The sequence below is a fragment of the Stegodyphus dumicola genome, chromosome 9 (assembly GCF_044657685.1).
Source record: "Stegodyphus dumicola isolate Sdum_Otavi_A_Nest chromosome 9, ASM4465768v1".
NCBI classification, from domain to species: Eukaryota; Metazoa; Arthropoda; class Arachnida; order Araneae; family Eresidae; genus Stegodyphus; species Stegodyphus dumicola.
The window spans coordinates 30,815,801-30,959,979 of record NC_140776.1 but is presented as its reverse complement, the minus strand read 5'-3'; the positions used below and the strand labels follow the sequence as shown (position 1 = coordinate 30,959,979).

The following is a 144,179-nucleotide window of genomic DNA, read 5'->3' as shown; positions in this document are numbered from 1 at the left end:
TTGGACAGAATTTCTTTCATGGTGGCCTAAACATAAGCTAAGCATTCCACCAAACTTTCTCTCGGTTACAGTTAAGCGCTAGAGCATTTCTTCTCCAGCTAGTAGACTACAACGAATTCCTGAAAATGTGATATTTCAATAACCCGGCTACACACAAGACTGCCCATTACAGTAATTTAGTCGTAACTGTTCTGTGTATTATAGCTTCTATCAATAAAGTGCAGTTTATTTTACAAACAGAGCGTAAATATTGTACTTCTAGTAAAAAAAATGTGCCTAATTTACTTTGAAAGTACTAATGACAAAGTTCTAAAACATGAATAAAATTTGTCTTAGCATAATAGCACAGAAGTCCATGGCCAAAATAGACATCCCCAAAAAACAATTATCATTTTATCATTTTTTACTTCCTTCTACGAAGTAAAGGAAGTACTGTAATCGCGAAAAATTTCGGGTATCATATTTCAACGAAAATATCCATTGTGACCTCTCTCGAATCCATTTGAATGATGTTCTCACTTAACACTTGTACGTACAAACACAATAAAGAACCCTTTTTCCCAAAACGAATTGTAAAATGGATTTAAAATGAATTCAGAAGCGTTTTTTTCCGTGACGTCCCTACGTATGTACGTATGTATGTATCTCACATAACTCAAAAACGAGTAGCCTCAGAACTTTTAAATTTTGTATATGGGACTGCTATAACATGTCGTTGTGCACCTCAATTTTTGAATGCATTTGGCAGCATCAAAAATATACATATACTCACTCTGTTACCCGACTGAGTTAAAATTATATAATTCGTGAAAATTCCATTCATCAAAATTATTTAAAATATTGTTGCTTGCATGGACTGAATGCATACAGAACCGGTGATAGTGTGATAGAACTTATTTTTAAAAAATAAATTTACAGTTCTTAAACTTTCCACAAAAGTATTCGTACAGCTTCTATAGTCATTAGGTTTAAAAAAAAAAGCCCAAAAGAGCAATCTGCGCTGAAAGACTATTAATTTCTTTTTGTGTATTTAAAGAAATTAAATAATGAAGAATCTGCATGAATGTATGCATATTTCTCGCACTGTGATAAACAACGAAACCTAGAGCCATCAAAATTTGAATAACGTAATCTTCCACAGAATATGGGCATGTGGAAGCCCTAATTTGAATTTGAAATTTGTTTTATTATAGAGTTCATACTCTGTACCACTTGAACGAAATTTTGATTAAAAAAACTAAACGATTTCAAAGCGAGCAATGGCAACACTGTACGAAAAAAAAAGAAAAAAAAAAAACATTTTCTTCCCCAGCGTGCGAGAATGGAAATTCTAAAGATATGCTCATTTTAAAATTATTTTGCGATATTGCTGTTGAATTGAATTTTAATTTTATGGTTTGAGTACGTAGAATATTATATTTAATAAATAAAGGTAACACACAAAACGTTAAAAAAATTGTTTTGTGTGTTACCTTTATTTAAAAATCTGAAACCTTTCAAATTTTTTATTCCACATTTCGAAATTTAGCTTCATTCCAAAATAAATTCGCCCATTTTTATATTTTTTTTTTTTTTTTTTTTTTTTGAAACAGTTGATGTGAAAAAGTGCAAAGACCTCTCCGGAACTTAAGCCCTGTACCTCTCGACAGCGCGTCGATCACGCTTCCAATTACACCACGAAGGTATGCGAATAGGAGGGAAAAATATTTTATAAGCTATTCTCAAAATAACAGAGCACAATCAAAAGTTACCACTTCAAACCACTAAAATCTTTAACACAAAGCAATGCAAAGCGTATCTAAAAAGCGAAGTTCGCAAATCTCTCAAACTCCGAAACTGAAAAACTGAGAATTGGGATATTTTCGTGGGTATACTGACTCCGACAACATAGATAGGAGGAGGCAGGAGATATTAGCTAAGACATTTCTCAGCTATATCTGCTGAGGTATATATTATCTTAGCTATATATGCCCTCTCCGGTTCTATATCTGCTGCCGAGAAATCTCTAGTACCTTAAAATTCTGAAAATTACTGGACTATATATATAGTTTGAGTTACATATAAGGGCCGGATATAGTTACTGTTAGATATAAGCCTCAATTGCAGTACCAATTACAGTTATACACAAACCAGACCAAAATGTCAAATGGTCGCCATGTTTGGCTACTTTTTACGGTTTCTCGCCAAATTTGGTGACAAAAATTAGTCGCCAAACCATTGCCATCATAGCGATAGCTCGCCAGTTTAGCTAGATAACCATTTTACCTCAATGCTGAATAGACTTTTCTTTTTTTCTTTTTTCTTTTCTCCTGCAATTTTATTTTTCCTACAAAGCTTCGTTCTCTTCAAATTTTCATGTTCTACATACGAAAGATACTACAATTTCGCAAATAATTTGATTAAAATTATTTACATGTATACAAAATTCGTAATAATACTCGTAAGCAAGTATTAGTAAAATCTGAAATTTTTAATTTCGACCAGAATATTAAATAAGTTTTTCAAATTAATTTATCATTCTTCAGAGTACTTTCATTCATAAATTACTTTGAAGAATGAGAAACCGATCATTTTAATTACAATCTTTGAGTTTTATTTTTTAAAAAAGAAAAAAACTTGCATTACCTTTTCATAATTTGGTTGTGATCCTAAAAGAAAATCTTGCTCATTTTCGAGTACTACTGAAACCATTTTAAAATGGGAATGAAATCAATTTCAGAAGTTATTTCTTAATGATTTTCTCAACTTTACTGAAGGTCAATAGATCAACACGTAAGAATGTAAAATTTTAATGCAACAACACGCATAAAACCTCTGAACAAGTTCTCTTAAAAGGCCCGTATGAAAATCATTTCTTTTATAGAGGAATATTATTTATATAGAATGTTCATCAACAATTCACTGCATCTTTTAACTTTTGGTTTTCTAACTGAAAAAAGGTAACAATTGAAGCGTGGTATAAAATTACTATTCTGAGATTCGACTAAGAATGCATGTCACTATTTTCAAGCTTTCAGGATGATGAATAAGGATTAAGAATTAATTAAACTGTTTAACTTTACTTCAATTAAATTATGCAATTACCAAATTCGTGTTTCAAACCAGACGTGCTTGAAAAGTTTATTTGTAATAAGACAGAACCAAAAATGTAAATAATCGAAAAGCTCAATGAAATTTGTGTGAGGGGAAACTTTACAAAGCTTTTCTGTTCTCTAGAATCTATATTACCTATTTGAAAGTTAGATATTCACTTAGAAGCAAAATGCAATTGAAATGGCTCTTCCTTTTATGACTAACCAGCCATGCTACAGAACTATAAGATTAATTTATTAATAGTCTTTTAATTCTATAATGCTCCGACATCAGCTTTCGCAAGGCACCGCAGATGTAACTAATGTAGTAGCTACTCCCTTATATTTTTTGCATCCAGTAAAAGTAAATAATATATGCCGCAAAGAATTTAATGCTTTACTATCTAAACTAAACAATGTTTATTTCATACAACAAAAAAACTATGGAACTGGAAAAGATGTCTCTGGTTTATTTTTGAAAAAGCGGGGAGGAGGGGAATTTTTGACGTCATTCGCTTGTGTAGGTGTGGCTTTAGGACACGTTCTATTTATTCAGGTATGATAAGGATTTTCCGTTCGAACGTTGGCGTTAGGTAACAATTGAAAGCAGTTCACATATTAAATTCATTCATTGTTGTCTTGATTGTATCATTTCCCCTCAATGACGTTTTGTCAAAATTATTCGCATTGTAGAACGAAGTGAACGATTTGCTCATTGGAGTAAATGTCGAAGAAAACGAGCATTTAAGCCTGAGATTCTTCATGTGAAAACTAGTGTCAAGGTAAAGAAAATACGAGCCGAATCAAGGCTGCAGACAGGTATTGGTAAATCCGATAAACATATTCAGTTTGGTAACAGAACGCAGGTAGCTTTACTAACATCGGATTTAGATTTGGAAACTAACAATAATCTTAGCATATTATTAAACATTAACATTTCATTAGTTCACGGGCAAGCACAAAATATCCGGCGGATCGCTTAAAATGACAGGTATAAATCAAAAATATTATTTTTTTATCGTTATATAACAGAAGTAAGAGAACCATGACAAATTTTAAAATCAAGTAAAATTACATCGATATTAAATCTATAGAGATGCCTTCGTGGTGTAACGGTAGTACGCTCGGCGCGTATTCGCGAGGTCCAGATTCGAGTCCCGGTGAGGGAACTGCACATTTTTCACATCTCCTGCTTCCAAAAAAGGCCTAATGACTCTAAAGTGGCGCCCAAACTAAAAATTGGTCGATAATAATTCGTCGCCACTAGGATTTGGCGATTCGGTCCCTAATCCCCAATAGCCCTTTAAGAGGGGAAGTATACTATAAGGTATTTTCTCCTTCCTTCCAGCGTACCTTCGTAATATAACGGTGCACACTCGGCGTATTCGAAAGGTACAGGTTCGAGTCGGCGAAGGCACTGCACAATTTTTACATCTCTTGCAAAACCCTGATGCCCCTACAAGGTGTTCTGTGTATTTCGAAATAGGATGATATAGATTCAAAGAGCAAAATAATTGTTTTTTCTTGTTAAGGGCCAAAGTAGGTTTGCTCTTTGACAAAGGATAGGCCGGAAAAAAAATTGCTTCTTATACCAGTGAACTGAGTATGTTTTCTAGAAACATTTACAGAGTGCCTCTTAAGCCAGTCTAAAATAGCATTTGCATGAATGTATGTATGTTTCTCGCATTGTGAAATAGCAACGGTACCTAAAAACATCAAATTTTGAATAGCGTAGTCCTCCACTCGAATATGAGCATCTGAAAGCCCATATTTAGAATATGGAATTTGTTTTATTATCTATTTCACATTTTGTAAAACTCAACGAATATTTAATTAACAAACACAATGATTTCAAAGCGAGCAATGGTAACACTGCACGAAAAAAAAAAAAAAATTATCTCCAAGACTGTGTATCGGAAATTCTAAAGATATACTCTTTTTTAATATTTTCTGATATTGTTTTTGAATTGAATTTATGGTTTAAGTGAGAAGAGCATGATATTTAATAAATAAAGTAGCACACAAAACCTAAAAAAAAAACGAAGCTTTCAGATTTTTAATTTTTTTAATAATATTACATTCAGAAAAAATTAAAATACTCCTGAAAAGAAATAATATATATGAAATATAAAATTACATAATTCAGAATTCTTAATTTTATGTACCATTAAATGAATGTAATGTGTTACCTACGAAACTATAAACTTATAAATCTCATTTCTTTTCATAAAATATCTACATATATTTTAATGCATAAGATCAACCTTATCTCCTCAAAACTTCTGAACATTTTTAAAAACGCACATTTTTTTTTTTTTTAACTAAACAGTAACCTCTTCCAGAATGCAATAATTAAGGTTTTATAAAATACTTTTAACATTAACTTTTTATTGAAATGATAAAACAAAACTCAGTTTAAAAGATAACAGTGTAAAATTTATTTGTCAGTCACAGGCTGTATCAAACTACATGTTTCTAATTTAATAATTTAGAAAATTATATATCCGTGTCAAACAAGCGAAACGAAAATTTCATTTATTTTTTAGCCTAATTTAATCAAAATATTAAAAACTGATTAAAATACTATATTTATATATAAAATAAATGTTTTCTTTCAAAATATTTTAAATTTATTCCAAAATATTTTCTTAGCCATGAGGGATATCAGTACATTTGAAACTACTCTATTATTACCGAATTTCTCGCTTTCATCTTTGTAACAACTGCGCTGTGAGAAAAAGCTAAACAATTTGAGCTATAAATAAGACAACTGAAAGTTAATATTGATTTACCACACTTTACAAGACCACTTTTCATTCTTCTTTTTACTCTTCCGAATTTCATAGATTTTATTCTCTCCGCCAAAAAATAATGCGACAGAAACGAAAAATAAAACGAAAGGCGTCCACGTGTGGCCATGTGCCAAACACATTTTTTGCTGTTTTACTGTCGCTTTTTTTTTTGCTACCGAGCTACACTTGCGGGTTCAACCTTGGAAACGCTACACCCACCACAAACGATCGGATTAAATTTATGAGCCAGGTCATTCTCGCTTTTGCCTATAAATTTCGTAGCGTAGGTGTGAGTTAGGAGACTATTTTTTCCTCTCAATTTTGTCAAAACAAAAGATTTTCTGGCATCAGAAGCATGTTTTAAATACTTTCGCTCAGGAATAACAAATGAAGACAACTAGTTTCGATCATAAATTTTCAATGATTCTTATGCATAAAGTGAATGAAAATCGATTTTCTGTGTTGTAGGTATTTTTTATATTAAATTATTTATTTATAAAGCAAGAGAATTATCCAGCACAATGTCTGTTTCAAATCGCAAAATTTGCTCCAGAGAAGAGACACAGGCAGGCCTAATTCTGTGTATAAATTAATCATATTAAGAATTATTTAAATAGCGTTTGTGGCGCCCTCCAAAAAATCGGCGCTGTAGATGACTGTATGTGTTGAAGCCCGCCCTTGCACACAATAAGAATAATACTGTTCACTCATTTAATTCACTTAAGGGAATAGTCGTAGAAAAAAAATATGAATTAATAGAATTCAATTATAACTTCCCTCTGATGAATTTAGAGTTTCCTTTTTAATATAAAAAAAAAAAATTCTTGGCTAGGAAAAAAATTTATTTTTTAAAGCAAAAATAATTGTTAAAATAATAAATAAATAATTAAATAAATAAATAAAATCTGAAAGCTTTCAGATTTAATATTACGCCTAAGCGGGCGTTTTTTATCATTTACAGACACATACACGTTACGAGAGCTTTTGGGCTAACGCCATTTTGTTCCAAAAATATTTAAAAATAACGTATCTTTAGAATTTCCGATTGACAGTCTGGGGCGCTGGAGAAAAATTTTTTTTATTCCCTACAGTGTTGCCACTGCTCTCTTTGAAATTCCGAGTATTTTTTTATCAAAAATTCGTTAAATATTTACAAAATATGAAATAGGCAATAAAACAATTTCCAAATTCGGGCTCCCACATTCCCATATTCGGGTGGAGAACTACGTTATTCAAAATTTGATGTCTCTAGTTACCGTTGTTTTTTCACAGTGCGAGAAACATACATACGTTCATGCAGATTCTTTATTACTTAAATTCTTTAAATATAATGCCGGGCTTTAATATTTGGTGGCCAAAATTTGAAAGGTGAAACGCCGTTTATAGTGAACCAACGCAAAATACTAAAACGAAATTAATAACTCTTCTGGGCAAATTGCCCCTTTAAGCCAAAAGAAAAGATTGCTCAATGATTATCTACAATTCGTAAATTTTAGTAATTTTTTCTCCAAGGTTACAAGCTTTAACAAAATCAAAACTCCATTAAATATCAAGCTGCAGTAAGAAATAAAACAAATTTTTAATTATTTATATATAAACACTTGCATTTTTATTTATGCATCAAAGGATAACTTAATGAGAGAGACACTACGGTGTAATTATTTATTTTCAAGTTTTAGACTGCTTGGAAAACTTTGCTTGAAAAGTCAAGAAAGTTTTCAGAATTTTTTTCAGTTTAAATTAAGTTATTTTTATGATTAATTAAGCATATTAGATCCATATTAAATAAACGATAGTCTGAAAATTTAATATTTGGCTGTCAACACTGTTAGGAATTTTATGCATACATAAATAATTTTAGTGAAATTATATGTGAAAGTTTAGTATTTGTTTTGTATAATGTAACATGAAAATCTAAAGAAGCGAATCTTTACCTGAAAAATAAGAATACAGAGGCCTGTCTATTTAACTTTGAGTAAATGGCTTTTTCGCTAAACCAGCGAGATATCTCCAAGCTCCAACGAATTTGGCCAGAAGTCGCAGAAAGTCTCCAAACTTGGAGACATATTAGTCTGGCCCATGTATAACTATAATAGGTATTGTATTTTAACAACTGTTACCGATGCTATATGTAGCTGTAACCATATCCAGTCCTCGGTAATTCTGAGAAGTGGAAGATACTCGAGATTTCTCGGCGGCCGGGGAACACTATATAAAGACCAGAGAAAGCATGAACTCTCAGTTGTTTAGCTCAATGTTGAGTTCAGAGTATTAACAGGTATCTGTGAGATCTTCACTCTTTAGATGCGCTTTGCATTGCGTTTTGTTTAATGCTCCTAGTAGTTGGAAGTGTAACTACTGATTGTATTGTGCGATACTGTGAACAGCTGGACGAGTATTTTTCTGGAAAGTTCCAGAACTGTGAAGTGTTTCTTTTCGTAAAATAAATTTTATCAAGTTATCATCGGTTCTGTGTGCATTCAATCTATTATGATCCCGTATGCACAACAATACGTTTGAATTACAATGTTTAACCAACAGAAGTGTCGACACTTCTGTTGCATCTTCTGTCGACACTTCTGCAGGTACCAAATTTTGGATTTTAGACAAATAAAAAATAAAGTTTGATTTTTTTAGATATCACTATTATGATTATTATTGTTGGTTGTGTGCGTTTTAAAAACATTTAGAACAAAATTTTAAATTTATTTTAAACTATTTTTCATTTTTTTAAATATTTTTTTATTTTATTTTAAAAAATTCTGTCCGTTAACTATTTCCAGATCGCGCAAAAGATCCTCGGCAATTTGAGAACATTCAAAACTTTTCTGTTAAATTAAAAATTTCTTGTCCGGATTATAGATCATTCCTGATAATGGAAGTCCGGATTACAGACTTTGTACTGTAATTTGTTCATTTATTACATTTATATTTCAAGCATTCTGATTTTTTTAGATTATTTCTTTTCAAAGCATAAGCATTTGCTTTGATTTGACACGTTATACTAAACAAACATAAATGAAGGTCATTCAATATAAAATACTGCATTTACATATTTTAAATATAGAATTTCAGACATTTAATTAAATAAAAAAAAATTCGGTATTTTTTATTAAGAAAGAAATTTTTCTTGGTGGTTTTATAACATAATTTAACAACTGCTACATAGAATAAATCCAATATACAATATCAATTTTTTAAATTTTTTAATTCATGAATATATGAACTAACCTTAAGTGTAAAAAGTGGAAATTTCAGTATAATTCCATGTGATAAATCAGCTTTTTAAACAGTTTAATTTTTTTAACTTATTCAGAGGAAAGAGAGCTATCTAAGTTTTATTTCCAAGTGGCTACCGCAATTTTATTTAATTGCATGAAAAATGTCAAGATAATAAGCAAAAGTTTGCAATACAATGCTACTATTATTACTATTTTTATTATTGTTGTTACTAATATTGACTGAACAAAAGATACACTTTACGTTTTACGCCACTAAGATAACATCCGTCTCAGAACGTGTCATGTGGAGGGAACAACAGAAACACTGTCATTTTGAGGTTATACAAACTTGTACGCAGTTGTGTCATGAGCATAGCCATGTGTTGTGTCATAAACTTAATACATTTCTAAAATAAAGAATTTAAGAAAAGTGAGTTTCTGGGCCCTAAATCATCAGATACATTCAGATTTATCCAAAGCAAAAAGATTCATTTCATTACTAAAGTACGATTCTGTATTTTGGTGGCATTCTAAATTTGAAAAGCTTAACTTTTCATTTGATATGCATCAAATAGCACACTTTTAGTAGGTATGGAATTGTGCTTATTTGAATTCAGATCAAGAATATTTTAGAGGATCATGTTTTTGGACATCAAGTCATTCTGACTACTCTTCATGTCCATCAGAAGAGAAGCTTTCATAAACGAATAAAGACAAGACTCTCTTGGAATTTTAAAAAGGCAGATTGATTGGAGCCTCGAAGCATATTAGAAAATAAGTTTAAGAAGGACAATATCTTCAGAGATGAAATTTCCCTAGATCAGGCAAACCAAAAAATGTGCAGTTTAATTATAGAGATGGGGCGTAAAGATATTCCATTCACCAATCCTAAAACTTACAAACCGTTTTGGAACAAACAACTTGGGGCTTTAAAAAAGAAGCGTGATCGAGCGAGAATTTTTGCTGAAACAACAGAAACATTGAGGATATTATAGCTTGGACAGTCTCGGCAAGAGCCTTGAATTAAAGATCAGTGAGTTCAAGAAAAATACATGGAGTGATTTTATTTCCACTATTGACTATAAATATGATAGTTAAAAAATTTATAAATTCATGTCAAATCTAACAAATAAGTTTTAAAAACAAGAAAAGAACCAATTTTATTTAATAACAGACAAATGGCAGGTGATAAATTGATTGTAAAGGCATTTGTGAAATTTTATGTAAACAAACAGAAAAGGACTGAAACGAAGAGAAGTGAAGGAACTTTGAAAAGATGAATCGGTCGTAATCATGCGATTGGTGAAGATATTTGTTGCATGGAATTTTGTATGAGAACTGAATTATGCTACTCAGAAACCAAACAATAAGAAGAGTCCTGGTACTGATGGCATTCATGCTGATTTATTAAGTATTTACAGAGGCCATTAAATCCCTCTAATTCTATTACTAGTTACAGAGGCCTTGAATTCCCTCTTGACACTTTATAATCTTTCTTGGAATTCTTACGTTCCAGCAGCCACTATTACTACACTACCACTACAATTTCCAAATAGTTTACAGACCAATAGCACTAAACTCCATCATGGCTAAAATAATGGACAGAATGGTCAATGAGAGGCTTATTTTTTATTCAAACCATCGTGATCTTTTATTAAATACTCAAAGCGGATTTAGAATTCATCAATATATTAGTCAATCGGTCATAAGATTGTCACAAACAATTAAAGATGCTTTGGATAGAAATGAAACTTTAGTGGCAGTTTTTGTTGATTTCAGAGCTGCATGCAATCGCATTTGGAGAACTAAATTGATTTATAAATTAGAAACACTGGGAATCGGTAAAAAAATTCTCCGAGGCATAAAGAAGGCAATTACTCAAAGATTGTGCAGTATGGTATGGATTAGAAACCTCTGGTTACAAACAAATTCATTGTGGTTTACCTCAGGGCGTGTGACTAGCACAAACCTTTTTAATGTATGCATGTTTAATTATCTTCTTGGCCGAATTAAAAAACATAACGACATTGAATGTGCTCTACATGCTGATGACTTGGTACTGCGAGCTTCGACTCTTAGAAAATATACTGATAAAATGGTACCTAGGATCAGTCAGGATCTGGAAACGTTATATGAAAAGTCTACAAAAAATCAAACGGGAATAAATATTGACAAGACCATGTACCAAACGTTTACTCTGAATCATTAACCAACTGAAATGAACTTGAAGTATAATGGTGTAAGCATCCAGAAGACAGAAGAAGCTATTTATTTAGTGAAATTTGACAAAAAGCTATCTTGTCAGAGACATATTGATAACGTGATTGACAGAACTCAAAAACGACTTGCGGTTATTAAAAGACTCGAAGGTGTAAAATGGTGTTGTGGAAGAAAAACTTTCAATGAAACATATGATTTATATGTCAAGCCATTTATTTGCTATTGTTGTGAGGCTCTGATTATCTGTAGTAATATAAACATTTCAAAACTTTTCAAAATGAGGCTCTGAGGCTAGTTACTAAAGCCGTGAAAAACCACTCCAATGTTGGCAACACTTTCCCTCGCAGGCAATCAATCAATGGAAGAAATTATTCAAGAGGAAGCTTTAATACTATATGAGAAATTAATCAGATTGCCATCCACAGAGATATGAAGAAATTATGATATTTCCAGACCTAGAAGATTGAAAATTCAGGATGGGTTTTTGCAGAAAGTTTTAAAACTAAAATCAGACTACACCTTCCTGGATGTTTCCATAGGATAACTATTGAAATCAGCATGTCCCATCCAACTAGAATTGAATATTATTTTATGTACGCTAAAACAAAGTCATCATCAATTGATGGTGAACTAAAGGCAGCTGCTATGAATACAATTTACTCCAGGTATCCAAAGACTAATTGACTTCACATATACTGATGGATTGAAAATGCTCGACAATTTGGAACTGATGTGTATTTAAAGAGTTTTGCATTATATTCTTCTCTTGGTCAATTTCGGATCACTTTCGATGGAGAACTGGAGACAATTACAGTTGCAACTATAATTGGAACAAATTTTAGTTACAAAAATTATTGTTAAAACAACGCAACTCAAAAATATTGTTGTATTTTTAAACTCTTTTTTCGCCATTCAAGCGATTTCGGTACATAATATCGCGGTATCAAAAATTATTGAATCTTGCAAAAGAATCTTTCACTCTTAGCTTCAAAAGGGATGACTGCTATTTTACAGTGTATGCTGGCTCATGGTGAAATAACTGGCAATGAAATGGGCTGATAAACTAGTAAAAAAGACAACTGAGCTTCTGCAATCAAATAATAGTGGAGTACCATTTACATCAATGGAAAAGAATAGTAAAAAATGCTATGAGGAAAAATTTTTATGTTAAATTACTTGAAAAAGTTACGAATAAGGAGAAGAAGCATTCTATTTGTAATATCTCAGACTCTTCGATGTCTATCGCAATTGCGGCTTTCCATTTGGAGACCGGATATGATAGGCTCGCTAAACATCTACACCGCATTGGTCCCCTTGTGGACTTTGTGCAACGCGAATTTTGAGATAAACAAAGGTCATTTGCTAAAATGTTCCTCGTTGAAGGAAGAAAATTTATACGCTCGATATTGGCGGGTTAGAAAGTTGATGCATATGACATCCAGTGGCTATTTTTTATGCTTAATGTAGTCATATGTTATTCCATTTTTCAATTTCGATGCAGTTATTGTTGTAATGTTGTATTACAGAAAAACAAAACCATAATTGTTGTATTACAGAAAAACAAAACCATAATTAATTATGGTTTTGTTTTTCTGTAATACATATTTTGTATTTTTTTCATGCTCCAATCTCAGGCATCTTTGATGCATGGAAGCCAGTGATGTACAATTAAGTGCCTTTTCAATTAAAAAAAAAAATTCAGATCATCCATTGTGAACAACTAACTACGTAATTGAACTTATAAATGCTTTCATCGCTTGTTCAAATCTCAGCAAATTCAGGAGACTTTTATCTCCATTTTAACGCAAGTAGAAGAAATAAAGCCTTGAAACATCTAAGTTTAACGACTTTGTTTTAAAAAGTTAACAAAAGACAGCAGCATAAAGAATAAAACTGCTTCTGTTAATCTTCCTTCACCTGATGTTGAGAACATACCAACTAAGAAGTAACAGTAGCAGCTGTTCACAAACTGAACACTCTACAACACGAATGTAGCGCGATTTAAATATTTTTACTTTCTTCAAAACTAGATTCTTTTTCTCATGCTAATAAAATATTTTATTTCTTCGGAATGGAATTTGTTCATATATTTCTCTTTCTCTATAGATGAAGCGTACATTAAATTACACAAAAACCGCAATTTGCAAAGGCTAGACTATCCACCTTATACATAAAAGCAAGAAATTACTCCAAGTCACAATCATTTTAAAACCCTGGTTATTTTATGAATTTTTTTACTTATATAACTTAAAATCACAATTTTCAAGCAATGTTATTTTTCTTTACTCGTCAGAAATTACATATGATTGCCAAAGAAATACATAATTTAAAATGAGTGGAGTTGGTTATTAAAAATTAATTATATAAATTTAAATTCAAATTTTAAATGTTTTATCTTGATAGATTAAACATAGCCCAAAATGCTTAAAAATTCATAGTAAACTAAAAAAAAAACTATGAAATTTTGAAAATTTTAAAATCGTAGTTATACAAAATCAAAAATATAAACTTCGCCTTGTGGTGATTAATCTATGGTACGCATGTGCAGCCTTTCGAAGTTTCTGGGATTGCCTAGCAAACATGTACCAAGGCCTACGCCGTTTAGCGAGTGTACATTTTAGGGAGGAAATGCAGCCTGTTTCGTACTAAATGGTACAAAAAGAAAGCATACCTGTAAACGCTGTAATTACTTTATTTTTATAAATCAACTTTATAGTCAAACTATTGTCATTCAAGTTTCTATAGATGTTCTAAGTATTCTCCTCCGGTGACATGACAAATATCTATGCGATATTAAAATTCCTGCCACACTCGTAATAGAATATCTTTTGGTAATGATTCGAGCACATTAGTTATCCGTTTCGTTAGTTACTGTACTTCCTGGGGAATCGGAGGCATAAACACTTTGTCTTCAGCGAAATTCTCATAGAAAATAAAACCATGAGGAGTTGGGGATATTGGTGGCCAACAAAGCTACAGCATATCGTTTGACCAAACACAGCCAGTCCACCGATAGGGAAAACTATTGTTCAAGCACTGACATGCATTTTTATGTCAATGTGGTGGATCACCGTCTTGCGGCAGAATGCAGCCGAGAACCGCTTCTTCCAACTGAGGGAAAAACTACACCCGTTAATAGATTTTGCCATGAAGAAAAAAGGACTAGAAATACAATTCTTGGAAATGGCGCCGAAAACGTTCACCTTTAGTGAATCATGCTCATGTTCCAGTATACCATGGGGATTTTCCGTGCCCCAGAATCGTAAACTATGGGGATTAAGATTGCAAGAAACGTGCAAAGTGGCTTCATACATAAGCACAAGGCTGTTCGCGAAACCATCTACAGTAAGGCCCTGCTTAATGCTGTTTCGTTTAGCGCTGTTTCGGTTTAGCGCTCTTTTATTCCAACCCGGGGATTCCACGAAATCGCTCGCAGCATACGGGGATTCCACGAAATATTATGCAGCGATAGGTTTCAAATACATATCCGAAAGAGTGTACTTGTATTTCTTGTTTGGTGCGGTATTGTACAGACATATTTTCAAGGGGTAAATGTGGAAGATGTCGAAGAAATAATTCAAGAAGCAGCGGCTAGTCTTTCTAATGATGAGCTCAAGGAATTAACAAGAAGAAAACAAAAATGTTGACAGCAGTGATTCAGAAGAGCAAAAAGAACTTTCGATGGCGTTTGTAAAAAGGAGTTTGTCTACCATAACTGAAATAATGGATCAATTCATTGAAAATGATCCGAATTTTGACAGGAGCTCAAAAGTAAGGCGTGGTGTTAGAGATGCTCTATCCGTTTATGAAGAGCTTTTAAGAGAACAACGCAAAAGAAAAAGGCAAACAACATTAGATGCTTTTGTCACAAAAAGGCAGAACACTGAAAACGCGAAGGCTAACTAAATATGACTGACTTGGAATTTTTTTTTTTTTTTTTTTTTTTTTTTTTTAAGAATAGTCGTTTTGTTATGTATATTTTGTTTTTATTTTTGCAAGAAATAATAATGTGGTATTAATTTGGGCTTTAAGAAATAAATGTTTGGTTTTATTTTTATTAAAAAAACTTTTTTAATTTAATACCTAACCAATTTCCTAGCCATCTTCCCCTAACCCCAATATTTACATGTAAAGATAGCCTCGTTTAGCGCTGTTTCGCATTACGCTCTACTTTGATGGAACGTATCCCCCGAGTTAAGCGGGGTCTTACTGTACCTCAGCTTACCTAGCAAATTCTCACTGAAAGCATTACGCAGCAATTTGTGGGAAGGTTTTTCACGCTTGTACCATCTGAAAGATTTACGGCCGGAGTTGTAGACGTTTCCGCCACATACAGTGAGGCACATTGAGTTTAGAACTCTTACGACTCGTTGATTTTGTGGGAGTTCGTAAAAACGTTTCACGAATTTTTTCAACCACTTCTGTTTGTGCTGCTGTTCGTCCTGGGCTGGTTTTCTTAAACAGGCAGTCCGTGCCCTGCTTCACCGACCATTCGATGATGAAATATGCATGAAAATTCTTCACCTACCATTCGACATTGTGACGATGCAGTTCTTTACCAAATTTCGAGCGAAAATGTCTTTGGACGATGATAAACGATCACGTTTTGGCATATTCTAAAACACAGTATGCTTTCTCCTGCATAAATGGCGCCATTTTAATTAACATTGCGCTTGCGGCGATTCCGTAACCGGAAGATTTTTTGTTGTTGCCAAATAAAACTTGTATAATTGTAGCTTCAGAATTAATTTGTTTGCCCTATTCAATATTAAACATCCTGTGTATATGATTGTAGAATGGTGTATATGCAATTGCATTTACCTTTCAATCCAATATGTGCTCGTTAGTTAAAAAAAATCTGAACATAATGTAAAGAATTAATCTTTGGTTCTAATACCAGTGCAACACTTTTGTGTTTCTGATAGCTCGTCCTTGTTTCTATCCTCGGGTTGGTTGGTTGTATGACATTTTCATGTTTTAGTCATGCATAGCGTAAATGCAGGCCAGTGTTCTTTATCTTCTACATATCTATCATTCCTTACCTGTAACATCAGTATTCTTTATTACTTGCTTTTGGTCCTAAAGGCGCATGTTCAATTTGTTTCAGTTAACAGTAATGTTAGCTAAAACTTATCCAGCCAGTTATTACTTTTAAATTATGAGCCACATGCCCTTCCCATTTTTTCAGTTTTGAACACAAAACTAACACATCACGCAAGACTAACTGCAAAGAAAATTGTGCTTAGCCTTGTGTGATGTATTAAAAACTAGCTCACTGAATTCCAGACAGCTGCAGTTATATACCAACTAAAAACAGAAAACCAATAAAATTATTATTCGTATATAACACTTATACTCGAAAACTGTTCTCTTGATCTTATGTTTACATAACAAACATTATTCTTTCCTGAAATACGAGAAGTCTAGCCATGTAAAATCTGATTCAATGTTTTATCATAACATACAAGGATTTTTTTACAATCATTAAAATGTAGAAAGAGGGAGCGAAGCAAAAAAAAAAAAATAATAATAATAATATCAAACGATCATTAATAAATTAAAACAAACAACAACAAAAAAGAAGAACGCGGAAGCAAAAATTAAAGATCTAATTGGAATTAGACATGTATTCATCAGCATTTTCAATAGCTGGTGGAATTCCAGCAAAAAATGTCCTTAGAGAAGTCGTCATTTTTATTAAAGATTTGACGGTATGTCATAAAGTACGAGTGTTTACCCCAAGATGCCTCGACATTTTCCCCAAGATCTAGAATTTAAGTTAAAAGCATTTTTCCTTATTAATAGAGAATGGTCTTATAGTTATATTCAAAATCAAAATTTTATTTATTCTGAGTAAAACCAGAGCATAAGTTTTCTTATTTCACTTAATGAAACTTTGAAAAAAAATTTTTTAAATATCTGAAAGCTTTCCGATTGTATATTACTCCCAAAATGGCGTTTAATTTAACGTTTTGTGTGTTGCCTTTATTAATTAAATATCATATTCTTCGCACTTAAACTATAAAATTCAATTCAACAGCAATATCGCAAAATCATTTTAAAATGAGCATATCTTTAGAATTTCCGATACACAGTCTCACGCGCTGGATATAAAAATGGTTTTTATTCGTACAGTGTCGCCATTGCTCCCTTTGAAACCGTTGAGTTTTTTAATAAAAAATTCGTTAAAGTTTCACAAAATATGAAATAGATAACAAAATAAATTCCAAATTCCAAGTTCAGACTTCCAGATCCCCATATTCTAGTGGAGGACAGCTTGTTGAAAATTTGATGTCTTTAAGCACCGTTGCTTTTTCGTAGCGCGAGAAACATACATACATTCATGCAGATTCTTCATTATTTAATTTCTTTAAATATAATGTTGGGCTCTAATATTTGGTGGCAGCAATTTGAAAAGTGAACCGACTATTATAGTTGTCCAACGTAAAATGCCAAAAGGAAATGAATAGTCCTTCTGGGCTAACGCACTTTGGGCGAAAGAACAGGAAAGAATGGCTCTTCCATTCAAAGAAAAAAAAGGGGCTTGCACTATGTTTCGATTTCAAAATATTCAGTGTTTGAATACATTTTAGCTGGTGTTCTCAAATTATTTTTAGACTGAAGATCTTAGTCTTTGCAGAGCGTTAAATATAGTTTATAATAAAATTTTCCTAATGGTACTTTAAATTTATCGTGCTTTTTTTAGTTAACTAATGCAGTAATTTAGTATGCATATTTATAATAGATGCGTTTCAAATGTGACGAAGCTATTTAAAGGAACTTGGTTGCAATCCTTTAACATTATTTTATTTTTATTGAAAATGTTGTGATCAATTTAAAGCAACAAAAATTCGAATGAACTCATTCTAAGACGACAATGGCTGTTCTGTATAACTTTGTTCTGCTAAGGCGGTCATCTAGAAGAGGTGATGTTTTGTACCGTTGGTTTCCTTATGCTACTACAAGTACTAACCTGTTTCAAACCTGGTTCTTTATGGGATGTTTTGGCGCTATTAGGGAATATGTAAATATGCTTCAATTTCAGAAAATATCTGTTTGGAATTTGTTTTCAGGAATTCAAATAAAACGTAGAATATCTTCTTTTACTGTAAGTCTATAATGAGTGTATTCAAGAAATACTGACAACTTCCTCGTATATGACAATTTGTTCTTTCTTCCAGCTGCAAAATGGTTTGTGGACTTCAATTCTCTAATGAGCTCTTTTTCATATTACAAACAATAGGTCGGATACAATGGTACAAAGTATCATTAGATAAAAAAAAAGTAAAAACATGCAGTGGATTTGCTTGTTTTTCGCTGACAGTATTTATCATCGTGTCTTTAATAATACAGAGTAAAAATAATATATTCTCGTGTGAGATTTTCCAGCTCATTTTCAATTACTCTTCAAGGCCTTTTCTTTTCATATTCAGAGAAGTCGAACTTCCCTTAATGAGCATAATTTGTTCCAGAATCTTGCTTATAATGTAAAACATTGCTAAGCGAAACAATGTTTTCTACAGGAATCAATGTAAAATAGAATAATGCGTTCCATTCCGAAAAAAGTACTCAAACAAATTTATAATAGCATAATTTATTATTTATAATATATCCTTTTTTTATAAGAAAGTTGTCTAAAACATTTGATTTTGCTTGGGTTTCAAAATTTGGCTAAAATGAGACATAGCATTGTCATTAAATAAATTTTTAGCGCGTATAGCTACTGATGAGTGATCTTTCTCCTCAACGTATAATGAAGGTGTTTCTACCTTATTTTCCTTATCTTCCCTTATTCTCCCCTTTCTCCCTTATTCATCTTATTTCAGCTGCTTTCCTACAGCTGTTGCCCCCTTCTTCCCTGATGAAATTTCCTTCACAACTTGTCAGCGGCCGAGAGGTAAAGACGCTGAACACTGGTAGTTCTGTCCGAGGTTCGAATCTCGCGAACGGGCTGGTTGCATGGCCTTTTTCGTGGTTTTACCCTAATGTAACGTGTATACGACCCATTTCCCTTAGAAAGTCCTCCACGAAGGTATCCGTCCCTTTAGGCAGACAGCCCTCGTGTGCTTTAGTTTCAGGATATCATTCCATAAAGACGTATTTTGAAATTTAAAATTTAGATAATATGCATCATTTTTTCAGCTGTCTTTTTATTTTGGCTATTAACTATTTATTTAACTTCTGCAGTTAATGAATATGCTTACGATTCTCGCAGAAAGATACATTTATTGCTGCTTCTTTCTGATTCTAGAGTCTAGCGTTTCTCATAAAGTAGTTTTATTATTAGTTATTTATATTTCGTGCTTATTCAGCAAGAATTGCATACCATTCTTCTTGCTGAATATATCAGGTTTATTATAGAATATAATGAGGCTATTATGGAATATAATTAGGTAGGCTTATTATGGAATATAATGAGATTTAAGTAATTGTAACACAACTGTGAAGAAATGTGAAAAATTAGAAATTTCATATTGCTTTTTTTCCCAATTATGTTGCTTTTGTGCGTCATTGCATGTCTGAGAAATTTAAAAGACATGTAAATATGCGAAAAATTAACATTTTTAAAAAAATTCCAGATAAAAAAATGATTATTGGAAATTTATTAAAATTTCAAGGGAAGGGGGGGAAATGGGTTTTAAAACCGCTCAGAAATTTGGTGAGCCTACTAAAGTAAAATTTGCTGCTCTTAACTGCTGTCCGTCTTACTCTAGTACCAATAGTGTGACTTGTGAGCTCTATAGAAGTGGCACCCAAAATAAAATGTGTTAGTTGACAATCCATACCATTTGGATTTGGAGATAGGGTATCCTCCTCTTCAGTCGCCCCTTAAGTGGAGGAGAATGTAAAGAATTTTCTCCTTTATCGTGCTGCTCTGTGGTGTAATTAAAAGTACACCTGGCTATTAATCGGGAGGTCCGAACTATAACTAAGCCTGGTGAAGACATTATTGAATTTGCATGCTTCCTGCTTCGAAATAATCTTAATGACTCTCCAAACGAACAAAACTTATTTATTTATATAGTATAGTATTCCAATGTATGGTTCAGGCCTGCTAAGTTGACTTAAATTCTAAAGTTTATTCTTTTTCACACTGCTGCCATTTTTAAATTGCAAAATTCTAAATTCCAAAATATCTTTTTATTTATTTATTTATTTATTTAGTCCAAAGGGGCTTTGTCCCTGAAGAACTATTGTTTTCGTTTTGCGATTTAACGTTGAATCACTATAAATGTCCGTTTTACTTTTCAAACTGTTGCCACCAAATATCAGAGTCCTGCATTATGTTTGAAGAAATTAAATAATGAAAAATCAGCATAAATGTATGTATATTTCTCGCATTGTGATAAAAAACAAAGGTACATAGAGCCACCGAATTTTGAATGACGTAATACTCCTACGAATATGGGCATGTGGAAGATCAAATTTGAAAATTGGAATTTGTTTTGTGATCGATTTTATATTTTGTAAAACTTTAACGAATTTTTAAGTAACAAACTCAACGATTTAAAAGAGTTAAATAGCTACTGCACCAATGTTCTGTTTCTGAGAGAGAAACCTATGTTTTGTTACCATACTTTGCCGAAAAAATCATGGGCACCAATGCAGTGTTACTACTTCCTCTTAGGGAGGAAACTAATGCAGAAACAGACAGGTGAAACCGTAACTAGCTAAATATCAACTGCGAAACTAAACTCTTAAGAGTTTGCTAATTACCAAACTTTTAGTGATCGTATAAGTGAATTTTTAATGCATTGCGTTGTGAAAATGCATTCGGGACCGCGCCGTGAGAGAATCGAATAAACAACATGTAAAATCAATATATATATATAAGAAAAACACATAACAGATATAAAGAACACATAAGTAATAGGTTTCCAGATTAAATATCAGTTTATTCAAATTCCTCACAATAAAAATTAAATCTTATCCTCATCAGAGAGTCTAATTTCTTATTTGTGTTACCTTTTAATTTACTTATTTTAGACACAGGGGAATTCTTCAATTTGTCATTTACTTTTTGTTACATTTAAATTCATGATTTGCAAATCTATTACATGACTCTTTTAATTTAACGGGTACCCGATCTATAATTTCTAAGAGGTTAAGGAAAACATATTATTTGCAATTCACATCTGTTCTAAGGAAGATTACACAACAACTTAAATTATTACATCCTAATTCATATAAAAAACTTTAAGGTTTGTCTCGGTAATTTAGAAGGGGAAAGGGAAACAATTGAAAGCCTGAGAATTAATTTAAGATTCGACGTTGTTATTTTACATTCCAAGGAAGTCGTTGAAACCTTACTTAAAGTTCAAATACAAAAATATATAACTTATCTTGTAAGGACGTCTTGAAGTGGAGGGCTCGTATCCTAATAAGCGTTGACGTCGACGGGGTTGATTTTTACGGTCACAAATGGAAGTTTCAGAAGACATCGTCCTGTTCTGGCACTATTGGCGAAACACACACACAGGTAACTGGTTTTCATAACGACGAAGCTATTTTTACTCTGAAAAACAGAAACAGGAGCACTGCTGCCCAGCACGGCTGTCCGCCTGGTCTTGAAAGTCTTAAGTCACTCGCCCGTTTCAATTTCGCCTTTTAACCAGAACGCGGCAGGGGAGCATCTCTCTTTGTAAATTACATCGTTTAGAACGCTCAATCCCACAGCGAGTTTCAAAAGTAACGTCCAAAGTAAGTTCCGCAAGCAAGTCTTGCCAAGTCTCGCACGAAAAGTGATTCAAACTCGAGAACGCGGCAGGGGAGCATCTCTCTTCGTAAATTACATCATTTAGAACGCTTAATCCCAGAGCAAGTTTCAAGAGTAACGTCCAAAGTAAGTTCCCCAAGCAAGTCTTGCCAAGTCTCGCACGAAAAGTGTCATACGTAAAAGTGATTCCAAGAGTAAGTGAGTAAAGTGAAGCCTTTGAGCAAATACTCATACCTCTTCAATCTCGCCTCTTAACCAAAACGCGGCCGGGGAGCATATTTGCCGCTCCCCGCCGGGAAACACCTCTCTTCGTAAATTATATCGTTTTCTCTTGCTCAACCCCAAGAGCAAGTTTCAAAAGTAACATCCACAAAGTAAGATCAGCAAGCCAGTAAGTGATTCAAACTCGAATTTTCTTCCTCTCTTTCACAAACGCGGGCTCCCACTATGGCTTCAATTATCGCCCCCTTAATTTTGGCAAAATTTTGCGTTTTCAACCCTTGAATGCGGAAATAAGGGTGATCGCGCATGCGCGCCCTTCTTCATTTAGCCAACAACCGGACCCTCAATCGCCAAAAACCTGAATGACTTACATCGAAAGTCAAGTTGGAACCTCTGACCCTTCTGTCACGTACTTCCCGTCCTAAGGTCAACTGCACAATGAAATTCCTTCTAGAACATTCTAAAGGACAAAGCGCGCGAAATCATGACTTAGCAAAATTGCCTCCCTTTCCCTGCTTCTTTTCACAATTAATCAAAGCTTGTACAAAAATTGCAAATAAAAGAAAAATAAATAATATTCTTTTAAACTAAATAATTTCCCAGAAGCATCTGTTTTTCCTCAAAATTAAAGCATTAAAATAAATAATTCAGAATCAAATAAAATTAAGATTTCCTTAAATCAGAAAATCATTCACCTAGTGTTTATAACGCGATCAGACAATTTCTCTACACAACAAAAACGAGCAATGGCAACACTCTACGGGGAGAAAAAAACCTTTTTTATCTCCAGCGCGCGGAACTGTGTATCGGAAATCCCTCAGATATGCTCATTTTAAAATTATTTTGCGACATTGCTATTGAACTGAATTTTATGGTTTAAGTGCAGAGAACGTAATATTTAATAAATAAAGGTAACACACAAAACGTTAAAAAAAACGCCCCTTTGGACGTAATTTAAAATCTGAAACCTTCCAGATTTGTTTTTTAAGAGTTGAATTTAATCCAAATATCTGGCCAGCTTTTCAGTCGCTCTTCCGTTTTTAGCTCAATGTTCAATATTTCTGAGTCAGCTGAAATCGGTAGCTTGTGTGTTCTGAAGTCGAACAGCTTTTTATTCCGTCTCTTTAACTTTTTTTTCCATTTTTTCTGAATACTATTCCTCCTGATCTTAGTATTGTTGCTAAATTCCCAGCTGCGGTTAGATATCTTCCCCACAAAGCGGGGTTAGAGTATACAGAAAGTGGCAAGGAAAGGCAGGGTGGACAGATTTGGGCACAAAATCGCTCATTTGGCAACAAAATTGACGATATGTCATAGACGGAGAGAGAACATTCTAGAAAGAATTCTTAGCGATTTTCCTGAGAATATTCGCGAAGGCAAATTAAAACTATATATACTCTACCTGTCCTCGGAATAGTAATGTAGAAGAGTATCTTGAACTCAGTAGTGTACTAGTATCTTGAGTTCAGAGATTAACTTGAGTATGGTCGACCGACACTGGAGCTGTACTTTAGTGCTTTGCCGTGAAGCTGTCTTCACCGTTATAGCCTGAGGGCTGTTTTGCTGATTGTTCAGCGTGTTTATCATAGTTTTTCTACGACTGTAAATGGGTTCTTGGAACTGTCCTAAGTAATACTGGCGAATAAATTTCATTTTGATTCTTTGTCACGTGTTAGCATCAATTACTCAAAATCCACGATCCCGTAGAACGCAATAGTATGTATGATCTGGGCGTTTTCCATATTTCTACAACCACTCGCTTATTGGCAACCTTAACACAAACTCCTCTGCGCAACTGTTTAGAAACATGACAGTAATATCACTTCTATTTCATTCTTTCTGGTTTCTTTCATATTTTTCACAACTTGAGATTTTAATTTCGTTTAACTGGTGATCCTAACATCTCATTAGTTGGAGTGTTGCTGTCCTGCTTGTCAGGTTGGGAATGATTTATATTTCACATAGTAAATCTAATTTCAATAGTTCTTATTACCTATAAACACGACTTTATACGCAGAAATATTTACTGACTTTAATAAAATACAGTTCAAAGAAATAATCGTAGCTTTAATCGTTTCTACCTCATTTCAGATGTTATCTCAACATCCTTCAAAACTGTATCAGCCACACCGGCTAAAAACCAAATTCGAACTACTGTGAGAACACCCTGTCGTAGACGCTATGCTGAGTCAATACACGAGAACCCTACAGAAATTCTCGCAGACAACTCCAGTCTTCAAGCCGCCCAGTCGGTATAGTGGTCAGGGAAGCTGACTGCGATGCCGAAGGGCCTGGGTTCGAATCCCGGAGAAGGCATGGCTGTAACTGTCCGTCCCTTCATAGGAAAGGCGATGGTGGCCCACCTATTAGGTGCCTTCATAATAAAGAGACCACCACATCTGGCCTTGTATAGATTAATGGACTGAGTTACATTTGTAATTGTTCACAATCTGCCATTGGGAAAAAAAACTTCAGTCTTCAACTGCCTGTCTGTCTCTCTTGTTGGCTCAACCCTGCGATATGGAAACAGCTAAATTTCTGACAGCGGGGAGACACGTCAAAGTTGCAATGAGTTAACAACACTAATTTATGATCAACAAGATCTGCTCGAGCTTTCTTTAATAACTTCTTCACCTTTTATATTGATCACTCTGCTTATTCATTCGACTGTGGATGTATGATCGTGCTTGAATAAGCAATTCTTCGCAAATTCCTCAGTCTTTGCTCGAATATTAAGGTTTGTTATGAGATATTACTAGTAGTATGTCATATCTTGGAAAATGAGGTCTCAGATAATTGATCATTAACTGATTTCGTGTATCAAGTAATTTGAAGAATTCAAAAAAGTTGCAGTAAGTAATTAATCATCTATAGTTAATATGTATGCATCTTCGTTTATCTCAAATTATATCTCTCCCGGCTTTATACCAAGAAAAATTAGAAACATCATGTGATGTCACAGGTTCCCTAACACTTTTGTTCTTATATTCATTATATATAGAATATTTTGAATTTTATATTCTATCTGCTTGTTCATAACTGGTCAAAACGAAACATCTCTAGCTGTTTTCTTACATTTTTCTGTATGAGACTCACCTTCATGTATTAAATTTAACATCTCATTTTGCATAGCGGAAGCGATAATTACCTTCCATCTTTGAAAAATAAGTCATTTTTTATTGTCAACTCACCTCTATAACTCCAAAATATTTTGTCTTGAACATCTAGTTGATGTTTTCTTTCTGGCCAACCTCTAAAATATATTTCTTTAAACAATGTGGAGTAGTATCACGTTTACTCTTTTTCTTCAGTTCCTTAATTTTGCCGTTAGGTGCTGGAATTAGAGTACAAATTTCTGAATTCTCAAAATTATCTGTTTCTGTTATATTCAGACATACTTTGCTTAGAGTGCCGGCCATCTGCCGGTCCGTTTTGTAACGTATATCCTGATCACATTTTTATGAATTTAATAATATTTTTTGTAATATCTGAGACGCCTTATGATGATGTTTCTTAGTTATGCTTTTAATGACTCCGGTTTCAACAGCAAGTTGAACAATTTCATTCAGTCGTTTGTCATACATATATGTAAGATAAACAAAATATGAAACTAAAAATTACTGTCTTTAATTTAGCTGTGTTTCTCTTTTGGAATCTATATTACGTCACTTAAAAAACTAACTGCATTCTGTCATCTGCATTGCCATAAGATCTTGTTCAATCACCATTCAGAACTTAAACAAGAAATTTGACACTTATGTATAGCCCTTTGCTGAAATCAGACTATCTCTTGCTCTGCTAGCGCGTGTCATGATGCTTCGTTGTATCGTCTACTGTCTAGAAATGTGATAAGTGTATATAAATTTGTGGGGGTGCCCATAAATGTGAAAAGGAGAATGTGTAGCCTAAATTATTCATCAACATATAAAATTATGTTGTGAACATGGAATACAAAAAAGGAGGTGCCACGGCATACTTGTCAGACGGGTCCAGAACTAGATGGCGCTGCAGTTGCCTTTTGGCGATTCCAAATGTAACCATTTACACGCCTTGCGAGGAAGCTAAGCTTCGCAACGAAGGAGGAAAAGTTTAACTTTTTACTCTTTGGATTATGTTTGTAACTATTTATACAAATTTTTATGTTTGTGAAGTAATATTCTATTAACTTAAATTCTGAATTCTCTTTATTAATGATTCTATTTTACTCTGCTCTCGAAAAAAGGAGGATCTCGAAAAAAAATATGTATATATTTCAGTAAGTACATACAAATAGTATTAGAAATCACTTCCGTAAGAGACAAAAATATGCTTAATGTATTAATTTGTTCTTAATTTTTTCATGTTACTGTGATGTTAATCTAAAATTTAATGACTCAGATTTAATTTGAAATTTTTAATGCGAAATTAAAAGTATTCCAGTGTTATATTTAAGTAGATATAATACTGGAATACTTCCACGAATTCAGATTTAAAATCTTTATAGTTAAAAAATGCATAATAGTCTAATAATAAAATAATAAAATACATAATTACAATAAAAAATACATAACATCCCCTGCCAGGTTTAAAATTTTCACCATTTATTTATATGATCAATTCATGCGATTTCATAATATTCGCAACTTATTTAAATTATATTAAATAACAACTCATATTAAAATAAGTTGTGAATTTCACACACAATCCATTTTTCATTACAATCATCTGCTATCCTTATACTTTCACTTAACCATGCAAGCATGCTAAAATTAAACAATATTATGTTATTTTCCTTTTCATTATAATTCTTATTTATTTTTCTTTTCCTTTTCATTATTCATTATATATACTTCAAACAGAAAAGAAGGAGGGGAAAATAGTTTGCATTTTCGAGAGTCGTATCTAGCTTTTCTAAAAGCCACAAGTTCATATTTACATCATTATACAAGTAGTGGAGGAGGTTTTAAATAGAAAGAAATCCCTGATAACTTTGTAAAAACAGTTGAAACTAATTAATTTCTTCCTTTTGAACACTGAATAGTTTTGAGTTTACCATATTTCATACATATATCTTATATGCATGAACCGCACAAATTGCCTGCAAGAGCCGTATCAGGCTCACGAGCCGCACTTTGGCCACCCTTGTTATATAAAATCCTCTCATCAGGCATGATATAAATGTTGCTTACCTTTTGAGCTATAAAATAGGCTTGAGTTTTTCATTCCCAAGCTTTTATTCTTGCGCCTCAAAGTTGTATAGCCACCGTTACATCCAGCGGTGAAAAAGGTTCCGTTAGATTCTTTATCCAAAATAAAATTAAATATTAAATCAATATTTCTGCTTAAAGTGAAAGGGTGATGACTATAACGCCCTCTATAAATAATGCCACCAAAAGTGGACTATTGGGAGAAAAAGTGGTAATATGAGTTTCACATCCTTCTTTATACTCCGTGGTTATAAATATCCAACTGTTTCCGGTTTCCCAAGTGCCCATTCGTCTATTAGACATCCTATTTGTGTGACCGCAGTATCTCTCTAAAACATCTCGATCATGACTAACAAGGAATTAGTGTCATTATCTACAAAATTATTACATATATGTATATTGATGAAATTTAGAATAGCCAAAAGTAACTGCTAAAAGTTCTTTTTCTATCTCAGCGTGATTTTTTTCGCTCTTCTTCAGAGCTCTGAAAGCATAACTTATTAGTTAATTTCTTTACAATAAAATACCATTTAATCTTTCAGAACTTGCATCCGCTGAAAGAACTCTATGCTTATTAACTCGTAAAAATTTAATGCAGATACTTTTACAATCAATTCTTTAAGCGTTTAGAAAGCTTTTTGTCACTTTTCATTGCAGTTCCTTTGACACTGGACTGAAAAACAAAAAAATATACATTTTTCAAGTAACTGTCATTAGTACACGATTTCAAGTAGTAATCAGACATCTTTCAACTAGGTGTTTAAGGTTGCGGTTAAATTAGGAGTAAATTTGGTTAAGTAATAAATCCTTCCTGAAAATCTTTACAAAGAAGGCACATTTTTCGGTTAAGTCATTTTATCAATTGCTTCCACTTTAGAGCGATCAGATTCTAAACCAGCTTCACTTAGCTCATGCCCTATATAATATCACACGATTTACTTTCCCTGGAACTTCACATTATTTTCTTGTGTTTTCTGCACTACATTTCCAAGAGATAGGTCGTGCTCATTTTTATTAGATCCATACATTATGATATCGTCGGTTATGTATTCGACTCCTTCTAAACGTTCTATTATTTGACTTAATTTTCTTTGGAAGTTTTCCGGAGCTGAGCATATGCCAAATGGCAGTCTTTCAAATTTATCTCTACCTAAAGATGCAAATAATGTACATAATATTCTACTATATTTATCAATATGAATTCGAGAAAATGCATGAAATATTTAAAACCGAAAGTATCTTTGCTTTTGGCATTCTAGTGGCATTTGTCTAGCGCTGTACCAATAGATAACTATAACTACTGCTCTTCAGAAAATGTCAAAAGTCCTATGACCATTCTTAATAATCTAATCTGGATACCATGCTACTTATGTAATTGTTCGATTGTTTATCTATCGATACTTATGTATTTTTTGGTTGCCTGTTTTGATCCGATTTATCTTATGCTCATTCTTTAGCTCATTCTGTATTATGTTATTCCTTCTTCGTTTTAATAATGAAAATGCGTGCATCTCTCGAACATCAGAACTTTTACCATGCAAGTACTATCATAGTAGCGAAATAATTTTGAAATTTAGTATTTTATACCTAAATCACCTGACTTGTGAATAGTTATAAACTTTTATAACTATTCACAAGTCAGGTGAATAGTTATAAAAGTTTATAACTTATATTGATTTAATATTTAATTTTAAAAATTATTTTCGACAAAGTTGGGCCCCGTGTCCGAGTACTCTTATGATTACAGCATTCAAGCCCCGTGTATTACTTTAATTTTGATCAAAAATAAATATAAAAGTTGTTAGCTTTATGTAACATTAGAAAAAATTAATTGGGATATAATCTTCATGTATTCTGGATTTTCTGTTTCGCCCACTTTCAGGAATACCTTGCTATAGTTAAACTTTGATCACAGATATATATTTAGATGCTCGATGTAATAAGATAATATATAGCTTTTTGCAGCAATGATCAATTAGTTTTAGTAATAAATCAGATACTTCTTTTCTTCCATTTTAAATTAGCTTTAGCAGAATTTTTGCTAAAGCGATATTATTTTCATGATTATTGCATTGTAGATCTGCAAATTATCTTGTTTTCTTTTCAGACGTGAAAGAATGCAGTTCCAAACTATTTTAATCAAGGTAGTTGCTCACATTTTTTGGCGACACTTTTATAGTTTTTAAACATAAACTTCAAATTGTTTTCTAATATATTATTTTTTCTCTATTTTAAACCTTGCTTCTTAAAAAATAAATATCATCAAAATATTCCTTCTAATAAAATATTTTATTCGAAAAGTGTTAATCAGTAACTCTCATAATATTTCTGACACTCGAAGGTTTAGCTGAAATGTTTCGGCATGAGATGTGTTTTTTTCTGGCGCAACTTTTCACTTAATAGAAAACTACATTACAAGAATCAGCATCTGAGTTTGGGAATCATTACTAATTTAATAAAATTTATTAACTGTTCCATATCTGAAGTAATCATGAAAAGACACTACGAATTAATTAAAAGTTCTGTATGGAATATAATTATTCGGCATTTTAAAAATAGTAAAAATATTTGAAATATCTAATGTATCCTTGAGCGTTCAACTGTGTTTGGTGTCATAAAACAACGAAACTTTTATGATACTGTTGAAAATCCATTGAAGTCTGGACCACATTCAAGTTAACACCATGGAATCGGGATTTAACCTACGAACAATCACACAAGACCCACAAATTAATGTTGGAAGAGCTTACAGTGGAATTTGAAAAACAGTTTGCAATAAAAGTTACCCTTAAACTGTTCGAAACGTGATTGGGATACATTGATACGTGGAGCAATAAGGAGGAAGGCAATTCTTCTTCAACTAGGAAGCAAAGAAAATAAACCTGGCATTTGCAGAATCCAAGGTAAACAAAATTTACCATATTGAAACAATGTTATATTTGCAGACGAGTCGAAATTTAAGATATCTGAGTCCGATGGAAGAATTACTGTGCAGTGAGAACGAAGAGTTGAATCTAAAATAACCTGTTGCCTACTGTTAAGCAAGGGGAGGGAAAACATTATGGTTTGGAAATATTTGGAAGCCCCTGGGACGAGAAATTCAGCTTTTATAGAAAATAATATAAATCGTTATAAATAGATATAAATATTCTTAATAAAAACTTAAAAGCATCTCCAAGAAGTCTTGAAATGCTATATAGATTCAAGTTGTATCAGAATAACGATTCTAAACTTTCAGACCTTTCTCTTGTGGCTATTATAAAACGGTCTCATCAAAACTTCTCTACAATCTCCTAACTTAAAATTTATAAATCATACATGGCTTGAGATGGTAAAAAGAATAAGATAACATGATATTTTTTGACAGCTCTACTAAAAGTAATTGTTGTCGAGGAGTTGAGCAAATAGAACATTCTTAGGTTAAAAACTTTAGTTAAATCCATGCTAAAGTGCATGAAAAGTGTAATTTTATTTAGAAGGTATCCAACCAAATACTGGATGTTCCGTTATTTTCATATTTTTATAAATATAAATGGTTTATTCAAAGCTTCCGAATACTGCATTTTCAGAACACTTTGAATAAATAACTATATTTGCGAAAAAAAAAGTTTTGCATATTTTTTTTTTCAAAATCAACAGGCTTTAACAGTGATTACCATTAGTATCTGTGAAAGAAAAATAAAGCTATTTCACTAACTTTTAAACTGATATTTGAAAGAAAAAAGCTGAAAAAGACAAGTGTTCAAAAACAAATGTGAACCACTGCATTTTCGTAATCGAATAAGAATTTACAATCTCTGATCGAAATTAAACCCAAAATTTTATTTCTAGTTTTCTTGGAATTCTGCTATTTCTGGAAGTAAAATACCGATTAGATCATTAGATCATTTCAGGATCTTTAAGGATTAGATAATTTTTGTTTCTTTTATTCTGTAGAAGCTGATTTTTTTACTTTGAACAGACATTTCAGGAACCACAATTTGGTTTCTTCTGTAAGCACTGGGTTTTCTATTTTGTACAATACACAGGTGTTTCGAAAAACATATTTTCTCCTTAAACATGTCTGATCACAGGTTTTGGGAATTTATTAACTCATGCTATGCACTATATTAGTGAAATGAACAACCTGAAAAAACCGTTTAATAAAAAGAAAGGTATGCATTGCGAATTAAAGTTATTTTTATAGCTTCAGAATGAACTGCTACATGTGTCCTCTTTAAACTGAAGTAAGGCTCCTATAAAGCTATCTCCTCCTTTCTTTAGTAGCTCTAAACTTAAGTATTGCCGAGAGTATAAGATTTTGCTTCAAATTATACTGGTGAGCAAAACTTAAGCAACAATGTAAATTTTATTCAGATAGCCATGAAATTGTAGAAAATGGGTTCTTGCGTTCAGTACAATGAACACGCAACTCAGTAGAAAGCTCATGCGTATGCAAATGTCAAGAAAAAAACGTCACAGGCTACATGAGCGTACGCAAAACGCGTATGGTCGCCGCGCTCAACTCGAGATTACCATAAAAGGAAAGATGGAGATGCAATTAAAGACATTCGCTGCAAGGAGTTCTTTCGTGAAATATTTGGCTAGAAGAATGATCTGGATGACTTCACACGTGGAAGAATGATCGAAAATATGGAGTAGGGGCGAAGTATGATCAGTATAGCCGAAGAGTTCGGAATCAATAAAAGTAGCGTTTCGCGCGTTTAGAAAGCCTTCTAAACCATAGGTACAGCTGTTAGAAAGGTTGGTGGTGGCCGTCACAGGAAAAACAACTGCAGCAAATACCGATATATAGTCCTGCAGTCGAAAAGAGCCCGAACGCAGTCAGTGAGCGCCACAGCTCAACAACTGTGAACAGTAACTGGCAACAATTGTAGTGGTTTACTGTGTCTAAACACCTTCACAAAGGTGGCCTATGCACCTGTCGTCCTGAACGCTGCATCAATTTGAAAGTTGGCCATCGGCATCACCGTTTACAGTGGCGCAGGAAGCGCAAAAACTGGGCATCTCATCAATGGAGTCGTATCCTCCTTACGGATGAGAATCGTTTTAGTGCCACAAGCGATTATCAACACAAATTGATTTGGAGAGAGGTCGGGACACGATTTAATCTCAATAACATTACGGAAAGAGTAACATTACGGTGTCCTGAAGATCTCGTCTGGGGAGGCATTATGCTGAACGGGCAGACAGAGATCCACGTTTTCGACAGAAGTTCCGTAACCGGAGATCGCTATTGTCAGGAGGTGATCCTTCACATGTGCTTCTGTTCCGAGGTGCGATTGGAGCAGACTTTGTTTTTATGGAGGACAATGCACGGCCACACCGGACGCTTCCTGTTTAGAAGCTACTGAAAAGTGAAGATATCGCTCGAATGGATTGGCCAGCGTGTTTCCCGGATTTAAACCCAGTAGAACATGTGTGGGATGCTTTGGGGAGAAGCTTGTGACGCGATTACATCCTCCGGGGAACATCCAGCAACTGAAACAGATGCTGATTGAGGAATTGGCACTCTTACCTCAAGATCTGTTGGGCAATCTGGTGTTGAGTATGGAGATACCGTTCAAAGCAACCATTGCAGTAAGGGGAGGGCATATCCCATATTAAGGAACACCTGATTGTTGTTCTTTCTCTTGTACAGACAATCGTGTAACGATACTATGAGTTCAGTAAAGCCTGTTTTTGTTTGTTTCTATACTGTATGCATTGTATTCATTTTTAGAACAATTATGCCTTCGTCATTGTTCAAATACCCTTAATTCTGAATTTCATGACTCTCAGATGATTTCTCATGAAGTTATGCAAAAAAGAACACCTTTTGCTTAAGTTTTGCACACCAGTGTACTTGTTAGCATTTGCTTCTTTTACTTGTACTTGTCAACATTTTAAGGTATCTATTTATAAACAGAATTAGTTCTTTGTATTTAACATTGTAATTTGAACTTGAAATTTAGGTAAACACAAGGATTTGTAAAAAGGAAATGGGATCCTGTAAGTCTATCTTTTTCTCTTCAAATTTTGATTTCAGAGTCTGTTAGCTGGATCGACTTCATAACCAGTTAAAATTCGCATTATGAAATATGATATTAAAAATTCATTTTAAGTATTGCTTTATTTTTTAAATTTAATATTAATTTTTATACTATGCCAATAAATCATTTTGTCCTTGTTCCGAATGATCGGTTTTAAAGATGAAATTTTCTTTTCAAGAATGACAGTTAACTTGCGAGAATGTTCGTTTCGTTTCATCTCGTAGTTTGTGGCGCTGAAAGCACCGATGTCAGAAGGTCAATACTCACGTTCAGGTTTGTTTGTTGGTGTGGACTCCGGAGGAATTAAATAAACAAAGATGAATTTTGAAGTGAAAAAGACCTGACTGTCAGCGACAGTAAGTGTGACTGTTTGACATTCATGGGAATTTTACGTATATATGTGATTAAAAAACTTTCAGTTCGTTATAATATTTTTTGATATTAAATGAATTTTCGCTAGTGGAGGTCGTCAGTAGCTGTCAGCTGTTTCAATTTATCCATGTTGGCATATCAGCATTTTATTACCTGTGTTAACCTTGATTTTGCGTAGGATGGTTTAGTATAAATTGAATGCATATTTTTTTAGAAGCGTACGTTTGTTATTATTATTATTTACGTATTGTAACTTCCTCTCCGTTATCTTAGTGAGTTTCTATCTGACCTATTTAGATTTTGAAACGGTCTGATTATTTTCAACTTTTGTTGCGTACGTGTGAGAGTGACAGTAGGAATTCTTGTTATTTAGTTTCTCATTCTTAACGTGAGTAAAGCATTTCGCTTAAAACTTGTATTCGTGGCAATTTATAAAATTTGATTTTGTGCTGTCAGTGATGTATGCCCTCTTATGTATGTTGCCAATATTTCTGTAGTTTTTAAATATTTATTTAAAATTTTCTGCATATTTCAATAAAAATAAAGTAAGTCAACCTTATGTGTTGAGAAAGCTGTGTATAGATCCCTTCGGGGCAATTCCCGTTGTTAATCCTCAAGGTCAGTAACTTTTAATATGATATTCATAGCCTGTAGATCATTACAGATCTCTATATTTATGAAATATTTCAGCCTTTTGAAATGATTTATTAAATATTACTGTTTCATAATAAATTTATCAAAGAAAATAACTTTTTGAGATATTTCAATCATTTAAAAAAGTTTATTAAATATTATTGATTCATAATATATCAAGCGAAATAACTACTTTGTTTTTTCGTATTTATTCAGTCTTAATTCAGTATTTTTATATTACTTCAGTATGATTTATTAGCATCCTACTACTTTAAATGATATCTTTAAAATATTCTGTATGGAAGTTTCTGAGAAATTTTACGTTGTATTAGTAAAATCTATTTCATGTACGTAAAGTTTTTGTTATAGATATGATTATTTTTAAATTTCATTTATTTTTACCATATGTTAATCAATAACATTATTTTTGTTCAGAACATATATTTTTGATTTTAGTAAAACTAGTGTTATATTAGTCTACAAATTTTAGTGATACAACAAAATATATCAAGTATTCCGAGTTATGTAATTTGTGAAAAGTCGAGTATGTTTCATATATATCCTTCAAATTTCCATCTTCCATATTTAATAAAAGATGTAAAAATGTTTAATTTTTCCTGTTTTTGTACGTGTGGCCTTGTAATAATATATATTAAAATACATGTCGTCATGTGTTGTTTCATATATATCCTTCAAATTTCCATCTTCCGTATTTAATAAAAGATGTAAAAATGTTTAATTTTTCCTGTTTTTGTACGTGTGGCCTTGTAATAATATATATTAAAATACATGTCGTCATGTGTAGATTTTTCATCAATTATTGATATTAAAACTATTTGCATTATTAAAGTATCATAATTAAACCAGCTATGTTATTCAGATACAGTAGAATTTTATGCATCAAATTAAAACTCCAGAAATATTCAGTATAATTAGTTGCAAAATAATGATTTTAGGTATAGCAACTTATTTAAGAAAATAAAAATCGACATGCTTCAGTCACTTAAAGTGATTCTGTTGAATTAAGTAAAAATATTTCTAATTATTACTTTATTGAATTAAATAGCAAAATAATAAGGAGTATTAAGAAATTGAAGTAACTTGTTGTTACTGAAGTCTGTTACTTTCGAATAGGATTTCAGGGTAATTCCATCCCTATCTGGCTTACCTCAAAGCCATGGTAACAAAAACAGTAGAGACACTGTTTTTTCTCCTTTATTTCTGTGTAGTGTGTTTTACTCTGTGAAAAAAATATAATTTAAAGTTGGCTTGGAACTACCGTCTTAAATGAGCTGCAGTAAATAACTTTTGTATAGGTTTGGTAATATATGTTAATGATGGCAAAGGGGTGATTGGAAAAGCTTTGAAGTGCCTATTTCAAACTAACAGACTATGATACATGCTGAAGCACTACAAATCATATCCTATATCAAATTTTTGTGTGAGAACATGAAAGAAAGAAATACTTTTTATTTATATAATTCTTCTGTTGTGTAAATTAAGAGTATTTAATAGTATTAAAAGTAACAAAAAAGAGTTTCGGAAAAATAAATTTGATTAAAAAATTTGAAAGTAAAGGAATGTGTCCGAGTGTGCGCTGTTCAGAAGTTTAAATGTAATTCTTTGATGAGAGAATTCAACAGACTTAATGTGGTATATAGTGATCTTGAGGGTATATGCTTAGTAATAAATGAATGCATTTAGTAACCTCTCATTTAATAATTGCTTTAATCATTGCTTTAATAATCTTGAAGGTATTCAAAGTTAACTGAGCTTTTCCCAAGTGATTAAAATAATAATGCATGTAATTAAATTTACAGGTAGTTGTTATGTAATACAGTTGTTAGGTACCAAAGTAGTGTTATGCCATGCAGATTCTTGTTATGTGAATCAAAAAGTTTAAAAAAAAAAAAAAATTGAACTAAAATAAGTTTATTAAAATGGTAATTGATGAAAAATATTAAATAATATCCTTCATCATTGTTTATCAACCACTATTAAGTAGCAGTGTTTATATGGATGTAATGTAATCATGTTTGCATATGTATGCACACACATGTATGCACATTCATATATATACACATGCACATTCATATTTATACACATGCACACATACATACATTTCTGAATCATTCCCAATAACAGGAGAGAATTTTTACGATAACAGAAGAGTTTATATTTTGGTGAAATAACCTCATTCTCTGAATTTTCTTCAGTAGCATTTCAACTATATTTCTTGCAAAAAAAAAAAAAAAAAAAAATCTTATTTTTAACTGCTTGCTTTTAGGTGAGAGATATACATTGTTTTTCATACAGAAAAGCACTTGCTGTGTTCTCTCTTATATTTTGTGCTAATTCAGTTAAAGGATCTTCATTAAGAAAAGGTATTTTGGGTAAAGTGCAGAATCACCCACTTATATGTCACATATCGATGTGTACATGGACAAAGTCAAGGGAGTGCACAATGCCAAGTTTGTTCAACTCTCTGATGTTTTTTTAAGTGAAAATAGGTCGATGTTTGCTGTCCAGACAGTATAGTGGTTAGGAAGCACGACTGCAATACCGAAGGGCCTGGGTTCGAATCCCGGAGAAGGCATGGTTGTAACTGTCCGTCCCTTCATAGGAGGCTATGGTGGCTCACCTATTAGATGCCTCCATAATAAAGAGACCACCACATCTGGCCTTGTATAGATTAATGGACTGTGTTACAATGTAACTGTTCACAATCTGCCATTGGGGAAAAAAAAAAAAAAAAAAAAGGTTGATGTGTACAGATACCAAGTTTGTGCAATTCTTTGACATATTTTCAAATTGATGCAGAAATGCCCACTTATATGGCGCATATTGATGTGTACATGAGCAGAGTCAAGGGAGTGTGCAATGCCAAAGTTTGTGCAATTCTCTGATGCTTTTTTCAGTGAAAATAGGCCATAGTGTGCTTGGATACTGAGTTTGTGCAATTCTTGAGAAACGTGCGAAGCTGGGGGATTCTGCACTTTCCCTGATATTTCTCGAGTCATTCAGCTAAGCATAAAAAACCCCGTTTTTTTTAAGTAATATCCTGCTGATGATTTCTCTTGTTATGTAACTTTGTTACATGGTTAATTATATGCTGTAAGTTATTTTAATATATCATGATGGTAAGGTATTGGCTGTTATGTCTAAAGTATTCGACAATGGCAGTGAATGCTCTTAGAGCAAAATAGTGTTAAAGTGAAACAGGATGTAGGATTACCGTACTACAATTTTCTCATGTTTTAAAACTTGTGAAAGTGCTGGAAATAAGGGATTACCTATATGTAATACTGTTTCTATTTGTGTGTACAATTTTCTCATAGCTGTTTGAGCATATAATTTAGAATCTTTTAATTTATTAGCACAAATTCAATTGACTATCTTAATTCAAGATGTGTGCTAGTAGAATGCTCAATTCATAGAATTTTCTGTTATATATTTTGCATGTGTAATATGAATTCCAAAAACCAGGTATCTAATATCCAGACACCCAAACCATAAGAAATTAAGGCTAATCTTTGGAATATGGTAACAGGTAGTTTGGCGACATATTGGTAAGGCGATAAAGGTTACTAGCTAGGAATTTAGCAGTGTACATGGATAAAGTCAAGAGTGTGCACAATGCCATTTTTGTGCAATTCTGTGATGTTTTTTTTAAGTGAAAATAGGTCGATGTGTACATGGATACCATGTATATGCAATTCTTAAAAACGTGGCAAGCAGTTTGCGATTCTGCACTTTCTCCCAATTTCGTACCTAATCTTCGTCATGATTAAGCACTTTTGTTCCACAAAAGTTCTAGCATAAGCGTAATTCGGCTAGCAGATTGTTGGGAAAAAAATGGTGAGTTAAAAAAAAAAAAAAAGCCTTTACTTTATGAAAACAAAATGGCGTCCAAACAAAAACTAGCAGGTTGCTGTAGCAGGGTTGGTCACCAGATTTTCGCTAAAAAATCACCAAGTTACCATAATCCAAAGATTAACCAAAATTAATTTTTTTTCCCTTTCGAACTATAGGAAAAGAGAATATAATACTCAAGAAACAGCATGTGTGCCTAAAAGTGATTTTTCTCCCTACTAAGACTTCTAGATGTCACTTTCAACCTTCTGTTCAGGAAATTGTGACTAGTGGCCCATGACAATACATTGAGTAATTCTGTATTGGCATTAGGCATGACCATACTTTTGACCTTTGAGTAAGAAGGAGTTGGCAGTTTTCTATCTGTCATAAACAATAAGTGAAACCTCAAGACATATTTATTTGGATTGGGATATTGTTCATAGTGTTTCGATTGGGATATTGTTCATAGTGTTTCGATTGGGATATTGTTCATAGTGTTTCGATTGGGATATTGTTCATATTGTTTTTCTTTGGTTGGCATAGCAGTGATGAAGGGAGAGAAAGAACTAGATTACAATGAACAATTAACTAATCAAATTGCACTCTTCTGAGCTGGCAACTCATAACATTCATATGTCAGGAGTAGACAGTATGGAGGAGATTAACTGCCTTCACAGAAACTAGAATCAGTGTTTCTACAGTGATCCATTGAGGCTGGGCAGGTATTGTAAGGTTTGTCTGTCTTAGGCTTGGAAAGTCTGTCTCAATTGTGTGATTGCTATGTGTAACTGTAATTAAGGGTAGTCCTTGGGGCTTTGGTCTTCCGGGATCGCCTCTAATGCGAGAGAAAAAAAAACTGTGTGGGCTATATTATATGGGTTAAGCTGGATCTCATTACTAGTTTACCGTTCCTTAATTTCCTACTTTGACCTAACTAATAACTTTTTAAGGCTGTTATTATTACCACTATGTTATCAAAATTTAAATTTAAATTCTTGATTTTGTCAAAAAGAGTTTCTGATTCTGGATCTGCAAAACAAAATGTTAAGAAAAAGTGAAATGCCTGCCAAAAATGGATAAAGGTATGTCCATCTGCAAGGAGACCAGTGAATTAACAGAAAAGTAATTTGTTATGCTAAAAGTAATCATCATGATAGGGTGACGATTGAAAGAATGAGGCATCATAACTAGAATGTGCCATTGATGGAACCAGTGCTAATGGCTCAACCTCATGAGGAAATGAACTTAAAAACTGAGTGCACATATTCGAAATGTTGCATAACCAAATTTAAAAATCAACTTTGTACAGTTTAACTGTGGCAGCTGTGACCATAAGCACAAACATGCTTTGCCATTCTGAATGATTTATTTTTGAAGTAGGGGGATGGGCATAAATCATTCATTCTTTTTTCCCCCTCTGTTTATTTTCACTGCCTTTAAAACATAGCGTCAGAGAACATAGACTTATGGAAGCAGAAAATTACTTTAAAGTAATTTAAGATAATATGCTGATATAATTTGTAACTAACTGTTTGATTGCATTGTGTTTAATTTTTGCATTTATTTATTTATATATTAGTAAAGGTATGAATGTTCTCAAAATTTAATTGTGCTATATATACGAGGGCCATCCAGGAAGTAGATTACGTTTCCGTCTGTGTCCGCTAGGGGCGGGGCTAGCGCGGCCATCTTGGGGTCAGAGCGTTGCGCAGCTCAGTCTGCATCTAGCCGTGCTAGTGAGAGGTTCGTGCTGTGCTCCGTTCAGATACTGTGACGGTTTGAAATGTCTGCGTTAATTGAAAATCCTGCGAGGTGCGCTCAGTAATAAGGTTTCTGACTGCAAAAAACTGTAAACCGATAGAAATCTATCGGCAGCTTCGTGAAGTGTATGGGGACAACATTATCACTGAAGGTGGAGTGCGTCAGTGTGTCATAATATTTCAAAATGGCCGAACCAATGTTCACGACGAAGATCGAAGTCAGAGACCCAGCATAGTGACCGCCGAACTTCTCGAAAAAGGTCGATGCTAAAGTCCGTGAAAATCGAAATTTCACAATAACGGAACTTTCTTTGAGTTTTCCACAAATTTCGCGAAGTTTGTTGCACGAAATCATCAGCGAAAAGCTTGGTTACCACAAGTTTTGTGCAAGATGGAAGGCAAGAAGAGGTGAAGGCGCAGGCGGCCGAATTTTTCGACGAAGGAATTTCCAAGCTCGTACATCGCTACGATAAATGCCTTAATTTGTATGGTGACTATGTAGAAAAGTAGTATTTGAGTGTGGCTTTCATCTGTATATAATAAAATTTGTTTCCTATACTTTGTTTATTTTTTTATTCCAAAACGTAATCTACTTTCTGGATAGCCCTCGTACATAATTTTATGATAAAGGGTAATAAATAACTGTTATTGTGAAATAATTACTGTGATTATTTAATTATATTTTAACATTATTATGTTTAATTTTCATTTATAGTACTATTATTACAATGAATTCAAATATAATAATTAAAATTGATTATAATAACTTTATAAAAATATTTATACTGCAATTAATAATCATTATATATCTTTTTTATCTTTGGCTAATATGAAGAAATTTTTTAATTAGTTATATTAATTTTATGATAAAAAATTATAGTCTATTATAATAAATAATCATTATATTTATTTTTATGGTAAAATCTATATGCCTTATTAAATATATTTGGATTTTGGAGAAAAATTATATTAGAAAAAGGATGAAAAAAATTCTTGTATAAAAAATCATAATATTAACAAATCTCTAAATCAACTGCTATCAGAGAACATCCTTCTCAAATGGGATGGAAACTTGGTGACCATGTTTTTTTAAACTACAAAAAGACTACTTCTGTTAAAAAATATTCCATTATTTTTAGTGATCTTATTTTCAAAAGTTAAACAGTGAATAACACACTGTTCACTTAAAAATGATACGTTTTGGTTTCTAGGGTTACAGATCAATGCGAATCTTCATGTTTATTTCTGCAACTATGAAACAAATGTGCAAAAAACAACTGACAACGGCATCACTTCATGACACTGGACTTAAGACGATGAGTGAACTCTCATGTAACCCCTCCTCACCCTGTAGCACGTAATTAATGCCCCTTATGGATGTTTCTCAATGTTTTGGCAGACTGAGATTGCATTTGCCATGGCTGAACTATACAAGGCAATTAAAAATTCATGCGAAACAGCTTCAGCTAATACTGAAGCAGTTGAATTCATTGAACTCATTAATAGTGAAACATTATTTCCAAAACAAATTTGTAATGATCTTTTTAAGCAATACGTGTCCCGAAACACCTTGGCGACCTTTACAGAAGTCCCCAGTTGTCAACGATTCCAATATAAGACTAATGATTTTAGCAAATGTTGCAGGAAGGCACAACTTTTCATAATTAGGAAAAAAAAAACTTTAACATTTAAATAGTAAATATTTTCCCTGCCAACTATTGTTCAAATCTATTCAAATGTATTGAATGATTGATTTAAAAGTAATTTCAGTACTCTTCTGTTATCGGGACTGGATTCAGAAATATATGTATGTATATATACATACATTTATGTTCACATGTGTATACACACATGCATGCCTTTCTGAATCTGGTTCTCCAATAACAGTAAAGTATTATAATTTCATACCTGAGGCTCATTTGGTTTACTGGATGATAGAAAAGTTATCCTGTTCCACAGGCAACTGTTTGCCTCGTACTTCACTTTTAGTAAGATAATGTCTTAGTCTTTCCACCAAATTAGACATCATTCCAAGGATGCCCATTGCCAAGGGTATTTAAGTGCTGTGAATGCTGAACTGCAAAATAGCCTTTTTAAAATCTGTGCTAAGTTTTCTAAAAAGTGGCAAGATCATTTAAGTATTTAAAAAAAAAAATATTTTAGTAAAAAATGTGCTGTATGGAGAACTGTAAGGGTATGGACATGTCTGGCAGATATTTACAAAATTACTTAAGCATAATATATGGCCAGCAATAATATATCATAATGATGCTCATGAATTAGAAATTTTTCAGGTATCACAAGTAAAAGGTAAAATCTTCCAATTAATGATAATTCATGAAGAAATGTGGAGAAGTGATAATAACTGAAGATGATACAAGAGTTTTCTATTGTGGTGACAATGTCCGAGGCATTTAACAGATGGTCAAATATGTATAGCATTGTCTTAAATCCACAAAATATCACTACTGATAATGAAGAAAATAACAAAGAGGTTGTTGAGATGGAAACAATTTGATTTCACAATTTAGTAAGAATTCTAGGCATGGCAATTACAGGAGTTGAACAATGGAACTGTGTAATTGAGTAAGAAATTACATCTGTTTGTAAAATTCAAGTGTTAGCCGAAAACAAAACACTTTAACCAAACCCACATTGAAAGAAATGTTTAAATACAAATATTTAGCTTTCTGTTTAAATTTTATTCCTTTAAAAGGTCATAACTACTTCATTATTTCATAAACAACTATTAAATATATAAATGCTTTAGTTCATACATTTCATCTGATTGTATTTAAACTAATCTAAAACCTATAAATTTCTGGGGTCGGTGAAGTCTGAATGTTTCCGATCTTCAACTTATTATTGTGTATTTCAATACAATAAATACTCAACTCTTTAAAATTTTAGTGAACATTGTTCTTCCTTCCTTTTGAGAAAAGAAAAAAAAAAAAAAAAAAAGATTAGCAAGGTTATACAGTCAAAAGTCATTAATCCGGACACCCATAATCTGGAATGATCTATAATCTGGACCTCAAAGCTACAAACTTTCTGCGCATGCATCAATGCATAATGCGTTCACGCATGTGCGTAACACTTTTGCGCATGCACGTTTCATGTATAACGGACGGTATAAGCTAAGCTAAAATTATTTAATTATCTATTTCAGTTAATGTTGCAGATTGCGTTGTTCCTTAATCTTCGAATTGGATCCAGCTTATTATTTTTTTGCAGACTGTTAGAGCAATTTTATAAAAGTAAGCTTGAACTTTCGATTATGTCAAATAGAATTTCCGATGTACATTTACTAATATGTAAAGGATCTACAAAGCGAAAGTATGTTTCGATGTCTGTCAAACAAAAAGTGGTATTGCTGCAAAAAATGGATAAAGGCATATCCTTTGTTTCTCTAACCATCCCAAAATCTGTTTATCAATTTCACGCTGCTCTGCAGGGGGGGGATGTCGCCGCGTGCAATGAACTGGAAGTTGATCTGTCAGCACTATCCTTATCTTCAGATAGGATGTTTTCATTTTATTCAGCTTATAATTTCTTACTAAATGTAGTATAGTATTTCATCTCGATGTATTCTGTCTTTGATATGATTTAAATCAAATTCCTCATCATTATAAATATCACATCAAATAGTTTTCTGGTTGCAATTTTCTAATTTCGACTATGCGTAATGTATGCTTTACGAATGCGCACGTTGAAAGAAATGTTTAATAAAGTAAACAAAGAAATATAAAGCCTTTTTTTTTTTTGTAAATTTTGATACCCTTTAGATCATAATTTCTCTTTATTTCATAAATTATGTTTCATATTTTTAATTTTATAATTTCTGCATGCCATCTTACCAGATTTAAACTGATGATCTATAATTGGAAAAATCGATAATCCGGAATCGCCAAAGTCCCGACGAGTCCGGATTAAAGACTTTTGACTGTAATATAAAAACATGATTATTTAGTTTCTTGGAGTTATTAATAACAATGGAAGTATACATCTGTAGGAGTTCAATCGTTAGTTAACAGTACAATGCTTTGGGCATTAAACTTGCATTCTACAATGTCCTTCTCTTTCAGTGTCTTTTAAAATTTAATACTGACTTTTATTAGTAGTAAGAACTGGTAGGTTTACATCACAGAGCTTAACAACTTTTTTTTTATTTGCAATCTGAAGAATGGGTAATAATGTGCAGTGAAGAAATTTAATATATATATATATAATTAAAGATGGTAACTAATAGTAGAAGTTTATATTCATATATACTTTTTAGTTTCCGCTTTATCACTTCCTTCAGAACAGGTATAAACATGTAATATTTTCCACTCAATTTTTAAATGATAAAATTTGAGGATAAAGAAAAGAAAACTTTGCTTTTTTATTTAATAATATAAATTAGTGCATTATTAGTTAATAATATAAATAATAAATGTAAAAAGTATATATATATAAATAATAAATGTAATAAATGTAAAAAGTATATATATATAAATAATAAATGTAAAAAGTATATATATTAATTATTTTTGGTACTATTCAGTTTTGAGGGCCGTAAAAAAAATTGCAGCGAAAATGTATGCGTGAAAGCACCAAATCTAGCAAACACGCCCATTTAACAGCGTGCCAAATCTAGCGCTGATTTCAGATTGCATAAGTTTATATAGTTCTATATTTCTTAAGATGCCATTGAAATACTAGTTTAATTTTTAATTCCTTTTTTGATATCCTATGGATTTAACAATTTGGGAACTGCCCATGAAGAAAACTCTGCAATAGAATTTTGGGTAAAGTGCAGAATCACCCACTGCTTGACGCATTTTTAAGAATTGCACATACTCGGTATCCATGTACACATCGACTTCTTTTCACTTAATAAAAATCCCATAATTGCACAAAAATGGCACTGCACACACCCTTGTCTTTATCTATGTACATATTGACCTATTGTCACTTAAAATGTAAAAGAAAATTGACAAAAATCCAATTGTTTTTACCTTTGTAAAAAGCAGCAAACAAATAAGTGGGCGATTCTGCACTTTACCGAGAATGTTTTCAAAGAAACGGCATCATTCATTATAGAAAATTATGTTTGAACAACCAACGAGATGACATTATGCTTTAGCGATAACTCAGTAGTGAAATATTATATGAAATTAACTTTTCATCTAAATTAAAACATCAATATTAGTTATTTACTATTATACTTCCTTTCTTGTGTTAGGGTTGTCGCAATTACTTTTGGCAGCATTGGCGTCAACAATAATTTTGCAATTTTTTACGGCCATCGAAACCGAATAGTACCTTTTTTTTTTTACAGCATATAGTTTAAAACCTCAAACACATGCACATGATCAGCACATAAAACTACCAATCATGTGAATATATTAAATGATGAATTTGTGTACTGTATGCTGTGTCTCACAAAACTGATCAACATTGATAGCTTCTAAACATAATATGAAATTTTAAATATATAAAATTAAAAGCTATAGAATGTATTTTTCGTTAATGTTTATATTCATCATCTTTTTATACAAAGTATATATTTTCTAAAACTAGAATATTGAACATTAAAATTGAAATCTTCTGCTTTAGGTAGCAAAATAATTTCATAAAATATTTGGATCCTCCTGAGTATACAAACAGAATGTCCTGCAATAAATACTGTATGTTAGCTTACGACATTTTGTCTCAAAGTAATGGACTGTGTCTAAAAATTCATTTAAGTTCTTCAGTAAAGTTTACAGATTTCTATGTTCTTATTATGCCTGCTTCATGAAAGCAAATGTGATTAAAAGTCACAAATTATTTCTCAACTTTCAAGTTAAAAGAGGGAAATCTGTTAAAAAATTTCCTGAATTAGTTAATTCGGCTAACTGTTAGAATAATTTAAGACTGAATACTTTGAAATATGCAGCAGTGCTTAACTATATATAGTATTTGTTAATTCAGAGTCTATTAAAATAATCCAGTCTCTTAGATTGAATTAACAGGTAGCAGGTCACCTGCATTAGGTCTGAAAACTTCAACCTTTTTTTTATATTAAGATCTAGGAGAAATCCTGTGCTCTTAAATAAGACGATATTTATTAGCAGAAATTAATTTAACATATTCACACAGAGTTATCTGTTTGTAAGTATAGAATATGCTGAGTAATTTCAAAATCTGACCTTACTAGCAATGGAACATGCCAGAGGAAGAACTACGGTTACTTATATTAACCGATATCCACTGCTATATCAAGAAAAATTAGTGTCTTTTGATGAAGAAATATATTTTTGATGTGAGCAGATCAGTGAAATGGGATAAATGGGATTTTTGAGATCTCTTAGGTTTTGTTTGGCAATCATCTCAGACTTATATTCTGTGCTGCTTGCTCCTGTATCCATATGAACTGTACTAAAAAAGAAGCAACTTCCCTCGAATCTGTGAACAGTTTTTATTCTAATATTCTGTCGACTGATGTTGACATTACATTTCCATTGTATATCTTCTGTCTCATGCACAGGGGTGCTGCCAGAACATTCCAGAGTTTGCACTGGGTGACAAAATGCCTACTCTGGTCACACACAGTGTAACTGCACGAGAATTTAACATTCACAATTTTGGGGTTATGGTAATTTGCCAAAAAATTGTGAATTGGAAATAATGGATTGCTTTTCCTTCGTTTTTTAGCATAATAAAATCCTGTAGAAATTAACATAAGATGAACAAAAAAAAAAAAAAAAAAAAAATCTGAAAGTGTTCAGATTTTATATTACCCCCAAAGGGGCTTTTCTTAACATTTTGTGTGCTGCGTTTATTTAATATCATGTTCTTCGCACTTAAACCATAAAATTCAATTCAATTCAACAGCAATATCACAAAATAATTATAAAAGGTCTTATCTTCAGAATTTCTGATATAGTCTCGCGTGCTGGACATACAAATGTTTTTTTCCCCTTACAATGTTGCTATTGCTCGCTTTGAAATCGTTGAGTTTGTTAACAAAAAATTCGTTAAAGTTTTACAAAATACAGACTTGCCAACTCTCCCGATTTTCGACCGCTCTCCTGCCAACCTGATTTACAATATATTTCTCCCGACTTTTTCTTATTCTTAAAATTACTCACGATTTTTATGGAACTTGGCTTAATACTTTGTTATATGAACAAAAAAGTGATTTTGGACGTCCGAAGCAAATGAATTTCGTCTAGACTATATCTAAAACAAAACCTTGCGAATTAGATAACTTCTGTATTGTGAGTGAGAGCATATACGTATCCAGAAACGTCCTTCTCCAGTTCTCCAATGGGCATCGTGCTCCACTGCATGTCATCTGGCATATATTAGCCAATGAGGACAAAACAAGCTGTTATTTGAATGTTCTTTAGTTTATTTCGGTCATTTTGTCCTGAGTTGTGTGAGTACACGTGCCTTCGGGAAATAGTTTTAGAAATTATCATCTTTTATTATGTCTGCGAGAAAGGTGAAATACTCGTGTACGTTTCAAAAATTGTACACAGTTGACTTTCCTTCCATTATTTCCTCAAGAAAATGTAACAAATTTGCGACGTGTACCGCCTGTCGTTACGATTTTTCGATTTCGCATGGTGGAAGGGCGGATGTTCTCAAACATGTGCTTACACAAAAACACAAGGGCAACATGAGTTTAAAAAAAAAAAAAAAAAAAAAAAAAATTTCGGAAACAAAGGATTAAAAAGTTATTAATGCAGAATGTTTGTTCTCTGCCATTTTACTGGAGCACAACCTGTCACTGAATGCATCGGATCACGCTGCAGCTTTATTTAGAAAAATGTTTACCGATAATGAAATCGCTAAGAAATACTTAAGTGCAAGAACCAAAAGAGGTGCAATTGTTAAAGAAATGGATTTGAAAAATAAATCTTCAGTTATTGATTGCATTAAAACAGCTCCGTTCTGCCTCTCAACGGATGGAAGCAATAATACCGATTCAAAACTGTATCCAATTGTTGTTTCTTTTTTTAATCCAGAGTCTTCAGAAATTGAGTGCAGTTTACTTTCTGTCTTCACTTTAGAAGGACATTTGACAGGCTTTAATATAGCACAGCTAATTATTAAAACTTTAAAAGAAAATGCACTCCCTCTGCATAATTGCTTAGCACTTGGTGTCGATAATGCACCAGTATTGGTAGGCTTGAAGACTGGTGTTGCAAGCATCTTCGGAAAAGAAAATTCAGATTTGCAGATTATGAGGTGCACCTGTCACCTCTTAAATTTAGCAGCTGAAAAAGGAAGCTTCTTTACCAATAAATGTGGATGAACACATTGTTGATATTTATTATTATCTTGAAAGGAGTTCTAAAAATGAGGAAAAATTGAAACAGGTCCAACAGCTGCATAACAGCAATTTACAATTAGAAAACTTGGATGAAGTTATAAAATCAGTGAGGATTGACACCCAGTGGAGTTTAATTGGAAAACTGAAAGATGCTGATGGAATTTTAAAATATAGTGAACTGTCTAGAATTATGTTGGCCATCTTGACAGTTCCCCATAGTAATGCAGAGTGTGAGAGGATTTTCAGTGTTGTTGCGAAAACGAGGACTAAATTTAGATCTAATATTAGTGATGACACATTAGAAAACTTTTATTAGTGAAAGCAGGCCTACGTGGCAATTGCTATGAACAAAATTATTAAGTTTCTTTCTTAAAGAAAGCAAAATCTGCCACTGTTTATACCATTTGTACGAAAACTGATTAAAAGTGTTTTTTTTTTTTTTTTTTTTTTTTTTTTTTGGTTTACTTAAGCGATGCAAGTAATAAAAATGTTTTTTATGTGTAAGGTATTTTTGTGTTCCTTGCATTTAAGAATTAGTTACTATTTAAAGTTAATTCATTATTAAAAACTATATTTTCCTCATTTAAAAAGTCTTTATAACATTGTGAAAAATCTCCTGATTTCTTAAAAACATCTCCTGATTTTTGAGTGTCATAGGTTGGCAAGTATGAAAATATGAAAGAGATAATAAAACAAATTTAAAATTTGGGCTCCCAGATACCCATATTCGAGTGAAGGACTACTTTATTCAAAATTTGATGTCTTTAGGTACCATGGTTTTTTCCACAGTGTGAGAAACATACATACATTCGTGCAGATTCTTCATCACTTAATTTCATTAAATATAATGCAGGGCTCTAATATTTGGTGTTAAAATTTGAAAAGTTAAACACAGTTTATGGTGAATCATTGCAAATGCCAAAATGAAATTAATAGCCCTTCTGGGCAAATTGGCCCTTTGGGCTAAGAATGCAAAGCAAATACATGCTTATTTTAATTGGTCTGAAGTTGACATTGAAATAATAATTTAAAAAAAGGCCATTTCCCAGTGCCCTTAACACCTCCCAGGAAAAAAGTAAAAAATAAAGGATCTTAAGAAAAGAAAAGCTTTTAGGGCTCTTCTGGAACAGCTTTCAGGGTTGCTTAATGCTCACAAGACAGAGCTAGGTAGCAAGTTTGGCAGTGTATCAACAGGTATTTGGCTGAAGCACAAATATTGAAGTATGCTATGAGAATACATATTATGCAATCAAAACAAATTTTTAACTTTATTAATAGTGCAATGGCTTAGTAAAAATATACTGACATTTTGAATGAATTTTAGAATTGTCAGCTTAAAAGCTTAGCCTATTAAATAATTCCATATTTTTTGACAATACTGAAATTTTTATGACAATAATGTAAGCACTGGAAATGAAATGACTCTGTAAGTTCAAAAATTTATTTTTTTATTGTGCTCTTACTGCAAAAATGCCAGCTAGTAAAATGTTCATTATACTTATGTAAATTAAATTAAAAAAAGCTTTATACCTTTATTAACAAAATTTGCTATATTTGTAATTAATTTTCCTGAAGAGTAGAACTACCTGGTTTTACTTCTGGAATTAGTTTATTTTCTGAAATTCATCTATGTGTTTTCACCATGTTCATTCTAATCAAACATGCTGAATTAGAATGTTTCAAATATCACTTTCCTGGTGAACGGGCTGATTGTTGAAGTGCTTTTATTATTTTTCCCATATACTGTAATGTGAATACAAGCCCATTTCTTTTTTAAAATATTGTCCAAACTAACCCTCCCTTTAAGCAGACAGCTCTTGTTGTATGCATTGCCATAATTAAACCAACATATTTAGTAGCATTTACTAAATAAATAAGTATATTTAGTAGCATTTACTAAACTCTTATTACTTAAAATAAGATTTTTTTAAAGACTGGTATAGAAATTTTATCTTTTCATGCAGCCAATGTGTCCAGTACTGCAGATTAAATCTGTTCTTTTTTAATTCTACCATGCTTATAATAATTTTTATAATTTCAGAAATTATTAAACATTTTAAATTACCATTTCAGCATTTTCATAGTCTCATACATTAAAAAATAACATATGAATTTCTAATGGTATTGTAACAGAATGTTGAAATACATAAATTCTAAGAAAACTCATTCTGAGAGTTCAGAATGAATTTTTAAATGTTAACTGTGTGTGTGATAACTATTTATACTAATATACAAAATTAAATGAGTACTAATATAATTTTGTATATTAGTATAAATAGTAATAGTTCAAATATACAGAATAATGTAAGCACTGGAAATGAAATGACTCTGTAAGTTCAAAAATTAATTTTTTTATATTATGCTTCTCAATGGCTATTGTTTGCTGTGATACAAAATGCCATAAACTTATATATTGGATATGATATAGATATTATTTCATTAGCATTGGAAAACATTTGTAACATAATTTCTCTCTCAAGATATTTTAGATCTAAAGTTTTATCTTGGGAAAAATATTTTAGAAGTAAAAAAAATGAAATGAAAAACTAGCTAATACACTCATTTTTCTAGAACTTTTGGAATTTAAAGGTGTTTAGCTACTCACTTCAGACAGTGCATGCAGTACACTTTTTCCGTTGTACTTTTCTTAGGTGTTCAGTGATTTATATTAGATGTCTAGGTCTCTTTGACCATGCTTATTCTCTGTTTTTGATTTGCTGTGAGTTTCGAATGTTGATCTATTACATTTCTTTGTGTTATTGATTAGGAATAAATGCAAGATTTTTCAAAGTTATAAATTTTCTTTAGATGATTTTAATAATGATTTGAAGAGCTAGACAATCATGATAATGCGAATCATTATTTGTTAGAATATAGCCCCCCTTTTCTGAAAAATAAAACTTGATTTAATGTAGCTAGTAAAATTAGTTGTTAATTTATACTGCTAGAGATATACGTTTAAAACTATAATTAAATAGTAATTATGATTTAAATATATTTGATTCGTTTAATTTTAAGGATAATTAAAACTGTGATTAATTATTCCTGTAAATACTGAGAATACCCCCATTTCTCATATTTGTTTTTAAGTTAAATGTTTAAAAAAAAAAAAAAAAAAAAAAAAGATTGCTGTTTTAAAAGATATTCTAGTCTGAGTCAGACTTGAATGTGAAATATGTGGTATATTTCTCCTTTTATAGTATTATTAAAATTGAAGTCATGGTGGAATTTGCTGTTTCTGAAAAGACAATATGTTACTCAGTGAAAGATTTTTCTAATTCTTTTACATGAATGTTTTATTTGTTGTCTATTCTTACTATTTATTGATCTGTAAGGGAGAAGTTGCACTCTGTTTGACCTTGATACCATTTATTGATTCATCCAAGTGTGATTGGCAGAAGTAATGTTGCTTAAGTAGAGGACATTTATTGATTCTGTACTGTTGCTTGGATTTATTTCTTTAATTCTTTTGATTTAGTTATCATTTTTTAGCAATTATTCTTTATTGAATTCAAATGCTTGGAAAAAAAAATTTTTTAAACCTCAAAATATTTTATAGTTTTAGGAATAAATTTGTTTTAATAAAAAATATAAATAAAGCTAATTTTATAATTTATGTTGCCTAAAATTAAAAATCTATTTATCATAGTTTGTCACGGAATTTTCTCAACATTTACATTGTATAAAATCATAAACTGAAAGTTACTTTCTGTTTAATTTCAGGTTTGAAGAGCAGTGCATGAAGGATCTTGCTTTGCATTGTTTTTGTCAGTTCAGATCATGTCCATATTACTTATGAATCAAGCCTGCATTTCTGGGACTTTGGTGGTATTAAATGTTTCATACCTAGTTGAAATATGCAGTAATAAGAATATTTAACAGTATCAGAAATATGTTTGACATATTACTAAATTGAAATACTTGAAATTTTTAATAAATGTTTTACAAATAGTTTCATCTTTACAAAGCTAGTTTCTATAAGGACTGGTTAGCTACAATAGAAATTAGATTTGGCAAGGTAAATAATTGAATTTCAGCTGTAACAATTTATTTTACCAATAATTACTATATGGAAATATGAATTCCTTATATGATAATGTGTGTTTGAGCACTTGATTTTAGCCTGGCAGTACTAGGCTGTGGAATTTTTATGTATTTTTTTTGTGGAAAAGAATCACTTATAAGCTTTTTCTGAATAAAATGGGCAACTAATCTGTTGTACAATCTTAAAAAATCAACATTAGTAGTTGATAATTAGCATTAAAGTTCTGTCTGTTAGACTGCAGAATCTTTAAACGTATAAAGTTTATAATACTGTGACTGCTGAAAATGTATTGAGATGTATGAGTATCAGAATATATGACTAAGCCAATAAATACAGTCAAAAGTCGTTAATTCGGGCACCCATAATCCGGACCTCAAAGCTAAAAACTTTCTGTGCATGCGCCGCGTTGACACATGCGCATAAGACCTTTTACGACTGCGCCTATGCGTGTGCGCAAGTGCAGAAAACGTTTTCGCGTGCGCTTTTTATGTATAACGGACGGTATAAGCTAAAATTATCTAATTATATATTTCAGTTAATGTTGATGATTGCGTTGTTCCTTAATCTTCGAATTGGATCCGGCTTATTATTTTTTGCAGACTGTAAGAGCAATTTTATAAAAGTAAACTTGAACTTTTGATTATGTCAAATAGAATTTCCGATTCTGGAGCTCCCCAAAGGATCATACAAAATGAAAGTATGTTTCGATGTCCATCAAACAAAAAGTGGAATTGCTGCAAAAAATGGATAAAGACATGAAGAATGTGACAGAAAGGTTAGTGAAAACAAAAAAGTTTCGATTGACAAGTTAGTCGGTATTCTCGGCACAGCAATTAACGAGACTTGAACAGCGGAACTTTGTAACTGAACAAGAAATCATGTCTGTTTATAGAATTGAAGAGAAAGTATTATCACATAAAACGAAGCAACTTAAACAACTTACATTGAAAGAAATGTTTAATAAAGTAAACAAATAAATATTAAGCTTTTTTTTGTAAATTTTGATACCCTTTAAATTATAATTGTTCTTTATTTCATAAATTATGGTTTCATATTTTTAATTTTATAATTTCTGCATGTCATCTTACGAGATTTAAACTGATGATCTATAATCTGGAAAAATCAATAATCCGGAATCGCTGAAGTCCCGACGAGTCCGGATTGACTTTTGACTGTATGACATATACTAGTAGATGTCAATGTAATCAATATATTGCTGAAGAAAAGCTTCATATATTAAAAACTTTTGTCATTAGTTTTAGAAATCAAAGGTGTCCAAATATTTATTTGAGACAGTAACAATACAAAGTTCAAAATCAGCTTAAATTTAGTAAGATGACACATGTAAAAGGAAAGCTCAATATTTATTTGTTTTATTAAACATTTTTTTCTTTAATTTTATGGATGGACATAATTTCTTGTTCAGTTACAAAGTTCCATTGCTCAAGTCCTTTAATCACTGTGTCAAAAATTACTACCAAATTGTCATTTGAAATCTTTTCATTCTCAAAAATCTTTTAGTCACTTTTATCCTACTAGTAGTGGCATTTTCTGAAGTTAAAACAGTAGTACAAAGTTTTCTATCCATTAGTTGATTACTGATTGGGGCATTATCATTGCTGTGGAAAACTTCTGGTATATCATCTTCATTTGTTACTGTTTCTTCATATATCTTCACAAATTCCATTAATTAGAAAGTTTTGCATTAATAGCAATTAAAATTATGCCAAAGTAAGGTTGCAGCTTTGCCTAATTTTGAAATTTTGTATTCTTAAGCCTGAATTGCACTAGTGCCATTTTCTCGTGCCAAAACCACTATAGAAGTCAAGTATCAAATATGCTTTTGCTTTGCAGATCCTACTACAATTGCAGAATTAGAAACCTTTTTTTTTTTTTTACAACAATCAAAAATTCAGACTTTAATTTTGATACTATAGCTGTAATAATACAGTCATGTGCAAAGATTTAAGACCAGTAGCCGTTTTCCTTTATTTTAACAGATTGCTCCATTTTCGCTTGTGATTGCGTGATCTCATGCTTTGATTTCATCAAACGCTTTCTACTGCTCTAAATAGAACATGGTCTCATTTATCAGTAATTCATTATTGGATTTTACATACACAGTGCTGTTTTATAATTCTTGTAATGGGTAAAAAACCTTCACTTACTTACTGTTGAAAAATGGGAAAAAATAGAGGCCCTGCATGAAGTTGGCTTTTCTGAATGTGAAATAAGTTTGAAGGTAAATGTCAGCAAAGCGTGCATCAATCTATCAGTAAATTCAAAATTTCAGGAAATTATACGGATGTTAAGAGAAGCGGTCGCTCAAGAAAAACTTGTGCATGTGACAAGCACTTTTCCATGTGATGATCTGTGATAAAAAGATGATCACTCAATGTTCAACAACATCCTGCAATAAAATTAGAACTGCTCTGGCTTCAAAGGGTCCCAACATTAGTTCAAGTACTATTTCAAGACTTTGACTAAAAATGGTTTATTTTCCTATAAACTGCAAGGAAACCTCGACTTACTCAAAGTATGAAAAAGGAACGACTGACTTTCGCCAGACAATATCAGAATTGGACCGAACAACAGTGGACTACAGTGTTATTTTCCGATGAGTCCAAGTGTGCAACAATTTTCTGTACGTGCTAAATGTATTCGCCACCCATTTGAAAAGAGATATGATGACAGATATATGATTCCAACAGTGAAACACCCTCCAAGCCAGATGATATGGGGTGCAATGTCTGCATCTGCTACTGCTGCTGTATATTTCCTGCCACCTAAAACCATGATGAACGGCAGTCGGTACCTTAATTTGTTACGTGACAAGTTGAAGTTTCACTTAGATGTTCACAGATACTCAATTTTCTTGCATGATGGGGCTCCATGTCACAGGGCAAAGAATGTTAAGGACTATCTGAGGACTACTCAAATCCAGGTGCTTGATTGGCCAGGTAACAGCCCAGATTTGAATACCATAGAGAATCTGTGGTGTATTGTGAAAAATAAAGTCTCGGGGAAGCTACCATCCACTGCTACAGAACTTGTTCGAGCAATAAAGCATGTGTAGTGTACAGAGATTTCTCAAGCTTACTGCCAGTCTCTTGTTCATAGCATGCCTAAAAGGATTGCAGCAGTGACAAAAAAATAAAGGAGGTCCGACAAAATACTGACTATACTTCAATAACCTTGTAAGTCTATTTTTTTCATTTATAACATATGTTTTTGTGGCGGAATTCCAATAAATCTGATTTTTCCATGTGTGGTCTTAAACTTTTGCACATGACTGTAAAACCCCTCTCACATACGATATTTGTTGCTGAAACAAAACGTTTGGTGGAACGGTTCTGAGATTCGCGAAATAGGGTTACCATCTTCACTTGGTAAACAGGCTGAAAGCCAAACAAGAATCAGTTATCGCTCAGATTGGCGAAAGTGACGTTTCCTTTCAAGTAACTTTTGCTTCTTCGTGTTGTTTTGTATCGCTTACACTCTTTTCATTTTAAACTTTATTGTTAGTTATGGAAGATAATAGAAAGGTGATTACTATCAAGTTAATCACTTTATTCTCCACTCTGGCATTTCAAGTAACAGATAAACACACTTCTGGTTATAGCAATCAATTACATCAGTAATAGCCAAATTCTGTATACACTAAGAATAGTTTAAAACTTGTGCTGGATAAGTCTATTTATCAGACATTACTTATGAGCATTTTCTGTTGTCTGCATTCAAATGAAAATTTGATGGCTCACTGAAAAATTTGTGACCTGGTGAAAGCATTTTCTTGACTAACTTTATGGCTCGTAATTACTGTTCTGTCCATTCAAACAAACAGACAAAAAAAAAAAAAAAAAAGAGGGACCTTCTATGAAAAAAATCTATATGCCTGATATTTGCATCTTCACAGCCAGCAGATACTATTCAGCAAAATGAAGATCAAATAAAGCATATGAATACATGAGCAATCAAGCATGTGCGAGTTGTTTACTGTCCCATAGAACACTCTGTAATATACCTAAAACACATTAATTATACCAACTCTAGAAATTAGGTGGTGCACATCATGAGTTTGTTTTATGTGATTACGGCAAAGCCTCGAAGATTATCTGCCTAACAAGAGGGATCCCTTTGTAGAAGATTTTTTAAAACTGGCTCGTATACCAGTTACAAATAGGGAAAACCAAGAAAACGCCCATGTAGCAAGTCCATTCGCAGCATTCTAACCTGAGACAGAACTACCAGTGTTCAACGACACTTCGGCCACTAGTAGGCCCGTGCACTTAATTGGAAAGTACAATTCATTATGTAAACAGACATGAAGGTGATAATCAGTTGTGCAAACTTCAAATAAACTGTTTGGCAATGTTCATTTTTGTATTCATACATACATATATATATATGTGGGGATTTTAAACGATGAACAAATTAATTAACGAAAGACATTTTAATTAGACAAACGATTATTACATAAATTTAACATTTAAGAGAATTAAACAAGTAATGATTCGTCAAAGTTCTTTTTGAACAGAAGCAGCGTCTCTGCTTTCACGTCAATCGTCTATCATCTCAAAACGGTAATTCCCCTAATTTTTGCTTGGCGCCTTCGCAGCTCGTAGAGAGAATGACGTCACGGCATCTGGTTTTCATCACGGCTCCAAGCGATCGGCACTACATTTCGGCCATCCGAGGGTGGACTGGCCCTCCAGGACACTGCAAAATACAAACAAAACAAAAAAAACAAACAAAGCAACAAGCAAGAATATACAATAACAGAAATAAGTGTTCGTGAAAAATTTTAAGGTGCCGTCCATTTCTTGAGGAATTCGGCACATGTGGTGGTGCATATGGGACCCTCATGGCATCCTTCCTTTATTACGTCATAGGTGTTGCCACCCTTAACTTTCTTGATCTTATAAGGTCCGAAATACCTCGCTCTTAATTTTAAGTGTGGTCCGAATTGAGTCCTTTTGATTGCCACTAAGTCACCAACTTTGTACGGCTGTGCTTGTCTTCTTTTGGCATTATATGTCTTTTTATTTTCCTGTTGGACTTGGAAAATTTGCCTCTTGGCTTGCTTTCGTAATTCTTCTCTTTGAGACTCGAATTGAGATTGAAACTCACTTTCTATCAGCTCTTTAAGCTGATCGGTGCCCTTACTGTTCATTTTAGTACCGAAGAGTAATTCAAACGGAGTGGTGTTAATGCTTCTTTGATATGTTGAGTTAAGCGTTCTCTGAACTTCGTGTGTATGTTTATACCATTCGGTTGGTTTCTTTAAGGACAGTTTCGCTAATACTGATATAATGACTTGGTTGATTCGTTCGACTTGTCCATTTGCTCTCGGCAGGCCTGTGGTGATTAGATGATGTTTAATATCTTCTTTAGCACAGTAGTCAGAAAACTCACTGGATGTGAAAGCCGTTCCTCTATCAGAAATGATCTGACAAGGGCTTCCAAAAATGGCCTTCTGATTCTCTAACTTCGCTATCACCTCGGCTGAGGTCGTAGATTTTGTTGGATAAATCCAAGTAAATTTAGTAAAGGCGTCGACCACTACTAATATGTGCTTGTAGTTTTTATGGGTACTTTCCAGAGGACCCAAGTGATCGATATGATAGGTATGCAACGGAATGTCCTCTTTGAATCGCGGATGTAAAAATCCTTTCTTTTTCCCAGCTTTATGATTTATTAAGATGCAATGAACACAATTCGCGATAACGTTTTCTATCTTCTGCCGAAGTTTGGGAATGAAATAGTATTCATCCAGGTGTTTCTCTGTATGTTTGATACCGGTGTGCCCTTTCTCGTGAGCATCTTTTATGATTTCAGTCTGCATACTTTCCGGTACGACTATCAGTTCTTTACCGTCAATAAACTTGTATAGTACGCCATTTCTATTACAATAATTTTCATAACTTGAGGTTTTCAATAATTCCTTAATGGTTTTTATTTCAGTGTCATTTTCTTGTGCAAGTTTTAATTTAGGTAAGATATTTTCAACAGAAATACATAAGACGTTTACAGGAGCTCTACTTAGAGCATCTACATGTGGCATTCTAACACCTTTACGATGCTCTATAACATAATCGAATTCTTGTAACAACAGAGCCCAACGAGCAACACACGTCGCTAAATCTCTTTTTTCCATCGTCCGTTGAAATGCTGAACAGTCCGTCACTATCTTAAATGAAATTCCCAAAAGGTAAACACGGAACCTTTTCAGTGCTTCTACGATCGCGAGGACCTCCAACTCGTAACTTGAGTACTTTTTCTCTGCATCAGAGGTTTTCCTACTCATAAAATAAGTGGGGTGAAAACTGCTATCACCTGGGGGTTTCTGCATTAGAATCGCCCCATATCCTTCTATACTGGAGTCTGTGTGTAGTTCGGTTTCATAATTAGGGTTATAAATTGCAAGTACAGGCTTCTCAGCTAGCGCTGATTTCAAACGATTGAATGCGATCTTTTGTTCTTCGCCGAATTCGAACTTAATACCCTTTTTTAGCAGGTCGCTAAGTGGCTTGGCAATTATAGAGTATTTATTAATAAATTTTCTGAAATACCCTGTCAGCCCAAGAAAACTTTGGATCTGTTTTAAATTAGACGGTTCAGGAAAATTTATAACAGCTTGCGTCTTCAAGGTGGATGGGAAAATTTTACCCTCTTCTATGACATGACCTAAAAAGTCAATTCGTTTCTTTAAGAATTGCGATTTTTTAAAATTTATTTCCGATCCGTATTCACTCGCTAGATTTAAAACTTGACTCAGCCTCTCGATTCCCTCTTCGTATGAGGCGGACAAAATGATGATATCGTCCATGTACGGCAAAACGATGCCATCGTTAACTAACGGTCGGAAAATGGTATTTATGAATCTCTGGAATACAGCTGGTGAGTTACAGAGTCCAAACGGCACTTTCAAAAACTGGTACTGTCCTTCATGCGTAACAAATGATGTGTACTTCCGACTTTCCTTTTCGACGTCCACGTGAAAAAAGCCATTTTTGAGATCAATAGTGCTGAAAACACGTGCTTCTTGAAGGCGGTCTAGGATATCCTCAATCAGGGGAAGGGGAAATCTATCCTTTACGACAACTTTGTTTAAACGACGATAATCAACGCAAACTCTTGGTGTCCCGTCTTTCTTTTTAACGATGACCAATGGGCTGGAATATTCCGAAGAACTCTGTTCTATAATTCCTGACTTTAGCCACTCGGATATTTGAGTTTCAACAATTTTCTTTTCCACAAACGGTAATCTACGCGATTGATGCGATTACTGGTTCGTTATTTTTAACGCAAATTTTTAACTGTATGTCCGTAGATTTGGTCTTACGTGGCATATAGTTCGAAACTAACTGTTGAACAGTCTCTTTAAAGTAGTTTGGAACACTAGGTGCAATGTTTATTTCTTCTTCGTTACTAGCTAGGTCAACAGGTAAAACAGATACAATATTTACTTTCTCTACACTCTGTGACTTACTTTTTATGGTAACCCCATTTTCATTTATTAATATTTCACCTTTTAATATTACGTTTAAGCCTAAAATGGCTTCATGTGTCATTACATTGTTGTCTACAACACAAATATCTGCAGTACACTGGAAATCATTAATTTTAATATTACCTTTAAAGAAACCTAGAGGTTTTACTTGACATTTACCGAACCCACTCAGCGTTGAACTTACGGGCACGAGGCCTTCGATATTCGGTTTATCAAAAGTCGATCTACATAACAAAGTAGTTTGACTTCCTGTGTCTATTAACGCGGTTACATATACATCATTAATTTTTACTTCTTTGGTCAACTTCGAGACTACATCAATATTCACGGTTGATACTTCTGGTTTCGTATTCATATTTGAGAATTCGAAACTTCGGTGCCCAAATTCTTCACATTTAAAACACTTGACTCCCTTATCTTTATGAACACATTGTTTGGAAATATGATCGCTTTCACCGCAGTTGAAACAGGTTGTATTACGTTTAATTTCAGGAATTGTTCCTCGACTATCTGTTACGTTACGCTTTGTTTGGTTACCAGAATTTTTTGAGTCATATTTATGTCTAGATTCAATTTTTTGTTTACTTTCACATTTTGTTTTTGACGTTCGCGACTTTTCTTCATCATCACATATCTGTTGATAAAGCTTCAATTTGTTCTTAAAATCAGTTAATGTTTGTGACCCATACAAGCAAGATTTTTTAAACGCGGAGCCTGGTATACCATCTATAACATATCGTAGTAAAGCAACATCTTCAATTTGACCATTTTTAGCAATTCTTTTCATATTTAAAAAATACTCATCAAATGTTTCATTGCTCTTCATTTTTTGTTTTGATAATAACTCATGCAGTTCGGCCAAATTGCAGCTGGACCGGAATTCATCAAGAATAGCATTCTTAAAAATTTGCCATGAGTTCAACTTTGGTTCACTAAGAACAAATAGTTTTGCTTTGCCTGTCATCAGGCGTTTAGCAAAAATCAGTTTTTGTAAATCATTTAACTGAAGAATGGTAGCTCATCTTCAAAACTTTCGACCCAACTACTGACATTTTCGTGGCTTTGGCCATCAAATTGAGCAACAAAATATTTGATGTCTTCAATAGTAACATTTATACTACAGTTATGAAATACATTCGACTTGTTTTCAATTGTACTAAGAATATTATCATTAGCACATTGGGAAGGAAGTTGTCTCACTGTGGCACCAGAATTGTTTCTTAGTTTCGTTTCATCTCGAACATTATCATCTACTTCATTTTTATCCCCACCATCCACACCCTCTAAATCACTTTCGTTTTCACTTTCTCCTAAAATTACATTATTTTTAAGCAATTCTAAATTATTCAGATAAGAAACAATTCGGGTTGCTAAGTCATCTTGTGTGCCAGAGCTATCAATGCATAAAACATTGGCAATGGAAATTAATTCATAAGCCTGAAAATCTTGTTTGATTTTTTCGAGTTTTTCATTAAGTTCTTTACTATTCTCTGCTAAAGAGAAACCACTAAATTGTCTTAACCTTTTTCGATTATTTCTGTCGCCCACATCGTTAAATATTATTTTGTGTAATAATTTTATATTATGCGCTTTTTCACTTTTCAGGACATCTTCCATTCCCGGCACATCAATTAGAAACATAGTTAATAAAATTGAGAAAATCACTCACTTCATATAATGGTAATCCACAATGTTCCTGGCTCTATAATCCGGAAACAGAAACGAAACAAATTACTTCCATACCATCCAATGGATCACAAATGCTGTCGACAAGAGGCGAGTACAAACAGATTATGTCCGATGGATTTTTGGCCACAATTCACGTCTTGACACTTGACATCCAGTATTATTAAAATTAATTCCAGTCCTTAATAGAGCCGCACACTATTTACTCACTATTACGCAGTTTCAGTTCAGGTAAATCAGCATACATTCCTAGGAGCTTGATGATGTTTTTGTTCGAAACATAGTTGATTATACATCGTAAAACAGTCCAGCACAGCAACAGTTATTCTTCAAAACCGGTAGTAATCCAGGAAAGCAGGTAAAACTACAGTTCATTCGAGTGCTGAAGTGCTATCCCACTTCTGAGAAAATTTTTGTGGGGATTTTAAATGATGAACAAATTAATTAACGAAAGACATTTTAATTAGACGAATGATTATTACATAAATTTAACATTTAAGAGAATTAAACAAGTAATGATTCGTCAAAGTTCTTTTTGAACAGAAGCAGCGTCTCTGCTTTCACGTCAATCGTCTATCATCTCAAAACGGTAATTCCCCTAATTTTTGCTTGGTGCCTTCGCAGCTCGTAGACAGAATGACGTCACGGCATCTGGTTTTCATCACGGCTCCAAGCGATCGGCACTACATATATATATATATACACATCTAATAAGTCATATATTTACATGCAGATAGAGAGATGGGATGGTTTAGAAGTTGTTGCTATATATTTATTAGTATTAATGTCATGAATAACATTTATATTAATGAATGTATATACAAATGTTTTTCATCTTGCATAATAATAAATCCATAAATTTCCAATGTTTCAATATGTAGCATTTACAATAAAAGTATAGTTTCTAATGTATTTATAATCCAAAAAGTATTTCATTAATAACATGAAAATAGACAAATTTAATGAGTATTCTCATTATTATATAAGCTATGCTTTTTTTATGCATCTTTTATGCTGTTTAAAATGTGTCACTGATTATGCAATGAACAATTTAAAAGATAAGTAATTAGGAGAAAAGCTGTGCATATACAAACGATTTAAAAAACTATTCAACTTAAATTTAAGAAATAAAATTCTATTATATAACAGTGATGATATGTGATCAGCACAAAATACGACAAATTTGGCAAACTTTTGGCGACGAACAATTTATAAACAAATCCGAACTGCAAGAACGTCATAAAATACTGTTAACTCTGAAATTTCCACGATTATATATTTAATGAATATATAAACATTTTAAAAATGACTCAGGCTGTTCTATTACAACAAAACAGCAATAATTAAATCGGCCTCTATTTCCACCGTCCATGAATTCACAGTGAGAGCCATCGCCATATTAAAAGTTACCATGATCCTTCAGAAGCAGAACTTTCGTATGATTGGTTGAGCATTCGAGAAACAGGTCTCCAGCCGGAACATTTTCGGAAAAGTTTTAAAATGGTGCTCGTAACCGAGACATGTTCCCCCTAGCTAGACGAAACATTTCTCGGAAGCCTCCCGCTTAAAGCAGTGCTATTAGAATCTCGTTTCTCAGAATTGCCATGCGCGTCCCTAAAAGTGATAACCTCTTAACAACTAGTAAAAAATAAGCTGGATGAAATTAGTTAAGGAAGATCAGAATTTGCTGTGTTAACAGAACTTAATTTCTTCCGAATCTAATTCTCTCTTTTTTCTTACTGTTATGCAAAAAATAAATAAATAAATAAATAAAAAATAAAAAATCATTAGCAACACTTCAGAAATATATATTTTTGAGCTTCAATTATTATTTGAGTCAAAGAGAGAAATCTTAACCTCCTCATACTTCCACAACCATTCAAGGGCCTAAAGTATATTTTTGACTATCATCAGTGAATATAGTACAGTCAAGTACGGAAAATCTGCCAACTCCTGAAATCCGCATTGCCTCTCAAAATATAAACATTCAGTTTATATGTTCCAGAAACCACAACTTTGAGTACGAAATATCAAAGAAAAAATACTTACCTAATAATGATGTCATAATTACCGAATAATAATGAGTCATAACGGAAATACCAAGTTATTGACATTATGATAAAAGTTTTTTTCCCTCTAATCTGCGTCGAGGTAAGAAAGCAGACGATTCACTCAACTCTTCTTTCAAGTTCACAATTCACGTTGTTGTATTTTCTGAGCTTTGTTATTTCACGAGATTATTTAGTGCTGCCTTTTTTTATCCGGATATTTTTTGGATAAATTAAGAATATTTTAAATTTCAGCCCTTTTTAATACAATTACAGATAAGAAATGCACTCATGATCTTACTGCTTGCAACGTTGAAAAACGTAAACACGTTGCATTGGCGGTAATGCAAAAAGTGCAAATTGTGCAAAAGATGGAGACAGGTGCATTTTATAGCAGAATTGAATGGAACTGTGATACAATTGTGTATGATATAGGGAAAAATAAAGAAAAGCTCTTGAAATTTTACAACAACAGTGATTCTAACACTGGAATCCGAAACCCGAAATCTTTGCATGAGGCGAAATCGGCAAACCTCGATGCTGTGTATATATAATACAATGAATAATATAATCAATTTATATATGTAATAATAATTTAATGCATATAATAAGTTATTGCAATAATGTATATAATAATTTAATTAAATGTATCTAATACGCCTTATTTATTTTGCACTTTTAGTCTGAATATTATGATTTATCTTTTTTGTCTTGAAATCCGCAAAATCCTAAAATTCGCACAACCTCTGTTCCCAAGCTTTGCGGATTTTTGGACCTTCTACTCTCTACTGTATTGCCATCATGGTGGGATTCGCTAAGCAAGCAGGTCTTTGAAAATGACATAGAGGAATATCAGTTGGGAGAGAAATCACTTTCATGACCATATGCTTTTCCTGAAGTATCATATTCTCCATTCCTAAATTTTGTATTAAAAAAAAAAAAAAAAAAAAAAAAAAAAAAAAAAAACTTTTATTGGTGATCTGAGGGTCTGAATATTATACCATTTTTTACTTCGTACTGTGTAAAAAATATCAAGAGCTAAGCATGCAAATCAGTAATATTACGAGAACTTGTAAGTGTGCAAGTATGCAAAGAATTCACTTCATTCATTGGAATTCTCTGAATTGTGTAATTTGCACTTAACTTTCACAATAGTACTCTAAATCGTATTCAACTTAAAAGTTGGATGATGAAAGAAACGATGAGAAAATCAAAGGTGAAAAAAATTAGCAGAATATTTCAATGAATATGAAACAGACTTATTAACAGTCTTACAATGAATAAATATTATATGCAAATAATCAAAGGGCAAGAAGTACAATTGATCATTAGGAACAAATCTAAAATTATTTTCAAGGTTTATCATGAAGGTTAGGAAAAACTTTAATGATATTGAAAATGATGCCAGTTTACTAATGGAAAAGCAAAACTATCTAGAGATCAGAAGCAAAAGAAGAAAACTGCCGTTTGAAAAAACAACTCTAAATTAAACATGTTTTACTGCAAAGAAAAATTTTGTGATAAATGTACATAATATTATTTGTGATCTTACTAATCTCTGAATTATTTTGGGAAAGTGTCATTTACAAGTGATGTATTAAAGGCTTTTGAATTGTTTTTATAATTTTAAAATGCCTGATGACTGTTTAATGACTATGCAGAAAGCATATGTATAAAGTATCAAAATGATATTAACATGAAATATTTTATTGATGAAACTACTTTGTTGCATTTAGGAAGGAAAATATCATCAATCTTGTTGATACGTTTAAATTTTTAATTGCAAGATTGCAGTCTACATTTCTGAATATAGAAACAACTTTTATTATTGTTAATAATATTATATTTTGATGTTTTTAATGTTTAATTAAGACTAGTAACTATGTTGTATTTTTATTAAAATTAAACTATTTTCAGATAAATTATGTATGTATTTACATTATTATTAAAAGTCTGTGGTCAGTATTAGAATAAATTTTACAATATTCTTCTATTAGGAACAAAGAACAGTTTGAAAAGCATAGAATAAATTGAAATCCTTTCTAGAATCTGTGCATTGCAAGATGGGTTTTGCAGTCCAAAGGATATGTGATAAGATATTAAAGATGCAAATTTTATTTTCAGTAATACAAAATATAGTAATAAAATAACAGTATAAAATGTATGAAAATAAAATAATTTAATATTATAAAAATAATGTATCATGTCTTCATTGTTTAGTGTATGTACAAGTCTTTGAATGCAATGCTGTCTTGGGTGGCAGTTGGTTCATATCGATTTTTCTGTTTAGTCTTTAGATAATTTATTAAATGAATTTTTATGCGTGTAGCTGAGAATAAAAGAAAAAATGAAGTCTTGTTAAAAAAATGAGTACAAAAAAGAGAAATGCACCCACAGTTTTGCGAGCTTCTGTTATATGCGATTAGGTGCTGAATTTGAAACATTTTATTTCAAACTGAAAATTTAAATTCTGTATTCAGGTATTTATTAACTTTTGGTATAGCTTTCATTAAAAATTCGAGTTATTTTCTGATTTGTTATCTTTTTTTTTCAAAGTAAGATTTTTATTGATGAATGGATGACTATTAACATTACAGCTAATGCAACATTTATTCTCTATTTTAGCGGAAACTTGAGCTAATCTTTCTGAAAACATGACAGCTTCTTAAAACTAGATGAAAGGAATCAAATCTGAAGATTTTGTGCTTTGAAATACTCAAGAGCAAGAAAATACTGGCATCATGACTTCAAGTTGCTTAGATTTAAGCATACCATCATCTTCAACATGTAAGGATGATTTTGTGTCTCAGTGGCGCTGTCACAGAAGGACGAAAAGTGCAGGAAGCAATGCTTCCAGAGACTTATCGTTATATACATCGATGGGTTTATATGCTCATCATGGGGTTTTTGCCCCTCAAGAAAATACAGCAGTTGAGAAGAATGTTGAAGTATCATTTAACTGCAAATATGATTTGATAAAAATTGTTGAAAAGTCTGATCGAGCTGCTCTGCATTCACGTGATCAACAAGGTGAGATTTCTTTTCTTTTGTAGATATTTGTGTAAAATGATGTTCTAATAGAACCTAAAGTATATATTACCTAAATTGCTATTTTCTACTGATATACAGTAGAATTCCAGTTGTTTAATCTGCGATTGTCTTGTGCTTGTTTATACTGAAAATTGTAAAGCAAAGTTTTGATTTTCCATAAAATTCAGTATGGTAGTTTTTTTAATATATGCAAATAAATGTTTTAACAAAATGCACTATATTTGTAATCTATTTTGTCTGAAGAAGCAAATTAATGCTATTATTGAAATTATTTAGCACTTTTTTGCATATGCATCAGCACTCTTTTTATAGTAAGTAACTATAATCTCTCTCTGCGGATATTTCATTTTGAATAAATCCTTACTTTTGAGTAGTAAACATGGGTCATGAATATTTGCAAGCATTTTGTATTATGTAAATCACTGATGTGGAGTGTGTGTGTTCCTGCTGTCTTTTAAAATTGTGTTCTTGTGATAACATCTGTAAAGTATTTGTATGCAATAATGCTGAGTTCTAATTCAAATTTACTTCATTGTTGTTTTGTTTACATTTATGTGATTAACCTCTGTAAAAACATCTGATTAACATCTGCCCACAATGTTCAGTTCCAACACTTTGTAGCTGGTTTGTGTTTGCCTTACTTAGGCTTGGTGACAAATAGGAATAAATTCTTAAAAATAGCACTTTAAGTGGTTTTTTTTTTTTTTTTTTTTTGAGATTGGAAAACAAAGTAAAGGAAAAGGAAGAATATCATTGAAATGAGAATATCATCCATACCACAGGCATTTATTTTGTGTTCACCATATATTTTTTTTGTGCTTTCTTAATTGTATTAACCAAGTTGCTGATGTCACTGCTAATGCTAATGGAAGAATAGCTTAAAAGTAGGCAACTTGTGCCTTAAAGCTTATTCATCTCATAATATCCTAAAACTAATAACAAAAAGTTCACAGAATGCATATCATAATAATTAAGCTTATAATATCCTGCAGATTTTATTTTTGGAATCTTAAAATTCACAATTTTAAAAATATAAAAATATCATCTTATGTGTTTTCCAAAATAAAAATTTTAAAACATAGGATTCCATTTTAAGAGGTATCAGAAACCCCTATACCGACAATGTTAAATTGGCCATTTTCGATGTACCTTTTCTCAAAATCTGCTGTAGATACAAGCTTGAAGTTTTTTCTGTAATTAAAGTATACCTATCTGATTATACTGAAATGAGTTTTTGACGCATTTTGAATTTTAGAGTAAATTACAGAATATTTTGTTAAGCATAGTAAAATTTAGCACTTTTTTCACACAAAAAAATTAAAAAATAATTTTTTTCTAAGTTTATTACAAAAAGCTCATTTCAGTAAATATTAGAGAACCTAATAAATAAGCCATAAAAAGTTTAGATACCTGTGAGCAGTAGTTCCTGAGAAAAGATACATCGAGTATAAAAAAATCACGTTTGCAGAAAAACGCATTTTTATGTAAAAATCCTCATTGATCGAAGCAGTAGATGACAAATTAATACTAGATTTTTTTACAGTTCTAATTTTTATAGAGATTAAAGAATTGTATTTTTAGAAAGATAAAAGTGTAGAGAATTTGAAAATGCAAAAATCCGAAATCACAATTTTTTTAAGATTTTGGGGTTCCAACACCCCTTAAGTTGCTTTACAGACCGTTGCCATCCACAGCTTCGAAACAAGAAATAGTTAAATTAAACATTTTGATATTTTTAATGTTTTCAGGTACTTAATTAGTATTTTTATGTGTTAAGTCTGTAGAAACTGTGAAGAGCATAATAATAAAAATAAATAAAAAAATAAACAAAATCTGAAATGTTTCAGATTTTAAATTACGTCTAAAGGGGCGTTTTTTAACATTTTGTGTGTTACTTTTCTTTATTAAATATCATGTTCCTCACACTTAAACCATAAGATCCAGTGCAACAGCAATATCGCAAAATAGTTTTAAAAACGAGCATATCTTTAGAATTTCCGATACAGAGACTCACGCGCTGGAGATAAAAATGTTTTTTCTGCACAACGTTGCCATTGCTCGCTTTGAAATCCTTGAGTTTGTTAATCAAAAATTCGTCAAAGTTTTAAAAAATAGGAAATCGATCATAAAACAAATTTCAAATTTCAAATTTGGTCTTCCACATGCTCATATTCGTTGGAGGATTACGTTATTCAAAATTCGATGACTCTATGTACCATTGTTTTATCACAATACGAGAAATATACATACATTTATGCAGATTTTTCATTATTTAATTTCTTCAAATATAATGCAGGACTCTAACATTTTGTGGCAACAGTTTGAAAAGTGAACCGACATTTATGAGTCCGACGCAAAATGCCAAAACGAAACTAATAGTCCTTCGGGATTCAAATCCCTTTGGACTAATAAAAATTAGGAACCTTTTTTATAACTGTTATAATGAACAGACATTTTGGTGTTCTTTTTTAGTAAATCTGCACTGCAAGTAAGATTGCAAATAATGATTACTATCTCAAAATGTTTATTTCATCATTTTGATTTTCACGTTCTGGTAAATCTGTGCAGGAGTTTAATTCTTTTATTATTATTATATTTATGATTAAAGTACTTAAACCCAGTTATCTTTGTTCTGAAGTATGGCTTATAAAAATATGAACATATAGCAAATCTGTTTTATTATTTTTTAATTGCTGTTGTCATTACTACTATTTAGTGATTAATTTTTGGGGAAAACATCACCAAATATTGATTACTTAGGAAGAATACATCTAGTTTGTCTTTTACATATAGTAAATATTTATTTCACTTAGAATCAAATTTAGACTTTTGGTTTATTTATTATCATTGACTGAGAGCATCTATCCCATGAATTGATAAGTCTATGTAATTAGCCCAGCCTATATAGTGCCGTCTGGCATTGCAGCCCGTTTTTTGTGCTATTAAATAATCATTTTCTCATGTCAAGAATATACACTGCATCCATAAAAATTCTGGTGTTATCCATCCAATTATGTATGAATTTTTGCAACCATTGATCATAGACATGCACTTCCAGTTATAAAAATGTTTTAAAATGAGTAAAATATTTAATATTAGGGCATTTTTAAATTTAAGAAGTAAACTTTGTAAAAATTATAAAATCTAACATTTTATATTGCCTCCATGTCTCTGTTGTTATGTGTAGTAAAAGTTTGTCCCTCATACCACAGAAAATAAAAATGTTCTTTATATTTAAAGTTGGAGATCATGTTTAAGGGTTGTGAACAAATTGAGAAAGGAAGTAATTGCATTTGTTCCTATCTAAGAATAAAATTTATGCTTTGAAAAAGATTTCTGATGTTAATAGATTGTCATTATCATTCAGACTCTAATGAAGATGTGAAACATTTTGATCTAAAAGTTTTGTAAAAGGGAGATCTTTTTCGCAAAATCTTACAGAATTTGCATTCTAAAAAATAATGGCAAGCTTCAGTATTGGTACATAGCTATTTTACAACATTATTTTCATAATTTAAAAATGAAAAATATCTTTAGTTTAATGAGTTTTGTACGATTACTAAATTATGATTCAAAAGTAATAAAACTGGTAAGAATATTAATAACGTATTTTCAGCATATGAAAAACTGATAAACTACTATGGAAATCCATTAAAACATTTTTGTAATGTGAAGTATATGTCTACAGCCAGTAGTTGTGAAAATGAAGGTTGTATAGAGACGTTAATAGAAATGGTGTCTGAACCCAAGAGTTATGGAAGAGGCAGATGATGTAAACTATATAACCACTGTGTGTGCTTTTTTACCAAAACTTGATGATTGCATTGCCATCAAATTCCATCTGTAAAATAAAATAAAATTTCATTTTGAAAATATTTTCAATTGATATTCCACTCTTCCCCTTTTTGGGGGAAGGGGGGACTTACAGCTCTTTCTTCAGAAAAAGGTAAATCCCAAATTTTTTATCCTATAAAAATTATAACCATTTTATGTACCAAATTGCTTATTCAAAATTTATGATAAATTGAAGTTGTTCGCATTATTAGGATTATTAAGCTAGTGACTTTTGTTGTTTTTTTGGCAGTCATGAACACATGAACTACTGTTCTGTATTTCTTCTTGGCTAGCAGACAAGAACGCATTATCTTTGTAAATGTACAGCATTTATATTTTAATGCATTTAAAGCACTGCGTTTGCAAGAATTATGTACGTGTTTAAATGTGCATCAGTATGTAGCATTTTCACTGATGTTATACTTACATGTACTTAAAAAACATATTCCATGAAATATCACTGTAAATAGCTTGTATCACCTTGGTGCTGCCTTCACAAAGAAGAACACTCAGTTGCTTTCTTTGAACTTTGTATTTATATTCCTTCCTTTGAATATATGCATGATTCACCCTAAATGGGATTCTTACAACATTTATATTCTTCCCTCATTCAAATCAGTATTCATGTCAATTTGAATAGCCTCTGTTCTCTATACCTGGAAGAATATTCCAGGTCCTGTCATCTCCCCTCCGTGTCCTTCTCCTTTCTATTGTTAGTAAATACACTGAACACTGGTAGTTCGGTCCGAGGTTCAAATCCCGCAAACGGGCTGGCTACATGGGCGTTTTCGGGGTTTTTCTCATGTATAGTGTATACGAGCCAGTTTCCCATAGAAAGTCCTCCATGAAGGCATACCTCTCTATAGGCAGATAGCCCTCGTGTGCTTTGCCATAATTAAATAATCCAAGTGTTGTAATGACAAACCCCAACGTATTACGTCTTTCTTCCCCTTCACTATGAATTGACTCTTCTTAGCATCTTCCAGCTACAGATCCTGTCAGCTTCAGTATAAGTACTTATTTATTGGTTTTTAAGTAGAAAATGTGTTAAAATGACATATAAACAACAAAGAAGCTATACTGCTAGTTTTAAGATTAGTGTAATTTGCCGTGCTGAGCAAATTGAAAGTAGAGCAGCAGATGAAGAATTTGTAGTGGATGAGTGTTGCATTTGGCATTGAAGAATTGAAAAAAAAAAAAAAAAAAAAAAGAGCTTGAATATATATCACAACAGTAAAGAACTAAAAGAAGGGATACTATTAGATGCCCAAATCTAGCAGACGACCTTCCAAAGTGGACAAAAAAGCAACAAGGAAATGCCGTGGCAATTTTGATTATAAAAATTTGTTTACAGGCAAAATTTATGCTGCAACAAATAAGCATAAATTACTTCAAAGAAGGGCCTTCTTGTAGTGTAGTAGAGTAGTGTAGTAGTGTAGTGGTGTAGTAGATTTATGAAAAAAAAAAAAAAGTTCTATGCATACCAGAAAACAGTTGGGCAGCAATTACTCATAGAAAAATTACTCATGGCAGCAATTAAAAAGCATCTTTTCTAAAATATGTGATAGATATTATTGACAAGGAAAAAATTCTTCTATCACAGATAAAGCACCATTAGCTTTTGATTCCTGCAAACAGAACTGTTGATGACACTTATAAATCTGTTGAATTATATCCAACAACCTTTCTTTTCTTCTGTCCTCAACCACTTAAAAAAAAAAAAAAAAAATCTATATTTTTACTATATTGTCAAACACTCAATTTACCACCGGCAGTCATTTTACAATGCAAAGCACATAATACGCAACGTACTTTCTAACTGATATCCAACACAGAAAGAAGCCCTTACAAATATTTTCCCCATCAGTCAAATTCACCACGATCATGCAACCAAAGAAGTCATGATGAAGGTTTCCATAACATTCAAATTTAGGTTACCATAAATGAAACAACAACTTGGCAATAAATGAAACAACTTGGCAATAATTCAAGAAAAGCCCTAAAATATAGGCTAACCAAAGTCAAGATTTCGTGACTGTGATGTTTATGGTAATGCTGTGTGTATGCTGGTCATCAGAATTGAAGGGTAATGAAAAAATTTATGCTATTGATATTGCTAGTTGATATTGCAACCTGAAGCCCAATCCTGTAATTATCTATGTTAATTGAATATAATTGAACACAAAATTACACTCCTGTGCATATGTTAGGGTCGGACGTGTGCAAATTTGGTGAGGTACAATGTGGTCCACAATAGATGCATGGTGGAATTCTGGTCTGTAGTGTTGTTTAAAGTGAATGCGGTTTCTGAGAGTGATCAATATTCAGTAATTATGGCTCAAAGGCATCGTTTAAGTGAAGATCAAAAGTAGCGAATCATTCGTAGAATCAAGGAGGTTAAATACAAATGGAGGTCGCCAAAGATTTGAATATCCCTCAAAGTGTCATATCAAGAGTTTGGAGCTGCTTTTTAAGCACTGGTCACAGGTGACCAAAAGCAACAACTGCATCAGAAGACCATTTTCTGCCTTTCATTGGCTGAAAGAAACCATGAAGCAACTTGAAGAGATTTGGTTTTAGATCTTCAAGCTGCCACAGGAACTCGAATTAGTCATTTTACTTCTGCACAAAGGCTTAACAAGGTTTGTTTTTATGAGAGAAAACCAATGCTTTGTATCCCACTCACTTCAGCTTTAAGACAGGCCTGTTTAAACTGGTGACATCGTCATTTTCGTTGGAGCCAAGATGGCTGGGCCCGAGTATTTTTTACTTACGAGTCCAGATATAGTCTGAACATTGGTTCTAGACGTGTTTTGATCTGGAGAGAGGAAGAAACATGCAAATTGTCTTCCCTTGTCTGTGAAATATCTCGTTTCCGTGACCGTGGTTTAATAGTTTGGGGAGGAATCATGATAAATGGTCGAACCGAGCTGCATGTACCGTATTTACTCGCGTATAAGACTCATCCTCTTTTTTATGCACATTTTTGAAAGATCAAACTTTTATTAATGATCATTATAATAAATTTACAGTATTTTAAATGTAAAGTAATACAAATACGTTCTGCAAATACCCAGTCTATCTGGGAAAGAACACATTTAAATTTTTTTTTGTCAAAACCCAGACACTCATCTCGAGAGCTAAATAAAGAGTCACTTGAAAACCTTTTCTAAATCAGCATCTGAGTCCTCGTACAACAAATTGTCTTCTGTCCTATCCACTACATTACTAATGTCACACTTTTCAATGATTTAATCACTGTCTCTGTTTTCACAGCATTCCATGAAGCTTTGAACCATTCAGAAACAACATATCAGATACAATTATCGCCATATAAAGCGCACTGCAATTTTTAGACCTATTTTCAAAGGAAAAACAGTGCATCTTTTATGTTGGCAAATATGGTATTTCAAGAAGGCTGTATAACTGATCATAAATACATGGACCAGGTAGTGGAACCTTAGGTTAGTCTGTTCAGGGATGCTGTTGGCACACAGTTTTTGCTAATGGATGACAATGCTTGTCCTTATTGAGCATATGTGGTGCCAGAATACTTGCAAATAGAAGATATTACTTGAATGCATTGGCCATTTTACTTACCCAAGTTGAACCTGATCGAGCATGTGTGGGATGCCTCAGCATGGCAAATTCCTCCCCAGACCCAACCAGGAGCTGAAAAGTGCAATTTTAGAAGAGTGCAGTGCAGTTCCACAAGACTTGATCGAAACTTTGGTAAAGTATATGAAATCAAAATGCGAGGTATGCACATTTGTCTGACGTGACCAATCACCATATTAATTTTTTTTTTCCCACAAGAGGTTACTTAATTTTTTCATCATTTTTCAGTTTCCATAAATTTGGTTTTAATTTCAATATTTTGTGAATAATCAACTGCCATACATTGTAATTTAACTAATGCTTTTGTATAAGTTTCTATTAGTAATTTTTCATTAGGTGTGAGTGATGTTTTATTTCTGTCATTATCATTTAATTTTGATGACCAATGTAATTTTAGTGAAGCATTTGTGTGCAATTTTTACTTCCTAATCTGTATTTATTGGACATTAATTGGGTTAATTTTGATTAATTTTATATTAGTTTTGATTAAAATTATTATCAGTTATAAAGTTCTTTTGTTTTTCAATATTTTGTTGGTTATTATACTTTTAATAGCCATATTTTACCCATGTTAAGATGATGTATTTAGTACTGTATTTAGTATACATTATTGATTTTAATTATATTCTGTACCATGTTGAAATTCAGAGGCATAGGAAATAAGTTTATATGTATTTTCAAGAAGCAGTTTGATAATTTAATTCATCTAAACAAAAACTTTTTTTGGAACTACCACACATTAGCAAAATGCTTTTGGATTTTGATATGCGATGAGAATGAATTGTTCTTTATGTCTGACATTTCGCAGAAGAACTCCCATCTCGGAGCAATTAATTTTTGTTAAATTGTTTATTATTTCATATTTTTATTTCAGTTTATCTTCAGGAGAGAAAGTTTTTTTAATCTCTGCTTATTTTGCAAGTTCCAGCTCAACTGTCTTATTTTATTTGTTTAATTATAACATGGCTGTAAGAAACGGATTATAAATTTATTTAAAGTTCATATTATTGTTTTCAGAATTAATCATTGGCATTATCTTTGGTTAACCAGGAATAGATTAGGCTATAGTACATATCATTCAGTGAGATACTGTTTTTCATCAGATCACTTTCTACGTAGTTCAGAATGTAAATGTTAGTTGAATAAATTTCTCATTTTATTTGAATTTAAATAGAGTAAATTATAGTTCTGCATTTTGGTTTTCATTTCCCATGATTGTAATATTACTTTTATTGTTCAAGTTTTTAACCTCTTAAAGCACATGTTTTTGTGACAGAGAATGAATATATAGGTATAGTGTAAGTTAATTTTTATAATTTCAGTTGTGTGTGTGTGTGTGTGGGGGGGGTAACTAGGGGTTGAGGGTGAGGTAAAAATAATGCACTACCATCCTCCTTTTAGCTCAGATTGCAAGGAGAGCTAGCAAAGTTTTTTGAAACCTTTCCTTTAAAGAATCACCATTATTATTTTTCAGATAAGAGACTCGAATACTGAGGAATTTTTTCTCTTTTCTGCTCACTCTTATTCCTAAATTAGGAAAACCCAAAAATTGCTATATCTTAGCTGAAGTAATTGTTAAAGGATGGAATATTAACTTTTGAAAACACTGTTTTATATTGAAAATAAACTTTGGTAGCATATGTTTTATTCAATCACAAAACAGGAATGGAAGCAAAAAATGGAAAAAAGATTTTCACAAAGAATAAATGAATTTCTTTCAGCTATAAAAATTTAAGAACATTTCATTTGTCAATAATTTAATAATATTTAAAAAGAAATAAGGGCTAAAATGTTTAAAATGATCACAGCAGAGGTATAAATTATTTTGCAAATGTCTAGTATGTTTGAGTTAAATTAGAAAACCTATTTTTTTGGGGGGGGGGGGTGAATTTAGTTTTGAAGCTCAAGCTTTTTTTGTTTGTCACAAAGTTGCGTTTATAATTTTTAGGAGCATAAAATGATTAAAAATTTTGTTTTTCATTTTAGATATTAGAGTCTGTTAATTGCTTTTTATTTCCCTCTTTAATATGTAGTCGTCTTTGTTTTAAGAGCTTGTACAAATTTTGTTTTTATTCTATTTTAGAAGATCTTGATCTTCGGGAATGTGGAATACTCTCTTGCCGTCCACATTTCTTGCAGCGCTTTGCGAGTATCCGAATATTTGTCTTCCTGTCATGTGTTTTAGTTACTGTTCAACAAGCATTGTCTTCAGGTTATTTCAATAGGTATTACTCATAATATTTTATGCTTAAAAATAAAGTGCTGTTTTAATAGTTTATTTTAAATTAAAACGTGGTTTTCAATTGTATCACTTTTCTGTATTTTATATTTAGAAGAATATAATGTAAATTATCCCTTTAATGGGAGGAGAAATGTTTTATTATTGTAACTGAGTATATGATACAGTAAAATACTCTTAATAGCTCAGGCCAGTCATTATAATTAGATTTGTATCCCATTCTTTTAAGTTTGTAAAACATCATCATCCTAGTTATTATTGGATATACAGGGTGAACAAAATCCATGAACTAATTTAACAGCTTGTTGTTTGGGAATGGACCAACTTATTTCTTTGGTACTGGTCACTCTTTACAAGCAATTTTCAGAGTTTTTGTCACAAGTGACATAAGTTATACAATCTCGACATGTTACAAAATAACCTTTGCTTTCTCCCTCTAAATTTCTCAACTCTTTTATCTATTGATAATTTACTCATTGATAAGACCATGTTGTAACCTATAATTACTTTTACCTGTTCTGTATGGGGATTTGCCAACTTTCAAACAATGCAAAATGTTATAATTTGGCAGATTGGCAGAACCATTGGTTCATTCCTATTCTTGCAATTTGCGAAGGATCCAAAGTGAACTGCTGGCCTTGCAAAATGCGACACCATGAAGAAAGCATTCAAACAGCATGAAACTTTTGCTTCATGTATATACTGCAATCAACATGTTCATGTATCAACTCTTTACTGCAAATGATTACAATTTCAACACATGTGCACATCATGGGCGACTACAATGCTCCTTACAATCTGTATATACAGGGAGGAAAGACTGCTGTTTTGAATAATGTCAATTGTTCTCATGTGAGATTTTTTTTGTGTATGCAGCTTTAGTATACCTCATACAGAAAAATGTGAGCAAGTATGGAATCAGTGAGTGCAGGAGGGAATAATTGACCTGCAAGAGCATTTGCAACTCTCTGCAGGAAGATCGACATATTTTACGCATGGAACTGATGGAGCGCACTGCCATATCTGCAACTATATCACAAAGAATGCAGTCTGTAACACAACATTCGGTATTTGCTGAGTAATTTGACGTCATTTACAGTACTGTGAACTGTATGCTAGACCTTTAAATCATAGAAGTCTGTATTTGCAGTGATGTACTGAATGGCAAAGATGGACATCCAAATGGCATGACATTGTGTTTTTGAATTAATGATGCTTCTGCCTGTGGTACCACGAAGGTCAGGTTAGAGTTTGAAGAAACTGTTTAGAGAGGCTGCACGACTGTTTTGTTATGCATTGTCATACTGGTCCTGCATCCAGTGTTATGGTGTGGGATGGTACTGGATTCCAATCCTGTGCTCGCATTACCAGTACGCTTACCAGCCAGTGCTCTTATCTGTAAGATCTTGCAGCTGTTTCTCCTTCCTTACCTTCAGCACTTTCCTGTGGCCACATTTCAACAGGATATTGTGTAATCACATGTTGCATGCTGTGTTCAGGCTTTCGTAGCTACTGTATCGCATTGTTAATCCTGGCTTGCCTGTTCTCCAAATCTGTTGCCCATTGAACATGTTTGGTCAATGACTGGAGAATGCCTATCCTGGCATGCAGCAGTGATGTGTAATCAGATGAACTTTTGTGTGGAGGCAGCATGGGCTGCCATTCCCCAGCAACATATCTTTCACTCAATGCTGCTGTGTGTAGCAGTGGTTATTTACAAACATGGGGCAACACTCATTACTGATTCTCTTATATTTTATACTTCAAAGAAGGCTGTATTTGAACTTAACATTAATACTGTGTATAACCTCTGAAATTGGCTTTGAAATTTCTTGTCCTTCTCTGTGTTGCATTTTGGGTAGCGAGCAGTATATTGCAAATCAAGCTCTGTATGGCAAAATTAGCCAAGAAATTCTTTATGAATACCCATAAAACAAGTAAAGAAAGCACATTCCTAATCTTTCACTACAGTATTAATGACCAGAATAACACCAGAAGATGTGCATTACTAGGAGCACTGAATGAATTCCCCTCATTTTTGTTTGTTAATTAACTTAATCTTATTCTTAAATAATTATTATTGAAATAAATGTTAATAATAAATGTTTCATTTTCTTAATAGTTGATCTCTCCTTCCAATTTTGGCTCATCCTATCCAAAATTTTGTATGGCCCTGAATGCCTTCCTCCTTCAAATTTGCCTGCAAATAATCAAATTTCATTTTTACCATCTCATCCAACCTCCTATCCCTACAAATTAGCTGTTCAGATGCTCCTCTCTTTACTGCTGAATGGCTCCACCTTCACAGCAAAATGGTTTTTTTTCGCTCAACTCTCAAAAGGACTTTTTGAAATGATTTTAAGTATAATTGCTTGTCAGTCTACGTGTTCAATACTAAGAAAATGCTATGCATATCCAAATTATGTTTTTTTGATTTTCACGTACTCTATACAGGATACTTTGGGACTTGCAACCATGACTTTGTCACCTGACTAGATGATGTCTGGTTGACAGTCCTCCAACTCTGGTCAAATGTAACTAATCAGTATATTGAGGTACATTCCAGCTGTTACTGTTTATTCATGGAATAAAAATGGTCTTAAATTCTTGTAATGCCAGCATCGATACCAAACATTCATTTCATGCTGTCCCGCTTCAACTCTGTTGCAACATGAAGATTTTTGGATCATCAATTTATGTGTATATTTAAACCAAACAAATTATTGGTGAAAAACTTTGATATATATGTAATGACACCAAAAAAATTTACAACAGTAAAATCTCTACCTATTTTTGTACCTATAAGTTGTTTGTGGACATCTACATTTGTACATACTCAGTTTTTTGGAGGAATAAAAATTGCATTTTGATATTGGTTTTTATAAATCAAACTTTGCTTTTATAAATTTCAACAAATATTATGAAATATCTGCTTTTAATGTTTTATGTATATATCTTTGAAGAATATGAATATTAAAATGTAAAGTTCCTTTTTCTTTTGCAGTGTTATAACTACTATTGAGAAAAGGTTTGATATTCCCAGTCGTGTTTCTGGAGCCATTGCAAGTACTTTTGAAATTGGTAATTTACTTACCATAATATTTGTCAGTTACCTTGGCAGTCATAGACATATACCTGTCTGGATTGGTAAAGGTATGTTTATTGTTTCAGTTTTCATATTTCATACCCATATACCTTGTATTGTGCCTTTTTTAATTGCTTAATATACTGGCTGAACCTATGTCTCATTTTATTTTCATGTTGGAAAATGTGATACCAATTGATCCTTGCTCCTGAGTGCCTTTTCATTTTAATAAAAACCTGATTTGATTCTGTTTGTGTAAATACTTCAGAATGTGCTTAAATATTAGAGACTAAATATGCTTGGAGACAAATTATGGAAATGTTGTTAGTAGTTGATGTGTAAATACGTTAATTAGAATTTGCAAGTCCTTGCCAGTCTGAAGTGTGTTTCTGTTCTATAGCATTAATTATGGTTACTAAATGGAAATGTTAAAAGAGGCATATGTGTGCATTATCATTGATATTCAGGAATAATTCATATTCATTAAAATGGGTGAATTTTGCACAAGAAAATTAGAAGTAGAAGTATATCAATATTCTAATGTCCATTACTTCTTTGTGTATCATTTATATCTCTTGGCTAAGTAAAAAAGTTATAATTTATCATATAAGACCGCGTTGTCCAACTTATCATAGCCCATAGTAGGAATACCGTAGTAGGAATCTCTTTACTGGTTTGAGTAAGAGTCAGCAATCGTCATCTGATCGAGTAATGTCCAGGTGTTAATAGTTCTGGTTCATTTGGATCACTGAAACATGAGAGAGAGGCCAGGAGTTGATAATTGCCTGTGTTTCTATCAATATGATTTCCAGTTCTTGAAACAAAACTAATATTACTTCTTAAGAGTCTCCTTAAAGACATCTTAACTGACTTGACTAAGCATTGCCAAAAGCTGCACCAACAGGTAGCACTTTCAACAATAAATTTTCATTTGAACGATAACTTCAGAAGTAAATTTTGCTCTTTTTCTCCTTTTATGGTTTTTCACAGCAAATTCAATTCTTGGTGTTCCTTGTGGAATGAATGTCCTTGCATTATAACTATATTATCTCACATTGTCACTGCAAATGCCTTTCCTTCCAAGAACCAATTTTCTTTACTAGCAATTTTTACCAACACTTTCAATTTTTGATAATTACCTTTGATCCTGTGAAGAATAATCATTGAATCAGACCAGAAATAAAATCTATATATTTCAGAAGTTCCAAGTTGTTTCGAATGTGCTAAAATAATCTGGCTCCAACAAGACCTGCAAGAAGCTCCAACTTAGGTAATGTAATTTCATGCACTGGTGCAACTTTTGATTTTGAGGCTACTAAAACTGAACTAGATTTTCCGATCGCTGTAACATAAATAAATCGTAGCTCCATAGGCACTTTTACATCCATCTTCAAATCAATAAGGTTGCCAGTTAGTTAATTCATCATTTTTTTTTTTTTTTTTTTTTTTAGTTTAAATAAAATGCCATGGGTTCGGTCAATTACTGCATACTACTAGTCTTCATACTAGTCTTGATATGCTTTCACCAAATCTGGTGGTAAAGGTTCATTGCAGTTCAGCTTTTTTCCTCAGATTTCTTGAAGTATCATTTTGACTCTTAACTGTGAACAGAGATATAAGTTATTCCGATTTGCTCTGAATTCTCTGTACAATTATGAACAAAATATAATTCAATTTTCTAATTTATTAATTTATATTACTTTCTAATTTAAACTTCTTATTTGAAATTATTATATTTTGTTACAGGTATTATTGTTATGGGTATTGGTTCCCTTGTATTTTCTATTCCTTACTTTCTGGAACAGCATTCTTCTGCTATTTTACTAAGGAATCTAACTCATCCCATGGATGAAAATACTTGTCAATTACCAGCTGCCACCGTCCAGTCTTCTCAAACGGCACATACAGGGTTTGTATTTGAAATTCTGCTATATATTGCTTTTGAAAGTTAATTACACATAGAGTAATAAATATTTGTTTAATGTGTATTTATTTATTTTACGAGCAATGCAGAGTGTATTTTTCAAAACTTCTTATGCTTTTTAGTGATTTAAGCTATAAAAATTATAATATTAATGATAGGAGCTATAAATATTTAACTTTAAAATGCAGTGATATTCACCTTTAATGGGTTATGTGCTTCTAATTCTTTTTCATTTTTAAATATTTTGATAAGTGGTATAATATAGTAGTTTAAATATTTTGATAAATATATGGCATTAATGGATAGTTTTCTGTACTAGCAAGAGAAGTAGGCAGCTTTGGAATTCATCAATTTTGCCCAGTAAATCTATATTAAAACATCTTGTGTATATTTTTCAGTATTGATTAAAAAAAATGTATAAAGACCTAAATAAGGTTATTAGGGAACTCTCTTATGATGACCTACTGGTATTTCTGAGAACACGAACAAATATTGATAATTATATTGTTATTCTTTAAGCTTTTTATCTCTCTAAAGTAACCAAGATCATAAAATATTTATTAAGGGAAACACCAAAATGTCTAATTTCACTATCAAAATATTTTATTTACTAAGCGAAATCAAGGTCTTCCTTCCAGTTCTTACTATAACAGTAATATTGTTTATATGTACACTTATTTAATTTAAAAGGAAATTAAAGAGGAATATAAGTAGGGAATTTATGGTAGATGAATATTGCCTCAGAATTACAGTTTAATACAACTTTCATATACTATAGTTTTATATAATAAAATGAAAAGTATTTGTGTTTTATAGGCACTTTATTAATCCGCCTTCGCATGAAACTGACCCAACTGTATGTAACGAAGGAAGATCTTCCAATACTTTGTATATTTTAATTTTCATGATAGCCCAGATATTAATAGGCAGTGGGGGAACTCCAATCTTCACTTTAGGAACAACATATATAGATGACCATGTGAAGAAAGAAAGCTCTTCTATGTATATTGGTAAGCTTTTTTCTTTTCTTTCCCCTATTTTATAAATTTATATTTTGGAAGCAAATGGATTATTATTTATGATTTGTGCACTGGCATTGTTACCGAAGTGATTATTTTATTAATTCAGTAAATAAAATTTCCCCTTTAGTTCATTCTAAAATCAAGTTAAGAAGCAACTTTAGATTTGTGTAGGTTTTGAATACAGTTTTGTAAATATTATGGGCAATCTGACATACCTCCTTTTTCTTCAGGAACGAAACAAATTTTGTCTGTCTTTTGGCTGTTAAATCCAAGTTCAGAAATGATTTGATGAATTAGCCACATACATGACCAGCTGCCTAAAGCAGTTATTATAAAAAAGAAAAAGATATATAATGATTTAATGAATCCAGTTAATATAATTTCATGGGTCTAGCTAGTAATTGATAATGATTAAATGTATCTTATTGCTTTTAAATCGCTGAGTTTATTAATTAATAACAATAAATTTGAAAGAAAGATGAAATATCTTGCATTTCACTAAACGGTAAGATGGTTTGTGGAAAATGAAAATATTTTATGTTAGACAGTGGCAATGCATTTCTTTGAATTCTTTTATTAAATTTGAAATACAAATAGCATTTTGCTCAAAAGTAACATTTTTACATCACTGAATTTTCTGATTAAATTTGAGATGTAAAAATTTTATGCTTTGCCAAGTGGCAACATAAAGCTTTTATATTCCTGAGTTTTTAATCCCAAGTTTCTTAAATTTGCACAATGTGAAATAAAAAAAAAATCAAAATTTGGTCATCTTGGGGCATATGATCCAGTAGAGGACTATGCATGTTCAAAATCTGGTGGCTGTAAATTCCACCATTTTTCTATAATGCAGTTAAATTTGAAAGACAAGTATATTATGCATTGCTCAGTGGCAACTTGCTTCTATTATAATGCTGAGTTTTCTGATTAAATTTGAAATATAAATATCTTACTCTTTGCAGAATGGCAACACAGAGCTTTTAAACCACTGAGTTTTTAATTAGAAGTTCCTTAAATTTGCATAAAATATGAAATAAATAAAAACAAACTCAGAATTCAGGCTTCAAGGTGTTGGAGTGGAGGGCTATGTGTTCAAAATATGGTAACTTTGTGTGCTATCATTTTTCCATATGTGAGAAACATACATACATACATACATACATACATAAATAAATACAGATTCTTCATTATTTAATAGTGGAGGTAATCTCTGTGCATGAGTTTGCAGTAGCAGCTGCAGTAAACTTTCCAATAATTTATTTTAGAAACACTTTCTTATTCTGAGATACTATATAACCAAAGCCCCACTCATCTTGAATATATGCTGCTGATTTCCTACCACATTATTTACAATCAGTGCAGTTTTTGCTGAACTTCCCATATTGTGGATATGCTTTTGCTACAGTATTATATGAAACATCCAAACGTTTTGTAGTAACGAAAAGTGCCTGAAACCTACAATTTGCCTGTGAACAAGCTTACTTAAATTACTTAACCCATGATAACTGACTCTTTTTTGATGTATGAAACTCTTAATTTTGAAAGTACTATTCATTACGTACTTAGTGGAATTAACTGGCAATCTATCCTGTGATACTGAACAAAAGGGCTTATTTTGATTTCTTAAGATGTTTTATAACTTGGTTACATGAAGAATTTCTACTTTTTTAACCATTTCATTTTCCTGTACTTTTGGCCAGTTTTAAAACTAAGATTTAAAATGCATTGCCATCTTGGATGGTTTCTCTTGAAAGACTTGTAGCAGAAGATGACATTGTAGTTCGACCCAAGTTCCCTTCTTCCTTGTTAACATAAGTTAACATGACTTCATTTCAGTTTAGCCAACAGTTGAATCACACCTAGAAAAGCACAGGCTTTTTTATTTGTTCTTAGTTTTGTGCTATTCAACCTCTACAGGCATTATCAGTTTGTTTCTTTTTCCCTTTATTGGTAAACCTTAAGCAAGGTTCATCTAAGTTCTGGCAACCCAGTTGGCTTCCATTCTTTAAGCAATTGAAACATTCTGTTGTAGGAAGGTTTAAGGAAAGGCATGTTTGTCTTATATTTAATTTTCGTTGTTCTCAATTTAAAATTTCTCATAATTAACTTAACACTGCTCCAGCAGTTTATGATTATCTTTTGGCATAAATTTTCAAAATTCACAAAAAGAGTTAATTTTTTCAATAGTTGAGCCAGTCCCTATATTAGGCTTTATAAAAGTTAATTTTTTAAATAATTGAGTCAACCCTTGTATTAGGCTTTATATAATTCGACTGAACAATTTATTTTTCAACTTTGAATAAAAATTCGATTCAATAATTCTTGATTTAGAATATTTTTTGATTTAATTTAGTTTGAGTAAATAGTTTGTTTTTAGCTTTTTAATGTTTTTTTTTTAGGTTGATTGAGTACAAATGCATGTGGGGAAAAGATCTGAACATTTGAAAACTTTTAGAATTTTGTTTTAAAATGAAATTTTGATACTTAAAAGTGGTTTTGAGTTTCAAATGATTCAAAGGAGCAAAACAAGTATTCAGAACTCACTAATCAACTTGGTTTAAGGCTTCAAAACATTTTTCTATGGACAAATTCTGTTTGAAGCATTAAACAGAGGAGATTAATATATAATTATTCCCTTTTTGTCATGTACAATGTTTTGTAATTTAAAAAAAAAAAAATTCTGTTTTCACAATCTAATTTTTATTTAAAGGTTCCGTTTTTGAACATTTCATTAATTTGTGTTTATTCAGTTTGGTAATTTTAACCCGGAGAAGAAAGCTTAGACCTTCATATAGAAGGGACAGAATTTTATTCATTTTTGTTCTGACTTTTATTTTTGATATATATATATATGTATATATAATTCATCAAGCTTGTCATCTTTCTGGAAAGTCTTTGATTAATACTTACATGTTCCTATCAAATCTGTATATAATAGCGTGTCATCCCAGTGTATGAAAGCAGGTTATTTTTATGAATTTATTATGCAGTCTTTTTTAATAAGCAAATTTCTAAAAACTGTGAAACTCCAGAAATGCTGCTACTCATTTTAAAGCATTTTTCATTGTGCCTATAGTTAATTATTTTTAAAACAAGGTAGTGAGAAATTTATTTGAAAATATATCTGTTAATGTAAGTTAAAAATATAAACAATACATCATGTTCACTTTCAAAAATATATATTATTTTCTTTTAGCATTTACCAATTTTGATCTTAGGACATTTTTGGAACTACGGCACCTGCTGCTTGAAATCACGCTAAAGGGTATTTGAATTTATTAAGTGCTTGAGGTTAACAGATGGCAATTTGCATATTACAAACTGATATCAATTTTAAACTTTTGAAGTAAAATTATAACTAACAGCTAATTCACTAATTAATCCAAAAGTAATTATTAAAGATTATTACCAAAATCAATTTATTTATGAATTAAATTTTTTTTTTCTAAAAATATTATTATAATTACATTCTTGGTGAAATTTTATCTCTTACAAGCATATTATTCTATCTGTGTTTGCTTCTTATTGTTTAACAATAGTTTTTCAGTGGTATTTTTTAAAACTGTGGATAACTTTTTTGATCAGCATTTTCCAATTCAAGAAAATTTTGTTTAGAATTTTCAGCACTTTTCTAGACTTGATGATGATAGCATATCATCACTTTTTTCTGTATCCCTTTCACTGTCAGTTTCTGCAGTTCTTTTAACTCTTTCTTAGTCAGTTTTTGCACTTATCATCTGAATATTGTTGTGAATTGACCCATGTCCTAAATATTAATATTCATAAATTCCCTTTTGATGTCTAAACCATTAGCTGTAGTTTGCAATTCTGAGGCTTCTTCTTCATAAAATCCATATTTTCAAAAACAGTTTTTAACTGATTTTAAGAAATTAACACTTTACACAGTATGCATGGCTTCTCGAATTGGTTGGTAATCAAGAAGGTGTACGAGTGTTGGTATTTGAGATAGTATCCGAGTGTTGGTATTCCAGAAGGTATCGACTGATCTTTTTTAAAATTCTTTGAATGTTTGAATTTTCACAAAAGTCAATTCTTTTTATTTACTAAGCATCTTTCTGTAATTACATATGAAAACTTTTATAATACCTTAAAAATTAAAGCTTGAATGTTAGAAATTGTTTTTTCAGGAAGCGACACTAATGTTTTTCAGAAAGAGATTAGGGATGTGTGTACTGCACATTTATTTAACTAATAAAGCTAATTTTTCTTCCACTATCCGATTTTAGAAGACATTCAGTAAAAATATTATTTGTCATCCATGAGCTCTTGTTTCTCTGGAAATTAAATTCTTGACTCCTTTCAAACATAAGGATTTTTATGTCAGTAACCAGTTCTGTCTTCCTAATTGTTGGTTCAATATTACGCACTAATAACACAATAACTTATTTCTTCAATTTCTCAAACCAACTGCTGTTTCACTTTTAAATAATAATGTGTGTTTTATAATGTTCTGTAAGTCAGCCCAAGTAAAACATCTTGTATCCAATTATCAGCTGTATGATAATGTGCTTCTTTCTTCTCACCATGCAATTTCTGATAAACAGTGTTGGATTTCTCTTTCTCCATGAGTCATATTTGAGTCTGTATAAAATTCTCTCCTAGCATTTTAGTAGGAAAGCTGTAGAAATAGAAGCAATTTTTAGCTTTATAGCTTGAAACTATTCTAGAAAAACAATTTGAATATCTTTTGATTTTCTTTCTTTTTAGTTAGTTCTTCATTAATTATAAGTCCTTGTTCAAGTAATTTGCACAATGCTATTTAGGAAGCATTTCACAATTTTTTTAATAATTATGTTAATAAAATGAGTTAATCTCAAAGTTTCAAAAAGAAGAATTTGAATGTACAAAACTTGAAAGATGGGATACAGAAGTTCCACTACCACATCCTATCTGTTGGTATTCAAGAAGGAACCTTTACTCATTTATTATGCCTTCAGAGCAGTGGTTCTCAACCTTTTTTGCTGTGTGCACTCTTTTCAGCATTGCTGGATTTTCCCCTCCGCTCCTTTTGAAAACTTGTAATATATATGCAAGATATCTAAATATGAAGAAAAATTTATTAGCAAATTAAATTTAATTGGAATAGTCCTTTAAATTCTTAAATTTATTTGCATACATCGCCTCTTCAAAGCTCCATGTTGTACCATATTAAATCACACTTTCCCTCCAGTAAAGCAATACGAAACCTTTTTCTCAGTTGCTGTTCAGGATTAAAACAAAGACTTTCCAATCTTATAAATAGTACTGCAATTTACTACACATCTTCTTTCAGCACTTCTCCTTCCTGCTGGCAATGTGTTGCTTAGCCTGTGCTAGCTATTCTCCCTAATATAAAGTGTAAACTGCATCTCTAAAATTGTGGGGCATCTTTAGCACCCCCTTTTTTTTTCTATCAACTAAGAAAATATGTGCCAAGAAATTCAATATTACCGTTTTTGTTAAACTTTCCAATTTTATAAATAGTACTGCAACTTACTACACATCTTCTTTCAGCACTTCTCCTTCCTACTGGCAATGTGTTGCTTAGCCTGTGCTAGCTATTCTCCCTAATATAAAGTGTAAACTGCATATCTAAAATTGTGGGGCATCTTTAGCACCCCCCTTTTTTTTCTATCAACTAAGAAAATATGTGCCAAGAAATTCATCACTCAAAAAATAAATATTGTTACTACCAAACTTGCATGCTTCTTTCAAAATTCCATTTGGACATACACTACACAGCAATTTCCAGTAACCTATGTAGCGGTTTTTTGCCATGATTAAAAAGTAAATAAACACCTTTCCTAATCAAGCTGTGGTCTAATATTAAGTTAATTTTCTAACATGTTTTATAAAATTAAATGACAAAAAGCATGGGAAGTGTTGGTAAATACTAAAAATTTAATAAAAGTAGCCCCCCTTTCTTTATATATTTGTAAATTAAACTAAATATTTAACAGTTAAATAAAAACCTGACTGCATCCCCCCCTCTAAAATTCCTCCTCATAAGGAAATTCACCTCTAATTGGAATCCCACTCTAGAGCACCGTTTTTGTTAAACTTGAAATAAGGAAATTGTCCCGCTGAAGTCCAGTACAGACAAAGAAATCTGAAAACAGTGTCTCACAGGTACAGATACTGGGGTATAAGAAAATTTAGGTCAAATCCCTTTATTGAAGTATTACGTACCCAAATGATAAAGACATGGCCCACAATACATTAAATGCACGAACTGCGGAAATCTTTGTTAGTAGGATTTTCTGATGCCGAATAATGTCTTTTGCCAATCTGATTTTAATAAGTGGAGAAGATGAGTTTAATATATTGCAGTTTTTTTATTGATTAGTATGTATTTCTTTGGTTCCAGGAAATTTGAACGTTAGCCGAGTTTATTGGCTAATGAGTGGCAGGTACCGTAGGTCATATTTGTACTATGCTTAAGTGTATAATATTTTCATCTTTAATTGTTAACATGTAATGAAAATAACTCTTATTTACAAAATTTTTAAACTTATTTTTAATTATTTCAGGATGCATGTACAGTATGGTTGCATTTGGTTTAGTGTGTGGCTTTTTACTTGGAGGGTATTTGCTGTCCTTTCATGAAGATTATTTATTGTACAATACTGTGCCTCCAAATTTATATCCTGGTCACCCAAGATGGATTGGAGCTTGGTGGGTAGGATTTGTCATATGTGGCATTCTTCTTTTGTTGGTAAGTTTATACTCCTGTACAAAAATATAAAAAAAAGAGATTATTTTAAGGATCTCTGTTCAGAAATCTGAAATTGTGTGATCAGATAGAATTTTTCAAACCCCTTAAATTAATTTTTAGAGTTGTATTTTGTAGTGAAGGAAATTGTGTATCTTTTAATTGTGCTAATTAGAAAACTTGCATAGTAGATTCTGCTTAATGTGATCTTGTTTTATGTTATCATTGGGTATCGTTATCGAATTGCTAAAGTCTGGCCTGTTTATATATGGAAACATGAAAAATACTTTACTTATTTCGATCAACAATTCAGTTAATGTGATCAAAATATTTTAGAATAAATTTCTTAAAACTGAAGTAAAATTGCCAAATAAGATCAAAATATATTATAAAATTTAGCGAGTGACAGAGACATGTCGTCATGTAAGAGATTAAATTATCAAATAGCTTGATTTTGATTTTAATTAACCATTTAAAACTAAACAGAGTAGCATTCTGAATAACTATCAATTTTGAGGGTATTCAGACATGGGTCTCTCCTTCTGGAGGGGAAAAAAATCTGCAAAGTTCACCTTTTCCCCCCCCCTCTCTCCTAGGGATGTAATCCATGAAACATTTACTAAGGTTGCTTTATTTGCTTAATTTTTAATTTTGCGTTGGCATGGTCTATTTCAACAGGACATGCCCTGCAAGTATGAAGATTAGGGGTTCAGCATGGATCTAATAATTTCTAGAAACATTATGAACACCTATAAATGAACCTTTGCATTAAAGACTTTGTGAATGTAGTTCCTAAAAAATGTTTGTTTTTTCCTAATTAAAATGCTGTTTCCATTGGTATTTCGAAGGGCATTTTTTCCTCATCATTCAGTATTATCATTTGGTTAATGTTATCCAAGGTAGTTATGGACAAATCTGATTACATTAAGTAGCACATACTATATTTAATAAGAAGAATTTTTTTTTCTTTCTCTTGCAAATTCTAGCATTTTTCTGAGCAGAAATTAACACCGGCTAGTTTATATTTTTTTACAGTTAATGAAATATGCAGAAAAATTTGTGTTTATCAATTTTTTTTATATTTAATTTAGTACATATTTCTGTTATATTTTCTGTCTTTAGAACTTTAGTCTTTGCATGCAAAACTGGCAATTCCTTTGGAATATGTATAAAATGTACATTTAAAAAAAGAGGAGCTAAGAAAGGAATTTTATATGCTTAAAATGCTATGCTTCTTCTCTCTTTCCTCTGTAAAGTTTGCAGTGCAAGGGAAGTGCAAAAAAATGTCTGAATTGAGATTTTGATAAATCATGAATTGAAGGTCTTTGAATTCTTTTTATTTTTTTAAAATTTTTTGCCTAATTATTTAAGTCTTTAGTAATTCATACATATGTTAAACTTTAGTACATCTAGATTTAACATATTAGAGTGATCTAAAATATTTTATAGATACTTTGTTTTTGAAATATCACATTAAAAATATTTGGTTTTGAACATTAAAATTCTAAACTTTTAAGAAAAGTGCTATATTGGAAATTGTGTTTATACAAACATCTTTTCATCCCATATTAATTGGACTTGATTTGTTTTTAAAGTAATATTTCCCTCTTTTTTTAATCAAGAATATGGATTTTATAATAGTTGAAGATCAGCAGAAAGATTCTAGCATTATTTTAATCCAACTGTGTTTCTTCAAAGCAAAATGTGTAGTTATTTTCTTAGATTTCAAATTATGATTTCAAATTATTTATATATTTAGATGAATGCCAATATATACACAAGATTTTATGTAATTTTTTAAAGTAAATTTAGGTATATATGTATGTGTTCATTTTTTATTAAATTGCATATTGATGAAATTGTTTGATGTTTATTTTGATATTTTTATGCTCCTGTCCCTGATAAAAACCACTGAGCAGAAATTTTATTTAAGATTTTAAACAGTTTGCTTGTTTTCAGTTTTGTGAATTTTTTAAGCCAATAGTATAACTGTGTATCATCTTTTATATTCTTATAATTTTAAAATGTGAGTCAAGAATAACGTCTAAAATCATATTTGTAATTCAAATGGCTAAGTTGTTTTGAAATTTTAATTTTGGGTATTTAATTTAGAATAATATGTTTATTATTTTTAGGTATCCATTCCATATTTTGCTTTTCCAAAAGTGCTTCTGAGAGAAAAGCAGCGGTTACGTTGGGAAGAGAAAGGTGAATATTACAGCACTCGCCGTCTTAAAAGTGAAAGTAACACACTTGAGAGGCAAAATGGACAAGAGATGGTTACATATTCTGAACAAAATTCAAGAGAAAAATCAAAGGAATATGGCAAAGATATTAAAGGTATTATTTTAAGTTGTTATAATGATAAATTTCTGTTTAAATTTAGAAAATTATACCAGTTAAGATTCCATGATATTTTGATTTAAATAGAAGTCTGTATTAATTTTCTTAGTTGTTATTAGCATTGAAATAGTCTGCAAAAGTGCTGTTTTTGTATTTGGCCATAAGTAAGGTAAGATGGTATTCTTTCATATGAACTATGTATAATTTTAACTATGCAAATGACATCTTTTTTTTAATTATATATTTTTCTTAGAGTTGTATATTATTGATGTGCAAAAATTAATTCAAGATTTCATTCTTTGTATTATGATAACTATCTGTTATATTTATTTAATCATAAGATGCATTGCTTTTCATATGTAAATGCTTTCAAGAAGAGGTACATCCAGAATTTGGGATGACATCTGAGGATGTGTTTTTCTCTTTCTGAACTTTTATGTAGAAATTTGTGGAGAAAAAAGTGTTAACTTCAGCTGATTCTCAATTTTAGCAATCTGTTTCATACCATGAAATAGTTTGTAAAATTCATAGATTGTATATAGGAGTAGCATTTAGCAAAAACAAGAGAAGGGGGCATGTGTTTTACACCAACCTGTATTTTTTTAGATTCCATAAAATCACTATTTCAGTTGTTTTATACAAGGTATGCACATAAAGTAATGAGACAAAATCTTATAAATAAGAAAAAAGATTACTAAACTTCAAATAAATGCATCTTCTTCAAAATAATCACGAGAAAAGTCTATGCAATTTTTCCAGTGTTTCAAGTCATCGAAGCACCATTTATAGGCTTTGGAATTAATCATTCGTAAAACATGCATAACATTTGACTTAATAGGCAAGATATTTTCAAATATCTGTCCTTTCATGGCTATCTTAACCTTCGGGAAAGGGGAGGGAAAAAGCTGATAATAATATGGGAGTTGATTTATCACTGCAGTTAGTTGAATGTTTAGCATACAGACAATGATGTATGAGGCTTTCCATTATTATGTAAAAAAAAAAAAAAAACCATTACACAGAATCAACAACTTCCTTTCCAACTCATCCTGTTCTTTAATTGGGAAAGCATCTCCTTGTAAAAATACTGATTGAGACAAATAAGATTACAACTACAGTTAAGAATGAAAAGTTAGGAATAATTTGCTTGAAAGATTAGATTTCAGAGTGTGCTATATTATGGGTTCACATTTTTTTTTTTTTTTTTTTTAAATGTAGTTTAGTGTGTTTTTGTGGGTAAAGGAACAAAAATGCAAGTATTATGCAGATATTCTCTAAAAGTATAGATTAAAGATATATGTATACAGTAAATATTCAGTATATGTGCAGTGAATATAAATTTATACTCATTTTAATAAATATTGGAACATTTTTTTATCGGTATAACTTTTTTAATGTTTCAAATTTTTCTCTGCTCTGATTTGGAATACCTATGAAATAACCCACTTATATTATTATCTGAATATTTTACTTTAGATTAATAATTTAAATTTTTTAAATAAGTATAAAATATTTTGCAAGATTTTTTACATATTTTTGCATGGCCGTAATGGATTTTAATACACATTTTTTTTCTGTATTGTGTTACTTGTGTAATTCTTTTCTTGTTAGCATTAAATGTATTAAATGTATTAAAGGGTTCATGCATTTACTTTTTTCTCCATTTTCAAATTAGATATTCCTGCTTCAATGTGGCGTCTTTTGAGTAATCCTATTTATGTTGTAACTTGTCTTGGGTCATGTATGGAACTTTCTATTGTAAATGGTTTCCTTGTCTTCCTACCCAAGTACCTAGAAACACAATTCAGCATTGGGAAGTCTCAAGCAAGTATTTTTACCGGTATGCATTTTTCATTTCTTTCATAATTCTTGGTATTTTATTAAATCTTACTCATATCTGTGAATGATTTAATGCTGTAATTTTTAGATACTTATTTACATTATATTGCGAATAGCTGCTGGACATCCTTAAGAATGTCTTTATCAGAAGCTCAAGTGACAGAAGTACAATGTTGGTCTTACATTCAGTTCTATTTTTAACCTTCAAGAAAGACTTTTACTCAGTGTCTACAAATATTTGTAGATATTTTATGCCATTCCTGTTATAGCATCATGAAGAGCTGTTGGTTCATTTTGGTCTTTTAGTCTTCATTGAGCAGTTTATTCTGGCTTGTACTTGCTCTGGCTCATCTGAAATGGCTTAAGACCAGGGTTTTAAGCCAGCCAAGCAAGTTCATTCTCCTCCCATATTCCCAAACCATTTAGTTAGATGTCTGCTTTATAAAAGGGCTCATTATGATGAAGAAGTGGTCTAGTCTAAACTGTTGTTGTAGGTTGTACTGCATTGTCCAATAATTTTCTTAGCTCTTGACATTCAGGATTCTGGCCACAAAAACTATAATATGCCAAGGCCAAATGAAGAAAAATTAACCACATGAGATTCTATGCCAGTCACACAATCAGGACCCCAAAACTCCAGTAATAAGTGCTTGCCTTAGTAATTGCCATGTTCATCGTATTTTTTAGATCTCCTTAGTATGTAGCATATCTTGTTTATTTTTCAAGATGTTCATTGTTGCAGTATCCACTGGCAATTCACATAATTCCATTGTTTCTAATAATCATCATTCTATGTAGTGATCATTGCCAGCTCATCTGTGGAGTAAAGTACAAACAACTTTTGATGGTGAGAGCTGGCATCACTTCCCGAGGGCAGTTGAAAGTTTGTAGCTACAGTTTCTTACTTAGCTTATTGGTTTGATTTCACAACATATAAGTGATCTTGATTTGCAATATTTTTAGCTTCCCATACTGGGATTCAGTTTGGTAGCAAAATCTACCAAATGACTACCAAAACTGCCAAACTGAGACATTTAAAAACATGTCTTATACAATTGTCACTCGTTATTGCCTGCTGTATCCACAATTTTCCAGAATTCTTTATGGATGAAATGACTGAATTAGTGGTCATGAATATATGCCTATTTGAGCCTCACCTAGACTGCATCTGTATTTGTGTCAGTTACAGCAGCCTGATATATGCACCTAATATGAACTCCCTTAGACCATGATGTGTATCTGTGATGTATAAGTGATTCTTTGGTTCCATTTGTGCTGCCGTTAATTACTGTAAAGTATATTTTTAAAAGTCTGCAGTTTGCAGCTTTAGGTGAAAAGTTCTCAATTTCATTTTAGATTTTATCTGCTATTATATAAGATGATATTGAAGAAATGTACTTTTTCATGTAAATAATCATATTTGTAGTTTTTAACAAAAATTTTTTTGCTATGCATTTTTAAGGTGGAATAGCAATACCTGGAGCATGTGTTGGAATTTTTATGGGTGGTTATTTATTAAAACGCTTCCAACTGAAGCCTAAAGGTTAGTATAATTTTTTTAATATTTTTGAGTGTTCAGCATATTTTTAAAATGATTTTGCATTATGTTATGAATAAAATGTGTTTTTTTTTTTTGTGGGGGGGGGGGACATGGATGTTCTCAAAATTTTTATTTGCAAAAATTTATATTCAGGCAGTTTGCTAGTGAAATATAAACATGTATGAATTATGTCTAACTTCTAAGCTGATAAATTGTAGCTTGAGATGTATTCACTATTTTTTTAAGTAAATTTTGTTAAATAACTTAAAAGCTTAAGTTGTAAGAAAAACTTTCCGTAAGCAATTTTTAATGGAATGCTTAGTACGAGGAATTTGTATAGTTGTAACATCAGAAACTGAATTACCATTAATATTGAAGATCTAGGACTGTTGATAACCTTTTTTCTGTGTAAGTTAATGGTGATTTCTTCTTCACTTTATGCAGTTTCACTTTGCAAGAGTATTTAAATAACACACTGCTTTTGTAAAATGGGGAATTCTGTGTCGTCAGATCCAGAATCATCGTAACTTCTGTGATTACGAATTTCAAAAACTTCTGAATTGTATTACCTTAAGATAACATGTAGTTATTTGTCACATTGTTATTTGTGATACTGCATGTAGTTAGTGTGAAATTAAAAATAAGAAATAGTTTCGTTTGAAATAACAAAGCATTTAGGACTGTAAGGGAATAAAGTTTACAAAAAGAGCTCAATTTTAAAATTTGTTTTACTAAACATTTCTTTCAACATAGAGTGTTTATGCAGTTTCATTTTTTTAAATTAATATCTTCTCTTTAGCATGACGTAATTTCTTGATGTCATGGTAAGGAGAAGATATTAAGACAAAATTCCATATGTAATTGCCATTTCAAGAACTCCCACTTAATACTAAACTGAAATCTCCTTATTTTAAACAACCTATTTTGATCATCTTCTTTATTACTAGTAGCAGAATTTTCAGGATTTAAAGCTATGCTATTAATTTTGAAGTTTGTTAATTTGTTAATTGACTTCAACTGGGGCATTTTCACCATAATGAAGACTTGATGTTATGATCTTCATGTAGAATTTCATCATTTCCATTAATTGGAAAATTTCGCATTTTTTTCCTGTCAAAAGTTCTATCATGGTGTTCCCCCTCCTCATTTTGTGGTATTTCGTTAGCAGTTTGGTTTAGCTTCTTTCGTAATGCAACCATAGTAACATATTTATCGTGTGTTTCATGAAATCGTTGGTCTCTCTTTCCAAGAAATGAACAAAGAACTATCCTTTCCTTCACGAAAAACTTATTCTATTCTGCACAATGAAAGGTTGTGTTTGAATAGCCACTTTGTTGTATAGAATTATTATGTATTAACAGTGCATAATGAATATATTAATTTACAGTGAATAATGACCTTATAATGTTAAAAATTTGAGAATTAATTTTTAGTATATTGTTGATTAAACTAATTTTTTGTTTGAATATGATAAAGCTCTTATTATGTTGGGGCTACCCTTGTTAGGGTCAAGGGTCGGCGGACTGCTGCGTTCTTGCCCCCTTTTTTTTTCCAAGCTAAACATGTGGTTTGCTCGTTTGGACACCAAAAAATATTTTGTCCTTTCAGAAGAAGAGAACATGTGAACTTTGACTGAATTACTGTTGAAAACATTTCATGAAGCTTTGTGTGCAAAAGGGTATGTCACTTTAAAAAGGGGGGGTCTAGTTTTCTTCGAAATTTGGAAATTAATTATTGCCGTTGTTCTGGTTGGCTAGAGAAAGTTCACGTTTTGTATTGAATTGGATAGATATTGTGAGTCAATAATGATTTTAGAGGCGGTCTGTATTTTGAGCATTACCGAGGTTTTAAAGTTGTTGTCCGAGAGGCAGAAGGAAACTTTTAGCAGTTCTTCACCTTATTGAAAATTACAAATAAAAGAGAGGACTGAATATAAAGTTTTTGACCATAGATCAGCGGCGTGGTCAAAAACTGTGGTCTGCAAGTCTAGTTTTTCGGCGACTCGAGAATTGGGTTGTCACACTTCTTAGCTGCCTCAACCATGAATGGAAAGTCACATAGGAATTACTTACAGTGTCAATATTCTCATAGCTGATACAATGAATTTTTGTTGTTTTGGAAAAAGTGCTTGCTAGCTGCTGAGGTTTTAAGCTTAAAATTTCAGTTTTTTTTTTTTTTTTTTTTGTGTGTGTGTGTGTGTGTGTCTTAAAGAGTTGAAGAAATTTCTTGCTTGCTTGAAATGCTGAAAAAATAGATAGAAAAAATAGATGTTTTTTGATAGAAAGGATGATTTTGCGAAGTAAGGACGATCATTTCTAATTTTGTGAACATCTTAAGGAAAATCATTTCTTTGTTATTCTGGAAGACTGTGCATTTGGAACTGCGATGTGTGCAAATTTCCATTAAAAGAAAAGCTCTGCTAGGACGCCACTAAAGAAAGGAAAGAACGTTTATTATTCTTACCATTCTACCTTATTAATCTTGAGGAATGAATAATCAGCCAAGTGTTTCGATTATCTAGGACCCTATTTAAGTAGATCTGGTAGCTACAGTTCTGAGTGATCTCATTTATGGACCCTCATGTTCTGAAATCTGTGAATGATTTATTTTCACTTGCTTTTTCTTTAATAATAAATTATTAGGATTTTGGAATGTTAATTTCTAAGGCATGAGCCATCATTTTAATGTTGGATGAAAATCTGAAATGTGGCTGGTCACGTAATTAATAACTGAGATTGTGAATTTTAAAATGTTTAATTGATATAACCTAAATCAACTGCATAGATAAGGGAAAATCTTAATGTTTCATAATAAAAAGCATCTCTGATTTAATTTGTATTATATTAAGTAATTTAATTACTGAATTTTTTGTTCAGTGATAATTATACATTTATGATAAAGTATATTAGTAATTTGGTCATGATTTTGAACATCAATTGTAACACTGAGTAATTTTTAGATAATGTTTTGTAGGAGTAGTCTGGCCAACTATCTAAAATTATAATATTCTAGAAAATTTAATAAATGTATTTAATGAGTTAATATTGTATGTTTTATTTGAGTTTTATTTGGCGGTCTTACGCAGTCAACCATATGATCCTTATGGAAAACATGGTTCTATACAATTCGAACCTGAGTAACTTAGTGGGTAGTAGAGAAATTAATCTTAAGTGTGTTGTAACTATGTGATTGGATTAATTATTCTAAAATGAACTGTTGCTTTGACTTCTTACTTGTTGGATTTATCCCTCCTGAGTGTTTTGAGGTGTTCTGTGTTATATTGAAATGAAAAGTGTTTGTGGCTGTCTCTAGAATTGTACTGAAATTTATGTGTTTTCGGGAAAGTTGGTGGATTTAGTTTTATTTTATTGAGAGGTCACATTTTGAAGAATTTGATACTGAAATACATTTTGCATTTTGTTTAAACATTTTTTTTTTTTTTTAAATCTTTGTTGCAACAAAACACCAGGGAGGATACTTCTTTTCGTTATTGACTTAAAGAGTTTGAGATTTGAAATGATATCATTTAATTTACAAATGTTGATGATTTAAGGGATTTAGTTTAATCACCAGTCTCGAATTCAGATATTTTATGATCCCCCCCCCCATGTGTGTGTGTATGTGTCTCCGGCCGGAGAAAGAGAAGTTGAATAAGTAAGCTAGGCAGTTTAAAGTAATTAATATTAATAATTTTTAAACATAACAAGTTCATTAAATTAAAATGTAATTTGAAGCCAAAACAGCAATGTTTTCTGGATTTAAAAACATATCACAGGTTTTGCTGACCATAAATAAATTACTGGAGCACTATCACTGCAGAAGACCAATTATATCATCTTGCTTTAGCATTTCTTCTCATGATACTTAATCAGAACTTTTTGTGTTTTACTCTGATAATGTAAAGCTTTCAAATTCATTAACGAAATATTTTTCATAATAGTAAACCATTTTGATTAAATTCTGTACTTTTATAGATCTTATTTCAGTTGAATTGTGTTCCGATGAAGAAGAGATTAATAAATAATTATACAGTTTTTCTATTTCAGAAATATTTAATTTGCATCTATTGTAAAATTAAAAATATGTCCATTTCAAAGTAGCATCAAATATCTTATATTCTAGTCATAAAAATGTTTTATAATGCGTGCAATTTTATTTCAGGTGCAATACAGTTTGTTTTATTTTTTAATATTGTGTGTATGGGCTTATATACTCTTCTGTACTTCCTGGGATGTGACAACATTCGAATGGCTGGTGCAACACTTCCATATTTTAATAAGTATGTATTATTTCATAAATGACTATGTTACTAATTATGTTAATGTCTTAATTTTTTGCATCATTAAAAATTGGAACACATTTAAATATTTAATACAAGTTTTTTTTCCCTTTCAATTTTTGTAATTGGTTTCTTAGATAGTGCCACTAAAGCATTATTTTTTAAAATTCAAATGTACAGTAAAATGATGAGTAAAAAAATGACTAACTGAGAGCAGTAGAGTGCGTACCACATAATTACCAGTGTTTTTATACTCTGTGTAGGCAGTATGTGCTGAGAGCAGTAGAGTGCGTACCACATAATTACCAGTGTTTTTATACTCTGGGTAGGCAGTATGTGCTTTACTTGCCATGCAGTACATAGCTTGGAAACATTTAGGTGACAGTAGGTTAAATAAATGTCAATTAATTAGTTTCAAAATATATTTTACTGCAGTTTCTTGCATCCATGCAAAATTTAATACCTTGATATGGTGCTTGTAGCCATGTCTTAATCTGGTCTTGGTGATATTAGCGTTCTAATTGATTGCTTGTGATATTGTAATGAACTGAATATATTACAAAATCATATATATGAAATATATATGATTATGAAAGCTTGCTCATGTTATTGAGATCAAATTTAATACTAAACTTGAACAGTTTTAGTCAAATTAGAACTGTATTATAAATTTGTTATTTATGTTTAATTATTTAATATTGATGTTTTTGATAATGTGATAAAATAGGTTTTCTTTTTCTGTTTATTTCAGTGAATTTTATGTAGTAGTAAGGAATATTTGAGTTTATTATTTTGTAGTAAATTGGAAATATTAATTGGATTTCACGTAATTATAGTGTAATTTAGTAAGCTTAATAAGCTATTGATCATCTTTATTCCTGTTAGATGAAATTATCTTTCAACTCTAGCAGATTAAAATAAGTTGGAATTTTTACTTATTTTACAGTACTTTAGATCATTGTCTAATAATGAAGATTAATTGTATGATTTTGTAATATATTTATTATAATAAAGTGGAATTTATGAATAAATTTCTTTTTACAGTACACTGAATGCTGACTTGGAGCCATTCCAAGTGAATTTAACAGCTGATTGTAATATGGGTTGTCGCTGTAGTCCAAATGAAATTGAGCCTGTATGTGGAAGCAATGGAATAACGTATTTTTCTCCATGCCATGCAGGTTGTAAAGCTGAAGGTGACCATAAATTAAATGTAAGCAATTTTTTACTATTCTTTTTTTTAATTATAATTAACAAGTTAGCTATTATTGTTTACTGTAGCTGATCTCTTTTTAAAATTTTTCTGGATATTCAATCATGCATATAAAAAAGTTATTGAAAAGTGTTGCCGTAATATTGAATTCTTTCCCTAGCAGAGAAATATATTATTCAAATATATAATGATGCTAGAAACAACTGTTGTAGTCTTCAAACAATTTTGAAGATTCAAACAATTTTGAAGACTAACATACATTGCATTGTGACTGCACTGCTAAATAATAGTCATTTATTTCTTTGGCAAGTACTGTGACTGTAACTTTATATTGCTCCACATTAGTGATTCAAAAACGTTACATTACGGGAATGAAGAATGACATTCATAATCCTTGGTGTTCTTTCAATTCATTTTAACAATTTATTTAAGTTTAATACACAGTCCCACATCAGTGACTTATGACACCGGTAAGTCACCAGTGCTTAGCTGCTTTAATGAGCACTAGTATCCTTCAGTTTAATTTTATCTAAATTTGCTCCACCACTTCACATCAGTGACATATGAGTTAACCTTAAATGACTGCCTATCTGTCAGTCACTTGTGATCAGCATTCATTTGCTCATAAAACATATCATTTGTCCAGATTTTAAATGCTTAAAAAATAAATATTGTCTTTAATATAGTAAAATTTGTTTTTCAAGGTGGAGGATTTGTTAACTGCATTTTCATATGATGTATGTTTTCATTAATAATGTTGCATCTCTTCTTAAACTGAATGTCTAATTTGAATTTGTAATTTGAATGAAACCAAAGTTATAAGCTTAGCAAAAACTGAATATAAACATTTTTCATAAAAGGGAAAATTGTAATGTAAGCTCTGGTGCATTGTCTACAAAATCCAAAAAATTCTGTTTTTACTCTTAAATTTTTAAAATCTTAGCAGAATGTTTCCTTATAATGAAAATTTTTAACAAGTATGTGATAAGACATTGAGGGGAGCAATTGTTCTTCACTTTTTATTCTGGCCATGGGTCAAACGTTTTAGAGAAGAAGAATCATGGCTTCCATCAAACTTATAAATACTAAAATTATGGAAAAGACAATGAATTACCCAACCAAACCCAAATAGATCATAAAAGGGACTACTGAATTAAAATTGTATATATATATTTTTACAAATGGCAGGCACTTGCTTGTAATGGCATTGACCACTACTGAGGCCAGAAGTGGTGACCATTTTATTGTGGAGGCACCTAATAGGCAGCCATCGTTACCTCCTATGAAGAGACAGATAATTTTACATCCATGCCTTCTCCAGGATCTGAACCCGGGCCCTTTGGTATTTCAGTCAGGCCTGCCCTAACCATTATACCGTCTGGGTGGCAAAATGATCATGCAGCCAACTCGTTCGCAGTTTCGGACCGAGGACCGAACTACCAGTGTTTAGCGTCTTTTATCGCCCGGCCACTGATGGGCTTAAAACTGTACATTGTAATAGCTTTATAAACATTTCAAGATATTAGATATGTGCTTTGGCATAGTGTTTGTTGTGACTTATCTCATTTGTTTGACAATAACATCTTAATAAAATTCACAAATTTTATCATGGCCAAGATGCATGGGTTATGCTTATTGTTGGTTTAGGCTTTGGACACTTTATAGATGGTAGTACAAATTGGTCTCACTCTATCCCAGTTTTGCAAAAGAATCTCTATTAAATGGAACTTGGGGTTTCCTTCTCCTTTTCCTTCAAAGTCCTGAGAGGTCATTTGGCTCGATAGTGTTTTAAATTTCCCTCATGCTACAATGACAATATAACACAAGTAAGAATGACATTTGAATAGATGTATTTTGAGATGAACTACATTTCTTTTACAAGACCAATATGAATTCTAAGTGATCTTTTGCCATATTCAGTTTGACATGAAACCACATAACTCAAGAATTGTATGTATTACCAATTAGTTTTAAAAATTATTTTTAATTGTAAAATTGTCTTAAAAATGGTGGTTGTTAATAGTTAAGGGAAAGAATGTAAATTTATTTTCAGCTTTTCCTTAGATTTTTGAAATTAATACTTCAGCATTTTCATGTTTTATGTAGAGTTACTCCAATTGTGCCTGTATATTAGCTAATACAACTAGAGGCCATGAAGTGCTGGCATTTCCTCTTGCAACAACTGGCCCATGTCCTAATGTTTGTCATGTTATCATTCCTTTTATGATTCTACTCTTCATCATGACTCTTGTTGTCTCTATAACACATATGCCCTTGTTGATGATAACTCTCAGGTAGGTTTTTGTTTGCTTAAATGTATAATTTTGTTCTGTGCTTAAAGGTTAGTTCATTACTATACATTTTTAATACCTCGAAAAATGTGATAAATCTCACTTTTCATAAAATATTACTACCTTGAGTGGGAAATCTTTCATCTGTAAAATGAGTATCATAATTTGTCTTATACTTCTGTATTATCTGTTTGTCAGCATTTCATTAATAAGTTTGTAAAAATGTGTTATAGTTTAACAATTCAATATGATACAATTTTATTGACAATTTTGTTTAGACATGCATATATATATATATATATGCAAGTGAATTTTTAGTACTTATGCATTATCCTTATAATTGTGAAAGATGGCTATCATCAATAGCCGATGGATTGAAAGTCAGTGGAGTTGTACCAAACTTTCCTGTGAGTTTCCAAAGAAACTGGCATCTCTTTATTGATTAAATAGTCAATATAAAACTGACTTTGTTTCTGCACTTCAAAAAAAATTGTTTTGTCAATATACTATTTTGTTACTTTTTATATACTATTTTATTAGCTTTCTGATTGTACCAGAAGCTGTATTTAGAATACTCTGAGTACAAACTTCTCACAGATAACTGTTCCACATATTCAACAGGCTATATATTGTAATTAATACACACTTTTTTTATAGGAGGATACTGTAACTTTGGAAATAATCTACTGCTTCCTGTTCTGTTGAAAGCAGGTCTTCTATTTTTATCTTCTCCCTCCTCAAAATGCAAGAAAAAGTATAGCAATAACAGTTAATTTGTATTCTAGTTCATTGCGAAGCTTAAACATGTCTAGTTTGTGTACAATCCATGCTAAGTAATTAATTACCAGTTTTAAAAGTAATATATAAATTTTAAGTTATAAAGAGTTATAAGCATAGCAGCCAACTCTGATAGATCACTGAGTCAATGTTTTTTTTTTTTTTTATTTAACACTAGAGGTGCTGTTAGTTTTGTAGCTCGCTTTTTGTCCGTATTACTTTTTTGTGTCTGAATCACTTTTCAAGCTGTTGCCACCAAATGTTAATGTCATGTATTATTTAAACAAATTAAATAATGAAGAACCTGATTTTATACACGCATGTTCCTCGCATTGTGGAAAAGTGATGGCACCTAGAGAACATTTTTAGTATACACAGTGCTCTATTCGACTATGTGCACCTTGAATTTTGATTTATTTATTTCATATTTTCTTCAAATTAAAATTTTTTTTCATAAAAAACGCAGCAATTTGAAAGTGAAAATTGGCATCACAGTTTGAAACAAAGCATTTTTTGTCTCCAGTGTGCCAGATTGTATTTCTCTTTCAGTTTTAATCAACCAACTCTGCTGTTTAAAAGCAGTGTGTTTCCACTACCAGAAATAAAATACTTTTATTTTCCACATCCCAGTGTAACCATTTGGTAAAGCGTAAGATATTTAACTTTCAGATTTAATCTGGAAGATTATCGAGTAACAAAGTGATTTAAAAGCAATAAGCACAATTCTTAAGAATAGTTTTTCTATTTTTAATACGACTGATTTAAATAAAAGTGCATTAAAATCATGAGACATCTAATCAGAAATATTAAATATTTTTATAAAATTACAAAATTTACACTAGCTGGACTCGTTAAAATCATAAAGAAAAAGTATATGATGCTAATTATTTTAGGTGGCCAGCCTCTCGAGTGGCTAGTTTTTAAAGAATAAATGTAGCATAAAAAATGTATGGCAGCTTCTAATAATTTTATCCGGAATTCTTAAAATATTTTATGATTTTGTGCTGAATCTTATTTGGCATAAATGCAAAGAATATGATATTTAATAATTACCTTAAACATGCAAAAGTTAACGACACAAAGACAATAAAAATACAAGTCATCTTGGTAAGAAAACTGACCACTGATATGTAATGAACTTTGAAAAAAACTGAAAAAAAAAAATGTATGTCAGCATTTAATACTGTATCAAAAGTTCTAAGCATATGATGCTATGCAGCTTTTGAAAATTTTGTGATTTTGTTGTTGAACAGTATGTGGTGTAAGTGCAAAGAAAGCCACGATTAATAATAAAGTTAAGGAGGGGGGATGTTGGCAGGAGTGAGTGCAGGAGCAAATCGGTAACCTGTGACGCTCAGCAAGAGCATAAAATACCTTAAGAAACCCTTCGGTGAGATGTTAAAATCTGAATCCTTTCAGATTTTCTTTCTCTCTCTCTCTCTCTTTTTTTTTTTTTTTTTTAAGTTTTTTTACGGTCAGGAAATGTTTTCCATCAATAAGTGAAATTTATTGAATTGTTAAACTTAGGGTGCAGATTCCATTTTCAACCCCCCACTAGTTTTCTGCATAATTTTTCATGTTGAATTTTACTTAATTTGGATTGTCTTAATCTGCTGTAGGCATTTTTAGAACATTTTAGGAAGATTCAACCATTGTTTAATTGGGTAATTATTTGTGTAGTTTTACATCAATATTTGGTACATCACTAAGTTTAGCTACACAGCAGTATGAAAATTAATTACTTTTTTATATCCATTGTACTGCTGTGATACATCAAAGCTTTCTTTCTCTGTTCAGGATTGCAGGGTAAAAATATAGGAAAATTACAAAATAAACTTAGCCAAAGAGCACAAAATTTAGACTAGATAAATATTAATATATTTTACATCAGAATCATATTTTAAATAGCTCAATAATATAAATGTAAAGTAATATAAATTTTTATAAAGTTTGTTTATAAAGGTTTATAAAGTAAATTTAAGGCATGGCTCTGCAGTATAAAACCTGAAACTCACGTATTCATTCAAGAATCTTCCTATTTTTCACATTTCAAGGTTGGCAGCTATGTGTAAGATATCGTGCTCCTTCATGCTCAGAATGAAATCTGAAGCAAAAATGTTATGAGAATATGAGAACTTGAATAATTAAAAATGAATAAAAGTTTCATAATAAATTAATGTTATTAGCTGGAAAACTGTGCTTTAGTTCTTAAATAATATGTACTGTAGTATAGCAAATATTTTAAAGTTTAAAATTGCAAATTTTTGAATTTCATGTATAAACTGCCATTGACTCCAAATAGTTAGAAAAAAAAAATGTGTTTACCTAATATTTGAAAGCATTCAGCATTACACTGCTCGACATTGATAATGCAACACCAAGAAGGAGTGCCCAGAAAGTGATGAAACTCGGCAAACAGAGAGAGACAGCAACAAACAATAAGTGATCTTTATTTCAAACTTATATACGTATAGCCGATGCTGTTCTTGCTCTTGTATTACATATAGGACTCGGTAGGTTATAGGACTACCTTGTATGATGATACACAAAGCAACATGTCTAGCTACAGAGTCAATAAGACTATGGTGGTGTTCTGAGGAGTGGCTCTCGATTCCCTGTCAACCATTTGCCACAGTTCATCTTCTGAACATGGCAATGGCAGGGTCTGCAAACGCACCCAGTCACATCCCTAATGTGTTTGATTGATGAGAGATCAAGAGAGAACAGTGGCCTGGGAGGCATCTGTACATCTCACAGAGCACATTGGCTGATGCAAGCAGTGTGTGGTCAGGTGTTGTCCTGCTGATAAAGAGCATTAGCCACTGTCTGAAGGTAGGGGAGTGTCGCCGACTGCAGCACATCATCAGTGCATTGTTGGGCCATTATATTGCCCTTAGTACGAACTACAGGTGACCTGGAATCGTATGCAATTGCACCCTATTAAGTTGCGTTGTCGTGCGGTGGGGCATTCCACAGTTGCTGCCGGATTGCACTTGTCTCCACATTGACACCACACTCACAGTGACTATCATTGAAGAAACAGAAGCATGATTCATCTGAGAACACGACCCCGGCACCATCGCAGATGTTGACGTCTGTGATGTGGGGTCAATGACAGTCTTAACGGACATAACAAGTGCAGACCACTAGCCAAAATCGACGACAAATGGTTCTGGTCGATACGGGAACATCTAGGGTATGACAAATATGCTGCAGATTGGAGGTAAAATTGGCTTGTGGGTGCTCCACCGCTTGTCAGTGGCGGATGCGGCGATTCATGCTTGCTGACATTACTCTGTCTGCACCAGACCCCCCTTAAACTTGCCACACTTCTTTGTTCCAAACATCATCATCACAGTTGGTGCACTGTGGACACGTGCATCAACTGTGACAATGAGTGGTGGGTGATCATGTGGGTGTGTGTCAGCTGAGATTTGCCATGTGGACCACTGATCACCATGCCCCTCGTAAAACTGTATGCTGGAACTGCTTCCATTTATGGGTATTCTCTTCTATTACACACGCCCTTTGAGACAAGAATAAATTTTCTACGATGATTTCTTTAGCAGAAATAACGGCACGAAAATTAGCATTCTGCAGGTTCCTTCCCTTTTACTTTCTTCGATGTGCGCTGGAGAGCTGTGCCTTTCACATCATTCGCATAACTCTGTGATGTGTGTCTACCCTGAAATTTGCATAATTTTTGGCCCACTCCTGTTTGGTGTTGCATTTTCAATGTTGTGTAGTGTATGTAAAACTTTATTATGTTGTGATGAAAACTGTTTTATGTTACAATTGTATGTTGCTAAATGTTAAAATTATGTATATGAGAAAAATCTATTTCAGAGTTGTTAAGTAAACACAAAAATTATTTTATTGATGTATTTTGAGATATAGTATTTTATTTCCAGGTCTGTTGATGAGGAAGAAAGAGCATTTGCCTTAGGAATGCAGTTTGTTATCTTTCGTCTGTTTGGTTAGTAGATATGATGAATTGTCAAATTAACTAGAACTTAAAATTTAGCAAAGAACTTTGAATAAAATATGCACCTCAATAAAATAAGCACTTTTTTAAAGCTGGTATGAATTTCACATTTTGGAATTTCATTCCGTGGTATTTAGAATAATTCCATAAAATGATAATTTTTAGCATTTATAACCTTAAGGGAAACAAAATTCCCCTCCCCCTTTAAAAAAACTCGGTATTTGCTTAACACACTGAATAACGATTTATTAAAGCAACAAGGATCAACATAATGTTCATAAATTTGCAATACTACTTTCGAAGGTTTAAATGTAGAAACTTCTTCAGCTGCAGGATCGCAAACGACAGAATCAGAGACAGTGATAAGAATGGTAAGAAGGAAGTCAAACTACTGGTGCCATCTTTTAATAAAAAAGGAAAACAAATATGAAATTATTACCTTAAAAGCTGATGGTAAAGACAGATTGGAATTTGGATCGTTAACTAGAACTGAAAGATTTTTATGAGTATGAAATGTCTCTAGAAAATCTAATTCACCAACAGAAGATATTTTTTAAATAATTTTGGCTGCAGAAAAATGGAAAATATGATTTTCTGACCAACAGTGTTGAGCAGTAGAGAAAGGAACACATTTTAAGGAAAAACATAAATTCACTGTTTTCAGATTGTACATTTAAACCTTTGAAACTAATCTTCTGAACTTATGAATCTTATGCTGATTTCTGTTCCTTAACTTCTCCAGGAATTTCTTTCAGTGTCCGTTGTTATGCTGTTTCATTTTTAATACTAATACTTACTAGTTATGATGTTCCATTATTCAAGTTCTGTAACTCCTATGTCGAGATTTTACACTAAGCTGTCAATTGAAATCTTTTAATTCTCAAAAACTTCTTTGTGGCTTTTTTGTCGTCTGCTATGTAACTGATGATTCAGACATTATCATTGCAATGGAAAACTTCTGTTATATCATCTTCATTTATCACTTCTGTATATTTTTCACAAATTCCATGCATGAATCTCAGTTGGGAAAAAATGACATTTAGGGCACATCTGCTTTTTGTTGAACTTCCTAGACTTTTTAAGGGATAAAATTTTTAAACTTGCTAGTGGTACAAAGGTCCAGATATTAGATCATTTTATATATTTGATGTCTGGACTTCAAAATTGGTGCTATAATATGAAGAGTACCAGCGACTCTATTCATTTTCTATGTATTCTGAAATGGAGCCCAACTTAGTTGTTAGTTTATTTCCTGTGTACAGCATAAGCTAATATAAGAAAGGTAAACTGCCTTTAAATTTATTTTGGATATGTTGAGGAAAAATATATAGTTTTCTAAGTTAGATAACAGTTTAAGATCAATCATCAATCTTTGATCATAATGACAGTAGTCTTTTTTTGTTCACAGTTATTGAAACTTCCCCCCCCCCTTTATAACAGTGTATTATAATAGAGTATTTCGTTATTTTAGTTGTGTACATATTAATATGGACATTGCTTATAAAACTGCTTATAATAGCAGATTTTTAACTGGCCCATGATAAAAGTTTGCTCCAGTAAAAGCGTTTTTCTGCTTAAAATTGCAATTTTTCTGTCAAAAATATCTGATGTGTACACCACATAACTTCCTTGTACGGAATATTAAATTATATGCATTTTTCTATTATATATATTAAAATATATGCATTTCGATAGCACATAAACCACAATAGAATAAATGCACTCGTAAAAATTCACTATATTTGTTTATCATAGTGAAACTTTGGCACTAGGTTCACTTAACATATTATGACTCGCATATAAATTTATATCATTTGAAGAATTATCTAATCGTGGCCACATGTTCTATTCAAATACTATAATAAATCTAAAACAATGTTTAAAAGAAATTAAGCAAACAAAACAAAACAAAACAAAAAAATTAGTTTTTCACAGACGATTCAGTATTTCTTATTCAATTAATTCAGTTCTCACTTCCAAACAAGGCAGAAATACATAAAAATTCAAAATATCTGTATTCAAAATTACGAAGTAAAACTTAAACACTTATTTCCTTGAGTAAATTCCAGAATGGATTAAACATGATTTAATGCACAATAAAAAAGAAGGCGTTATCTTTGTTGTTGCAAAGCTTACTTTCTCTAGATTGGCAATAAATCCACTATTTTGCCAAGTTTAAAATGTGAACAAACATGTCCGCCATCGCAAAAATAACTAGGCTCTGCACTTAAACAACTTTAAAATTGTTGATAACTCCACAAATATTGCATGCAGATTTACTAAAAGCATTAAAACCTTAACCGGAAGATAAGAACAACATAATTCAATCATTTTTAAAGCAAAAAATGCACAATTTACAAACATATAAGAGTAAAGAAGCTGAGGTCACCTAGCTGGTTAACAGAGTTGATATATATACGTTTGGTGCGGCCGATTACAACCAAAGTATGAGGTCCACATGTACAGGTTATAGCAGTCTTATATACAAATTTCAATGTTCTGAGGCTACTCGTTTTTGAATTATGCGAGATACGTACATACAGACGCCATGAAAAATTCTCTTTAGAATTCCTTTTAAATCAGTTTTATAATTTTTTAGGGGAAAAATAGTCTTTTATTCTGTCCTTATGTACAAATGTCACGCAAAAACATTGTTAAATTGCATTTGATAGTGGTCAAAAGGGATAAAAATCGGTGAAATATGATGCCTGAAAATTTTTGCGATTACAATACTTTCTTTTTACTTCATACAAGGAAGTAAAAATACATTCAGTTCTTTTGTGGCCAGTTATATGTTAAATAGGGTTTAAATTCTGTGGAATGCTTAGTAATTTCATATTGTCTTTAGCTGCAGAATGGTGTAATTTTAGTATTTTCAAGTTTCTAAAAATCAAGTTTGAGTTAATGTTAAGAAGTAATAATGTGTATTTTGATATTAATGTAAACTCAAAATGTTCTTTGTTCAATAAAAATTAATTTTATATGATTCTTAAATATTCAGTTTATGTTCTAATTTTTTCTGCATCATGAAAATTTTTCTTTTTCCAATCCAGGTTATATACCATCTCCTATTATGTTTGGAAATGTTATTGATTCAACATGCATTTTATGGAAAGCTCATTGTGGGCGACCTGGGGGTTTTTGCCTCATGTACAACATAGAACATTTCAGACTAAAGTAAGTTGCTTATTTCTTTCTCTGTGTAGTCATTGAAACTACTGTAATATGTATACACGCACTGAAAAGCCATAGTAGAAAAATGAATGCATTTGATCAACAGTTATATGTATGTAGCACCAGTGGCAGAGTGGTTAAGAACCAGTGGCAGAGTGGTAAGGTAAAGTCGCTGAACATTGGTAGTTTTCGAATCCCGTGAACGAGCTGGCTGCTTGGGTGTTTTCATGGTTTTCCCCATGTGTAACATGTATACGAGCCAGTTTCCCTTAGAAAGTCCTCCACGAAGGCATCCCTCCCCTTAGGCAGGTAGCCCTAGTGTGCTTTGCCATAATTAAATACACACATACCCTCATGTGTTCTGCTGTATTCTGATAACATCAGCAAGTATACGTGTCAGTGTCCCGTAATATATATAAAACCCAGAACTAGTTTTATATTTGTAATGTATCAGGTCTGAAGGTGAGATAAGCCATCATTTTATTGCAGCTTGTTAAAGGTGAAATTATGGCAAAATATTGAGAAATCACTTGCCTCACATATATCATCTAAAACAGTGTATCCTATGGACTACTGTGTGCTGTTGTATTGAGTGTGCAATCAAAAGTTATGCGAGGAAAGGTGGATAATTAATTATTGATCACACGGTAATTGTTGCCATAGCAGTGTTGAGTGCAACATTGTTTCACATCCCTTAGTACCCATACCAGCGGCTGAGCGGTAAAGTCGCTGAACACTGGTAGTTCGGTCCGAGGTTCGAATCCCGCGAACGGGCTGGCTGCATGGGTGTTTTCGTGGTTTTCCCCATGTGTAACATGTATACGAGCCAGTTTCCCTTAGAAAGTCCTCCACGAAGGCATCCCTTCCCTTAGGCAGATAGCCCTAGTGTGCTTTGCCATAATTAAATACACCACACCTTAGTACCCATAATCATTCTTTGTTTGGACTGAGTAAATGCGGACTCAGTACTTCCCACATTCGATTGATGACAGGGAATGAAATAGGCACAATATTATCAGTGATGCATTATGGATGACAGCCCTCAGGGGCTCACTTTTGTGAGTACGAGTGTGGCAATCCCGAGGTACCCTAGCCCTTCAGGGGATCATCTTCTTGATGAGACGGGTGTCACGATCCTGGAGCCCCAGTGATCTATCCTCTTTTCCGTCTCCTCTCCTCTTGGCTGGAACTTTTTCTCTTCCCTTCTCCCTTGTGGTTTCTCTCTACGGAGTTTGGGGCTCGTCACGAGAGGCTGGAACAGACCTTGTTTCTAGTTTTCGAGTGGCGAGAAAACTGCCCACGTGTTTGCCGTGCGTGGAGACCCGTGTCGCTGGAAAGGAGGGTCCTGGTAGTTGAGGGGCGAGGTACTGTCCCCAACACACTGCTTTGGCCTCTGCTTCAGCTAAATGGGAGGCACCTTAGTCGTCCTCACAGGTGTCAATCGGCTGGTCACTAGTCCTTGTGTCAGTGGCTTGGGGTCAAGCTCTCGGGAGTACCTGCTTTCGGGAAAGCCGACTGTGGGGCTTCAGTTTGCGTATAGGTCCGGCTAGCAGTAACACAGGAATCTGTGTTCCCTTGTTGGGCTCCGTGGTGGGCGGGGCCTTCGGACCCGAATCTTTTCTCTTACAAACATGGCTTCACTTTTCATTCTTAAAAAACCTGACTCAAATGATACCAACCAAAATATAGAAATCGTTGAGAAATCCATTAATAAAAAGATCCGGACCGATGAAAATACCAAAGATATTGAAGTTATTGACAAATCCATTACAAAGAAGATCCGTACCGTTGCAAATGCCAAAGAATCTGCTGATTGTCCGCGCTTTGTTGTTGTTTCCAGTGCCTCTGGAGAATTGCAAAAGATGTCTCCTTTCCTGGTCAGCAAATACATTCATTCCATTGTAGGTGAGCCAAGGAACATAAAGCGTCTCCATTCTGGAGACTTGCTCATTGATACCCTTTCGGCCACCCAGTCTGCTTCACTTTTATGTCAAACCAAACTTGGACAAGTAGCTATAACAGTGTCAGCACACAAAACACTTAATACCTGTAGAGGCGTGATCTCGGAGATCGACCTTCTGTGTGTTTCAGAAGAAGAGTTCGTCTCCGAGTTAGCTGACCAAAATGTCTGTGGTGCTAGGCGGATCAAGATGCAAAAGGAAGGTCAGTTGATTGACACGAAACACGTGATCCTGACCTTCAAATCGCCTGATCTGCCGAAGAATATAAAGGCTGGGTATCTTAACTGTCCCGTAAGACCATATATTCCCAACCCAATGCGATGCTTCCAATGCCAGCGATTTGGTCACTCTAAGACATCCTGTCGTGGCACCCTTACGTGCGCCAGATGCTCGTTGGTTGGCCACGATAGTGATAAGTGCACCGCTGCGCCATTGTGTGTTAACTGCAAGGGTGATCACCCAGCATTTTCTCGCTCTTGTCCAAAATGGAAATCTGAAAAGGAAGTTCAGACCATAAAAGTTTCTAGGAATATTTCATATGCCGAAGCCAGGAGACAAGTTCAAAGCACACAGCCTCAATCAAACAAATCATATGCAAATGCCGTGAAATCAACCCGCACTATAGCCACCCAAACTTCCATAACTACACAGACTCCACCAAATAAAACCCAGCAGCCTGAAAGCAAGAAAAAAGAAAATCCAACACGTACAATACAAAATAAAGAAATAACAATCTTGAGCAAACCAAAAACTGTGTCTCCAAAAATAGAAGCCGATCTGTAGATGACATGAATTCTGAATCTCTAGATTCAGACGGTATGAAAGTGGAGGAGGGAATGGAAGTTCCCGAGCATCTACTTCCGCGCAAAAGTAAAAAGGAACACAGGAAAAACAAACACCAATCATAATGGCCACCCTCGTCTGTCGCGGTTTCCACCGAAACTTGCTTGACATCAAAGCTGTAGTAAATGCTTATCATCCTGTGTGCTTCGCAATACAAGAGACAAATCTGAAACCAGATCAACATGCAAAACTTCGGAAGTTTTCTCTCGTCAGGAAGGATAACCTTACAGGTGAGCGTGCCAGCGGAGGTGTAGGTCTCCTCACCTCACTGGACTATCCCTCAAATGTACTTCCTTTGACGACATCCCTCCAAGTTGTCGCTACTCAAATAAATTTTGATATTGTTGTTTCATTTGTTTCTTTGTATTTGCCTCCAAATGAGCACATTTATCAGCAAGATTTAAATAATCTAATAGAGCAGCTGCCTGAGCCTTTTATCATAATAGGAGACTTTAACGGCCATAGTCCACTCTGGGGAAGTAAAGATACAAATTGCCGAGGAAGACAAATTGAGCAGATGATCGAAGATCATAGCCTTTGTGTCCTAAATAATGGGCAAGATACGTACTTCCATGAGCCTTCAAGGACATTCCACGCTTTCGATCCTTGCCATCTGTTCACCATCTCTGTTGCCATTTTGCACTTTTAGTGTTGGAAATGACCTGTACAACAGCGATCATTATCCTATTTTTGGTGTCTCTTGCACGAAGAGGAGCAAACCCCGTGTCAAGAGTCCCTCATTTTATCCTGGACAGGGCAGACTGGGAACTCTTCTCTTCCGTTGCAGAGCTGATGGAGGAAATGGTAGAAGGTGTGCATATCGATGACGCTGTTGAAGCTGTTACTAATACTATTATTCAGGCAGCTATGCTTTCGATTCCTAGAACATCAGGAAAAACACTAAAATATTCGAAACCGTGGTGGAATCGCGACTGTCATGAAGCACTGAAAAAACAGAAAAAAGCATGGGGTATTTTTCGTAGATATCCTACTCTGCGAAATCTCATAGCTTTTAAAAGAGCCAAAGCAAATGCACGGAAAGTAAGAAGGCAGAGCCAGAGGGATTCCTGGATTTCATATGTGTCCTCAATAACATCCTCTATGCCTAGTAAGCGGGTTTGGGAAAGAGTTCGAAAAGCATGCGGAATGTATAAAGACCACTCACTTTCCTTTCTGGAAAAAGATGGCCGAGTGATTAGCTCCATAGAAGAAATTGCAAATACAATTGGTGAGACATTTGCTGCCGTTTCTTCCAGCCGAAATTACTCACCTGCATTTCTTTCTATCAAGCAACGCTCTGAGAAAAATCCCATCGCTTTCAACTCTTCCAACTTTGAGCCGTACAATAGAGACTTTACTATGGTTGAATTAAAGAGAGCTTTGTTGCAGACACATAGGTCTTGTCCGGGTCTGGATGGCGTGTATTATGAAATGCTAAAGCATCTGTCCTGTAAGTCACTGAGTGCCCTTCTCACACTTTACAATAGAGTGTGGAAGGAGCGTACATTTCCCAGTGCATGGAGGAGAGCTGTTGTCATTCCTATTGCGAAGCCAGGGAAAGACCCGAGGAATCCCTCGAACTATCGGCCAATTGCCCTTACCAGCTGTGTTTGCAAACTCTTTGAAAAGATGGTAAACAGCCACGTAGTCTACTTCTTGGAAAAGAATAATATTATATCGCCTTATCAAAGTGGTTTTCGAAAGGGGAGAACAACCGTGGATAACATGCTCCTCCTAGAGACTTCCATTCGGAAAGCATTTGTAAGAAGAAGCCACCTTGTCTCGGTATTCTTCGACATTGAGAAAGCTTATGATAAGGCATGGAGATACGGTATACTTCGGGATCTTCACAAGAGTGGCTTGCGCGGCAACCTACCAATTTTCATTCAGAATTTCTTGAAGAGTAGAACTTTTCAAGTAAGGATTGGCTCTGTTTTTTCGGATGTTTTTCAACAGGAAGAGGGTGTGCCCCAAGGCTGTGTGCTTAGTATAACGCTGTTCAATTTAAAAATAAATTCTGTATTAAAAGAACTTCCTCCTACCATCTTGGGATCACTATATGTAGATGATTTACAGATTAGCTGTCGAGGAGCAGACATGAGATACATAGAGAGGCAATTGCAGATGGCTCTGAATAAGATCCAAGAATGGTCAAACAAACAGGGATTTACTTTTTTGAAACAGAAAACTGTGTGCGTGCACTTTTGTGCACTTTTCTCCATCCTGAACCTGAGTTATATCTAAATGGTACAATTATTCCAGTTGCGCCCGAAGTAAAATTTTTAGGAGTGACGTTCGACCAGAAATTGACTTTCCTTTCTCATGTTTTAAACCTGAGAAAGAAGTGTCTAAAAACACTAAATATTTTAAAAGTGTTGGCGAACACCTCCTGGGGTGCAGAGCGTTGCTCCATGCTTCGCATTTACAGAGCGCTTATCCGCTCTAGACTGGACTATGGCTCAGTTGTTTATGGATCCGCTCGCTCATCTGTTTTGTTAAAACTGGATCCTATTCACCATCAAGGTTTGTGGATTTGTTCAGGAGCTTTCAGGACTTCTCCTGTACAGAGCCTATATGTTGACTATGAAGCAATTTATATATTGTAAAAGGGACAATTGCTCATATTGCTATATGAGAAAACTGCCCACGTGTTTGCCGTGCGTGGAGACCCGTGTCGCTGGAAAGGAGGGTCCTGGTAGTTGAGGGTCCCTTTTATAATATTTTAATATTTTATCCCAACCTGAACATCCCAATAAGCTGTGCTTACTTGATAATGAGTGTAACTCACTATTTGAAACACGTCCATCCTCTGTTCCTACTTTTCCTTTAAGAGTTCGCCCTGTCATTGAAAAACTTTCCCTCTCTGATATGCACCCCCAAGCAGTACAGGATTTTGAAATTCCACCTTGGGAAACTTCACGGATTCAGCTCCTTGATGTTTTCAAACATCACGTGAAGGCGAGCACTAACGAGATCGTTTACAGAGAACTCTTCGCTGAGCACAGGCACAGATATAGCAGTTATTATCCGATATACACAGACGGATCAAAGTCAAATGATCATGTCGGGATGGCTTTTGTATTTGAAGATTACATTGAGGGCAGATGCCTACACCATGCTTGCTCAGTCCTAACATCTGAACTAACTGCAATATATTATGCTCTTTTGTACATCTCGAAGCTCTGCCACAAGAAGTTCATAGTTTATACAGACTCGTATAGTGCTCTTAAATCTTTGGAAGCTTTTCCCAACACTCAGAATCCTGTGGTAGTGGATGTCCTGAAAATTCATATAAATTTAACGATTCGCGGATATGAAGTCCTGTACTGCTGGGTTCCTGGACATGCTGGAATAAAGGGAAATGAGCTTGCAGATATTGCAGCCAAATCTGCTGATGAACTGACTAGTCGCCTTATCCCTTTTAGAGATATCTGCTGTGTCATCAAGGGAAAAGTCCGGAAAAGATAGCAGCAAATGTGGGATGTTCAGCTTCAAAACAAGTTAAGACATGTAAAACCTAGAATTGAGCATTGGGAATCAACCAAAAATCGTAAGGAGGAAGTTCTTTTGACTCGCCTCAGAATTGGTCACACTAGAGTGACACATAACTATCTTCTCAAAGCTGAAAATGAGCCTGTGTGTTTTAATTGTAATGTTTGTTTATCTGTTCGTCATATTTTAATTGAGTGTCCATGTTTTAATAGTCTTCGCCAGAAATATTTTAATAGCTGTGACTTACCTCTCGACCGTTTAATCGGAAGAGAGGTCAATTGTAATTTATTTTATTATTTGAAAGAAACTGGCTTTTATCACCTAATGTAATTTGTTTTAAAGATTGTATCTTGAATTTTAAATGTGTGGTTTTAACTTGTTCTTATATGACTTCATCCTCTGGATTTGATACATTTGTCTACTTGTTTTTATTTATTGTATTTTAATTTCATCAATTATACTCACCCCATCACGTGTTTGCCGCACTATAATCATCTTTGGTTTTGCGCCATAATCTCTCACTCACTCACTCACATTATGGATGACAAGTAAAAAATCAATTTGTCTGACTAATCGTCATTCTGGATGTGCTGTGTAAATGGTTTAGCATGTGCACACAATTTTCCAGTGAAGGTATGAAGAAAAACGTGAAACCCTTATGACCACTGTCAGATATCAGAATGTTATTTTAATCAAATTCACGACTTTATATGAGCTGCTGTTTAACAATGCAATGTTCCATCTAGATTTCTAGGATCATGACTGTGTTCTATAATCTGGCTTCCGTATTTCGCCTTAGAAAGTCCTCCACGAAGGCATCCCTCCCCTTAGGCAGATAGCCCTAGTGTGCTTTGCCATAATTAAATACACCAAATACACACCGTATTTTGCTGGATGTAATCCCAGTGATATATTTGTGGCTAAGAAATAATTGTATTGGAAGGGAGATGTACCAATGGAAAATTATAAATTGGGGGGGGGGGGGAAGCAATATGAGTTTTGAGTGTGCTCTTCTTCAAGAGCAAGATTTTTAAAAATATTGATTTCAAAGGCTATCAGAAATAAGTCTCTCTTTTGCAAAAGTAAAAAATTTTTTCTCTTGAAGAAAAGGGATTTGTGTCTGATTGTTACTAATTTTTTTTCCAAACATGTTATACCAATTAAAGTTGCTACAGTCTACACTGAACTAAAGTTGCTACACTGAACTAAAGTTTTGCTTCATTTTAAATCTGTGGTACGGAAGAGAGAGTTAATGCTACTTCATTATTACCCTGAAATGCACAGGAACTGCTGTTTAGATTATGAAACCAAATACTTTAGGATATCTGTTATCACCTGTACCAAATCAAATCAAAACATTGTAGACTGACCAGTGTTTTATGTATTAAAGTAGATAACCACATCTTATTAGCTAGGTTATCATTTGTAGCAGTTTTTCAAAGCATACAAGATGTCTGAAGATGGTGGTGGCTATAGGTTTTGTTTCCTTAACTATTCATCCTAGACATATGCAAGTTGCTCAAGCAAGTTAAATAATTTTCTAAAAACAGTTTCAGCTTGATGAAATATGAGGTTTCTATAAACAAATAATTTTATTCAATATGTTTGGTTACTATAGAAGAAAAATCCCAGTTAGTAAAATAGCCATTATACTGCATTGATTTCAAGATATAAAAGTTATATATTTAGGTGCAAATTTTGGGGATATTAGCAATTAATAGTTGGCATTCAACCTTAGAGTATTTAGATGACCTGGGCAAATGTATTTGCTTTGGTTGTTATGCGTAAATTTGCTTCAGGAGTCGCATGCAACCTTGCAGACTGTCAGTTTGACATCACTTCTTTAATATCAAATGGCTTAATAATCTGTGAATAGATTATTAAGCCATTTGATAATCTAAAGATAAAATCTCTGATAAAAATAACTGAACAAAATGAAATGAGTGTTTTTGAAACAGAATATTCATAAAAGTGTAAAGCTCCAAAGAAAAAGATATTTTGGCATGGAAAAGCAAGATCATTAATTCTGTCAAATTGATTAGTTCAGTTGACCTTTCTAAAACTTGGAAAACAGGCTTCTTTGTACTTGATTTCTTTAAATCGGGGGGTCAACAAACTTTTTTTTAGAAAGGGTGAGATTGTAAAAATATTTAGGATAGGCAGGCCAGGTAGCAGACATGAAGCTAATGAATGTATAATTTTCTCAAAGAGAGAGGAAAAAAGGAAATAATTTTTTTTTATTATGAAGTGGTCCTTTAATACAATATTTATACACATTTTATTAACACTTGCAAAAAATGAATAAAAGATTTACATTAAAAATGTTTAAAATTTCTAATGTGAAGAATTTTTTTGCGGGGATAATATTTCATCATATTAAACAGATCCTTTCTTACGTATTTTTTCACCTGAGGCAAGAATGTCAATGTGACCCCTATGTACAGCAAGGTGTCTGGCTATTTAAAAAAAAAGGGGGTAAAGAGTAAAAAAAAAAAAAAAAAAACTGCACACATATAAACACATGAAAATATAACACACACATGTAAATATAAATATACAGTACCAAGTTAAATGTGTATGTACATTTTTTATTCATGTAGTTCATTCATTATTATATTTCAGATCATAATACCAAACTCTTAGAATAATTATTAATATTGTTAATTGTATAAGTTATTATTAATTAGCTTTATAAAAACTTCAAAAAAATGACATTCGTAATAATTCGAAAAGAAAAATTTAAATAAATTTCTTTCTGATAAATGCAAATAACATCAAAACTAGTATAAATAGTAGGTAACTAATAAAAAAGCGTCATGCTTATTTTTTTCAAATGTTTTGATAACTTAATTTTTCCTGCTTTTAACAAAGCAAAATCACCAATAATTTGCTCAAAATCTACTTGGTCACATAACTCCATAGAATGACCATGTTTGAAATAGAATAGCTATGTTTGAAAAACCAGGCACGTTGAAACAGAGTGGTGATGTTTGAAAAAGCATATTCATAAAATAGGCATGTTTAAAAGTTATTCTAGATGAAGTGGAAATCTAGTTCAGTTTATTCAATTTGCTGAATCTTCTTTTCCTACTAGAAGCATTAACCCTTTTGGTACACATTTATATGAACATTTTTTTGGCACTTGGAGCATATTTAATTTTGTGGGCAGATAAGAGCAGTCAGTTTTATGCAAGAATTAATTTATTTTTTATCGTTCATTATATATACTTTTACATAATATTTAAATAACTGTCGGCAGTTAGTACTACAAATTACCTTTAAACAAATAAAAAAATAATAATAATAAAAAGCAAATTATCAATAATTTTGAAACTTGTGCTACTTTTCAAAACAGGTTGGTAAATGCAGTGGTACTTTGCATTCTTGATACTGCCAGGTAGAATCATTTCTAATTTAGTGTTGAAAACAAACATGGCACCTTTTCTGTGAGCATTTCTTTGATTTAGTTGGTGGAATATATTTGGGGAAGTGCATTTGATTTTTTTGCCTGCAAACGCTGTGGTGTATCGCTACTTATGGGGCATCCATGGGTTTTATAATTTTACAATGTGTTTTTCTCCAATAATTCTTCAGCAATATTCAAATGAAAAAAAAAAAAAAAAAAAAAAAAAAAGCCCGTTTTAGTTGTGTTCGTAATTTTAGAATGCAAAGCATGTGCATTATAGATGACCATATCTAGTAGATAAAAGAACATTTTCTTATATGCCTGTACACATTTTCTCATAATAGGGAAGCACGGTAGTAGTTGATCACTTTTATCGATTCCTTCCATACCTTTATTGTAATCTATAATGGTTTCATACTATTCTTTATATCACCTTCTTTCGTTTTTCATTTATTATCAGTGGTTACGAAATCAGCATTTGTGTGTTTCGTGCTAAGTATCATCTTTTCTATCTTTCCATTTGGACACCATGGCAGGATACAGTTTTTGCTTTTCCTTTCTTCATCTTAATTGAAGCAAGTAACTTCGGCATATTCTTCTTGTTTTTAACTGTTCCTACGGCATTTGTATCATACATCAGTAATTTTAGGAACAATAATAGCGATGAATACCAATTACCCTTGTACAACGTGTAGCCTTTATTGATAATAGGTTCCACCATTTCCATGATTACACTTTCAGATGCAGGTATATCACTTCCTGTTACTTTATCCTGGCTGACATAGGTTTTGAATCGCATATAATAGTCACATGAAGATTCACAGAGTTTATAAAACTTTGTACTGAAATGTGCTCTTTTATTAGCAATAAATTGAATATTATTTGTTTGACCTTTGAACTTCATTAGCGATTCATCGAGAGATACTTTATTATTTATGATATAAAGATAACAGAATCTATTATTCAGGTAATCTACAACATTTCTAATCTTCCTTATTTTATCATCTATACTTAGTTTTTCATTATCCATAAAATGCAAAAAGCTTGAAATATCGAAAAACCTTTTATGTGGCATAGTTTTTGCAAAAACTGGAATACTCTTTTTCTTCTCATTTACATTTTCTTTTTCTTACCAAATCCATTCATCTAATTTTTCACACAAAGATTCACTGTCACTGCTTAATAAGTGTCTTTTACGTCTTGGTATAATTTCACTATCATTATCACTTTCTAGTTCAATATATTCTTCATTGTTTTCATTTTGAAATTCCCCTTTATCGCTTAAAGGATAATTATAAATTTCTTCATCAGATTCAAGATCACTGCTTTCATTAAAACTTTCCCTATCACTTTGATAAAATATATTCTCTATTTCTGTCATTATGGGGTTGTGCATCCCAAACAAGGTTCACCAAACTATTAAAATTATTTGTTCTATTGCAACAGATATACATTACTTTGAAATAAACCAGAATAAACTAGCTAAATCCTGTCACAGTTTCAGTGACATATAGAACGTCACGTGCATCTTTGCCCAAATAAATGCATGACGTACTGATATGTCAAATGTAGCTAAAGGGTAAATCTCGTCTCAGTTTCAATGACATATCAGAATGTCATATGCATCTTTTACCCAAACAAATGCGTGACGTACTGATACATCAAATGTAGCCAAAGGGTTAACTAGCAATGTAAAAGTAATACTGCTTCCAAATTCAAATTGAACTAAATTACCTTTGTGAATTATTTTAAATGATACAAGCATTGTAGCTGCTGTAATGTCCAGAATTATAGAAACAGCTAAGTTTTTAAAAGTAAATATTTCTGACTGAATTTCGGCAACGTTTGTATCGATCATATATTGCTGAGTTGTAAGCTGATGCCTTTAAATTAAATCCAACGATCTTAATTTTTCATCTGTTAGAATCTGAAAATTAGAAGATATTTTATGTAACTTTTGATAGATCCTTTTCATGAAACATTTAACACTTCTTTAATTTCTACAGTGAACACATGTTTCTCAGAAAAATTAGTTTTCTTACAAGTTGATGTTTGAGAAAATGATGTATTAACATTTTTTCCCCACTCAAATTCTAGTAATATATCTATTCTAAAGCTTAACTTTTGTATTTCTCAAGAATACATTCAGAAATTTTTTTCTCGGGTACTATAAAGAAAGAGTAGTCTTTCTATTAAGGGGGTGCCTACGTAGACAGTTATGTATAGTTTTCGATAAGGATTTGTAAACTTGTTAGATTATATAAATTCAGGAACATGATAAATGTGGAATGCCATTCCTGGGATTTCCAATGATCTTAATTTTTCATCTGTTAGAATCTGAAAATTAGAAGATATTTTATGTAACTTTTGATAGATCCTTTTCACGAAACATTTAACACTTCTTTAATTTCTACAGTGAATCCAATGATCCACTGTAGAAGTTCCAATCCAATGATCTTAATTTTTCATCTGTTAGAATCTGAAAATTAGAAGATATTTTATGTAACTTTTGATAGATCCTTTTCACTAAACATTTAACACTTCTTTAATTTCTACAGTGAACACATGTTTTTCAGAAAAATTAGTTTTCTTACAAGTTGATGTTTGAGAAAATGATGTATTAACATTTTTTCCCCACTCAAATTCTAGTAATATATCTATTCTAAAGCTTAACTTTTGTATTTCTCAAGAATACATTCAGAAATTTTTTTCTCAGGTACTATAAAGAAAGAGTAGTCTTTCTATTAAGGGGGTGCCTACGTAGACAGTTATGTATAGTTTTCGATAAGGATTTGTAAACTTGTTAGATTATATAAATTCAGGAACATGATAAATGTGGAATGCCATTCCCGGGATTTGAAAACCAGATCTTCTAATGGTAGCTGGACATGTTATCCAGTTACATAAAGGCATACAGAAGGAGGGAGAAGATATGTTATAAATTTCTTAACTTTTTATTTTTTATTCAGAATTTTATACCACACAGGTAACACACATAATATTTTAAAATGGGCTTGTTTCAAAATGCTATTATTTTTAGCCCACTGTAATGATTCATCATTTGATTCCGTATTGTTTAGTAATTGGTGTATTTCAGATATTTTTAGATATAGTTCTTTAGCATTCCATTGTGCATCCATCTAACTTATCTTGAAAACAAGAACACTGTTGTGAAAATTAATTTAATTTAAAGGCGACTAATAGGCAATGCTGGCATATATGTCTTTTTGTTTGGTTTGTATTGTCCTATAATGGAAAGTATCCCATATTTCAATAACAAGGTATGGTTTTATCATATAAAATTTCCTATAATTTGCTGTCATAATTAATTTAATAACGACATTCAAATTCCCTGACAGCTCTTAATTAACATGAATAATCGTACTTAGAATGTGACACTGATGTAAAAAAAGCATGATTTTCATGTTAGATGATATTTTTAAAGATTATCAGTCTCATCATATTTAGGTAGTATAAGTACAGTTTTGTAACTAATAAAATTTGATAATATTTCATGCTTTCTCTTTCCTTTCACTCTGCCTCATCACTTAACTCAGGTGTCTTCAAAGTGTTAAATATTGCAACTAATTTTTATTCTCATCAATAAATAAGTTTGACACTCTAATTTATTTTGATATTTCAGTTTCATTTTTAAAATCTTTAAATTAACAGCTTTTTTTGTATAGTTTAACTACATAAGACTGAAAGGAGCATCTATTCTCAGTTTTTAATTGGGAGTATTGAGAGATCTCCATGCAAAATTCACTTTTCTTGAAGCTGTTCATGTTACAATATACAAAATTCATAAAAATATCATCCTGCAGGCTGAATTAAAAATGAACAGCGAGTTGTATTTGGCTTGCATGCCGCAGTTTTTACTGATCCCTGCTTTAAATCAAAATCAAAAGGTTGGCAATTTCTGTTCTATATTTCGATTATATTTGCCAACTTTTCATCAGTTTAAAAAAATTCTTTCTGTAATATTTTGGTAATGTTAACCCACTTGTTTATCACAGCAATGTATTTTCTATGCTTTTGTATACAAATGGGTAAAACTTCATCAGTTTGATAACAGTGTTTGAACTATTTAACAGTAATCACATTCAGCACTGTTCTGCTAGTGTGCTAATTCTGTGTCCAATTTCTACTACTGTGATAAAATAAATTACCCATGGACCTGTCCATTTTATATCAATTTTATGATTGTATGTTTCATATTTACTTGAATTTGATTTACTTAGTGTTTTCCTTAAGATGTATTTTATTAGTATTCATATCTTTTATTTTTTAAGTAAAATTTTTTTCTTATCCGTAACTTCATCACACTTAAATATTTGAAATATTTTAATTTGTGAACAGCCAGTTTTATGACCATCTTGATCGGTATAGTAGTTATTTATGGTGGCTACGATATTGTGGGCCAGTGTTTGAATCTCACTGAAGGCATGGGTGTTTGTAAGCATGTAATGTCTTTGCAGCACAGCGGTACGTAAAATACTGGCAAGTTGAAAGTTATCTTGAGTGGTGTGACTATAGGTTAAGAGGGGTGGGAGACTGTCGGATTCATTCCCTTAGGGTGTTTTCAATCAAAATTTGGAGAGCTGCACAGTTAGTGCAGTACTACTATATCTGTATGATTAGTGGTGAAATTTAAGTCTCTCACCCACTTCTACATATGCCTGTTTAGCTGTATGTAATATATATATATATGTCTTGATTTTGCAACTGAATCACTATTAAATGCCATCTAATAAAGAAAACATATTAGTATATATTTTATTATAATTCAAGGTTTTATGTCACATTTAAGAGCTTGACATAGTCATATCTTATAATGTGTATATTTAATTTTGTGAACTACGGTTAAATGCTTTAAAAAGCGAATGGAATTATATATGACAGTTAAACTTCCCAAATGATAATTAAAAATAAGTACACAGTCCTTATATGTTAACTAAAAAAATTGTTAAATGATGGGGAACATCTGAAGACTGGGTATTAAAATATATCTGTTGAACAAAAAATTATGTTTTGTTGTGAATGGAAGAAAAGAGTTATATAAATTTCTTGAGGACAGATGTGAAGAACGTTAAGAGATAGATTTACTAGTGATAACCTGAGCCCTAATTAACTTGTATGTTGTTGCTCAGTGAAAAAGATATCGTATTGCTAAAAGAGTGATAGTTATCATTCTAATATATTTGGTGGTATATTGGATGGAACAGGTTAAATATTCGAAAATCTGGGCTTGTGAAAATGTAAATAAGAATTGTACAGTTATTTGACAGAATTAATAATATTTCTATTATATTGTACTAATCAAATTTACTTTTATTGCTTATTAACCATATTTATCTTAATTGCAGGTACATTGGTGTCTGTTCAGGGCTGAAAGTGGCATCTGGGTTGTTGTTTTTCTTGGATTGGATGTTGATATCATGGAAGCACAAAAAAGACATTGAACAGCCTCCAACATTAACTGTTGGAGAGATAGTGTCTTCCATCATATCATTAGATCGACTTTCAACTCTTGGGTGGGGAGACTTACCTATGGATGGCAATAAAGATGTTCCTGAAGACACCCAACCATTGGAAATGGATGAAGAAAGTTATACAAATATCCCTAGGACAGTTAAGAGGCATATTAAAAGGGATAGTTCTACTAGTGATATATTAAGCCCTAATTAACTTATATGTTATTGTGCAATGAAAGGGATATGGTAATGCTGAAAGTTTGAGGAGGTATGAAACAATATACTTTGTAACGGGTACTTAACAAAAATTGATTGACTAATATTGAGAGACTTAGCTTTAACTTTCAATAGGAAAGAAAATAAGTAAGCTTGAATTCACCTATGATGCCCTGAACAAACAAACAAAAAAAAAAAATCTGTCCTTCGTTACCATTTCTTCAAATAGAATATTGTGATAGTGTGTTTAAAAGATTTACTTCTAAAAATGAAGTAGTGTTTCTTTACTTATAAGAAGTTGAAGTTTATTAAATAAGATTACCATTTATATTTTTTTTAATTAACAGTGCCTATTAAAAAAAGCTAATAATTATGTGCACTTATAGGTATTAAATAAAGGTGAGCCTTTAATTTAAGATTTTTGCACTAAAGTTAAATATGAAAATTCCTTGTGATCATTTTCTGGTAGAAATTTAAATGAATTACCTTAAATTACTAGTTTTGTAACTTCTCTTGCTAAGGCAGAATATTTTAGTGAATGTAGGATTGAATAGTTGCCTGTCAAACTAAAAATTTCTTGAAATTTAAAATGTATTTTTAATAAACCAGTTTTGAAGTAGAATTCGAAACCTGAGGCCAATTTTAACATATATATTTCGGGGAAATCTATCAAGAGTTAAGATTGTGATTGAATATAATGGAAACAAAATGTATTTCAAATCAATTGATTTAATTTTGGAGTAAATAAATATAATTTCTATTGACACAAAACTTAAAACTTTTTTAAGTCACATATATTAAGTATCATACAAAATATGCAAATGTTTATTATGTATGCAATTTCGCCCCCATGTGTTTTTGTTTAGTTTTTGTAAGTCATCTAAGACTTAACGAAAAATAACTTGACATTTCCTGAGAGATGCTCTGATACCATTGGTTACTTGTTCAAAATAAAGTAATTGATAATTTGATTGAATCAAGTGTGTATGAAAATTAATGTTTTGCTGTTTAACTTGTTTTAATCTCTTATTAAAGTATTGGAAAAGTAACTGTGTGCATCTATTTTAATTTCCTGGGGTATAATTTCTTTTTCTTTTCCAATCATTAGATCCACAATCGGAGAAAATTTCAATATTTTTGTATGCATTATATCGCATATACTTGCTAATGTGCTTAGAACCTAAAATTTTTAAGTCATGTGTTTTAATCATTTGAAATCTAATTTTTTGGAAAGACCAAAAGAATATTAATGTGAAATGTTTATTTAAATTATAAAGTTTGTATTTAAATGCATTATTAAAAGGAAACTTAACAGGAAAGAAAATGGGAAAAACATTTTTCCAGCATGTGAGTAATTAAAGAACTGAAAATTACGCACACAGATAAGAAACAAATCATTCTTTTCCATCTGTTACATAAACAGATATTATGTAGCATGCAAACTGTTTCTTAGATTATTTTGGATGAAGCTATATCTCATCCTTACTCCAAAAGAAATGAAACATAGTAAATCTGTTCTGTGTTTTTGCCCAAATCTCTGAAACTGGAAAATAAGCATTTCTCAGTTCCTTGTTATGAAAATTGGCCTCTGGATTGTGAAACTGATGCAAATTTAATATTACATTTTCATATTTTCAGTCATTTTCATATCCCTTTAGGAAATGTGGCCAATTAGAAGTGATGTGTCATGCATAATCATGCTTGATGTTTTCACTTGCATTCTGTGCTTGTAAAATATGTTTGTGCCTCATGAAAACTTTTAATTTATTTTTAACATAAATACTCCATCCATGAAAATTCTTTTATATTTAATTTCCACCAAATGTAACAACTGTCTTTAGGTAATTTTATTTTCTTCACAGAAATATTTCATATAATTGCAAGTATTGTGTATCCATTTTAATATGTAAATAATTTTCTGTATAGGATTTGTGTTGATTTTTAGTAATATTATTTATAGCTGCAGCAGTATGATTTATGAAGTTGTAATTGTAAAACACTCAGTTTTTTTTTTTTTTTTTTTTTTTTTTTTTTACACATTTCTGATATTCAGTCTGATATTTTCTAAAAAGTCAAATCTAGTAAAAAAAAAAACAAGAAATTTAATTTTTTTGAATCTATAAAATTCATGTATAACGTATAAAACTATATACAATAGATATAACTATGTATCAAACTTATTCAGGTCTACATTTATCTTTTAATATTAAGCTCAGTTTTGAGTATTTTTTTAGTTTCTAAACATGTTTTCAAAAATTTAAGACTTTCATGTAATTATTTCTGTGTTCTGATTTTTTAATAATAAATTAATTGTGAGTTTTTATTTAAATTTTATATTCTGTACAGATTTATGTTTTTGATTGTGTAATATAACAGTATTTTGCTTTAGTTGGTCAAGTTATGTAACATTATTATGCAGATACTCTTGTATTTTCAATGCGTTATTGAATGCATAGTATTAATATAAAGAAATAAGTATATTTGACGTCCATTTTATTTGTGTTGATCATATTGTTTAATAGTGTAAAAAATACAGCATCTGATGTTTTCTAAAAACCATTTATTGTGTTATTGAAAAAATTTTTCAAAAAAAAAATATTTTCCTTTATTTGAATAAATTAAATTTTAAAAATCAAACCATGAGAAATATGTGATAATAATAAGTAGAAAAATTTTACTGTATGCTACTTAATTTATATATTGGTGTCATTAATTTCCTTAAAATAAGGGACCAAATTTATGAATAATTGATGCATATTAATCATGATATATTAATGAAAGTGCAATCTACTGAATTGTAATCATCAGATATTACTAATATATTTTTATTTATTTCAACTTTCTTGGTTTCTATAATCTAATGGGTGAATGTGCTAAGAAAAAGTTAAGTATTCACATTATTTACACAGTTTTGTTTGTTGGTTTAACCCAGTTGGGGTTATGAAATTAAGTAGTTCTTTTAACCCAAATACATGTGATATCTGTTAGCCATAAATTTGTAATATGAGCTATGTGCGTTTGCACCCATTGTGGTGCATAACTGAAATACAATCTGAGCTCATTGATGACCATCAGAAGGTTAATGTCAGGTTTACTGGTTGGTTACTGCAGCCATTTATTAAAATTATTGTTCCAGCATATTAGTTGTGCCATAATTTCATTATGCATGAACTTTGTGACAAATTTTTCAGGAAGAATAGAATGTATCATTTAAAATAAATGAAAAAATTAAATTTTCATTGATGTAATTAACATAAATGAATTACAATTGCATATAAATGTGAAAATTTTGTTGTAGTTGATTAATAAAAGTTTGAAATCAGTAGTGATTGAATGAGATTCACGTATTTATTGTGCTAAAAGCTGATGACCTTATAAAATGCGTTTTTTAAAAATAGCATGAACAGGTATGCATTCTGCATTTTTGAATATTATGTTAATTCTTTTATATTTCTTGTATAATTTTCATAGTAGTTACATTTTTAAAATTAAAATTTGTATATTTTCAGTATTTAATCACTTTGAGTAGCTTAACATACGCTAGTTTTTTTCTAAAATTGTCTTTAAAAAGACATGCCCTGTGACTGAATCGCTATGAATTTATCTCCCTCCTTTTTATAAGGTTTATCTCTGTCATTTGTTTTAATAGCATGTTCTGAGCCTAAATTTCTTCAGATGATTTATTCATTCCCTTCACTTGATCTTTCATGTCTGTTGCAGAACATATTTTAAATGTCTATAAAATGTACACCAGTTATTGTTTGTGAGAATTGTAAAACTACTGGTGGATCAAGAAACACAGAATATGCTTGTTAGCTTTGCTGCATATGTCTTTATGACTGCCATTTTATATATGAATTTAAAACTGAATATTTAAAAATTTTAGTAATGCATTTTAAAAACTTTAAAAGTGTTTTTTGCAGTAATTGAAGTGTTATGATTGTCTGTTTGAACAGTAAAAAAAATATTTTGCTGTTTTTAATTTTCTCTGCTGCTGACTACATTTTGAAAGAAACTGTTTGCCATAGACTACAGGTAGCTTGTATCTTTGCAAAATAAGAGAAAATATGCCTTATACTTATCTGTGTTATTAAGTGAATTTTTATTCAGAATTGTTTCATGAAGGGATTTTTAGTATACAAATTTACAGTTAGCCCTCAGTTTATGCCTATTTAGTTTGCACCGATTTACAGGAATGCCAATTTTAAAGCAAGCTTGTCAGAAGAGAGTAGAAATAAATTTAACATCATTTATAATGTTTATATTTTTCTTTGTAGTATTTCTTCTCTAATCTAATTTCTAACAAAATCTAACTTTGTTTCTGAATGAAAATGATTAATGCTTTCCTCTCTACAGTTACATTAATTTTATTAAAGGGAAAATAACTTAATTTGTGTGAAAGAACTGTTTGATTTTTCATGGCAAGCAGTATACTAAATAGAGCATTATCATCTTTGAAGCTTATTGTAAAACTTTGACAGGAAGTAGAATTCAAAACTGCAGTGCATCCATACTCATGAAAAGCAATAATTATCCTGAACTAGAGACTCTTATATAATTGTTGTTATTTTTTGTACCATTGTTGAGATATCAAAATGTTTTCAAATGCCTTTTATTACCATTTTAGATCATTGTATGTAAGCATTATATTTGTCATTAATATTTGGGTTCTGGGAGCTTAGATAAAATTATTTCTATTATAAATTTAAAATCGTTTCAATTTATGTTAATAATTTTAGAAATATATACCTAGCAGAAACTGAGGGCTACTTGGGATTACTAGGGTGACTGACTGTGAGAATGAATGTAAGCTATTGAATTATGTTTGAATTATTCTGTAATAAAGCATTTTTATGGCCCTCATTTGTAAAAATATTGGTGAGTTATTAAATGTTTAATGTAGTGGATATTTAATGACTGTAATTTTCAATACTGAATCATACCTCTTCATTTTACTTAATATTATATTGTTAAAACATTTTATTAAGCTTAGTATCTAGCCTAAACTGATAAAATGTGGAATTTATTTTATACATCTTCAGTGTTGTGTTTTTATCAAATTACATTATTTTTCATTTCTTTACGCAGCTGGTTATAGTAATTAGAAAATGAGCAGTTTTTTAATCACTATATATTTTTTATTGGTAACTATGAAACATCTGAATTAAATGCATGAAACATTTTTCTCATCAGATGAATAATTGCATGGAATTTAAATCTCTTGATATCTTGATAAAATGTATTCTAATCTTTTATTGCATGCTGGATGATTAATCTACATAAGTCAGCTACTATGCCATAGGAGGTAGCAACTAAGATAGTATAAATAATATCCTCATATTCTAAATACGAGTTTTATGGTTTAAGTATTAGCCAATTATATAGTCGTCTGGAAAAGAAAAAAAAAAAAAGAAAAGAAAAAAAAAAAAAAAAAAAGGAAAAATTATTTAAAAAAAAAAATGAGTTTTTTGAAAAATAAGCAAAAGTGATAAGATACTTACATGTTTGTTATTAAAAAATTAAGCCATTTAAAATCATTTTAATTATGCTTGTTGTTATAATAAATACCTTTATGGAATAAAAATTAAACTGTTGCATGATTATACAAAATTTTTCTCATCTTCCTTTATTGTTTTGTCTCTGTTTAAAGGAAATTTTCCTGTTTCTTAAAAAAAAAATGTTATTGCTCTGCATTTAAAAATAAGTAAAATAATAAAAAAAAAAAAAAAAGAGTATGTTTTAAAAAGTATTCAAATTTATTTTGTCTGTCCTTTCTTTTACCTTAGGAAACAGTGGCTGAATGTGGCTTTTATGTGTTAAAAATAGGAACTTTGTCTTAATTAACATGATATTCTGAAAATTCACAGATAGTTTTTTAAAAAATATCTTGACTATTATTTTTAAAAATTTTATACTGTAATTATATTTCATTTGAAGAGTTAAAATTTAACTTTTTCTTAGTTTTCAGTTTAAACACTTAAGCAGTTAAAGTCTTAAAAGTGGGTTTTATAGCTGTAAAAATTAGAAGGTGATGAGATAATATAAGAAAGTCTTATTTTTTGAGAATATGCTTAAAGTTTCTTTTATGTTTTTCAAGTTGATACATACCTCTGTGCGGGTATTAAATTTGATTTTCAAAGTTTGTAAAAATTTCGCAGCAAATTAACCTTACAGTTTATCCTCTTAAAACTGATGCTTTTAAATATTTTCATGAGGATTCCAGCTATGGCAATCAACACAGAATATCAAATGTTTGTTTGTGACAAATCTTGTAATTTTAATGATATTAAATGTTATCATTAGTACTAAATATTATGTCACATGAAGTACATTCAGAAAGCTGACAATCAGTTGTAAAATAATGTTGAGAAAAGTTCTGCTGTTAGTTTTAATTTATGTAACATATGAAAAATACATTTCTGGTAATATAATGTGCAAGATTTCTAAAAATTATTTTTTTATTATGTACTGAACATGTGTTCAATAACTTATTCTTGTTTTTTCATAAAGAAAATAATTGATATTTTAATTTATGCATTGTCTGAAATTAATTTTTCTTCGTATTTTTATCTTAATCCTCTGAGTGCCATGGCTGGCTTTATCTGGTCATGAGATTTTTTATCACATGGGATATATTAGCTTATAATTTACGATATTTTGCTTTCTTACTTTCTTTAATAATATAAATGTAAGTTTATGAAAATATAGCCTAAAGTAAGTAAATATACAAATTAAGCTAATAAAGGTTCTTTAAATACAGGCCTTCATGATAAGTCTAAAAACCTGAGCTGCTCAGAGGGTTAATGTGATACAATGCAATATATAAAAGTTTAATATGTGATCTGTTTCTTTTTTTAATGCCTGTGCATTTTATGTTTCTGTGGGTGATATTTATGGTGTTATGTCTTAATTTGTAGATTGTTAACTTTTCTATTTGGTTAACACTTTATTCTCCTAAAATACAGACTTTTTAAATTATAGCAGTCTTCATATAAGTAAATAATGTGTTCATTTTAAACAATGTGAAAATCTCCTAGTTGTTTTTGAAGTTTTTTCCATCTCCTTGTTTGTGTGTGTATATATTTTAACATTCAAAGTATATATTCTAATTTAATTCAATAGTCAGCTGAAATATCTCAAAGAAAATGTGATATTTGCAGTCTGAAAATGATGCTTTTAAAGTATTTACATTGTTGCAAGTCTCTATCAATTTTTATTTCCTATTATCAAAGTTTTTAGCTTTTTAAATATAAGTTATGTTAAAATGTTGGTATCGGAGTTGGTAACTTTTTAAATGTATTTCTTCTTTAATTTAAATGCAGAGTTTTTTAATTGAAAAGAAAAATTTCTGATGGCTGCATTATAAATAATAATGTGAATATTTATTTATGCCTTTAAATCAAACGTGTTTCAGCTGAGTAATATGGGCATAGATACAGTATTTTTAATTTAGTCTGTTTCTAATGCTGAGCAATTAGAGATTGATAGATATAAGTCTACAAGGATTAGATTCATTTTTAGTTTTAGTGTTGTACTAAATTTATTAGAATATGTAGGTGCTGTGGAGAAGTAGTAATGTGGCATCTATGTTGAGTTCATCTGCGAATTTAATAAACTACTATGTGTTCATAAACTGAAGGAAGTAATAAAATATTAAGCTTTTATTTATGTAAAATTAAATGTGTTTTTCCAAAGTTTTTTGGGGGGAGAGGCTAGAATATATATTATCGTCTTAGTTTCTCATTTGGGGAATCACTCGTACTTAAAAAGAAAACTGTATAACTATATAATTGACATCAATGACACCTTCATTACTAATAATTAAGGAATGACAATTTCCAGAAATAATCTACAGTATTTTTTTTTCTTCATGCTTTTCCCCGCAACTGCTAAATATATTAATTAATCAATCAGTAAACATGCATGCTTCGTACAAGTTTAAATGGGGATTTAAAAATTGCTTCTTTAACTCCTCAGTGCTACAAAATGGTTTTAGAAATCTGCAGATTAATATTTGGAGGTTATGTTGTTGATCAATGCTAAGATTAAAATAACTAAAATACTGATGTTTCATTGAGCTTAAATTCATGCCCAATAGTTCCAGTTTCCTTGAAAGCAGTGACTTATTACTGCTCAATTAATTACTGGGGAAATCCAGCCAAAATTCATGAACTTTTTATCAACAAAATACATCTCAAAATTGTCTAATATTGCTTTTACGTAATGTTAAGAGAAATTTACTTTGTGTTAAATAGAAATATGTTGTAATAGATAAACCATGTTAACTTGAAAAATGTGTTAAACATAACTCTGTTAAATGAAGGAAAACTGTATTTATTATATATTATGTACTCATTATGTAGTAGAATGAAATATCCATATTGAAGAACAGAGCCAGATTTAGACTTGATAAGGCCCTAAGCTATTTGAGATATGGGACCCTGTATAAGTCTGTTATACTATATTTTAATTTTTTTTTTGGGGGGGAAGACCCTAAGCTATAGCTTGTGTAGTTTATATGTAAATCCTGCACTGTTGAAGAAGTATTGGAAAAAAGTGTGTGAAATATTAGCAAGTATGTGCTATTGCCACTGAGCTTTTTGGAAAGCCTTTTGCAGATTGAAATGAAAACTTCCAGTAATATGTAAAATATTAGTTTTGTCTTCTCTATAATATAGTTTTGTAGTAGAAGATAGAGCTGTGTAGAGAATGAGTAAAGTAAAAATCACTTGCCTATAAATTAAAATTAAAAGGGAGTACAAAATCAAAATGGCAAAATGGGCAATTGATTTTTACACACATAGATTTAGTTAAGTGTATGGTAAAATTGTACTAAAAAATAGGTTAAACAAGTATTATGACTAAATTATATAAGATAATTTATTGTTTTACATATTATGTATTTAAAATATTATTTTTATTATGTATTTAAAATATTTGAAAGAAAATATCCTTAATAGTGTGATGTCACATTACCTACTTCTTAATGTCAGCTGCGTAGTATTTACAGTATTTAAAATTATATATTTGTATCAACTTTTATTTTTAATTCCTTATGGAAATACTGATTGTGAATAAAGGCTCACTGAAGTGTTAAACTGACATCAGCCATTTTTTTGCCCAGTGTTATATAAACCTAAATTTGTTGCTTAAATTTTATCATTTCTTTGTTTTTTTGTGTTTGTGTAAAAGTGAGTTTCTTCTTTAATGTTGTTAACAATATCCGTCCTTAACCCTCTTTGTTTTTTCCGTTAAAAATGTCATGAAAGTACTTAGTTTTATTAAGTTTTTTTCGATCTCTTTAAAATAGCAATAAGTGTTTCATTTAATTATGGGCATCTTTATGCAAGCTATCATGGAAAATGAAAACCTAATTAATAGTTTTAATAGAACAATATGTGGTTTACATAGTAATTAATTATATAGACGCTTTCGCTCAAGGAAAAAAAAAAAATTCTCCAAAATACAATATAACAAAGTGTGAAGTGCCAACAGAATATTTTTTATGTACTTTATGAAAGTACTCGGTTTTATTAAATTTTTTTGAGCTCTTTTGAAGCTATCATGGAGTATGAAAACCTAGTTAATAGTTTTCATAGATCAATATGTGATTTACATAGTAATTAATTATATAGACGCTTTCGCTGAAGAAAAAATCCTCCAAAATACGATATACAGAGTGTGAAGTGCCTGCCAACAGAATATTTTTTATGTACTTCTAATTCGAGTGTATGTGACAACTGTAGAAAGAAATTCATTCTCGTTTAAAAAAGCGCTTTCTGTGTGTGTCTCCGTGATTTATGCCTATTCATAACCGAAGAAATTATTTACTCAGAATGCTGTCGACATATTAACCATATCACCTGCATACAAAAACTCTCCAAAAATAAACTTTTAGCCTCTGAAACTAGCCTTGGAAATGTTTCATTCCCTCTTTCACCAAGACCTATTTATAAAACCGCCTATTCATCTCCCTACCCAGCAGAAAAATTTCTTTCGTGCTCCCTAGTCTCTTATCTAAAAATTAATAAAGACACTAAAAAGCACGATTTTAAATCAGTATTAGTTTTGTTGCAATACCATATGAAAGGGTGCGGGAAGTGCATTCCTATTTTCCGTTTTTTGCGAGTGAACTTGCCTTTGTGTGATCCTGATACAACCTCGCTGTGGAGAAAACCAATTAAATCATTAATTACCGCTTTTCATTTTCACTGCATTTTGGAAGTTGGAAAAAGTGACGAATGTTTCTCGGGCGGCGGCGGGAGGTAACGATAAAAGCAATTTTTAACCCCGACGAGTGTATGGCGTTGCTGACGCCTGAAAACAGTTTTCAAATCGATAAGTCTATCTCGGAAAACGGTAGAGTGGTTAAAAGAATTTATTTTTTTTTTTTTAAGCAGAAAGAAAGTTTTTCTCGTATTGGCGGCCTTTAGCTGTCATAGGCGTTTGGCCGGAATCGGTCGTCTCTTTACGGAGGTACTTAATAAGTGGGGCAACGTTGCCTCCTATGAAGGACGGACAAATTACATACATGCCTTCTCAGAGATCTTAAATCCTTCGGAAGAACAGTCACAGTCACTAACCAGTTCCCACCCTCCCAGGCGGGAAAGGAAAAGTAGCAAGTACTTTTGTCCTCTCCGTAGCAAGGAAACACTATCCAGTTACCATGAAATTTTATTGAAAGATAAGTAATGCTTTCTTTATAGAAGACAAATTCCAACTGAAGATTTGCATTTGATATTAGTATCTGATATGACAAACTTGTATTTACTTTGTAAGCATTTCTTCTGAAAAATATTTCCAAGATATTATGTTTATTGTGTAGAGCAAGCTATTTGCTGATTCATTATATGTACCGTTCCCAACATAGTTTACCAAATGTTAATCGAATTGTTTCAATAATCATGATTCCGTGCATTATCCAAAAATTCCATATTCTTATCTTTTCTAATTTTGTGCATGTGAAAGGAGCAGTTCTAACTTTATTCTGCATATGTATGATGAGGGGAGGAGGGAAGAAAGTATATTCTGAAATTGTAATTTTCTGTTTTGCTCCGTAAGTTCTCATTGTGAGCATGAATTTCATAATTAACTTTATATACGCATAATTATACTATCGCTTTTAATTTAGTTGCATTTAGCTATCAATTTCAGCGGGTAATAAGTTAACTAATGCCACTGGCAGGATATTTTGTGGAAATCGGTTAACAGCAGTTTTGGAAGAGTAAATGTTTTTTCAATCAAAATCTCGAGCTTTCTTCACATGGTTTCGACATGAGCAAAAAATTAAAATCCGTTACTGGAAAATAAGAAGCCGTTAATGTAGTTTTAAGGGATTTACTGTTGTTTTAGAAAGATTAAAACATGCTTCGAAATGATCATCTTTGAGAAACAGTTTAGTGTTCGTGACACTTTGAAATTGAATTGCAAGCTAATATCTACTTTAGGAGTTGAATATTTTTTTTTAAAAAAAAGGTTTCATTTACTGTATTTTAAGGAAAGAAATACGATAATAACTGCTAGTTCATAATCACTCACCGTGTCAAACCACCCTTAAAAATGATCTCTAAAATGCTTTGCAGAAGGGGGGAAAAAATGGCTGATCATAATGAGATGCATTTCTGAAGAGAATGACTTTGTTTACATTAGCTGTACATAAGTCACGTGATCTCTGAGGTCATCTACTTTTTTTTTTTTTTTTTTGTTGTTGTTGTTGTTTATATTGATTTGTCATGTGATCTATGAAGTCATCGGAATGTGTCTCATTGTTTGACATTTCATTGAGTCTTGTGTATGTTGTGAATTTCTGCCAACACTAACTACTGAATATAAATATTTTGTTTGACTTGTGTATGATAGATATTTATTACTGTTGCGGGAGGCTGTTGTTTGTACTTAACGAGTTAGTAATGATTAGAGTTGAATATAATATACATATAAATATATATATATATAAATACTATGTATACACATGTATGAATATATTTTAGATGCACTGCAAATGCAGGGGAAAATGTTTGCTGCGAGTAAATTATTCTGTAGTTGACAGTGAGCTACGCACTATTCTTTATTCAATAAAGGACTGCGTGCACTATCACTTGTTCGTTTTATTTATTGGTTTATGTTTATTTAAATAATGCGTGACTTCAAGTATTATTACTAAATGCTAAAATTCGATCTCTGCTGGGTGAGAATACGAAATGAAAAGTTCTTCCGTGTTTTGAAAGACAATTGATACCATATTCTTTTTACATATGTGCATACTATTTCATGCAGATATCAGTCCTTTTTAAGTATGTGATTTAATGCAGTTTAAAAAGAAAATGCAGATTTAAGAGGGTTTGTAAACATTAAGGACTTAAAAAATCAGCATTGGAATTGTGAACTAATATTGATCTACGTTGCTGTTCAAAATTATGACAGAAATGATACTGAAATGTTGCATGTTAAAACAAATGATTAAAACAGTTTGTACAAAAGCATTATTTAACATAATTATATTTACATGTTGACTACCCTCACTATTTGAATTTAAAAATGACCTTCCCTATTTTACAATAAATCTTTTTGTACAGTGTATAGTCACCTAAAAGAAATGTTAATTTCACATTTTGATTTCATAAAAGTTACTTCTGAAAATGGAAATTATTCATTTAAAGTTTGTTGCCCCGCGTCAGGCGGATATGTTATAACGAGATGCTGAACCTCTTTCAGTTTTGTAGCAAACTGACCGGATGTTTGTTCTCAGATCTATCTGAACCAGTGAATGCTATAACCAAAACTTTGTTTTTGAGAGCCTTTCTCTGCGATATGGGACGCTTTTTGCGTTTAGTAACCAGAGTGAAGGAAGTACCACGTTGTTCAGTTTCTGATTCTTACTTAGACTGTTGATTCAGAATCTATGTCTGCAGCGATCGCTGGGTAAATACCGGTAGAGAGTGCTAGTGCAAACAGGGTCTGGAGCACTCTTATATTCAGTAAAGCTCACAACTCAGTAATAGTGGCCTCCTGTTCTTGAAGGACTAGCCGGATAGGATGTTAAGACCTCTAAATCCGTTTGATAAAGTTTGGCTCTAGGATGTAGTCAATGATATTTTCCAGTAAGTAAGGAATGCCCTTTTGCAATCTGGAATGAGGGTAGAAATCCTGAGTCTCTAAAATTGTGAGGGCGGGCTAGCTTTCGTGGGCTGTTCGCAGCCGAGCTTTCTGAGTTGACAGAAAGGCGAGTTGGTGAGGCTTCTCTTGAAAAATGAAATTTTCTGTGGATTTAATGATATTGATGTCTTTGGATTTAGTTTTGCTGCCTTAACCATGAGCGATTAATATCGTCCAGAAGGAAGCTCATTCGTATATTACGTTACATCACAGTTTAGCTCTTGTCTGCCTTTGGTTGTTCTGACTCTTCATCATAAGAGAGCGTTGTTGCATAAAAAAAAGAATGCTGTATGTTTGTACAATAAGGAATAGCTGTTACGTAGTTGTTGTATTACTGTGAGTGATGTAACTCGTAGCTGTTCATTTAAAATTTAGTCGGCAAATTATGTTCATTTACCAAGACAAGATCAAGCTCATTGATAGTAAATCTTCATGCCGGAGTGGCGTCTTCATATTCGAAACACTGGGCTACTTTAGGATTTTTAAAGTAGAAAACAGGAAAAATGAGCAATGCCCTCACTGGGACTCGAACTTGGACTTCTCGAATAGGTGTCTGCTACCATTACACTACGAATTCATGCAGAAAGGAGGGAGAAAATGCCTTATATGTTTACTAATTGATTAACTGCTTAAAATATTGTTCCATGCTCTTTGTGACACTTTCAGATCTTCCATTTGGATTCACTCCCTTTCGAACCTACCAATTAAAGCTATTTTTGCCCTTTTGTTAAATGATGTCTTTGATTCATAATTAATTAATACCGAGCACTCCCAGAAATTGCGTAAATTTAAACAGCACTATATATTCCAATTCTGACGTTAGTCCGTCATGCAACTAGTTGTTAGCCTAATTTGTCGTTTTCATTGGCTAACATATGCGCAGAAATTCTGTTGTGCATTCAGTTTGCAGGTAATTAAGAAATTAGTAGGCCATTGGAAGCTGAAAACTTTAATCAGTGAGTATAGTGTTTAGATTACCTTTAAAATTTAACAAGTAAGGCATTTGAGGAGAGTAAAATTTTAGAGAGTATGAAATCACAGGTGAATTATTTTAACTGATAATGCTTTTTTAATTAGCACAAAGCCCTCAAGGGTATATATCTTAATACGTAAATCTGTATTTGACGAACGTCGTTGTATGTGTACGTCAGATTATTACCTCAAAACTTTTACAATGCTGCTGATCACATTTACACTTCTAATTTAGAATCTTTATTGTCATTAAAACCGTCACTGAAGTATCCGAATCGCCTAATACGTATTCCTAAGATCAATTGTATACATTTCCTTCAAAGTTTACATAATATTATGTAGGTATTTCGTTATTCAAGCTGATAACAAATAATACGACACTTCTAACAATTTTAGCCCAGAGTTTCTTCTTCCATTGCTTTGGTTTTTCTACCATAAATTACACTTTTATATACTCAACTATCCGCCATTTTCTGAGCTTTCCCTATAAAGTTAAACACATTTGTCTTAACGTAACCAAAAATGCACACACGTATTCATTAATGCCAAGATCATGTGGGTTATTTTTCCTTCTTTAGTGACCAAAAATAGAAATCTCGAGAGTAGTTATGATCGTAAAAGAAACGACCCCTTTTTTAATACAATATTACTTTTAGTATGATTCTGCATAAAAAGAGTTTAATTCAACAGAATACAGATGTATAGTGTTGAGGAAACTTTTTACGATTTCCTGTTTTCTGAAAAGGGGAGGGGACATATTCCAAATATTCTTAATGGCAACTAAAAATATATCTTGCAGTAACTTTAAAGAATGGATTGGACAGATTAAATAAAGAAAAGATTTAATTTAATTCATTTTTTACCTAAAATATATTAAATCAAATATTTCATTCCATTTGGCTTATATATTTAACTTTTATGGATTCATAAGATTTAGCTGAAATCAAACAAATTTAAAAAATTGATTAAAAATAAGAAACTTTTATAATGACAGAATTTTATTTATAATAAGTGTATAGTTACTTTGATAAACGAAACATCCTAAGACTCTAACCGAACTAACAGAAACATCATGTCCTTTTGTTTGGCAACTTATTTAGGTATCGATGTGATGTAAACACGGCTAGTCCTTGACTAACGCTTCTTAAAGTGTTATCTTCAGTTGAACGTTTGCTCGGAAGTTGCATTTCATACTTTTACCTCCAGCACAAGCCGCACTTCCATAATATAAAGATCGGCTGAACCTGGGATCCAGTTCATAATCTGAAACGGATTTTGTAGAAGATGTGGTGCAGATTGACGAGTTCTTTCGGAAAGATCACATATGCTACTAACCGAAAACGCATCAACTCAACTAAATGCTGTTAGTCTCAGTTGTAATGAATCAAAACGTAAACATGCAAACCTCTCAAATGTGTGCATGGTATTTTCATAGAAGTTTTTATTTAGCTAATGAGCGATTCTTCCTCTAGTCGAGATTACATATTCCTCGAAAAAGATCGATTAAGAGCAACTAATCAAGTCATTTCCGTTTAGGGCAGGTGGTTCTTAGCTGCTACATTTCTATTTCTGGAACTACCATCAGTATGGGCTTTAGCTCATTGTTGTACAAGTCTTAGCTTATAGTATCAAATAGCTTAATTAGCAGCCCATTGAGATACGGGTTGGTTTGTATATTTGTTCCATTGTCTAGGCAAGTGGTTCCTAGCTGCTACATTTCTATTTCTGGAACTACCATGAATATGGGCTTTAGCTCATTGTTGTACAAGTCGTAACTTATAGCATCAAATAGCTTAATTAGGAGCCCATTGAGATACAGGTTGGTTTGTATGGGCTTTAGCTGATCGTCGTAGCTTATAGTTTCATGTAGCTTAATTAGCAGTCCATTGAGATACAGGTTAGTTTGTATTTTTGTTTTGTTGTTTTACAGATTGCATAAAGGTACGCTGTTAACATTTCATAACATGCTTATCAAAAATTCCATCTGTTCGGACAGCTACTTCGCTTATCCCGGCACAACTAACCAATTTCCGCATAGTGTTAGCGGAATATTCTCATAGCAGATGTATTCAGACAGAGTTCGTAAAAAAACTGCCGTATATGTGATCCATTTCGACGTTTCTATAGGAGGATTTTGGCTGAAATTCTAAGCTCTGATTTTCAATTGTATGCAACTTGAATATGCACAGACTTCATAGTAGACTTCCTAAAGGAAATTAACTCGTATACATGCTATACAAAGGGAAAAGCATGATAAAAAGCCATGCAGCTTTTCGACGGCAGGCGTTATATAAGCCAAATGGAATGAAATATTTGATTCTGATATCATATACTCAATTAATATATTATCAGTGAAACTATTGTTATGTAGAGAAATTACCTGATAGCGTTATAAAAATTAGGTGAATGATTTTATGATTTATGGAAATCTTAATTTTTATTTGATTATGAATTATTTATTTTAAAGCTTTAATTTTGGGGAAAAACAGATGCTTCTGGAAATATTATTTAGTTTAAATGAATATTATTTATTTTGTTTTATTTGCAAATCTTGTACAAACTTTTATTCATTGTGAAAGAAGCAGGGAAAGGGAGGCAATTTTCGCCAAGTCATGATTTCGCGCGCTTTGTCCTTTAGAATGTTCGAGAAAGAATTTTCATTGTTAGTTGACCTTAAGAGAGGAAAGTACGTGACCAAAAAGGTCAAAGGTTGCTACTTGTCTTTCAATGTAAGTCATTCAGGTTTGGCGATTGAGGGTCCGGTTGTTGGCTAAGTGAAGAAAGGCGCGCATGCGCGATCACCCTTATTTCCGCATTCTGGAGTTGAAAACGAAGATTTTGACATAATTAAGGGGGCGATAAGTGAAGCCATAGTGGGAGCCCGGGTTGTGAAGGAGACGAAGGAAAATTCGAGTTGGATTCACTTTTTGGCTGACTCTCTGACTGACTCGCTGATTTTCGGGCTTGCTGGACTTACGGGCTTGCTGGACAAAATGTAAGTACGAAGAAAAATGTTTTCCCGGCGGGGAGCGGCAAATATGCTCCCCGGCCGCGTTTTGGTTAAGAGGCGAGACACACTTACTCTTGACTCACTCACTCTTGGATTCGCTGATTTTCGGGCCGGCTGGACGAGTGGACGTTGCTCTTGAAAACTGGCTTGAAGGAAATTCGAGTTGGATTCTCTCTCTTACTGACTGGCGGGTGGAACTTACTTGGGACGTTACTCGTGGAGCTTGCTCTTGGGATGAGTAAGAACAGGCGAGCCGTAATTGCCTAGAAAATGCGTTTCTGACCTGAAGCGAAATTTGAACGAGTTACCTGCGTGTGGACATAGGACTTTCAGGACCAAGCGGATAGCCGTCCTGGGCAGCAGTGCTCCTGTTTCTGTTCTACAGTGAAAAAAAATAAAGTACCAGTGTCAAGATGAGCCCGGCCGACATCAACGCTTGATAAGATACGAGTCTTCCACTTCAAGATGTCCCAACCAAGTTAAGTTGTATATATATTTTTTTTTTGTGTTTATTCGATCCTCTCACATGTAGTAAGCATCAATATAACATTGGTGCCGTGACCTCTGCTTAGTGAAGGATCGAATCAGTAACTCATTTTTTGAATTTATTATTTCGTATAACTTACTGTTTTAAGAAGGTGTTAAATTTTATGTGCTAGGATTAATTAGAGTTTTTGATTTGTGTTTGCTTATTTGTTAATACGAGAGTGATAAAGTTTGAAAATGTGTGTGAATTTCAAAAATTTTGGACTTTAACGTTAGGCAAACAGAATTGAACTTTAAAATTAGGAAAAATATATATTTTAATGCAGCAGAATAGGTACTGTACATTTTTACTGTTGAAAATCCTTGAGTGTTTTCTGGATGTATACTTTTGATTTCTGATTTCTGATACAAGATAGAAAATGAATTATTCCACGATAATCCTATGCTATTTGTGTATCCTTGTATAAAGTTTCGAGTGCTTGTCTTTAAAAACTGGACTCATTTTTTGAGCACTTCTAATAGAAAGAGATTAAAGACTCTAATTATTTTACTGAATG

The 144,179-nt window shown here is 32.1% G+C and overlaps 1 protein-coding gene across 4 annotated transcripts; it reads left to right on the top strand.

Annotated features, from left to right (window-relative positions):
* Positions 1-33,684: 33,684 nt before the first annotated feature.
* Positions 33,685-138,093, top strand: Oatp30B (Organic anion transporting polypeptide 30B). 4 transcript variants are annotated; one of them, XM_085823326.1, is made up of 17 exons: positions 33,685-33,817; positions 52,113-52,217; positions 66,307-66,711; positions 76,268-76,409; positions 79,428-79,576; positions 81,255-81,417; positions 82,249-82,442; positions 88,985-89,169; positions 91,302-91,506; positions 93,185-93,349; positions 94,811-94,891; positions 99,050-99,167; positions 100,212-100,380; positions 102,487-102,674; positions 107,360-107,424; positions 110,487-110,610; positions 125,676-138,093. In XM_085823326.1, exons 3-17 carry the CDS (start codon positions 66,423-66,425, stop codon positions 125,995-125,997), a joined length of 2,559 nt encoding a protein of 852 aa, XP_085679452.1. In that variant the 5' UTR covers positions 33,685-33,817; positions 52,113-52,217; positions 66,307-66,422; the 3' UTR covers positions 125,998-138,093. The 4 variants fall into 4 exon arrangements, with proteins under 4 accessions (XP_085679452.1, XP_085679454.1, XP_085679453.1 ...); XM_085823328.1 differs by lacking the exon at positions 33,685-33,817 and adding an exon at positions 33,854-34,051; XM_085823327.1 differs by lacking the exon at positions 33,685-33,817 and adding an exon at positions 34,154-34,451.
* Positions 138,094-144,179: the final 6,086 nt, after the last annotated feature.

Coding starts and splice junctions, on each gene's coding strand:
- Oatp30B (XM_085823326.1), top strand. CDS start 66,423: ATGACTTCAAGTTGCTTAGATTTAAGCATACCATCATCTTCAACATGT. Junction 66,712..76,267: donor GCATTCACGTGATCAACAAG/GTGAGATTTCTT, acceptor ATTCTATTTTAG/AAGATCTTGATCTTCGGGAA. Junction 79,577..81,254: donor ACCTGTCTGGATTGGTAAAG/GTATGTTTATTG, acceptor ATTTTGTTACAG/GTATTATTGTTATGGGTATT.